Source organism: Microtus oregoni, unplaced genomic scaffold (assembly GCF_018167655.1).
Source record: "Microtus oregoni isolate MIOR12 unplaced genomic scaffold, Mior012 000025F_ref0000491, whole genome shotgun sequence".
NCBI lineage: Eukaryota > Metazoa > Chordata > Mammalia > Rodentia > Cricetidae > Microtus > Microtus oregoni.
In genome coordinates, this window is record NW_024543084.1 from 34,100,129 (window position 1) to 34,224,747 (window position 124,619).

Sequence of the window (124,619 nt, forward strand, 5' to 3'; positions counted from 1 at the left end):
TTGGCTTATTGTTAGGAATGCTACAAGCGGCCTACAGTTACAGATGTCTCTAACTTTCCAGCAGTGGAATCTGGAAATGATGTATCTCAGTCTCATATATATTGAGAAACATCTATGTTATTTTCCAAAATAGCTGCATTAATTAACATTCCCACCTAAAATGCACAAGTTCCTTTTTCTATGAGGTGTCTATAGTATTTCATCGTATTTCTGTCATTTTTAGCATAGTCAACGGAGAGGATGCATTTTAATGTAATTCTTTCTAGTTTTCCTTTCCTTAGTTATTACTGGAGTTGAGTAAATTTTTCTGTATCTTTACACATTTGAAAACTGCCTATTGATGTCATTTGTTTATTTTTTGTGATTGCTTGAGTTTTTTCTCTGTTTAAGGATTTTTTTTTTTTAGTTCCTTGCATATTCTTCATTTTACCCCCTTTTTCTAGGGTTTTTCTCTACTTCTGTTGGTTGTTTACTATGCAGAAATTTAAAGTTTGATAAAGCTTGATCTTGTCAACTTCATGTCATATTGCTTTTAGACTCATACCCAAACTTTATTTGCCTAGAACAATGCAGACCCATACTCTGCTTCTGTGGACAGAGGTAGATTTGAACTCCATGAAAGAAACTTAAGAGACAGGGTAAAGCTTGTCTACCTTGAACTCACTTTCTCCAACGTAGAACTCACTTATGTCTGGGACATTTTTCCATGTGTGAAACCTGCCAAATTTGAGGGATAAGTATCATGGCCCAAGATACCCATTCCTCTCATTGCCTGGTTTTTAATCTTATCTGGGGTCCAGAGAATCATCATAAGCTTTACCTTGTTATAAAGGATTCTAGGAAAATATCTTCCCAGTTCATAGGTATTGTTGATTTTTTTTTTGAGCGCCACCTTTTTGCTGATGTGTTTCTCCTAAATTCACTTTTGTGAAACTGTTCCTGCTTTCTCTTTAGATTCTGCTAAAGACTAAAGAAGCAGTCTACTTCCACTCCCAGGGGACGCACTTCAAAGATGTTACATATAAATAATCCTGCACTTTTAAGAAGACCCCAGATGGCAAAAATGAGCTCACTCTTCTAAAACTCTATAAGTCAGGTTAGATTTGGCATATAGGGGTGGAGGATTATTTTCCCATCTGGACTCCTAAGTACAAGCATTGAGTTACAAACAACATAACAATCAATTTCACTTTGTGTAATGTTCCATCGGGTAGCAATTAGGAAATTCTAGGCAAGATCCTAAATGTCTCTGTTTACAGCACTGCTGTAACATTTAAAGAATGAAAGGAGCTTAGACTGCATCCCACACCACCACCACCAAGGCAGAGATTCAAACATTGCTCATGAAATGCTACATCATTTTCAGTAATTAGAATTTTATTTGCTTCAGGAATAAATGAACAACAACAGTTTTTTGTTAAAAAAAAAATCACTACGATCTACTTATGATGCCACCAAAAAGAGCATCGTTCAGTGAAATGCCCGAGTAACAGAAAAGACTCATCCTTTGTTTTAAGGATTTGGTGTTGTAAATTCGAATTGAGGGTTTCAAATAGATTCTAGAGATGAGAATTCAGGCTATGGCCTCAATTACAAAATGGTCCTATGTAAATAATTCTAGAGAATGAATGGTACCATGAAAGTGAATTACTAGTTGAATATATTTCACACAAATGAAACCAATGAGGTCATTATTTCAATAATCTGTATATACAAATAAAAAGGAGCAAAATATTAGCTACTTGTTTCTTTTAAAGATTTACAAAAATAAATAAAAATAATTTTTTACAAGCAGCTTATTTAATAATATTTACTATTTCAACAGCTAGTTCTCTAAGCAGTATAATCATTTTATATTTATTAGAAGAATATATTACATTTTCAGGATATTGCAATTATTACTTTTCTAGTTTCAATAACTTTTACATCTATTAACAGTGAAAATATTTCAATACCATTTTTGTTTGTATCTTGAAGAGTATAAAAAATTCTTCAAACATATATATGTAAATCCTTCATTTTCTCATTCAATCATCTATAATTTGGAGACATAAGCATTTTTAGACAATCATTTATACAAACCACAACTTAGGCACACCAAGTCGTACAGCCAAGGGTGCTCAGAGTACGGTAAGTAGCTTGCTCATTCCATTTCATTGTGTATGATTGTCTGATCAAAACATAAGAATAAATAATATACAACTTCCAAAGCTTCTATGGTGATATTTTAGGTGATTTACATAGTTTTTCTTTTCACACTTTTTCAAACTTCTCCTGAAAGGACTCAGACAATTGTTCAAATGCTAAAACAACGTTGTCTTCTTCATTTTCACACAGTTCACGTAAGGAGATACTGCAAATAGAAGAATACATATATATAAGTGTCATGAGTATTATAAAAAAGGCTGTCCTGTAAAGTGATTAAGCAATATTAGCAAATTATATAGAATACTGATAAGAAACAAATTCATTAACTAATTTATGTATGTACGAAACAAAAAAGAAATAGAAAAATAAGAGAAGGTGTTCTGTGCAGTGTCTTCATTACAAAGAAAATTGAGAGACTCCCAAATTCTATGTTCATGGATCCCTGCTCCCATAAATAGTACAATAAAAATTTCTTTTCTTTTCACTGTTTATCTTATGGACCTACTTTGTGGAGTTTTTGTTTTTGTTGTTTTCTGATGCATTTTTTTTAAAACTGTGTTCAGAAAAAATTGTAATCCACGATAGAGAAGAAAAGCTTCCTTTCTTTTTCTAGGTAGGTGGGGAAAAAAAACAAAAAACAAAAGCAGGACACGGCCAATAGAATAATATTCCTCATCTAATCCAGATGTCCTCACCTAAATCCCCAGAAACCTGTAACCATGTTAGGCTCCATGTCAATGCAGTATTACATCACTGATGTAGCCACAGTTAATAGTTAATCTTGAATGCAGGGGATTATTATGGGTCCTCCAGATGGAGCCAATGGACTTCTCCAGAGTGCTCATGGTGTGAGGAAAGTGAGAACTGATGTCAGAGGGGTGGGATGTGGACACTTGATTCACACTCTCAGCTCTCTCCACTGAACTTCCCTGACCTCAAAGCCATAAGGAAATAGTGAGCAAGGAACCCCTAAAATAATGCAGACAAGCCCTAAAGGTTAGGAAAGATCCAAGGTTTTCCACCAGAGTGTCCAGAATCCCAGTTTTACCCAGTGGAACACACTTTTGACTTTTGACCTCCAGAATGGTAAGATTTAAGTAGGTTTATATCATTAAGTGACAGCTTGCTACATCAGCATTAAGAAACTGTTACAATGGTGTGAAGAAAGGATGAAGAAACACAGAACTTAATAGTTCATAGAGAGTAGCCTTGGCAGAAATAAATCCCAATCTGACATCTTAATTTGCCTTTCTTTGTTTAATATTTTGCCCTTACTAGAGATCCATCTTCCCTGGGTCTTTACTCATCAACATACTGAAATCTTTATCAGCAACATTAATTTAGTTCTCCTCAGTTCCAGACTAATCACTGTGATGATGTCCTCTGTTATCCACCACATAAATAAATTCTATTTTTTGTACATAATCACAAATGTCACTTTCATAATGTAATGTGTGTGCTGTGTGTGTGTGTGTGTGTGTGTGTGTGTGTGTGTGTGTGTGAAAGAGACAGAGGGAAAGAGAGAGATTTATAATTTAAACCTTGGTCATCTTTAGCCACTATATGAACTTCGGAATCAATGTTTCTAACAAGTATTTATGGAGTTAATATCCCGTATCATTACTCTGTTTCCTTAGTTCAGACCTTCATTCATTTCTGACCACCCTCACTGTTGCACACTCTGAGACAATCTGACACATCTCCACCACATAGAAAGACTGTAGATCTACGCCACCCTCACATTCACTGCTCTGTATCCATGATGCTCAAAATATGCAGACCTAATTCTAAAATGTAACATTGAATTATTTTCCTGAAACAGACTCAGATTTCTCAGGAACCATAAACTAAACTAAGTCTTTCTTCTGTAAGTCCCCTTGTTCACAGTGTCTTATCACAGCAACAGAAAAGTAGCTAATACAAGGACCGTAAAGGTGGAAGTAGACTTAAAAATCCTTGTTCCTGAAATGTTTAAAAGTGTCTCAAAACAGTGATACAACCACATGAGATTGGTTACATGAATGAGTGAATTAATGTTTTATTTTTCAGCCTGGCTTTGCACTCAACTTTAGTATCTCTGGAGGCTTCTGGGTTGCTCTCAGGATTATACTTTGGATAACTATCACCTAGAAATGCTACAAATCAGTGGTTCTGAACCTGTGGGTCATGACCCATTTGGATGTCACATATCAGAGATGCTGTATATCAGATATTTACATTTAACTCAAATAGTAGCAAAATCACAGTTATGAATTAGCAATGAAATAATTGTATGTTTGGGGGTCACCACAACATGAGAAATTGCAATACAGGGTCACAGCATTAGGAAGGTTGAGAACCACTGCTATAGATGAACAAAATTATTCCCTCTGATTTTGTATGCCTCAATTTCACACTGTGTATATAAAAATTACATATAGGCCTAATTCAGCTCTGATCAAGGAAATAAAACAAATGATTGTTTATTAAGGATGTAATAATAATAAGCTTTATGATCATTTTGAATATACCTGTGACAAAATAAAGAACATTTATTAAAGTGTTGAAAGACATTAAGACCTGAGGGACTAGGATGATGGTCATTTAATTAGGTGACATTATTTGGCCAATGCAGCCCAAGGATGGGGTGCTCATATAGAGTTTAAGATTGGTTGTGGTTAAGTAGGCTTTGTTGTAGATCAAAATAGGAAGTGGCTATGCACTGACAATCAAACAAACCCCGTAGAAAAATATAGGTTGTAACAAGATATTCAAGAGGAAGCACATGATATAACCTGGAGACCTGATGTTACATCAGAAACATTTTGTGTTTAACAAGATTTTGCAATTGAGACCACTGGGAATATCAGGATGTGGTATCAGTGATGCTCTGGACTAGTTTCCTGTTAGTGTTAGTGCCTGAGAGTGAGACTCTCTCTGGATAGACATTAATCTCCAAATTACTATGAAATTAATTATATTACAGAACATAACCAAAGGGTTGTGCATAGGAGGATTCTATAAACCCTCTGGGAAGTGGAAATAAATAGTATGTAACAGTCTCCCCATACTTTTCCATACCTGGTTCATGACAAGAATCTCAACATTTCTAAATTACAATTAAATTTCTGAAAAATATGAAAGTAATATTTCAACATGTAACATACCTGATAGATTTAATGGTGGAGGAAAAATATTTCAGCAGATCATAAGCTCTCCCTTGATGTATCCTAAATAACATAAAAGTGAAATTAATGACAAAAAATATTTGCTCTGAATTTTTACACCCATAAATTAGGCCTATATCTTGGACATGATCACAGAAATGGATTTTTTGTTTGGTTGTTTGGTTGGTTTTTGCTGTGGGATAATCGTTTTGTATGCTATGAATATGTATTTCACTTATTGGTTAACAATAATGCTAAATTAGCCAGGTGGTGGTGCATACCTTTAATCCCAGCACTTGGGAAGAAGAGGCAAGGCAGGTCTCCATGATTTTGAGGCCAGTCTGGTCTACAAGAGCTTTTTCTAGGACAGTTAGTACCTGTCTCATAAAACAAAATAAAATGATGATGATGATGATGATGATGATGATGACGATGATGTTTAATTGGCCTATTGCCAAGCAGAATCAGGCTAGGCAGGAAAGTCGAACAGAGATACAGGGAGAAAGAAGGGCGGGATCTGGAAAGATGTGAGCCAGCAACCAGAGGAACCAGACATGCTAGAAAATAGACAATGCCATTTACCCATGTGTCAAAATGTAGATTAATAGAAAACAGGTTCATTTGGCCAGGTACTCATGTCCAAAATATCAGCAACTTGAGAAGTTAGGGCAGGATCGATGCTTGAGAGTTTGGGGTCAGCCTCCTGGGTTAATTTAAATTGTAAAATCTAATTAGTAATAAAACTGAGAAATAGGCCAAGCATTCTGTAATTAGTACAAGTTTTTGTGCATTTATTTGGGACCATGCCACAGCACATGAGACAAAAGAAAAAACTCAGCCTTTGCTTACAGTTTTTGGTGTTGGTTTTGTTATTTTTCAGTGGAGGCTCACAATTGATCAAAGTGCAGAGAATAAGTGATTGTGAGCACTAATACCTATTTGGGACATCTATGTCTCCTCACCAAGGCAGGACATCACAGAAGAGGAGACAAGAAGAACTAAGAGCGGGAAGTGAGAGGAGTGCTCTGAAATGCCAGCTTCAGGACATGGCGTGACTCATGACTCCCAGCAGCTGAGGTCACCTGCACAGGGTCTGTGCAAGAGACGGACCACTAACGTCAGGCATGGATGAGAGAGGAACCACTAACATGCAGGTATGGATGAGAGAAGGACCACTATCATCAGGCATGGATGAGAGAGGGACCACTAACATGCAGGTATGAATGAGAGAGGGACCACTAACATGCAGGTATGGATGAGAGAGGGACCATTAACATGCAGGTATGGATGAGAAAGGAACCACTAACATCAGGTATGGATGAGAGAGGGACCACTAACATCAGGCATGGATGAGAAAAGGACCACTAACATGCAGGTATGGATGAGAGAGGGACCACTAACATGCAGGTATGGATGAGAGAGGGACCACTAACATGGCTGGCATAGATGAGAGAGGGACCACTATCATCAGGTGTGGATGAGAGAGGGACCACTAACATCAGGCATGGATGAGAGAAGGACCACTAACATGCAGGCATGGATGAGAAGTGGGCTCATAGAACAACCAGGGCCCTGTGAGCTAAAGAAGGGAGAATTGTTTTCTTCAGGATTGTAGTCACTGGTGGGCTCCTGTGCCCCACACTCACGCAGGCAGCCCTCATATAACTCAATGGGTCACAAAATGAAAGAAAACAAAATTCAAAGACTCAAAATGGGAGGATGATTTGCTGGAGTGAAAGGGTACAACTGGGAAGAGATACAGGAATGTGGGTGGGAATGTAGTCGTATTGTTTTATATACAATTATGAAAATATCAATGAATAAGTTTTTAAAACAAACAAAAATATTACCTACTAATGCAACAGCTACTTTATTCACAATAATAAATTGGGATTAATAAACAATAGTGTTCCAAGTTTCTGAGGACTATCACAACTTTTTATAACAATAAAAATTGCTCAATTTTTAAATTTTTATTTATTTGTTCACTTTTGGTTTTTCAAGACAGAGTTTCTCTGTGTAACAACTCTGGCTGTCCTGGAACCCACTGTGTAGACCAGGCTGGCCTCAAACTCACAGAGCTCTGCCTACCTCTGCCTTTTGAGATCTGCCTACCTTTGCCTCCCAAGTGCTGGGATTAAAGGTGTGAGCCAACACTGCCCAGCAGATTGCTCATATTTTCATGTCAACTCTATGTTTAATTCCTTAGTGTATTTGCCTCTAGATGTTTGTGTTTAGCACTTGGACGAATACATCTCTGCTCACGGACATTTTCCTGAGTACTTCCGTGGAAGTGAATATTCGAAATGCTTGCCAGATTATTTCTTTAATTTATCAAGAGAGAAGATACCTATTGACCTGGTCAAACCTCATAAAGGATTCATACCTGCAGCAGCCAAGTGCATATGTGTTAAGTGACAGTCTTCTTTCATGACTGTCCAACTTTTGTGACCACAGCAATTGTGTGCAGAGTGACTTAAGTAATGCTTGGTCCTGCTTACACTTTTAGAAATGATTTCCCTGGCAACAAGCGAAAATAACTGTCTCAGAACCAGGTAAGCAAACTAGACACTGTATATTCTCTCAGGCATTAAGCAATACCAGATTGTTATTTGTCATTAAAATTCCAAATGATGACTAAGTAGAACTGTAATATAAAGGTATATTTGAATATTCACAAAGACACATTTAGAGTATATATTTTGGTCAAGTGAGTTGGCCTAAATGCCAAACTTTTGCAGACAAACTAGAAATAAAAGTAGTATAGAGTATGTTATCATCTTTGCCATCAGTCTGGAAGTAAAAATCTAATATGCTTCGTAGGGTTAACCATTTCTTGGAATTATCGGGAGTGAACATACCTATTTTCCTTCTCTAATCTCACAAGAGATCCATGCTTATAAAAGTCAAGTGCATATGCACTAAGTGGCAATTTTCTTCCTGTACTATCAAATCTGTGTGGCCACAGCACTGGGGCTTGGGTGTGATCGATACCAATTGTGTGCAGAACGACCTAGAAATAGAATTTTTGAGTTGTTATTCATATAGAGAGAATGCTTGCGATTTAGAATTTGGAGTCGTTTCATCTTCATTAATACATTTCAAGAACACTCTGTTGATAAAAAAGCAGGTGCCTTCTGCACACACAGAGACAGTGCATCACAGAGCATGACTTAGCTCCACCTGTGAAGAAGACCCTCACACACACAGCATGCTGATGGCAAATCCACCAGTCCTGTTGGAATAGAGCAAGACTGACTAGGAAATAAAAGAGAACTGAAAAACTTTAAAGTCTCCTTAACAATTCAGAGAATAACTTTGCAAATGGGTTTCAGAGAGCAGGAGGCAAGCATTTCACAAAAGAAAATTCAGCTGGAAAAGTATAATGCTCTTCCATATCAACAACCATAATAAAAAGAGTAGAGAGAGGATAGAGCAAAAGCATTAAAAGGGAAGAGAGCAAATAAGTCGTTTTCTCTGTTCATTTCAGAAACTCTGGCTCAGCTACGCCAGCTGCTTCAAAATGGAGGAAATAGAAGCAGAAACTGCCTTCTAAAACTCGGTGGGCAGCGAGTGTCAGTGACAGCGAGTGTCAGTGACAGCGAGTGTCAGTGACAGCGAGTTCATGTATGCACCTAATCTCTTCTAACTAATTCTGATTTTGCAGCAATAAGATACAGACTTTCTAGTTTACTCTTATTGTATCAACACCCCTCTGAATTGCCATGGAAACTCTACATATGAAAAGAAAGCAAAAGTGATTGTTACATTTTAGAAATTGAGTTAATTGCATAATAAATGGAAAGCAGAATTATTTCACTATTGTCTTCTCATTCCTCCTGTTCTTCTTCTTCTACCCCCCTTTTATCATGACACGGGAACACACTCTAGCCCTGCCTGAAGCTCATTATGCAATAGTCAAATTTTTAGTAGTCCTCCTGTCTCAGTACCTCCAGTTACACTGAGCATCCCCACTTACATGATGGGCATGAGCTATCAAATCCATCTTTGGAAAGGAAACTATAATGCTTAAAGATTAATATTGTTCTTTCAAACTATTTAACTACCAATCTCCTACATATCTAAGCAGTCATCCATATGAAATAAAAAGCTCCGATATCCCATGACTGGCTGCAATACATGAGAAATCTGCACTTTTCTGGAGAAAAAGTGGGTGGCTGTTGAGGGAAGAGGGGAGGCTAGGGAGGGAATGGTAGGAGTGGAGGAAGAGGAAACTGTGATCTGTCATCAGGCTGGGAAATTTAATTATTTAATAAAAATGTTTTTCTTACAATAGAAAGTACAATTTTTTATCATCTGTGTGCTAATATTCTACAGCTTCAACAGCAGTCTGTTATCATACACCACTCAGACTGGAGCAAACGCCCCGAGAGACTGATTAATGAACATCACTCTTTATTTACGTTATCTGAAACTCCTGGATGAAGCAAATCCACATCAAAGTTTCCAGAAAGACAAACAAATGGTGAAACTGCCGTCCTTCCTTCCCTGCAGCTCATCAGGTGAGACGCAAGTGGCGAGTCTTCACGTTCCTTTCCTGTGAATTCTGACCAGAACAGATTGAGATAGATCCCTTTTGTTACTGAACTTTTATTTTTTGTTTGTTTGAGACAAGGTCTCAGTATGCTTCTTCAGCTGACCAATGTAAACCAGATTGACCACTCTGACCTCCAGCAATCCCCCTGCCTCTGAGTGCTGAAATTAAAGGCAGGCGCTACCAGGCACTGAAGATTCATTTTTAAATACAACCACAGCATCAAACTTCATTTCCTTGTATGACAATTAAACCAAGCTGAAAAGAGATGTCATTGAACCTATCAGTCACCACATAAAAGTCTTAGTACATGCCAATGCTGGGACTTTCCCTTCAAACCCTGTGTTGCCTGGAGGCTGGCCTCCGAGGCAGAAATATCTTACCTTTAGAAACTTTCTCCCACTGAGTCAGACTTGGCCTTAGAATCTTTCCAGACAGTATTCTCTCCAGGTACTAATCATGCCCAACTTGCTTAGCTTTCCAGGTCCAACAAGATTGGGCATGTTCAGAGTGGTGTGGTAATAGACTAAATATGGAATTCTAATGTCCACTATCAGTAAGCTTGGAAATGATTATGAGAGTACGTATACTATGCATTTCTGTTCTTAGAAAATTCCAAGTCATATCATCAAGTAGGCTCTAGTGTGTCACTGAGGCAGAATGTCTGCCTGCTCTTATCTTATCTGCCCAGCGAGGTGTGTGCCTGCCATTACTATCTGCTCTGGTTCATGCTGTCCTACAGTTATAGAGTCTAAGAATATACACACTCCTCTTCCTTGAATTTCCCCAACTGAAGATGGTAAAGTACAGTGATCCACAGGCATTTCTCCCCAAAGAAATTTTATATCTGCCATCCTTTTCTGTTTATGATTTCTATTTATTGGTTATAAATAAGAACAACAAAATCAAACTATTTCCCCATATATTTATAAAGCTCAAGATATTTGCATTCACTAATCATTTTAAACCAATCATTTGAAGCTCAATAATACTAAAAATATTATTCTCAATTTCAAGTGTCCACGGACAAAGCAAGGACATGACTAGGGCATCACTTTCCCAACTTTCAAAGGTAAGAATTAGCAGAGTCAGGAAATCTGCCCACAGTCTACGATATTCAACATCAAGCCTCTCCTGAAAAGTGGTCATAAGAATTTCTTTTGTTTCTCTTGTCTTAGAGACTGACCCAAAGTCAGCTCTCAATCAAAACAATTTATAAATGATTTAATTGGTTTTAGTCTCATTCTCCACTGCCCTTTAGTCAATCACAAACTTCCTTTTTATTTCATTTTTTGTAAAAGCTTAGAAAGAACCCAATTATCATAAGGCAAGCTGACTTTTCTGAAGTACTAGCTTTCTGAGACAAAAAAATGGTAGAGTTAAAGCACTGCCAATGACCTGCATCCCTAACATCCATATTGCATGTCCTTGGGCAAGACTATTACTAAATTGCTCCACAGGGAACTGAAACACACTTACCAATTTTTGACAAGGGGAGTTGATATTCCAGTTTCATATCAGCCAATCGGGACACAATTCGTAGAAAAGCAGCAAAGTCCTCTGTCACTTGTGTGTTGTACTCAAGCAGGGCCTCATTGAAGTCCTCAGGGAGGTCATCAAGGAACACCTAAATGCCAAAGGTTTTTCAGAGAGCAGAGAACACCTTCCTTAAAAACTGAGAAGTTATAACAATGTAAGATCACATAGTATAACTCTATTATTTTCAATAAAACATATTTCCTACCTTTCTTGATTGAAGTAAGACTAAAATGTTTTTGTTCTTATTTGCACTTGTAAAAAACAAATGCTCTACCCATAAAATTTGCTCTGATGCTCTCTAATGAAAACAGCTCTTGTAAGAGCAGAAGTATGTCCTCCACTGCCACTGGACTCATGAGCAATCTCAAAGGATCTAGGGACACGTATGTAGATCAAAGAAGATAGAGCATATTTTCAGGTTTGGAGTCAACTTCACCTGGTTGAGAGGTTTTGAAACCCTCACTGTATTTATTGTGCTAACACGGATTATTTTTTCAACCTGTACACATGAAAGCGCTGTATCTCTGATTTTCTTTTCTTTTTTTTTTAAAGTTTTGTGATGGTAAACTACAACCTAGAAAGCATTTTCCCCAAAACCATCTTCATTTAACACTTCTGGACCTGAAAAACTGTGAAGAAAAGACTTCTGCCATTGTCATCCATGCTATCAGAGCTACATCAGAAAGTTATATGGATATTCCTGAGAGAGTCAACTCAAGGCAGCAAGGAAACCAGAAAGACTGCTATGAAAGATATCACAGAAATATATATGACTGTTTTGATTAAATGGACAAATGCACTTTTTCAAAAATGACCAAGAAAAATAGTACTATTAAAATTTGAAAGCTGTTTGTAATATTTAGACTCTGGAAGTTAAGGGACAGTTTCCCAGACAACTTTGTAACGCTTTTTCATAGATGACACTATGACATACAGTCATATCTCAGGACACACATTCAACAATGAGGGTGGCTTTGGGGATTAAATGTATAATTACCTACATTGTGTGTGAGTGTGTATATGAACATGAATATGTGTGTGGGTGCTCTCTACCTTATATTTTGAAACATAGTCTCTAACCATACTTAGAGCTCTCCAATTAAGCTAGTCTGGACCAGCCAGCTCCAGGGATCATTTCACTGCCTTTTCAGCTCTGCGATTACAAGATATGTCACGTAGGTACTGGGAATCCACACTCAGATCCTCATGCTTGCATGGCAAGCATTGTATCAAGTCCTCTTCTCAGGCCTTTACGCATTTTCATTAATGCTGCATTTGGATGCAATCAATTAAAATCATGAATATACTTTCATCCTATTAACATATGTATGTATGTATGTATGTATGTATGTATGTAACCTTTGAACAGATCCACAGATTGACTTTTGAATTACAGATAAATATCATACTATTTCCCAAAGTAACAAATTGTATATAAAATGCATTTATTATCACATATTCATAAAATCCTATTGCAGCAGAATAATTTCTGGCATAATCTCTGTACTATGTTAAAAATTTTATTAGAAGATTTTACCTTTGATTGATACTCCTTGATATCAGCATCTTGGAACTTGGCTGGAATATATCTCCTTCCAAAAAGATTTGCCAGTACTAAGACCAGCTTTTCCATTACATCTTCAGAAAAACGTTTTGAGCCTATACAAAGCAAAAGTTCCATGATATATTTGTGAAAAATGCTTACGTCATTTTTTTCATGTTTAAAATGATTATTATGTTCATTTCGTAGCAACTATGGAATAACTTTAGCTGCACCTGAGCCTTTTTTCTTCTTCCTTCTACCTTCCTACTATAAATTACTTATATTCGGATCTAGACTTTGCTTGCTTAGATCTATCTCCCAGTGGATGACCAAATTTATGATGACATCCCTGTCTTTGTCAGTGTTCTATAACTGTAAAGAGACACAAGGTCCACAGCAACTCTTATGAAAGAGAGCACATAATTGGGGCTTGCTTACAGATTCAGAGATTTTATTCATTATTTTCATGGCAGAGAGCTTGGTGGCATGCAGGAAGACATGGTGCTGGAGAAGCAGGTGGGAGTTCTACATCTGCATCATGAGGCAGCAAGAAGAGAACGAGAGCTACTGGGCCTCCCTTGAGTTTTCAAAAACCCGAAAACCCACCCCTAGTGACACGCTTCCTCCAATAGGGCCACATCTACACCAACAAGGCCATATCTCCTAATCCTTTTCAAATATTCCATTCCAAAATGACCATGCATTCAAACATATGAGCCTATAAGGACCATTCCCGGCTACTGTATGTGCCATTTGCCAAATTAGTGAGGAGCTACATCAGATCCATTTGCAGCATCACTACCTGCTCATCACTGGAATGTCTTTTCCCATACATTTACAGATATAGGTGAGTGAAATTTCTGTAGTTCTGAGGAAAACAAAACTTTCTGAGTAGCCACAAAATGATACATTTTTAGTGCATAAAGACTAGAGGTGTTGTGCAAAGCAAAATATTTTCATCAGCTGGTGACAGAAGAGAAAGGAGAAGGCATTGAAGCCACCATGCACCAGAAAATATCATCACATTAAGCACAAATATTATGGGAAGGCAATATTTACTTCAGAGACACTGTGTACATAATTTATTTTGAAATGTAAAACCCAAAAGTTTTTCCATAAAAGCTGTGTGGGATTTATTATAATGACATTGCCTAATATGGGCAAAATTTAATATGTATAATTGACCTCAAACACATAATTACTGTAATATCAGTTATTGATGTATACTGTGCAATTATATGCAAAGAAAATTGTGTTGCAGACAATGTTAACAGATAATGTTGGTTATTGTCTGTGGATAGAATTTTGGGTTTTGTATTTTAACAATGTTTTCCTCTGTTGTTCTTCAAAATTGATCTATATTATCTTTAATTACTAGAAAATGTTTTATAAATATTATTTATTACTCAGTATTTTAAGAATCCTAGTGGCAACATACTTTTCAAATTACAACTTCAGTACAGAATATTTTTAAAACATCATAAAATAGAACCTCTGTTCGTACTTATTCAACTTTATCTTATTTATAAACTTGTAATTTACCTATAGAATCATAATTCTCATTTTATTATTAAACTTTTAGTTAAAATGAACAATAGTAAGATTTTCATGCATACATTATTATGTTTAGCTGATACTCTCTCAAGTGAGAAGTAATACTGAATGTATTCCTGAAGATCTAGCTTTCTAAAACTCTACCAGGTATTTTTCCCACAATTGTAATATTTTACATGCACACACACACAATTTTACATGTATATAATATATATCACATTATCTCATATATTGATATATACCCATATACTAATAATGATACATTATTTATATATTTTATGATTTGATAATATTGTTTTGATGATATACATACAAACACAAACAAACTTACCTTCATGAGTTGGCTGACAAAGATTATGGAAAAGACCTCTTACAAGAAAATTTACAAAAACAAAATTAGATGGTTCATGGTCATGTAAATGTGATATAAGGCCAGCAAACCCTGTAGAGTTACCTTCTTGATCTATATATCCCTAAAGAACAGAAATACTTTGTTAGTATTGTCTTCTAAAGTTTACAATAATGATTGTAGTTAGAACAAAAATCTAGGGCTGGAGAGATGACTCAGCAGTCAGCAGCACTTGCTGCTCTTCCAGACAACCTGAGCTCAGTTTTCCATAATCCACACTGAGTGCCTCATAGTCAGCTACAACTCCAGTTTCAGGCACCCTCATGCCCTCTTTTTGTCTCCACGGGCACCTACACACACATGACATCTGCTCACACATCACAAAGATGTAATAAAGAGTACTACGCTGCGGTAAAAAACAATGACTTCTCGAATTTTGCATGCAAATGGATGGAAATAGAAAACACTATCCTGAGTGAGGTATCCCAGACTCAAAAAGATGAACATGGGATGTACTCACTCATAATTGGTTTCTAGCCATAAATAAGGGTCACGGAGTCTACAATAGGTGAATCTAAAGAAGCTAAGTAAGAAGGGGAACCCAAGGAAAAACATATAGTTATCCTCTTGGCTAAGGGAAGTAGACAAAATTGCCAGGGAGAAAATTGGGATCTTGGGGGTGGGGTGGGATGGGGGTAAGGGGAGATGGGGAGAGAAAAGTTAGAAGGGAAGGAGGTCGGGCCTTGGGAAAGCAGGAGGATTGGGATAAAGGAAGGTTGGACAGGGGAGCACGGAACCACAATTCTTAGTTAAGGGAGCCACTTTAGCGTTGGCAAGAGACCTGACCCTAGAGGGGCTCCCAGGTGCCCAAGCTGAGGTCCCAGGTTAGTTCCTTGGGCAGTTGAGGATAGGGAACCTGAAATGACCCTATCCTAGAGCAATACTGACGAATACCTTGCATATCATCATAGAACCTTCATCTGGTGATGGATGGAGATAGAGACAGAGACCCACACTGGAGCACTGGATTGAGCTCCCAAGGTCCCAATGAGGAGCAGAAGGAGGGAGAACATGAGCAAAGAAGTCGGGACCACGAGGGATGCACCCACCCACTGAGACAGTGGAGCTGATCTATTGAGAGCTCACCAAGACCAGCTGGACTGTGACTGAAAAAGCATGGGATAAAACTGGACTCTCTGAACATGGCGAACAATGAGGGCTGATGAGACGCAAAGGACAATGGCACGGGGGTTTGATCCTACGTAATGTGATGGCTTTGTGGGAGCCTAGCCAGTTTGGATGTTCACCTTCCTAGATATGGACGGAGGTGGGAGGTCCTAGGTCTTACCACAGGGCAGAAAACCCTGACTGCTCTTTGGACTGGAGAGGGAGGGGGAAAGGAGTGGGGGGAGGGGGAGAAAGGTGGGAGGAGGGGGGCGTAGGGTGGGAGGAGGGGGAGGGAAATGGGAGGCTGGGAGGAGGTGGAAACTTGTTTTTTTTTTTTCTCCTTTTCTCAATTAAAAAAAAAACAAAGTCTGGCGCTTTAAAAAAATCTAGATAGTAGTCAATCTATTACATACACATACATACACACTCATATAGAGAGAAAGATAACAGAGAGAGAGGAGTTGACTCCTACCTCTTTCATCAGGAACTGCAAAGAATATAAGAAATAATGCTTTAACATGTCTGTGACTCGGCGATGTTTAAAGGATATTAATGAGTGCCTCAGCACTGACAGTGCCTACAAAGAAAAACATTTTCCTTTAGTAACATTAAGTGAAATAGCTTTGAAAAAGATAACACAGGATCAATTAATAGAGCACAAACATACATACATACATATGTCACATATCCTATGCATATATAATATCATGTCTTATGCATATATAATGTCAATTATAAGATCTATACCTCTAAAGCACAGTGAAAAATTGTGGGTTCCCCTTTACTGCTTTATTCTTTTCCAAATACTGTCTCTTCAAGGAAAAAGGGTCACTCTTAAAAAGTTCTCTTTTGGTGCTCTTGGTCACCCACTGTATAGGATATGAAAAGTATTATAAAACACAGCAACAATATACAAACTGTAATTATATTTCATACAACAAAATTTTCTTCATCATATACCTTTAACCTACAATGTGCGTATGTCCTTTAGCACACTAAAGAGCACTGTGATGGTTTGAATGACAATGGTCTCGTAGGCTAATGTGTTTGGATGCTTGCCCACTGATTTATGGAATTGTTTGGGAAGAATTGTCAAATGTAGACTTTGAGGCTTCAAAAGCCCATGCCATTCCCAGTTAGCTCTCTGTCCCTACATTGTGGAACTGTCTCAAGATGTGAAGCCTCAGTCTTTACTCCAGTGCCATGCCTCCCTTTCTGCTGCCCTGCTCCTCTCATGATGGTCATAGACTACTCCCTCTATAAGTTCCCTTGGTCATAATCTTATCACATTAATAGAAAAGTAAATAAGGTAAGCACAGAAAACCAAATCGAATGAAACAAAATTTTCTCCAAACCAACTGAGCAGAAAAGACATTATCAGTTCCAGAGCTTGAAGCAAATAAGTTGTTTTGGAGGGAGTCTAGATATACTATTCTGTATCTTTGATATCAGTACAAAAAGATTAGAAGGAGGTTGACTGGAAACAAAGGAGTCAAGATCAAACAAAAATAAAACAATTTATTTTGGGCACATGATTTTAAAAATAGCTTCAATCCATACCGTGCCTTGCTCCACTGTACTGAAGCTCACCTCACAGCAAGTCTGCACAAACAGACTTCCACTCTCCTTCTATTAAGGACCTCAGCATGAACAAGGCCACCTTCATTTGAGGACACTGTTGTCGTGCAGGCTAATTTTATCTAAAGAGGGCTCTACAGATGCTCCCAGAAATAAACTGTAATTATATTCTATCCTAGTAGAATAGGTCATGCTGTGGTCTGAATGCGGTCTCTAGATCATGCTGAAATCTAATCTCTGAGCTGGACATCTCATTGAGGGCTGGGACTTAGTGAAGTGATTAGAACCAGAGGAAGTCCTAAGGCTCCCACGTTGGACTCCTTATTGATTTTTCAAGAGGCTCGAACAGGAGAGGCCCAACAGGCTGGGACATGTCCTGTTCACCACATGATGTCTTGTGATTGGGACACTTCAGAGAAAGCCTTTCACTAGTTGCGACCCTGCAGCAGTGAACCTCTGTATCATGAGCCAAAACAAGCCTCTTTCTTCATAACTCCCTCCATCTGTGGCATTCTGTAACAGCCAACCGAAATGAACACAAGTCCTTCTAACTGTGTATTGTCACCAAATGGAAATTAAATCATCTAATTGTGAGTTTCAAATTCATGGTCTCAGACTCACTTTTGTCTGACCCTAAAGCATCAAGACTATGCTCTGATTAGGATTTCATGTCCACTTGCTTACACCCTTATAAAGTGTGTAAACATATCTCAGAAAAAAAGTCTGAAAATGAAAACCAAAATAATAATGGGATCATTTTGGTAAAACTAGGTATGAGTCCTTTTTGTTTTAGTTTGAGCTCATTTGCTTGTTTCTTTTTCATCTTTCTACATTTTCTAAAAATTTTTAATGAACTTGGATTTTGTCTTATGAAAAATAAACTGCTACATTACAATTAAAAAACATTCTTCTTGTTCCCGAATGGTAGAAACATGATGGCTGGCATCTTGTAGTACAAGACAATAGTGTATATCAAACTAGAAGACAGCAATCATGAGAATACCTAGTGCCCACCCAGTCACAAATTCTATCCAATAATGGAAATAAACATAATTTATCATTCTTTTCCCCAGCATCCTCCACCTCTCTCTAGAGAACATCAAGAAGCATCATAAGCCTGATAACAGCACAGCAGAGCTCATGTCAGCCAGGCCAGTGGTAAAGGCAGAAGCTCAAGATGGGAGACACAGCACCTTCGCCTTGCCATCCTCTGGGTCATCTGCCTTGGAGGCCAGCAGCATGAGTCTCAGAATGAGAGAGATACTGAAAGGAAACTGGCCTCTCAGCTCAGGCACTTTGGATTTTATGAGTTTTTCTATCTTGGGCAGTGGAATATCAAAGAAGTAGACATCACCCAACAGGTCTTGCCCTCGTCTTCCAGCCCGACCAGACATCTGGAAACAGAGCAGAATCATGCTGTGAGAATCATCTGAGTGTTTTTCCTAAGAAAATAAAAAGAGCTAAGCCTTTTACACTGCTTTTGAGCAAGGATGCTCTGCCTGAGGGTTAATTAAAATGAATAGCCTTCTATTTAAAATCTAAAAAAAATTCATATCCTAAGAAGAGTTATTTGAAATAATATATCTGCCATTTACAAAATCATTAATCATACTAAGTATGTAATGTTATATAGAGCTATACCTATTTATAGTCATATATCTAATACTATGAATATATTTTATGCTATATAATTGTCACTTTCTTGCAACTAATTACTTGATAAAATATTATTTCTATGATATATAATATTATATAATATATGATATAACATATAATAGTATATGATAACATATTATTAAAATTAATTATATATGCTTTATAAGATTTGAATGTTAGCAGATATAACTACATTTGACTTTGCCAGCAGAAATATTGATCAAACTCTTCTGAGAAAGTATACTCTATGAAGACAAACTCTGTTTTCTGTAGAACATAATAGAACAAGGAGAATCAAAATCAAGGAAAATGCTTTAATATAAAATGTCAAGACTTTGTGCCAAAAGATAAATGTGTTAGGAGCTGAGGAAACACTGGGTGAAATGAATGAAGTTCTGCACAAATTTATATCATTAATACATAATGGATATGTGAAGAACCCAATGTCTCAGTCCCAAGGCCCCGTTATTCCCCCAAAGGGATTGAAAATCCTTCCTCTGGTACATGTTTGGATGTTAATAGTGTGTACCGAAACTATCCATTGTAGTTTTCTCCTCACAGACATTTGCACCAAAAGATTTATTCCCTGCGTATACTGCTCCTCAGATTAGCTAACCTACCTCCTAGTTCAACTGTATGCAATCACCTCACTTTTCTGTTCAACTGTGTATAATAAATACACCGAGCTTCCAAATGATATAGAGTTTTTAGATTCTCCACCAGAAATCCAAGTCTACCTGATCCCAGCTTTTCTGTATGACTGTATATCTGTCCTTTTCTCACTACCTTGCTAGCCCTGATAGGTTAGTCCCTGGAGCTGAGCAGAGCATGGCAAGACTGCATGCACAGATTGTGGGAAAACAATCAAATAACACCACAGGAGAGTAAAGAAGTTGGTTTGTAAACAGAATGTGTAGCATGAGCTAAAGAAAGTTTTAAATAATACTCCAGAATGGAAACCAATGCTCATAATTGAGAAAAATAATATTTCCCAATAAACTTTAATGTGGATCCTTTTTTGCAAATTGCTTTATTTAGCCTGAGTGCATGACATGGGGTAGTAATAGTCACATAGATTCTGCAGATAGGAGATGAGATTGGATGTCTTATCCAAGACCAGACACATGATTAGCAGTGGTCAAATAATCTCATAGACCTATGCTTACTCAATACCAGACAGACACTTACAGTGATCTGCCATGAATTGGAACATGTTACTAAATTAATAGTTAAAGTAACATTTTATTATTATGTGATTATATAGTATTAATACATTAAGTTAAAGTATATGTTAATACCTGTCGGAAATTTAAAGCATCCAGATAGACAGAGTTTTGAGCAAAAACCACGGATTTACACGGCATGTTGACTCCTAAAGAGAGTGTTTCACTAGCTGTCACCACCTAAAAGGAACAAAACAGTGATTCTACACACTGGCATTTTAGCATATTACAAGTATTTCCAAGAGATTAGCAATATAAACACATACACACACTATATATATATATATATATATATATATATATATATATATACACACACACACACACACACACACACACACACACACACACACATATATGTGTGTATATATATATGTCTAAATTGTGTGGTACAAATACCACAGAGGAACTTCAGGCCACATCCAAAATCATTATTTTCTGTCATCTACCTCTTGGTTCTTTCTATTATTTCCTCAATGTCCCTCAATATCACTGTGATTTTGTTTACCCTTCAAATACTCAAGTCTAGGCATCATTCATTGTTGCATCTCCAGAATCAAATAGCACATCTGGCATGGAATAAGTATTACAGTAAGCATCATAAGTAAAATACTAGGAGAGAAATTTCTCTGTGAGAGTGCAATAAATCTTTTATAAGCCTACTTCCTGGTAATTATTTGATCCACTAAAGTCATTGAAAAATGACATTAAAAAGTGCATTTTCTTTTTCTGTCTTGAATTTGCATGATCACTAATCAGAAACAAAAAATGTATTTACATAATTTAACTTCTCACTCATTTTTCCTGAGGTAGTTAGTATATGCTGACTTGTCCTGTCTTCTTGTGGAATTAATTGCCTTTTTGTACACTGTGAAGATGTGTCTTTGCCAAGACACCATATGATTGGTTTATTAAAGATCTAGATGACCAATAGCAAGACAGGAAGAGGTTAGGTGGGACTTCTAGGGATAGAGAGGACTCTGGGAAAAAGAAAGGTGGAGTCACTAGGCAGACATGAAGAGAAATCTGGAGGTGCAAGATAGAACAGAGGTTAACACCATGTGGCAGAGTGTAGATTAACATAAGTAGGATAATTTAAGTTATAAGAGCTAGTAGAAATAATTCTAAGCTATAGGCTAAGATTTCATAATTAATAATAAGTCTCCATGTCATCTTTTTCTCAGCTGTCAGCCTGAAGAAAAATCCGTCTACGCTGTCTCTTTAAATTGGTGGTTGTTTAATGCTCTGGTTTGTGATGATGCTTAAGGATGTGAAGTAATGTTTTATATGTATTTTGTAACTGACGCTTATGCCTCTGTCAGAATGCTATGTATTAAATGTTTTTAATTCGAATCTCTTTAACAAGCACAAACATTGAGATAGAAAGAGAATGAACAGAAAATGAACAGAACAAATATCTTCCTACAATGGATTCTCTGATGGAGCTATTACTATTACTGTAAGATCTGTTCTATATCAGTTAAGTTATTCATCATTTTATTAGTGACTAAGAAATTACTGTCAGTTACTATTTTAGTCACATCTCTTTCTCTTTTTTCTCTCTCTTCCTTCTATCTTCTGTTTCTTTTATCCCATGCCAAACAAAATTTAAAGTTAATAATTTTTTAAAACAGGTCAATTTTTAAATATTTCTCAAGATTTAGATTTGCTTGGTAATGATCTGAGGGTCCTCTGTACATTTGTCTTGATTATTGCAATGAGCCTTCCTATGATGTACTAAGAAAACAAAATAAGGATATGGCCTGAAAGTAATTTATGGCAATCTTCCTCTTGTCCCCCACCAGTGACAGGAGAAATGACATTCAGTACCAAGATATCTACAAGCTCTGCTAAGATAAGCTGAAGCCCTGTGTAAGCAGAAATCCATGCTCTGTTTTTGGACACCACGTTAGAAAAAAAAAAAACAAAAAACAAAAAACAAAAAACATTTGCCCCAAACTCAAATATAAATGCCCTCCAAATCTTGGAGAGAATATTTGTAGCAAAACCATATCAATAAGCACTACATATGATAACAAGAAAATTAAGATATGGCACCAAGGTCAAACATAGAAATGCTTTCTTTCCTTGTGTAAATGCATGGAGACCGTGACTCCAGGCAAAACTTGTTTCCCAGTGACTTGGAACATATGCAAAGATGCCACCGGCAGTAAACAAAACAAAGTATACACCCCAAGAGGCTTAGCTACATGAGAAAAAAATGTAAAGCAGTGGCTACATTTCCTCCTTCCATGAAGGTTCTACTTCATCTATTTACATTTTCAAATTTTACAGTGAAAAATTGACCCACCCTAATGAATCCTTTCCTAAAGAGAATTTCCACTAACTGTTTTTCTTTGTTGGACATGAAACGGTGATGATAGCCAATACCCCTTCTTGCCAAAGTCTTCAGTGTGTTACCATTAATTTCATATTTCACTCGTTTAAACACCATCTGCAATGACTAAAAGAAACAAGAGATTTAGATTATTGCTTATTTAATTTTCAATCAATCAAAAACGTTTAAAGAAAATAATATTTATATTACATAATAATTATATATTTCTATTGCAAAATAATTTGACCAAATGATGTCACTGTTTGGCCTTGCCTCTACACATCATCATCAACAACAACAAAAAAACGTTTTATAGGAAAGACAGTCAACACAAGAAACGTCTTCTCAGTTCTTGGCAGTCTCACTTCAGTTCTGGGAGAGAAAACTGCCAGCATAGCAGACAGTCCCAAGGGAAATACAAGACTGTGGTCTACTCCCACCTCCAAAAGATAAAGTGACTGTGAAATCTTTTGTAAGTTCTACCCAGAAAGTGAAAGTAAAGCACATCTTTATACTGTAAGGTCAACAAATGCTTACTTCCCACTAGCATTGCCTCAAGAATAGCCACAAAATAAGGAGGAAAGCCGGTTGTATCCAGTGTTATAATACATAAAAAAGATTAACACGTGGAGACAAGGGACAGGTGTAAGTCTCCAAAAGTTAGTGGATAGTTCCTACCTATTTTTATTGTATAGCTATCTATAAGGCAGAATGCCAAGGATCAATTAATACAATGATGTGCATACATGGTTATGAAAACTAGACAGATAATGAAGCTGACAAAAGAAGATTCATAACACAATGAAAACACACAAATGTGTGCGTGCGTGTGTGTGTGTGTGTGTGTGTGTGTGTGTGTGAAGACATTGCTTTTATTGAAACCGGTTGTATTGTCAAGTATATTGTCTATAAATAGGAATAGTTTGAAGAAAAAAGTTTAAAGATGATGGGCTAAATCAATATTAGATACCCCAATGACTCTTTGGTGAAATTTTTAGCTGTAATATAGAGAAATGCTGTCAGTATCTAAATATATTATTCTGCAGGGGTCCAAATTATAACTATAATATGCAGAATTTTAAGGAATTCATAGTACAAAAACAGACACTTGGGTATTTTTTTTTCAGCAAGACAAAATCAGTCTACAAATTCTAAACCTTTATTAAGCTGGGACTACAAGGTCCTTGCATGTTTTGTGCACCAAAAGTTCCTTTCTGCCACATCTCTACCACATAGAGACTTCCCTCATGGTAGCAATTGCCTCCAGTATGGCCAACTGCCTACATGGAAGAGGCCTACTTTCCAGGAGCACTGGTCCCTTCTGAGTGCTGACCTCATCATCTATTGCTTTCTGATCAGCATACGTGCAGTCCTGAGGAATCTCCAGATTCTTCTCCAGACGCTTCAGGAGATAATCGTGTTCAGCTTCCTGCATGATGCTTTGATCCAGTCTTCTGGAAGACTTTTCATTATTTTCATCTCTTTACAAGAATAAAATTTCAAGCAATCAGTATTTACATCCATTCTCTACAGGAAGTCCAGAATATCTTAAGTTATGCTTATTAACCAGAATCCACTGCTTCATGCATTTATCAGTCCCCTGCCTCTAATGTGTTTGTTCATCAGCCCATGTGGCCTGGAATCCCTCACAATAAAGCCATTACAAATGTAACTTTTTTCTTCGCCATTGTTTCCCTCTTCCAGGTGACCTTGCTTCATCTTGTTAATATGATGACCATTTTCTCTCCTTCTGCCTTTCACACGCTCAGGTTGGAGGTTTGTCTTTGCCTCTCTCTTCTTTGTCAGTTCAGGATATTCTCCTTCCCCCTTGCAGTTAGACATTGCTAACGTACTTATAGAGGAACACAGATTGTTGTGAAGCGCAATTTTTTAAACTATTAAATAAATCATTGATAATAAATAAAAACTGCTAAGGTAAATGGACAAAATGTTCTTCCAGTTTAACAAACATGATACTGTAAGAGTGAACTCTTGGTGTGCATGTTTCTTTAGAGTTCTCACATTATAGAAATGAATAAAGATAGAAAAAGGTCAGAGTTTTGCCCTTCAATGAATAGGGAATGAAGCAGGGTATTCCTTACTATGAGAATTCTGAATCTATTAAAAAGCAGTTTTCAATTTAACAGCTGGAGTTGCTGATCACTCGCCCACCTTGACCACGTGGCTCCTGAAACCCTGAATTAGATGTATCCTAAGGAAGATCATTTAACAAGTACTCTTACACATCCTACCTATATTTCCCTTAGAGTTCACTTTTTCTATACAATACATTGCTAAGGAAACAGCAAAACCTGCAGCAAACTATAGCTTGTTCTAGAATTTGGAATATCTGAATCAGAGAGGCTCTAAAAGTTTGTTTCAACTCAAAGTTTTAGCTCTTTACTTAAAAACATCTCTAGACCTCCCTAAGAATTAGCTTTCATAGCATATATACAAGCTGCCAAGGGGACAATGAAAAGTCTTACCCAACTGTACAGCCTACTGTACACTACTACTGTAACGGTAGTGTGGCAACAAATATGTAAGTACATCTCCATGGTAACTACCAACAACTAATTGGATTTAAAGCCTCATTCAATAGTGGGATGTTTATACCTGGTACTATAAACCTTACCAACTACATGCTGCTGGTGAAATAATGGACAATAGAGGGGAACTTACTGCTATCGCATCCCTAAACCAGTATAGCCACCAACAGCATTCTAAATAATTATTCCTACATACACAGATAAGTGTAGCCTGGTGTAGGAGGTCCTTCTGTTTGTGTGCTGCTTTCATTGGTTAATGAATAAAGAAACTGCCTTGGCCTTTTGATAGGGCAGAACTTAGGTAGGTGGGAAAAACAGAACTGAATGCTGGGAGAAGGAAGACAAAGAGACAGAGAGACACCATGGAGCTGCCAGAGACAGACATGCCAAATCTTTCCCAGTAAGCCACTGCCACATGGTGATATACAGATTAATAGAAATGGGTTAAACTAAGATGTAAGAGTTAGCCAATAAGAAGTTAGAGCTAAAGGACTTAATTAACAGTTTCTGTGTGGTTATTTCGGGACCAAGCTGGCCGGGTGGCTAGGAAGAACAAGCAGCCCCCACCCTGTAACAGTAGCCCTCACCCTGATCAAAGAAGCTTCTTTTTGCAGTGGAGAGAGCTCGGCACAGGAATTATCAGTTGGTCAAAATGCAGAGATAACCTGAACTTTGGGGTGCCTATCCCCACTCGATGTATCTATAACACAACTCCTACATCTAAGACTCAGAGAACATTGAGGAAATGGGGGTATAAAGGCTGTAAACACCAGAGGATCAGGATATCTACTACCAGATAATGCCTTCTATATATGACAGAAAAGCTGCATCCTCAAAATCTTAACTCTAAGGTAACCAAAATAAGACCTGAACAATGACAGTACTAGTTGATAACAAACATGGATTTGGAAAATCTCATGAGGACCCACACTTAGGGCTATAGATAATTAATTGTCTGGCAAAAGAGGGAGAATGAGTCTTCTCCAGTTATTAGTTTATCCAATTCTAAGTGATTATCACTAAACATGTATTCATATAAGTACATTAAATGGAACCAATAGGATATATATTTGTGTGTTTGTGTGTCTTAAAAAAAGAGACTATGAATTTGAAAAAGAAGGCACAGGAGGAACTAGAGGGAGAAATGATGTAAATACAATTGCATATTATTCTCAATAAAAATATAAATGTTTTTTAAAAATATAGTTTTGAAGTAAAAATCCCTGAAACAACTATTATTTGTCAGGATATTGAGATGCAAAGTGGAAAATGTATGCTTCATGTTATAAAGAGGCTTAGGATTTAGGGAAAATGATAAAGCTTTAGTGTCCCTTATAATAAGAGCTTGGGAACTTAATTTTAGTGTTTTAGATTTTGAAATATAGTCCAATACATAGAAGCATATCTTGGGATATGGTTTAGTTATTGGGATATTGTTTAGACCAAAGTCTAAACAAAAAATTTATTTAGATATTATATATATACATATATACATATATATATATACATATATGTATGTATATTGGGTTTTCGAGGCAGCATTTCTCTGTAACTTTGGAGCTAGATTTTATCTTTATTCCCTCCTACATATAGCCTGAAAGGGAATTATATACATATTTTAAATAAATTTATACATACAACAAAGTTTTATCATGCAACATCATGTTACATGTAACATACAGTGTTACCTGAGCACCCAGATTTTCAGATTTTGAAGGATTTCAGATTTTATATCTTTCAGATAAGGGATGGTCAGTGTGTATATTCTAAAAATACAGAATAATTTATCTCCTAAATTAATAATGCAGAACCTACAAAAAGTATAAGTCTAAATCCAGGAATGAGTACAAAATACAAAGAAAAGATAATAAATTTATGAGAACATATGATGGGAATCATAAGGGTGAAGGTACTGAAGAGACAGATATTAGGGACCACGGAAAGAAAGAGATGAAAGGATAAATGAAGTGAACAGAACCACAAATATCCTAAAAGGAGTGACCGGAAATGCATAGAAAAAGATTTTTTTAAATGTCAAAATTTTTGAATGATCAACAGTAGAAGTTAGACTCCATCAACTGGGCAACAGAAAGAAGAATAGCAAACATGGGATAATTTAATCAATTTCAAAGTTTATTAAGCACAGGTTAGTTAAGTTGGAGTATAGTAAACCTGGAGAGTCTCAAGGCTATAAAGATCTCTGCAATCATAAGGGGAAAATAAGAGTTTCCAACCGACGCAGTCACTAAAGGGGGAGAAGATCAAAAGAAGGACATATTTTAGCTACATGCTGAGAGCAATGACATTCCAAGCATAAAACTGGTGTTGTAACCCAGTCTAAATCGCACTGTAGAACTCACACTGTGATAATGTATCATGAGTAAGAGCGAGTCACATAGACAATGTAAGATGATCTTGTCAAGTTCTGTAATACACATTGACTGGTAAAATCTGGACCTGCTTCAAGCAATCATAAGTTAAACTGATCTATGCAACCAAAGACTATGTGTTACCAATCACCGATTTTCAACCAATTATCCCTCTGAAATTTAAAAACAAAAACAACTGAAGCAGTAATTAGAACTTCATTCTAGAGCATCTTCAACGTGTATTTCCTACTAGGACATTTGGGTGTTACAAACCCTTACATGGTCAATTTATTTAGTGAAATACTTACGTTATCGTTTGTTTCTCCAAAGATTTTTTAACTTTTCGAAGTCTATTAGCAATGACATGAGCTTCTTTATCAGCTTTTGAAGGCCTCTTTTCCTCCTGTTTATCTTCCAGAAATTGGCAAGCAGCCTTAGCACATTCTTCTACAGACTCGAATCTAAATCTGGAAGCAAATGAACAATACCATAAAATTCAGTCTCTATCTTTTCTGGTTGTGTGTTACATTTCTCATGGCTATGAACAAGAGCTGAGAAGAAGTAGTTATGGAAGGGTTTAAACTGGTTTACAGTAGGAAAGGTCACAGCTACTTATACTGGGATAAGAATAAGCACACAAAGGCAAAAGGAAAAATCTTTCAATCTCCAAATCTAATCAAATAGGACTTTATGTCACCTACTACTATTGTTTTGAGTTTCTATCACTAATTATGATTCATTACTATATGTTACCATGCATAAGCATAAGTATTAAACTTTATATACAATGGTTTTATTTATTCAAAGATACTGTGGCTTGAGAGTAATTAGAAATTTGATATTAAGTAAATTATTCTCTTCTTGTCACATAGTTAAAAAGGTTAATCTATCTATTTTATACTGAGTTACCCTTGGTGCCATTTTATAAGAACTGACTAAATTCATCAAATTAGTTTGATCAATTTTAGGCTACTACATTCTATAACATGAAATTTGGCAAGTTATCACTGACTCTATATCATATTTCTCATTACAATCATTTAAATTACAGAAATATTTTACCAACATATATCGTAGCATATAATAAAAAACTTAATTTTTGTGTGGGATAGCAACATTGATGGCTATGTTCAGTGGGTTTGGCAAAAAACCAAGGTTGTACCAAAAATTATTAGTAATACCTGATGCAAACAAACAAAACTTATAGTTTATAGTAATACAAAAATGGGGTATCAAAATTAATAAAATAATTGATAGAACACTAATACTATTTTAAGGACTTAATTAAAACTGGGTATAATTGTGCATGTGTAACTATAATCCTAGCAGGGAGGAGGCTGAGGCAGAAAGGCCAGCATAGGCACATATCAAGATCCTGTCTCAAACAAAGAAATAAACAAGCAGAATTAGAACAAGGAAAAGTGGAAGTAGACAATTTTATGACTTTAAATAAGTCATATGACTTTGATAAATAAATGAACACCAAAAGTAATAATAAATACTATTCAAAAGTGGCAATGTATATAGTTTTGTGTACCTTACAGGAAGCAACCTAACACAGATTATGTCCCCAATGTTAAATAACTTAACGAACTTACAGAAAGAACACTGCAGGCAACTTATCCATTTCCCTGAGCTTCTCAACAAGATGTGGAAAGAAGTCCAGCATCCGTCCTGAGTAATCATGGAAATCAGGACTCAGCTTCTGCAGCACCATTCTGGCCTGTGACAGTGAACAGAAAGCATTTGTATTAAAATATGCATAGCAAAGAGAGGAATGGCCACTCGGACTAAACTCTTTTCATTGTTGTTTAATCTTTTTTGTTGTTGTTGTTGTCCTTCAAATTAATCCTAGGACACTATACCACAAGACTATGGTGAGCCACAGCAAGGGCACACACAAACCACAGACTTAATAACGAATTTCTGATGTACTGTACACCACCCTGCAATTGTTAGCGACAACACAAATATGGCAAGATGAAAAGGATTTCTCAGTCAGTGATGCTGTTTCCACTGTAGCAGGAGAAAGGAGCCCCCTCCATGCAGCAGAAGCAAGCACAGCCAACCTAAGAGGATTTGAATGACCAGATAAGCACAGGGAAATGTAATCTAATTATAGCATGTTTCCAAATAAAAGAAAGAACAAATCAAGGTATAAGATGGGGAGAGGATCACATGAAAAAAATGCATGCTATTAAAATAAAATGGAAATCTCAACTTTTGATGATAAATTAAGACTATAAGCTTAAGCAAAATAAATGTGTAAGCATACAGTTCAAGGTGAGACTCTAGTACTTGAATAATTCTTAAAATTTAAAATAAAAGTCGTAAAGAATAAAATCCCAAGGCTGCAAACCAGTGTCTCTGGACATGACAGGGACATGGAGCACATGAGCTCACAGCAGTGTGGATGCCTGCAAAGGAGCTCACAAGATCAGTCCTGAAGTAATTTCAGCATAACTGAGGAGGGGCTCACAGTCTCATGATGGAGGAAGGTCATTGGCTAATAAAGGAACTGCCTTGGCCCATTTTATTGGTTAGGACATAGGTAGGTGGAGTAAACAGAACAGAACGCTGGGAAAAAGAGGAAGTGAGCTCAGACTCAACAGCTCTCCTCTCTGGAGCAGATGCCTGAGAGAGACGCCATGCCCTGCTCCTGGGATGAAGCTCAGACCCAGGATGGACATAGGCTAGAATCTTCCCGGTAAGCGCACCTTGGGGTGCTACACACAGATGATTAGAAATGGGCTAAATTAATATGTGAGAATTAGCCTAGAAGAGAATGGGCCAAGCAGTGTTTAAATGAATACAGTTTGTGTGTTGTTATTTCGGGCATAAGCTAGCCGAGCAGGCGGCTGGGGTGCCAGGGACGCAGCCCTGCCGCCCCTATTTACAACAGTCTCACCCTAGCTGAGCAGCCATTGCCAAAGATGGCTGCTGTGGGAGGGGACACTCAGTGTTCTTCACGTATGCTGATAGGCTGCCCACGTTCCAGTGGACGGCCCCACACCCACTCACACACTGGAAGCATTGAGTTAAGAAGGAACCCGTGAAGTTGAAAGGGGAAATGGTAGGAGGACTATGGGAAAATTTGGAGGGGAGAATCTTGGAGTGAATTTGAAAACATTATACATAAAATTCTCAAACAATGATTTTTAAAGAGAAAGGAAGAAAAGAGAAAATGTGTTTCAGCTCCACGAGTCCCATCTCTGTGCTGCCAAAATCACCAATAATCCCAAGCACAAGCCCTGTATTCTTTCTTGTTTGCCATCAAATCCAAAAGCAACCTGTAGTCTCTTGCCAAGTTTTAGGGTACACTGGAGAAGAGATTAAAAAAATTCCTTTCTCCTTTTGATCCAGGTTGGAATTACTGCACAGCAAATCAAACTTAAAAGTCTAAAACAAATAATGAAAACAGCAAAAGAGAGAAATGGTATTATTGGTTGAATGACACAACTCAGGAAATAAAATAGAGTGCTTTGCCCAAAATGTGTAAAAATACCTGCTCCTCGTTCCCATTTTTAATCCAGTTTGTGAATTCTTCCTTTAAGTTCTTCTCATATTCTCTAACATCCAACTTTTTAATAACTATTTTGTTCTTAAAATGAGTGAAGTTCTCTGGACACAGGTCCTGGGAAATGAAGACCATAAAATTCCATAAAAATAATGCCAGAAAATCTAAAGGCATTTCTCAATTATATTCTTCCCTGAACGTTTTACAATCTTTTAGGTTAGAGGTGGTTGGACTTCTTTTACCTCCCTGTACCTTCTGTTATACAAGAACTATGTGTGAACTCTTCAAAGGCAAGAAGACAGAGAAAACAGGCCTCCAGGGAAAGCAACCAGCACTCAGGACATAGAGAACAATGTGAGAAGAAAAGAATCTGAGGACTAGAAATACAGAGTGGGAAAGGAGATGCAGCTCCCACAATGTTTGGAAAGAAGAAAGAAGGAACACTTTGAGGAATTGATATTAAACACTGTTTCTAGCCCATCTAATTGAGAAGGTATAAGGAGGCCATATCCTCTGGGAAATAGTCTGCTAATCATCTTAAATGATTAGCAATACAATTTAAATGCAAGTGATAGAAATGGTGACTATGTGTTTCTGAAGAGCAAATGTCGGCTGTACCATAACAGCATGGATTCCATGAAGATTCTTTACCTGGGCCCGGGGCCAACTCTTCCAGACCTGAAGCATAGCGTCATATAGCTGGATGCTTTCCCGAGGTGAAAAGGCAAGGTCAGAAGGGAATCCATGCTTTTCAATCTATGATTAAAATAAAATCGAGCTTATTACTATCTTATTTTACCTATGGGGTGACAACATTTACAAGAAATGCTTGCTTTGAGCATTAAATGCTGGAAAAATAGTGAAGATTGTATTGAGTCTATTGCTTATTAAAAATGGTTTTTAAAATTATGTGTATGTGGGGAGATTCCTCCCCCTCCCCCATGTCAAAAGACAGCATGACAGATCCCCCGAAGCTGTTGTGAACCACCCAGTTGTTGCTGGGAAAGAAACTCAGTCAGGTCTTCTACAGAGTCTTGTTAACTGTAGAGACATCCATATACCCACACCCCCGATGTTAGCCTTCTTTTCTTTTTTAATTATCACTTGAGAACAGTTATTTTTTTCAGCCAAACCAAACTGAAACAAAAATTAATCTAAGACTCCTCATAAGTTTAAAAATACAAATCTTCTGTTGGGTCACAGGCTTCGGGTTGCTTAAGTTTCTTACCCATATACACAAGGTTCAGTTTCCTCATTTCTAAAATAAAACATTAGTTATGTCTGTGTCACTAATTTGCTGTGAAAATAAACTAGGTAATCGATATGAATCTTAGCCACATGACTGGCACGAGATTGGTTCAGTCTCTTGAATCTAAACAAGCAGTATCGGAGGAAAAGACATGGATAAAGGACAGTCAATCTCCAATACCCCCAACAGCGAAGAGGAGGCCTGGTAGAAGCAATATTAGGCCAGGCCTGGGCTGAGCCAACCTCCACAGCAGCTCAAGGGTAGGGTCTTGGACTTGTCCAGGCATGCCCCCAAACTGTAACCCTGATCAGCCCATGACCAGCCCCTGGCTAGCCCCAACCAATTAGAACATACTATTTTGATTGTCAATCTTATCTAAAATGGCCATACTTCCTTAGGCTCTCCCTTCAGTAAGGCTTTAAAAAGAGTCCCTGCCTCCTATTTGCCTTTGTGTAGGGTAATTGACCCCGGCATGCTGAAATAATTTAAAAAACTCTTTCTTTTGCATCCAATCTGGTCTCGGTGGTCTTTGGGTGTATGGGCTCTGGGTAGAACATTTTAATAATACCTAAGCCTAGATATTACTCTATATCCTTGCTACCAAGTTCTAAAATTCTTAAGACTTATACAAGAGGATGACCTTTGTAGAAGCTGCATGAGGTCAGACCATACTATAGCTACTCTATTGCTTTCCAGTTACTCCATTAATAGCTACCGAGAAGGAAAGCATTTGCAGCAAGCAGTGAACCAGTATACTTGAAGCTCTTTAAAGGCAACATCTCTTAATCACGTTATACAAAATAAGTAATTTTTAAAGTATTGTGCTAGTTTTAAAGATACTGGATTATGATGATTACATTTGAAAATCTGTTGATATCAGAAAGTGTGGAGGAACAAGAAAGAAAAGAAGGGAAAAGGAAGAAAGAGAGGGAACAAATGGATTTCTTTATTATTGACTGACTGGCTTAACATCTATATTCTCAGTATAAGTTAAGGCATAGGATATCTTCCCTAGTTCAGTTCAGTTCAGTTTGGAGTTTGAATTGGCCCATTACCACTAACAAGAGAAGCTTTCCTCCCAAACGTTTTACTAGGAAAACTCCATATTCATATTCATTTCATTGCCTTTGGAAGTCACTGCAATGCATACACAGTCAAATACTGTCATGTGGTGTTCACTCATCAGTAGATGTGATAGACAAATCCTTCACGTCCACATGGAGTTAATCAACGGTCTGAGACTACATCTGGTCTCTACCATTTGCTTGGTGCAGTAGTGAGTGAGTTGTCTATGTCTCGCCTGCATTATTGGGAAAATGAAAGTTGTAGTAGAATATCCATCTTACAATTGTGATGGTTAAAAGAGGTAAAATGTGTGAGTATTCAAATCAGCTATTCTTTAAAAACAACCAGTATTCACACCACAATGTGTTAGTAACTGGAGCTACAGGAAATTCATCCCGCAGTTGTTATTTCAGAACACATCTGATTTTGCTGACACACAAACACAAAGTGTTGTGGAGAATTTAACGAATCAATTGATGAAAACACAGCAAGATTCTAAAAAAAAAAAAAAAAAAAAAAAAGTCTTCATATTATAAGAACCTAAAAAGAAAAATCAAGATCTGTGAATTGGCATATGGCATTTGGGAGGAACAGGGTAGTAGCATGAGGGCTTCCAAGCAAAACACATTCAGTAAATACAATATAAGTAAGAAAAGCCCCTGAAAGACCTTAGCTCTCAAGGTCATACTTAGCTCTTTAAAAAAATAAAAGTCCAGTAAAGCTTTAAAAAAAAATAGAATCATAGTTAAGTAACCATATTACTGTACCAAAATTTAGAATATACTGAATTATTCAGGTTTTGGGAGGAAGAGAAAGAAATAGGAATCATTTTATGGGCCAATGTAAGTTTAAAATAAAACTTTTAAGGGATAGGAGAAAGGAAGACAGGTATATGCCTAGCAGGAAATATTTTAAAAACTGACATTTCCTAACCATTCAATAGACTTGTTGATATTGTATCAAGGTCTCTACTTTGCTGAGTCATTATCAGAGGCAGTACTTGATTGTGATGGCAATGGGAAGCATGTGTTTCTGGATTAAGGTCATACACATTGTTCAAGTTCTCACATATGAGGCTTTTACACACAAAGCTGTAGCATACTACTGAGAGCAGAGATTAAATTCTGTCCTCAACATTTCACTAATGGTACTAATTAAGAGAGACAGGCAGACATGGATGCTTAACAGATTGGGGGGGGGGGGGAGGAAATGGACAGAAATAATGTCCCCAAACTAATAGAATCATCAAGTTAAAGTGTTTAGTATTTTCTAAACTTTGAGGAGCCTGATAGCATCCTAACATAGAGAAACTACTGAAACAAAGAACACTGCTGTGTTTTGTTTTTTTTTTGTTTTGTTTTGTTTTGTTTTGTTTTGTTTTTTTAAACAAAGTTGTAGTGTTCCCTCTGCATTCTAGCATCAAGTTGCACTTCGGTTGCATTCTGAACAGCATTGTATTTTCAATTATTAGCCAGACAGTGTTGTTACATGGAACAACTGTGGCAAAGGCTGTTACTTACATGATCTGTAGTTAGTGCAGCACATGGGTGAAAATGATCAAAGCAAACGTCACCCTGTCTCACAGAACATACATGCTTCTCCAGGTCATTGTATCTCTCTCCATAGATCACTGAAAGGGGAAGAGTGAGGTTTCCAAATTATCAGAAATGTGGTGAGTGAAATAATTTTAAAGAAAATAGCCAAGCAAACAAAACAAGGCTATACAGCTACGCAGAGCATACATACCAAGTTTAACTTTGTATGACTGTCTGGCTTGTGCTTGGTCTTCGTGATGACTGCCACGGGAGCCAGAATTTCTTTTGGACAAAGTTTTTTCTCCCATTGCACTGTCTACTTCTTTCCAGTACCTCTTTACTGACCGGAGCCACCTTTAAAATATAGACATATTACTTATGATTGTAATCAGTACTGTGCCCAATGGTTCATGCTTCACTTCGCTACCAGTCCTTGATATTATTTTGAAAACAGTGGGGTCATTAGAAGGTAGGAGCTGCATAATAGAAGTCAGTCACTAGCAGAGGGACTTTAAAGAGTAATTGACAACCAGCATCAGCTATCACAAAAGTTATACTAGCCACTGGTTCTCATCTAGCTCTCTCTGCTTCCTGTCTGCTGTCATGTAAACAAACTGCCACCTCAGGCTCCCACTTCCATGGCTGAAGCCTCACCTCCTTGCCTTTCCCACTGTGATGGGCTGAAATCTTTCTAAAACCCTGAGACTAAATAAAGGCATTCTCTCTTAAGGTATTTTTGTTCACATTAACACAAAAGTAATTCATACATTATTGAGGCAGAAAATAGAAATAGCTTACATGAAATAAAATAATTATATACAGAAAAATTTATGTCTTAAAATTTTCATATAAGGAAATTATTTCTAGAGCCACATAACCTGAAATAAATTTCTAACTTCCTTACTATTAACTCTGAATCCTGCATGAAACATTTAATGTTTCTGTGGCTGCCTTTTACGTTTAAAAATCAATAGTCTTGTAAAAGTACTTTTATCTAATAATAACAATGGAAATAGTAGTATATTGATATTTTCAAAATTACTGTATGCAAAGTACTTTGGATGGAATGTGACACATGGGAGATGCTAAGGGATAAGTAGTTATCAGTAGTCAACCTTTGAGCTTAATAAAGGGATGTATAGCTTTCAATTAATAAAGCTCTGCTCCCTTTCTAAACAAGTCAATCTACAAAATGAGATGATTTTGAAATCTATGGCTAAATGTAGCATTCTCTCATCTTGGTTTATGTTTCCTAGTAGAGGGGGTGAGGGAAAGAAAAGGAATATATAGCTCTCATTTTATTCTGGAGCTATGACATGATACTTCCTATTCAACTGGAGATCTGACCCAATGGGTGCTAGGTATTTCTTTGTAGAGAGTTGCCAAGACTTATCAGAAAGACCTAAAGCAGCTTGAATATTTAGAGAGTGCTATGAGTTAACTGGAAATTGAGATAACTTTAAAAACCAGTAAGGATTATGAAATCTAAACTTTCAAAATAGATAAACATTCTGTCCAAAGTAGAACTAAATACATACTCAGTAAGATCCTCAGGGTTGCTTATGGTAGCTGAAAGGGCCAAAAATGGGCATCGGATCATGACAAGGAGATGCTCCCAGATTTCTGCTCCCTTTTTTCCACCAAGACAATGTACCTATAAAAGAAAAGAATACTTTCAATTGACGGGTTGGTTTTTAGAATGGCAAATTAAAATAACATCTCGACACTTGAATTTTCCTTAATATTTTTAATCAATCCACCTGTGACTCCTTTTTATTTTGCTTTCAAAACACTCTTTCAGGCCTATGTATTTCTTGCCATGTGTACTGACAATCAAAACACCACACCTCAGTTACTATGCAGTACTTTTATGACTATTGCCCTAATTTATTACCTACATTCTTGGCATCATACAAAAAAAATGGTATCCTTCAAAGATAAATCATATCTAGTCATGTCAGTAGTTAATTATATTTTCCATTCCTTGTGTAACAAATGCAAGTATTTCATGGGATACATAATGATTGGCATATTTGGTCCTCTGCTGCTATTTCAGCATCATGTGAAGTCACTCATCCAGTCTTACAATCACCCACACACGGCAGTCATTTCTTTGTTCCTTAGCACACACTTCCCATGCCAGAGCTTTCACATAGCTGTCTCACTGTGTAAAATATTCTTAGAAATAATAGGAAAAGCCAATGTATATAGCCATGGCTTCTGAATCTGTAAAGTGCTGTGGGACAATGGTCTTGTACTCTGTAAAGAGTTGTCACTTGTACTGGTTTAATAAAGGGCTGATTGGCCAGTAACCAGGCAGGAAATATAGGGGGAGGGGCAACCAGAACAGGAGAATTCTGGGAAGAGGAAAGGCTCAGTTTGTATTCGTAAGCCAGACACAGAAGAAGCAAGATGAGGATGCCTCGCTGATAAAAGATATCAAGCCACATGGATAACACAGACAAGAATTATAGGCTAATGTAAGATATAAAAGTTAATAAGATGCCTGAACTAATAGGGCCAACCAGTTTATAATTAATGTAAGCCTCTGTATGTTTCTTTGGGACTGAGCAGTTGCAAGATCAGATGGGACAGAAAGCTCTGTCAACAGTGAAGTTCATCTTAGTGTCACTAGTTTACAAAGGTTCCAGGGATCATCCACCCATTCCAGAGTGGTCCTCCAGCCTGCCTTCTGCCATTGTTGCTTTGTGATCTTTACAGGAAGCACCACCGGTAGCTTATAAGCTTTTGTGTTCTCTCACATATCTTGTCTTTCTTACTTAATATATATCTGCAAATCTGAATAATTCTAGCATTGACACCATGCCTGCCTCTAGAGAAGCATTTCTCAAGTGAGCCTGTGAAAATGAATGCATGACCAAATTAAATTAGATGAATTAAAGATTCTTGAATGCCGTCTTAAATAAACAAGTTAAATTTGACCCCTGGAAATAACCTTTAAAAGACTTACTATCCATTAAGCAATTTTATATCATGTGTAGAGATGCATAAATTCATATTTTCTACTACCTGTATGGCTTTTTCTTGGTCAGATGATGTAGGAGCCAGATTATACAGGCTAATATTCCTAAGTGTATGGCAATCATAATTCTGAGCAACCTGACAAGGCACAATTTGCACATGCCATACAGAAGGTGGTGGCCTAGCCTTTGATAGTGAGACAGCCTGACATCATCCTATGCAAATGGTCAGGATATTCTAATGTTGTTCTGCTCCTTCTAATGTAATATAGGAGGTCATCTGGGAAAGAGGTGTTTTTCAGTCCACGTGAGAGAATAGGCATACAGAGCAGACATAGATAGGAAGACGTGACAAAATGGGCATAGAAAGGTGTGGACATGACCACAATCATTCTCCCTGCTACCTAGGAAACAGAATGCTAATGAACTCCCCCCGCCCCTCGGTTTATGTTTTGATATGAAAGCTGTTTGGAGAATAAACAGCAGGTGATTTTCAGCATGTGAACTCAAGATTTCATGAAGGATCCCTGAAAACACATTCCTGAGATAGTCAAGTGAGTCATATTTTTTATTCCCACACCTCCCCTCAGATATGAGAAATGATTTACATCAGGGCTGGAGCCCGACAAGATGACATACAATTCCTCTAAATATTTAACTTTAATTTTTGCAATGCAATTACCCTGACTTTAACAGAACAGACACTAGCCTTTGAAGCCTTTAGCAGTTGCCCTCATATAAAATTGGAGGAACTGAAGTGTCCAATATTACATCATTTCAGGGTTTGAAGTTCAAGCTACAACTAGGTGTTCTAGATTGCTTTGGAAATATAATATTTTTAAATTTTACACATGAGTGTTTGCCTACCAGTATGTATTGTCTTGTATTATTTAAATAAAACTATCAAAAGCCTCCAGAATAAAAATCATATAGGTTAACTAAAAATAAACATAGTAAGTCAGTATAATACAAATAAAAGCAAGAATTGTTTGGTCATTTCAAGTTTATAACACAAAGGAAAGGGCTGGGGATTTCAGACAATGGTGAACTACTTCAATGGCCTGCATTTAATCTCCAGGACTACAAATTATTCATCACCATTATTTTTACTGAAGTGAAGTAAAAATAAGCTAAATATCAGCTCTTTTCTTTTCAGCTTTAAATCCAGGAATAGAAGAATGCACTTTTCTCTAGGGATCTAAGTCTCTGAATAAGTATACTGAATGATGCTGCTACAGAACTCTAAGTGGTTTCCATCAGAACATCTACATCTACATTGGTTTTCACCCCACTCTAGTGCTCAGGGACACTGATCCACAGGTACTACTTCAGTGGGACTCCAGGTTCTCTGGCTTTCTAACTTAGACTAATTTCTGAGCTGTGGCTATATCTCAGGAGATGAGGACATCTGTTTTCTGTTGGCCCCTCCCAGATTGCCTGAGCCAACTGTGTACCTCAGCTAAGGTTCACTACTTGAAATACAGCCCATTTGACCAGAACCTCCTTTGCAACTGGATGCAAATGCTTCCTTACCTTGTCCTTTTAAGACTAACAATAAGTTTCTCTCTCTCTCTCTCTGGATTTCTTCACAGATTTCTTTTTAAAAAAAAAACATACTTATAAAACTGCATTTTGAATAGGCCGTTTGTTTTCCTTAAGGATCATGACATGCAGAACTGTTTGTATCATCAGTATCATTTGCTGGCACATAAAATCTTTGCTTTGGAAACTGGACAGGATTTTGATTTTTATCAAGGGAAACATGTGTCATGAGTTTAATTATGTCCCTTTACAACATCCCCAATGAAGACCAGTTCCTCAATAATGAAGAACTCTCACCAATACATAGTATCGAGTCACAACAGAAGTGAGTCAAGAGGGTGATTCAGTTGGGGAAATGGTCAGAAGAAAATTGCCTCCTAATCTGAACTCCATCCAAGGGGTGGATGTCCCAAAGCAGCAAAGACATGCAATACTTATGATCCCCAGGAAGATAGCCTGAGAGGTAAAACAAAGCCTACCTCATCAAATATGACGTATCTGATCCTCTTCACCCAGTTTTGGCGATGAGGATTGAGTAGCAGACTTTCAAAAGAGACAGGATCGGTAACAAGCACCTAAAAACAACAGTAGGGTGTGAAGTAACACTTAGAACGTGCATAGGTATAAAACTACATGAAGCAATGCTTTGAGTCCTGGATGTATCTCTAATATTTAAGATCTGATACCACATTTAAGGATTGGATTCATTACACTTCTGATGTATTAGCTTGAACCACATGAAATTTTGTCCTGAGATAAAATAGGAGAATATCATATTTGAAGAGCAGATTCTTGTTTATGAGCCTTCCAACTGTGTCCAACCCTAAATGGGTCACCTATATTGACCTCTTTCCCTAATCCTTCAGGAAACAATCAGTAAAGGAGATGGGAAGGTGAAAGTCAGGGCAAGAGGTAGAGTATTGTGAACTGCTGTCTTCTGAACCAGGCCTAGCAGGTCCACCCATGAACTCTCAGTAACTGGTTATCTCTGTACAAAACCTGCAAAAGATCAAACCAGTCAAAATTCCAGCATGAATGAGGAAGCAGCCCACAAGGCCACACCCCCGCAGAGGAGTTATTGGCACTTGAAAGCTGTTGGGAAAGAGACATGATACTTGGAGGCCTATGGGTTGGAGGGAGAAAAGGAGGTAGAAGGAAAAAAATGGGGGTGGATGGATATGATTGATATACTTCAAACATGTATACAATAATCAAAGAATAAAAAAGTTGTTTTCACTAAATAAATAGCTTAAAAAGAAAAATATATAAAAGTCAAAGTCATTAATTTTAACTATTTTGATTCTTTCAAATTTAACACTACAGAGAAATTATGTTGGAAGATGTTTCCTTGAAAAACAATCCAGGCTGCATATTGCCAAGTCTACTACATAATGCTCTACAAGTATGTCTTAATTTTTGTTTTATCCTAATTTCTGATCTGAAAATTCAATAAGAAAGAAAACTATAACTTCATTAATACTATAATATATTCATTAACTATAATATCACACTACATTTTTAAATAAAATATCTTTAACAAGAGAAAATAATTATGATAATATGTTTCTAGCCACTAAGTTTTGGTATCTTGGAAAGATCTTTGGATCATTTTGAATCCCATTGTAAACAACATGATTAATGAGCTATAAATGTAAAGTCTGAATCAAAATAAAAGTATCTTTAGATAAAATAAATTCTATTTTTCACATTCTTTAGAATATAACAAATTTATATTTTCCCTGAAATAGTTTTGTCCTTCACAAATTCAAGGAAATTATTTTTACAGGTATTGAAAAGATCTTAGATTTACAGTCAAAAAGATGTAACATTGTTATATAATCTGATGTCAAGTTTATTAAAAAGAATATCAAACCTGGCAGTTAAGGGCATCATGACTGTAGTCCTTAGTGAAAACACCACACAGAACTTCACCAGCTGGCAGAATTTTGGTGTAACGATTTTGAACAGTCGCTACCACTTGATTAGCAAGTGCCTGATTGACAGGAAAACAGATGTATTAGCTACATAATAAAGTGTAGATTAGCATAACTTGATGGACTGATGGGGATGTACAAAACTATGTTTTACTATGCAGGAAAATTAACAAACCATTTTCTCTACCCACTCTATAGTAAAAACTCTCCATTTGAGCTCTTGGATTAAAAATCTGAACTTTGATTTACAACAACCTACTGTAAAACAAAAATAGAAAGCATTTGTCTGAAAGTAAAATGGCAAACATAACCTTTATAGCAGAAGAATCAATATGTATAGCACAACAGTTGAAAAATCACCACTCATGATCTGAGTCTATCACAGGAAGAAGCCTAAATAGATTTGTATCATATTTCAAAATCTCCTCCAGATAGATGTCAGAAGTTTGACTACATATACAAATCTGCATAGTCTCACTTAGGATCTAGCAGGCAGCATGGCCAGTGGACTCTATTTTTGGTTGTGAGCCTAGCCTTTAACGGCTGAGCCATCTCTCCAGCTCGGCCAGTGGACTCTATAAACCTCAAGCATCTATTACACACTTTATAGTACCAAAGGTATGTACCATATAGATGAAAATGTAAAATTTAAAATATATCTGTAAACATATTTAAAAGTCCACTCAAGTGGTTAACTTTCTTGATGAATAACTGATGTGGGAGGGCCCACTCCACTGTGGACATTGTCACTCCTGGGCTAGTTGCTCTTGCTGCTATAACAAAGCAGGAGAAGCAAGCCCTGAGGGAAACATCTTACCTCTAAATCAATTCCTGCTTCCAGGTTCCTACCCTGTTTGGGCTTCTACCCTGATTCACTCTGTGATGAACTGTGCTGTGGAAGTGTAAACTAAAATAAACCCTTTCTTCCCAAAGTTTCTTAGATCATGGTATTTTATCACAGCAAAAGAAACAAACACTAATAAAGACAACCCCAAATGAAAATGTGAATAATACTGATTATACAAAAATTTAAATACTATCATTGGTATGAATAACAATAAGTTAAGATAGAAACCTGATCCATAAATGTATATTTTATTACAGTTCATAAAAAAGATATATTATGGGTTACAGAAAAGTTGATGAATTAGTAGAAGGGCCAACTCTTCCCATGTAAAAAGTAGGCAAATGTATTCTCAGGTACATCATAAATAAAGAAATACCACAGACCAAAAGGCATGCATAATAATACTGCCCAAATCACTAGTCAAAAAAAATTCACATCTAAATATAAAAATATAAACATCTAAAAATTCTACTACCTCTGAATTCTGAAGCTCACAGAATGACAACAGAAAGCTTGAGAAAGATCTGAGATTTCATCTCACTCCAAATAGAATAGTTAAATCAAAACAAATGTTAAAAGTTGGAGGAAAATATGTGGAAAGGAGTACCCTTAGCCACTATGTGTAAGAGTTTTAACTGGTATACCCATTATATTAATCATTACTGAGGTTTCACAAAGCATGAGAAATGAAACACTCATGGCCTAGATACATCACTTCTTTGTGAGTATATACCCAAAGGTCTTCAAGTCTTACTAAAGAGATATGTGAACATTCATGTTCATATATCCACTATCCCAATAGCAGTCTTGATGTCCAACAATAAATTAATAGAGAAAGAAAATGTTCAATTATACAATTCTACTCAAATATTGAATGAAACAATGTTGTTCATAGAAAAATGAATGGAGCTTGGAATTATTATATTAATTAAGCAAAATAACATATTCAGAAAGACAAATACCATATGTTTTCTCTTATATTTTATCCATAAAATTTAGTTTTTAGAATATGTATATGTATAATATGGATGAGAGTAGATATAAGTCATGAAAGTAGAAAAGAAATCATGTAAGGAGAAATAAGTCATAAGGGGGAAGAGAAATAAGGTAATAGATTATTACCATTGAAAATGGAATGGGGCTACAGAAGAATTTAGGGGAGCAGTGGGGGAGATTATATTGTAGAAGAAGGGAGTAGTGAAGGAGGTTCAAAAAATAAAAAAATCTATGTATGAAGATTATATTAGGAAGCCCATTACTTTGTATGCTAATTTTAACTAATGAAAATGAATAAATGAATCTGCTACATATCCATGTCTAATATTTCTGAATAAGTTCAAAAAAAATATTCCATGCACTGGATCCCTACCTTTGTGGGTGAAACATATACAACCACGCCTTCGTCACTCTCCTTCAGCACCTTCTCCATGCAGTAGTAGGAAGCATAGGTTTTGCCAGAGGATGTGGGGGCAACAATCACTGCAGACTCGTAGTTATCCACCACATCCAGGAGCTCTCGCTGCAGGGGTCAGACCATGATTTGCATCAATCAAACATGTCATTTGCTACCCAAATAGACCACTCTTTTTCCATTTCAGATTTTTTCTGAACCTCAATAGTGGAAAGGTGTGGACTCACAAAAAAATTAAAAGGAAACTCATTAGACAACTCATTCCTTCAAATGATGCAATTTGTTTGCTTTAACAGCTGAGAGATGAGTTGGATGTGTGAAAATGGGGTAGAAAGACTAAAAATAGAGGGAATCAGTAAGGAGGGCACTGAAGCAAGTATGTGTATTGACAGAAATGTGATCAAAGTATAAAACATACATGGAAAAAAGACCATAATGAAACATTTTTTGTGCAATGAGTATATGATAATATTTTTAAAAATTACTCAAAAATAGTGTCATTAAAAGGTCATATTACTAGAAAGGTTGTTTTTAATAGTTAAGAGTACAGTCTTTGAGAAATACAGTTGTTGGACCCAGCCAACCCACAGTTTTATAGCACTAAGCAAATGGGTGAAGTGCCGAAAGAGCAAAGATTCTTCACTTTGCTGCTTATTCTTGATGGGAAACTATTTGGGAACATCATCTTTGCATCTTATGATTCTCTTCATCAAGATGATGAGTAGTCAAAAGAATGGAAAATCTTTGGCAAGTACAGAAGACAGAAAGTACTCTCAAATGACAACCTGCCCACTCTATGAATCAAATCCACGCAGACACACTTCAGAATGAAAGAGGCATAAAAGAATTAGAAGGTTTATGAACAGTAAGAGTAAATTTGATTGCCCTATAGTCTACACTGAAATAAGTAATTGATCACCTGCTCATAGAAAATCAGCATTTTGTAAAGGAACCCCAATATTAACATAAGAAAAGGCCCATGCTGCAGTTTGCATGTGGTATTAAGTTTCCATGGAATCCTGGAATCCTATCCCCATGTTGAAGATATTTGGAGTAATTGAAAACTTTAAGAACTGAAGTATACCTACAAGTCCATAGGTCACTATGAGTAATACCCTTGGAACGTAAAAGATTTGTTATACAAGGCCTCAGCCAAACTGTCTTTCTCTGATTCTTGCTTTCATTGTTATGCTCTTGCACACAAGCTACCCCACCACAATATATTGCCATTCTGTTGTAAAATTGTCACTGGAAGCTAGGCCAATGGGGCCATCCAATCTCTGGTGTTAAAACTGGAAATGGAAGGCAAATAAGCATCTTTATATTTAAGCTAGGCTGCCTTGGGTTTTTCATTACATTAATTAGAAGTGGTTTACAAAATCTGTCTGAACTGAATGGGACAATGATTCAGACTGAACCTATAAAATTACAGTTGCATAAGTAAATAATGCTCAACTTATCAAATGTGTGTGTGTGTGTGTGCATGCATCATGTGTGCTGTGGAATGATGATCTTGTGTCCTGTAAAGATTTATCAGTTGTATTGTTTTAATAAAATGCTGATTGGCCAGTAGCCAGGCAGGAAGTATAGACAGGGCAACCAGAACAGGAGCATTCTGGGAAGAGAAAAGGCTGAGTCCACAGTTGTCATCCAGACACACAGGAAGCAAAATGAGAATAGCTTGCTGATAAAAGGCACCAAGCCACGTGGCTAACACAAACAAGAATTATGAGCTAATATTAGTTATAAGAATTAATAAGAAATCTGAGCTAACAGGCCAACAAGTTTATGATTAATATCGACTTCTGTGTGTTTCTGTGGGACTAAATGACTTTGGGAACAGGAAGAACAGAAACCCCTGTCAACAAAATGGTGCCAATGTGGCAAATAAATCCATTTAAAACCTAAGAGATTTTGGAAGGAATCTAGACACAAAAAAGAGCAGAGTTAAGCATAGCTTCTTGGTAACAGCATTTTCTCATGTGGGCTCTGTTTGCTATAGGCAAGTGTGTCTCACTTAAGAGAGGCTTCCTGATTCAGCTTTAGCTGAAAATACCTTACATTCTTTTTAAGAGGCTCTACTCCAAAGCACTTAAATGGTGTTAATGAATAGCATGCTTTTTGGTGGTGGCAGGGACCTTGTAACTCCATAGAATTGTGGCAATAAATATAGCTCCCGTGAGTACCTTTGCCATAGAGCTAGACTCTCAGAAACCTAAGGAATGTGGTGGATCCAGTCAGCAAAGCCATGGCTTTAATTTTAGCCATATCTCTTAGCAAAATAAAGACTCATGTGGTCAGAAAAAGAGAGATAGTTTTAGATGAAGGAAACCTCTGAATGGAGCACAGTGTGTTTAAAAATTATGTAGGCTTGGGAGAAAAAAAGAATGAAGACCTTTAAAAACAAACAAACAAACAAAAAAAGGAATAGAGTAGTTGGGTGTGGTAGTGTACACCATTATTCCCAGTACTTGAGAGGCAAAGGCAGGAAGATTTCTGTGAGTTCAAGGACAGCTTGCTCTACAGAGTGAGTTCCAGGACAGCCAAAAATACACAGAGAATCTGTTATCAAAAAACCAAAAATTAAAAATCAAAACAAAGGAAATAGTGATTAAAATAAAGCCACTTAAAGCTGGAATATACACAGAGATTTTGGATACTGTATATTGTTGTGTTGTCTTTGAATTGTTTGCCTTCTAAAGGAGGAGTAGCTGCTGATAAATAAAACATTTGAGTATAAATACTATTGGATTAATCCAACATATATATTTTGAAGATGCCTTAATTTCAAAATTTAAGTCAAAAGATATGTTATTATGGAGAAGAGGTTTTGCTTTGTTTCCAGAGGAAATGAGAGGCTGTGAATTCAGACGAGGCTAAGAAAAATCATGTTTGAACAAGGAAGAGCCCCTGAGAAATCTCTGATAAGAGATGATGGCCCAGATGTCTGAGTTCAACATCCATAACAGTCTTAAGACTGCTAGCTGAGATAGTCAAGCCTCACAGAATATTCCAGTCAAGACTTGACCATAATTCAAAATTTTCTTTAGGTCCCTGTGAGATTATCAGCAACCCCAATCAGCAGGAAGTAGCCTGGAAAACTATGCCAAAATTTTCCCCTCTCCCCAAAAAAAGGATTGTGAATGTTTTTCTTTGTTTAGAGTGTTGGTTACAAGCTGTTATAGATAGTGGTCAGGAAGAAAGCTAAACAAAGGAGATTAGATTAAGAGTTCTTGTTTTGAAAGGGGGGGGGGCAAGTGCTGTGGGATAATAATCTTTTACCCTGTAAAGATTTATCAGTTGTATTGCTTTAATAAAATGCTGATTGGCCAGTAGTCGGGCAAAAACTATAGACAGGGCAACCAGAACAAGAAAATTCTGAGAAGAGGAAAAGCTGAGTCCACAGTCACTATCCAGACACAGAGGAAGCAAGATGAGATTGCCTCACTGTTAAAAGGTACCATGCTAACACAGACAAGAACTATGGGCTAATATAAATTATAAGAATTAATGAGAAGACTGAGCTAATAGTTCAACCTGTTTATGATTAATGTAGACCTTTGTGTGTTTCTTTGGGACTGAATGACTGTGGGACAGGGAGGAACAGAAACCTCTGTCAACAAGAATATTTATTTCAATGTGTGCAGAAGTGATTATTTCCAAATTTTGTAGCCATCAATATTTAACTTATATGTGTTTACAGAAATATAGCTAGAATAGTAGACTGTACAGTCTATAAATACATAAGCAATTTTCTCTCTGTTTAAACTACAGAAATTTCTTCATGAGCATTTATATTGTTTACATATAAAATTCTATTGACAGAGAGAAAAGCTAGAGCCTGGTCCAGAGTGATAATAACTAAACTTTGATTCTGTGCATGTGAATTCATCTAATACCTTGCCAAGGAAATGAACTATTTAGTAAATGAAAAAAATAGTCCAAATGAGACATTTTAAATAACAGTGATTTTAAGTAAAACAGATTTAAGTGAAATAACTCAATATTACGAAGTCCACAACAAATACAAATATTAACAAACACACAGAAAGAGAAAGCTGTAATGATAAGAAATTCCATGGTACATGATTACAAATACATGATTCCAAAATGTAAGAATTATTTTATTCATATTTTTACCTGCCATTCATCAGGAATAAAATCTTGAACCCTGGGGTCTGGATCTTTTCTTTCTTCTCGTATCAAATGGTGACCCATATATTGTAGTTGGAAGCGAACTGGTCCAATTCCAATTGAATGTTTATTCTTCTTTGTCATTTTTATGTCGTCTGCTGTATTCTGTATTGTTTGAAAATATGATTTTAAAAGCTATTTAAGTTTTACCATCATTTAAATAATTGAAATGTTTATGAACTTCTACATGACAGTAATTTTAATCACCTTTTAAAAACCATTAAATACAATACAACTTTTCTGAAATACAAGTAAATCAGTAGATGTCAAGATTTTCAAATGTTTACTCTAAGATTTGTAGCTATATCTTGACATATTTAAGTCAACACTATTATATATTTGAGCTGTTTTATGGAATTATCGGAATAATTAAAAGACTGCAAAAATAATTTGAAATTAGTGTGATTCTCAAGTTGTTTAAAAAATTTCTAGTGCTTGAACAATTCAATTTTAGCAGGTGGATTAAATAAGATGATATTTTCTATTAAAAGTAAACATAAAAGGGATGACTGTATTTGAAGGATGCTTTTTGTATAGCAAATAATTACTGAGTTAAAATAAAGCTATCACAATATGTTACCTGAGTTGGATACAAAGAATTTGCTAGCTCATCAAATCCTAAATACATTAGACATCTGGCTATGAGTTTCTGATCTGCTTCTTGCAGAAGTTCAGAGTGTTTGTCCAACAAGGAATGGATTCTCTTCATCATATCAACAGCTATGCTTAAGTCCTTCGTGGTTTCATCTTGGTACAAAATATAAATTATAAAATTGTTATAAAAGCCATCAAAATAGCAAATGCTTATTAACAATGATCAATTATCTAGCCTATCATTCTTCATTACTGTTTCTGAAACTCACTATCTTTATCACCATTAATGGATGTTTGAGAATAGAAAGGAGTAGACAAAAATCCTACATTTCACAATTAATATATTATTAAAATTGAAGTTTGTAAATTTTATGGTAAATTATATTTTCTTTGTCTCTTATGGCAATGTCTCCTCTGCTAAAAGAAAATATCTCCATGATTTTAAATACAAAATTATAATCTTAGTAACATTCATTTAGCACTGTGGTCCACAGAAAAATATTGGATATAAACCCTGAATCCATTCACTCAGTGCAATCCATCTCTTCCAGCTATCATATTCGGACTCTTCCCTAGCATCATCCACACTGTTTGTTATCTCCTGTGCTAACATCTGCATGCTCACATCTGTTTTGGTTCTGCCTTTCTTTTAGTTGCTGCACACTCTCACCTATTAAAAAAGAACTACCAATCCCATATTGAAAGCTATTAAACAAGAGAATACCAAGTAAATGAAACAAAGGTCTTTCCCCTCAGGAACATTCAGTTCACTCACACAGTATATAATATGTGATTGGCCTACACCGAACATTAGAAACTAGAAATTATGTGAGTCTGATTGCTGAGGAAGAATTTATGGAAAGATATTTCATGAACTGGATGTGGAGGATAAGTAAAGTCTGGTTGTTGGAAAAGAAAGCAGTTTCTACTCTTAATTTCTCTGTTCACCATGTAGTTCCAAAGATTCCTTATTTATGTCTGTGTGGTCCTGGAAGCCTACATAACCTAGGAAAAAGTATGTTTCCTGGCCCACTTAGTGGTTAAATTCTGTGACTAAATTCTGACTAATAATATCTGAGTATAAGATTTTGGTGGCCAGAAAAGTACATGAAAAGAGAGAAAGAGAGCTGAAGAGATGTCACAGTGGTAAGAGCAGTCACCAGTCTTACAGAGTGGCATTCCCAGCAACATCAGAAGCCTCAGAATCACCTGTAACTTCAATTTCAGGAATCTAATGCCTTCCTCTGCATCTGTGGACACCCTACACACACACACACACACACACACACACACACACACCACATGCACACACACACATACACAGAAACACATAAAATAAATAAAAATAATAAATCAGAGAACACTTCAGTGTGCAGAGAGTAACATAGAGCTATGTAAATGATTTATAAAAGCTCACAATTTTTTTTTTTTTTTTGGTTTTTCGGGACAGGGTTTCTCTGGCTTTGGAGCCTGTCCTGGAACTAGCTCTTGTAGACCAGGCTGGCCTCAAACTCCCAGAGATCCGCCTGCCTCTGCCTCCCGAGTGCTGGGATTAAAGGCGTGTGCCACCACTGCCCGGCAAAAAGCTCACAATTCTTGGCATGGGCACAAGGACATTGAACTTCTGACCTTTCCTAGAAGTACATTGTTCCTTAAGAAACTGTCTGTGCTTCTACCACTAACCATGGGTACTGCTCAAATTCTTAATGCCGGACAGAAGAACCTAGAAATCCCAGCTTGGACTCTGCTATCAGTCTCGAGAGCCTACAAACAGTCTCTAAATGAAATAAAGCACTATATTCATTAAGCCACTCTAAATTCTGATCAATATCGATAGTATCCAGCTACAAATCCTGATTCAGTGTCTTGGTTTGAAAGAAAGATAAACACTTGCTAAGGCACATAGTACACCTCTAACCAGTTTACACATCTCTACCTATTTAGTCCTACTTTATCCTTATCATCCCCATTCTCTTTCTTTGTTTATCCTATGTCCTTCCATAGAAATGTAAAGGAGAGTACATGAAATTGCCTCTGCAACTTTGGAAGAAGTCTGTATGGTAGGGATGATAAGTGTTGACGTCTGTTTGGTTGGTGTTGATTGTAAATTTTACAGGATCCAGAATCACCTGAAGGATGAACCTCTGAACATGCTTATAAGTGATTATATTTATTAGGCTAATGGATGCAAGACAACCTGTTAACTGGAAGTAGAACCAAGTGCTCTGCAGGAATTTTGGGATAAATGAAAGAGATACTGAGCTAAGCATGCTTTCATTCATCCATCACTCTCTGCCTTCCTATCGTGAATATGATGTGTCCAGCTGCTTCAAACTCCTGCTACTTCGATATGCCCTCCCCAACAATGAATTACACCCTTGAGCTATTAGACAAAATAAACCCTTTATTCATTAAATTGCTTTTATCAAAGTATTTTATCACAATAACTAAGGGTAAATGAAGTTAACAGGCAAAAATAAACACCAACATATCCTGAAAGAAAATGTTTATACTGCAGAACTCAAGAGTGAATGATGTATTCTTTTTCTGTGTCTCACTGTTCTTGGTTCTGCTAACAATGCTCTCTTCCTGGTCAGCAGTTAGTTTAAAGCTAACTCCAATGTGCTTATGAATGTTATTTGTCTTTGCTGTTGGTCACCTCTCTGAGATGTCATTGCTCATTGATAAAAACAGAGGAAAGAACCCATTATCAGTCTTACTATACAAATTTCAGGTTAGCAGGTGACAAGCCACCATTATCACATCTCTTTGGACTCTCTAGCTTATCAAGGTAAACCACCCGAATTACACCCTACACACCTTCAGCTCGGCAATGATCCTTCCATGCTGTCAAGCAAGCCGTTAACCCAACTTTTTCAGCCTGAACTTTTACTGAGTTACTTTTACATGATTTCAAAAACTCTTCCAGCTTCTTCAGCCCAGAACTTAAATTCCTTTTCATCTCCTTCTCAATAGAAGATGACAGGGTATTCCATTTTTGCTCTTCTCTTTGTTCTTCCTTGGCAATTAACCTTTTCTTATTCTCTCTAGCAATTTTGTCAGCCTTGCTCTCCTGCCCAAATGGAAAGAAACACAATTTGTGATGAGACAGGACTATTCCAAATTGACATTTCTTGAGCGAAATGCTATTTTAAGTATGCACTGATAATTTTGACCATCATTCCATACTTGAATAGTCATAAAATTATTTTTTAAATTAAGACTCTAATGGTTGAAAATATAATAATTCAACTCAATGACTAAAAAGACTTGTAGATAATTTCCTAAATTTTAATGCAGTATTAAATATAAAAGGGCAAATCTAATTAAAATCAAAGAGATGTTACAAAGATTCTTTATTTTCCCCATGCAGTGATGCCTGTTATTCTCTTTGGGGCTGCATTTCTCTTACCTTTCCTACCAAGTCACCTTTTGTCTATGTGTCATGATGTTTGAATCATGAATTCTTCTCTGAATCTCATGCCTAATGATAATGTCTCATTCCTCTGGCAAGTACCTATCCAACTACTCATCAAAGTTTACTCTGTCTGAACCTACAATGACCATTTTTCCTCCCTGGACTGAGATAATTGAGAGAAATTTGTATTGAAGTTCCCTGGATTCCCTAAGCCAAAAAAAGACATTTAGTCCATAATGTTTAATGAGTAAGTAAGAAAAGGGGGCTGAAAGCAAGGAGTGGACAGCAATCATTATATAAACAAATGGTTTGTCTTACCTAAAGACATGTTTTAAAATGATTTAAATCTAATATGGACCTACTCTTATTGTGGTTTTACATGATCAAATTAAAGGGTCAAGGACATGGTTCAGCAGGTAAAGGTACTTGCCTTAGAAGCCTGATGCTTGAGTTCAGTCCCCAGAACCCATGCAAAGGTTCAAGGAGAAGACACCACAAAGTTTTCTTCTACATACTATTAGCCCCCCATTGACCTCCACATAAATACTATGACATCGCCATTAACCTCCATGTACACATCAGGGCATACTCCTTCTATTTACCTTCCCATACACGCCATGGCACTATGCCAGATTCCCCTCTGTATGCTGTGAATATGTTTTATTAACATTGTTTAATAAAGAAGTTGCTTTGGCCTATGGCAGAGCAGAACGGAGCTAGGTAACAAAACTAAACTGAATGCAGAGAGAAAGAAGTCAGAGTCAGGCAGATGCCATGTAGTTGCTGAAGGAGAAAGATGCCAGAACCTTACCTGTAAACCATGAAGCTTATGGCTTGTTACTTGGCGGCAATGTTGGGTGCCATTATGTAAATGGAGACTGCAAATTTATTTCTTAGCCATCCAGACAAAATAATCACACAGAAACTATATTAATTACCACACTCTTTGACCAATGGCTCAGGCATATTCCTAGCTAGCTCTTATATCTTAAGTTAACCCATTCTCTTAATCTGTGTATGGTCACAAGGATATGATTTACTGGTAAGCTTCTGGTACATTTCTCCTTCATCAGCTGCATGGCATCCCCATGTCTATGCCTTCTTTCCTCCTCTACCTCATCTTAGATTTCCTGCCTTGCTATATTATGTTCTGCCACAGGCCAAATAGCTTCTTTATTAACCAATGATAATTAGATATATTCACAGCATACGGAGGAGAATCCCACATCATTGGCACCCAATACATATACTTAAACAAACACACAGAAATAGTAAATAATTTTTAAAAAGACAAATTTCAGAATTTATGTTAGCAAAAGAATTCTAACAAAAAACTTCCCATTTTTAAGGTTAGTGGATTAGTATCTAAAAATTAACTTATTAATCTCAAACTGCTTAATTCCAATCCATAACATTTTAGATTTCTGATCATTTTAACTTTAAAGTAGATATTTCCTGTCAGGCCATTGCCATAGTTTTTCTAAACAGGACAATGGGACTTTGGCTAATTTCACTGCTTCCTTTATCTCAAATGTTATTACACTGCTGACCATAGAGTATATTTATAAAAAACTAATTGTGTTAAATTTCTTTGATGAGTGATTTAAGTTTTGAGATTGGGAATGTTGAAGCTTATACTTCTTTTTAGTTTACTTGTGGTGTATGGTGAGAAATTTTGCCAGTTTGTTATTTTGTAACAGAGAGGAAAACAGTCAGAAAAATGAAGAGGAGTAGCAGGAGGGGGGGGGGAGAGAAGGAAGGGAAGGAGGAAAGAGTATATTCTTTCTGCATCTTATTCTCCTATTTCTCCTACTCTTCTTTATATTCCTAAATGAATAAAATAGGCTTCATCAATTTGGGTATGAAATTGAAAAAGTCCTGACCTCCTAAGAAAGAGGCAGTGATGGCAAGTGGGAGCTATGAGGCTTTCTTTTAATGAGTCAGGCAAAATATGAGCCAGTCACCATTCCTCAGGCGACCTGTGAAGCAGGTCAAGGAGAAAGAATTCACACTAGCATGAACTCATGAACTAAGCATCAGGCACTCTGTGATGACTTGTGTTATTTTAATCATTTTGAGAGAGCTATTTGTTAATCACCCAACTGGTAGCTGTCCTTGAGAGTTGTGAAACTTAAAGTTCCCAGATTGTTCACTAGTTGGGATATATATATATATATATATATATATATATATATATATATATATCTTAGTTTTTATATCATGCTAAACTTTCCCCAAACATAAGTATCCAGAAATGAGTGCTTACAAATATTTTTGTGTTTTGTGGGATCTTCATAGACTTCACTTCTGATGACCTTGCCATGCTAACTCCCTTTAACAGGGCCAACCTGTCATTATTCCTATCTGTTGTGTTTGTAAAGTTGTTTCTCTCTACAAAGTATTAAACAATTGAATCAGAGATATTCCATAAAATAAGTGCCTTCTTCAGATCCTTAGCTCTGGAGCCTACTAAATGCTAAGATATCACCAAATGTTTGACATATAATCTTCATCTTCATCAAATTAGTAATTGTTATTAAAATATAATCTATACTTGCAGGGTAATATTATCAGAAGTACTAATATATAATTCTCACATCTAGAAGTTAATTGAGCTTCTCTCTCTGTATTTTATCCTCAATTTTGGCCTTTGGATGGAAACTGGTAGAAAATAACCATACCAGTAGAATAAATAGTAAAATTAAGAGGAAGTAATCTATGCACAATGAGGAAATAAACAGCTTTAACTTTGTGCCTTAAAAAATGATGAATGCATTCATTATTTAAATACTTTGAGAAAAAAATGCAGAAAATCTGTATAAGTCAAGCAAAGAAACCCTGTGTTTTATGTTTATTTTTTCTGAATTCGTGAAAAACATTTTAATTGTTACTATCTGATAAACTATGTTTTAGTATTATTGAAAAATTTTAAGCTAAACCTTTATCCTATTAATGCTTAATTTGCTCTTTTAAATAAGTATCTCTTGTTTACATAGAAAGGATCATTTGTAATAATTTATTTGGCATGTTAGACTCTCTTAGCAGGTATCATAATAAATATGATTATTCTTTGCTTGTTACTTTTCTGTGCTGTAATATAATGTTGTGACCAAGACAATTCATAAAAGAAAGTATTTATCTGATCTTATGATTCCAGAGGGATAAGAAACCATGATGGCTGAGCAGAGGCATGGCACCTTGAGCAAGAAGCTGAAAGTTTGCATCTTAAGCTGTAAGCAGGAATGGCAAGGCTTTAAACTCTCAAAACTGGCCTTCAGTGACACACTTCCTCCTACAAGGCCAACCTTCTGAGCCTCCCTAAACAATGCCACCAACTGGCAAGCCACACATTCAAAGACCTGAGACTATGGGAGACATCTCATTTAAACTACTGCATCCAAATAAAACAGAAAGGCATCTCATGGAAAGAAGCTATCAATGGGATGAACAAATACTAATTTGATAAATAATAGCAGGAAGAGCTTGTTATGATAATGGAATCTACAGAAACTTACATGTGCTTTTATGCTTTTGGACTTACTGCTATCCTTCTTCACCTTAGGACCTTGAGTTGTGATGGTCTTGGAAGAGACCGTTTCTAATGATTTCCCATAAAATCGTTGAAAAACATGATATTTCTGCAAACTTCTAAGATAATGGGGGTCTCTTGAAAATTCTGAAAAATAAAATACTTAAATGTAATATTATTCTGATATATTAGCAACATGTCTTCACACCATTCCATATACGGGCACAATTTTTTTTTTAGTATAGAACACCAATTTTATCTGACTAGTTTGGTCAAATAAAGTATCTTAAATTGAGCTGTCTCATTCATAGAATAACTTTAAGCATACCTACAAATGTGGCAATTTTTCAAATATGTATTGTGCTTGTGGAATTAAGCATATCGTTGAATGAATGCAAGTCAAGGGTTATATCACTGGTTAACAACTCCCACCAGCTCAAACAATTTTAAATTTTTACAGCCTACTTTCAAAGGCAAATACCAAGAATGTTATTTATATTTATTTATTCAGTGTGTTCTCTGATAATGGATATAATGCACTCTTATTATTTGCACTCATTAACTTCAGTTAGGACTGTGGGTTTGTCCACTGGCTTCTACAGCTATCGATGGAGCCTTGTGAGCACATCTTTGGGTATACAACTGAAGGTAATAGTGACCCTTCTCAATAATCCATCAGTATTAGCAGTAAGGAGTAGGGATCCATTAGTAACCTTCCAGGTGTCTGGGGGAAGGTGTTGTTTTGTTTTGGAGACAAACTCTAACCATTAACTGTTAATGTGCCCTGTGAATGAATTTCAGTAGAAAAATCAAGAAGAAAACCATCTAAAATATCTGGTTCAATGAATTACTGGATAGGAAAAAAACAAGACCCTCATTTTGAACCCCAGCCATAGAACTGTGAGCTTAATTGGTATTAGACTTAATATTAGACTTCAAAGAACATCCAGATTTCTTAAGCTAAAAGCTGCCTTTCCTTAACAATGTGCCAAGCTCATGAGACAAAGATTACATATGCACTCCTCTGCCTAAGGTGCTTACAACCTCCATATAAATAACTACCAGGAAACGGAAGGAGAATTCTTTATTAACATCCTACTGTTGCCTATCCGATGTTCTATTGACTGATCTTCACCTGTAGTGGTATTTGGCTCTTATTTTAATGAATAAAGCTTGCCTGAAAATCAGAGTGCAGAGCTAAGCCACTAGAAACCAGACACTGTTGTCACACACCTTTAATCTCAGGACTGAGGGGACAGATCTGTTAGTTCAAGTACACCCTGAACTACATGAATTTGATCCAGTCAAAAAGAGAAAAAGGCCTCACACAAAGGTCATCCCAGCATTTGGGATCACATGCCTTTAATCCCAGCATTAGGGAGCTGGAGGCAGGAGTGATATGGCTGGGTGGAGAGAGGAATATAAGGCAGGAGGAGACAGGAGCTCAGTGTAGTCTGAAGCAGTCTGAGTAGCAGTGCAGTCGGAGGCAGTTAGTCTGAAGCAGTCTGTGCATGCAGACTGAGGACAGGGATTGCTCCTTTGGTCTCAGCATTGGTAGAGGTAAGAACACTCTAGTTGCTGGTGGTTTTGCTTTTCTGATCTTCAGCATCAAACCCTACATCTGACTTTGGGTTTTTATTATTAATACCAATTAGAATTTATACTGCATTCACCTGAAACCATTGATTTGTTTTCATAATGTGCTTTTCATTTTGAAATAAAGGACAGAGTGGAGTAGATTTAAATTTATTGAACAGAATCAGCAAGCTCACCAGTAATTTTGGCATTTTTCCTGTCATAATCATCACTGAGGGGTCTCTGGGAATCCCAGTGCACAAGCTCATTAAATTCCTTATGCTTAATCCAGGATGTAACAATGGGATCATTGCTGGGAGACAAAGGAAATATAAGTATATTTCAAATTTCAGGTCTCCAAACAAACAAATTTTATGACTTTGAAAACCACAGTTCTTACTCCTCCTCCTGGAATACAACATGTGTGGTAGAATTCAAAAAGCATTTTATAAGAAACTTCAGAAGCCAGGAACACTCCAGGTGTCCAACATTCTCAAGCATTTATTGTTCTATTAATTTAAAAATAGTGGTAGAGTGATTTGTTCCCCACTTAAAATTATACAAATGTCAGTAAAGATGGACAATGGGCAATATGCTGCAAATATATATTGCATGTAATTTACTGCCTTAAAACTGTCCTATTTCTGGGGATTATTCAGAAAAGCTTTCTCAAAGAATATTTAATAAAGAATTATTATTCACTATGAACATGTATTAAAATATATGGAAGTCTTACTTCTTTAGGAAAGGCAAGTCTTTCAAAATGTCTCCAGTAAATTCATCAACCAAACTACATGACATTGGAATAAAACCCAAGTTTTTCATCTTCTCCTGAGAACTTTCTGTAAACAAAAAAAAATATGATAAAGTTAAACATGAACTTTTCAGAAGGTAAGACAATACTTTTTCCCATATTTCACATTTAAAAGTATTTTATACTCACTTCATTTACATTTTTTTGGGGGGGGTTTTCAAGACAGGGTTTCTTCATAGCTTTTGGTTCCTGTCCTGGAACTAGCTCTTGTAGACCAGGCTTTCCTCGAACCCACAGAGATCTGCCTGCCTCTGCCTTCCAAGTGCTGGGATTAAAGGCGTGTGCCACCACTGCCCGCTACATGTTAATTCCAATCTTGTTCATAAAGTTATTTCCCACATTAAGTCATTTGAAATGCAGTAGCAAATAAATAAATAATAACTAAGCAAATAGTTATATAGATTAAATAAGTAGGTGGTTAGGTGGCTAAAGAGATGAATTGATAGGTACATGGCTAGAAAGATACATTATTATGATGACAAATTACTGATAGATGATAGAAAGATAAATAATAAATGATACATAATTCCTTTGGTGATTGTGTTCAAATATTTAATCTTTTCATTTTGATAGAAATTCTACAGATAACAATATGAGAGATCACATACATAATGTCAAAAATGAAATAAAAATGGAATAACCAAAGGTGATGGGATTGGTATTATTATACTCCCTTTGAGATTCTTTTTGGTTTATGTACAAGTTTATGCAATAAATAAATTAAAATTGATGGATAGATGATAAGTAGTGAGATAAATTATAGATGATATATAGGTAAATAAATAGACAGACAGACATTAGATAGATAGATAGATAGATAGATAGATAGATAGATAGATAGATAGATATGCATAGTGTTAGTTGGACCTGGTGTTGCATATCTTTGATGTCATCACTTGGAAGGTGGAGGCAGAAGGATCAGGAACTCAAGTTCGTCTCCAGTTCAAGTACCTATTGAGTTCAAGACTAGTCTACACTACATAGAACCTTATCTCAAAAAACCCACAACATGAAAATATACGTATACACAAAGTAAACTAATGATACATTTGGGAAAATTGACATACCCACTATATTAAAGGTTATCTGTGTTTCCTTGGAGGTTTTGTGAGGTGTTTTATGTTAAAATTACCTAAAATCTTTATCTCTTCCCTGATCACTAGTATATATAATAAAATTATAATATGAATATATAATATGAGTAGTGTTAGCATAGAGTACATTACCCTAATCAAGTACATCAAATATAGACTTATCATCTTCCATAAGTGTAAATTTTTACCATTTGACCTGCATTTCCCTATCTCTGACATTGTTCCCTCGGTTACTACCTATTTACTTTGTTCCACTTCTATGTATTTCTTTAGGCAGTGCATGGAAATGACATCACATGGCAATTTTTTCTGTGACTAGCTTATGTCATTTCTCACAATTGTATCTTTAACCTGTTCTGTTTTCTTGTGCAAGAAACTGAGCCCGTGCATGGCCTCACGCATGCTAGGACACACTGCCTGTGAGGGATGTCTCCAACTTTAAGTTTGACTCCTTTTCTATTTATTTGTGGTGCCCAAACTCCCCCATTATTAGTATCCAATCAACTTTTAAATCCACTCAGTATATTAATTTCTACAAGTTTGGTTATGACAATGAGTATTGTTTTAGAGTTTTTATTATTTTTCTCATTTCTAATTTTACATTTAATCTCTCTTAAATGTTGCCAAATTATTTTCAGAAAGTATATAATAATTGTGATATTAAAAAACAGAAGCTATCAGTTCTAAAGAAGTCCACAGCTAATTGTGTTCTTAGTTATTCCTTAGCTCTTTCATAAATTCTATCAGTCTCCATCATTGACACATAATCCTATAAAAAAATTTTGTGATTTGTTCCTCATAATAATTTGCCAAACCACTTCAGTTACTTTCATTTACTCGATTACAGTGGCCGTGGGGCCTCACAGTTTAAATTCTAATTTTCAAGAGTTGCTACAGGCTGCAAAATTATACAGTAATTCCTCAGTCACCTTTTCACAAACTTTTTATCAGAGCCAAAGGCCTTGGTAAATGTTAAACCAAGATTCAAAGAAATGTTGGCATTATTGCTCTGTGATTAAAGTGGCTGTCTTTTGCTGTAGATTTTCACTTTAACTGACTCCCCTTCTGCTACATATTTGGAAATTAATTCTCACAGTTCTGAACTGTTTTTTATGCCTTTAGGATAGATGAGAAAACCATTTCCAACTGTCAGGCCTTCATTCCTCTCTTTTGGATAGACACAGATATCTGCCTTCCTGCAGTTATATTTTTCAGCAGGAATTTGGTCAGTGTTTAGGGTCAAGGAAAGAGCACTCCATTTAAGATATTCATAGATATCCAAGGACATAGAATACTACTTGCCCAAGCGGCTGCTCTGGTTTTACCTCACTTATAAATAAAGAATAAAATGACCCCAAACCAACCTTAGATTAAGAGATTCCTAACTTCTTATGATCACCTTCACCTCAGTTTACTGATGATTTTAGTTCAGGAACAACCACAATAAGAATAGCTAATAACAGCATACTCTAGAACTGACAATTTAGAGGTCTTGATCACTTTTTCCTTTATACTGTTTAAAGCAATAAGTCTAACTCCAGGCCTAGGTCCATAGAAATTACAGTGTCTGGTGAATGTGCTAATCAGATCCAAACCCATTAGCTTCCCACTGACTGTTTACATTGGTTGCCAGGTTACTTGTTATCCTCTATGCATGCTGTGAGATAAGAAGCAGTGCACTGGTTTATAAGAGAATCATGACCTGTTCATATTTTTTCTGAAAAAAAAAAACCATTTAAGTCTTATATATGACCTAAAAATGTAGCAAAGAGCACTAAATTTTCCCTCTAGAATCCCCTGATAATTTAATTCCTTTCTTAACTAACGTTTTCCATTAAGGAGTTCACAAATGTGCACTAGCCACTCTGACCTTTGAGCTGACAGCCACGGATTAGTGTGTACGTGTAAAAGTACTTATCTAAATTTTTATGGGGAAAAAGATTCCAGTCCTTGGACCTGGAGGGCTGAGGAATTGCTGGTTTTAATGGTATATATTACTGGGAACATTCATAACAGAGAGCAAGAAGAATAAAGAAACATGGAAAGACGGGCCCTGTTGCAAGTAGATTTCTTAACCTCCAGACTTTAGCACCCTTGGTTTATTATGGTATCTTTGATTGGACCCTGAGAGGGGTTTCTTAAGAGCTGAACTCTTAGGAACCCTATTAAAGAGTGATTTATTACACTGCAGATGCAGTGTGGGTCCTTTGTTAGTTATGTTTGCTGAAAGGCAGGTCTAGGGGGAGCTAACCTTTGAGGTTTGCTCCTATGGACCTGGATTTATGAAGACTCAGTCTATCACCTCCTGGCTCTGGTCTCTTCTCTTGTACCTGTCACCAAAGACACTCCGTACATCTATCTGTAGCATAGTGAATTAAATGCAGTGATTTCTGCAAAGACTTTCTAAGGTGACTGCTGGCTCCTTTTCATTCTTTGGCATTCCATGCCTACTTTTAGTTTTATTAATATACAACACAGATGCTGTGCATGGTTCCAAGGTAGTCTCTACACTGGCTTAGATGGAGCTAAGTATTCCCACTCACCTTGCAGGCTTCCCCCATCCAATTGTTTAGAGAGGACTCATCATAATGTAATAAAATATTGAAAGTTTTAGTTGGCACGGGTCACACTGGTAGAAAGAGAATTCACTTGCATTTGGTTTTGACTTTTTAAGGTGGCAACATTAATTACAAACAACATATAAATTTTCAGTATTAGTCAAAGCACAGCACTCCATGGACATGACAACTATTTGAACATACAATGCTAGAAAATGATTTCTACTTGAAGTTATCAAAAATTCTTTTTTCCTGTCAAATTTAGTTAGGAATAAGTTATCTTTGGTTGTTGATGGGGTAATTTTGAGAAAATGACATTCAAGTTAGGAATAAATTACCTTTGATTGGTGATGGGATCTTTTTAAGAAAATGACATCTTGTTGTTCTCAAAGGAAATGGTTTTCCCAAGTCAAAGTTTCTGACCAACTTCGACACAGTATCCCAGAGATGTACATACTCCTTCATGATGACATCTCCTACATTCAAATCCAGGCCTGGATCACAATTAAAATTGCATTGTATTAAGAAACACCAATTCATGTATAGAAGCACACAACTTCATTCACTAAATTTACCTAGGAAAACAGTGGAATTTTCAGTGGGATTCCCATTGAATCTAAACAAAAAAGATTACAGCTGTGGACAATTCTGTGACACACCTTAAAACTAATCTTGCTTTTCTGTTTGACAACTTAATGTTAAAAACTAATGTCTTAACTAATGATAACAAGTATGGTAGATTTAATTGTTTTGAAGGTAGTAAAAATATTATATCACAAATAACTTTGAAACCAATAACACTAAATAAAAGTAAAATAAAAGTTAGAAAAGAATCATTGTTTTATAGGTAGTTAATTTATTCCAATTTCTACAGTATGACAGGATCAAATTTTACTATCAAAGACATTTACTATTCACTAAAGTGCTATTCTCTCAAAATGTGTTTTCTTTTTCTCTGACTACAAAAACACAAGAAAAATTGTTCTAACAAAAGAAAATAAATTACACAAAGAAAGTATAGAGATTATCTCTTTGAAAAACTTATAATCCCTAAATAACTAATAAAAGCAAAATATTTCTATTCATGAGGACAATTTTATAAATAAACCTTATATACCATGCATGAAAACAAAATGTTATGAAATGTCAAACAGATTAAACCACACTTTTAACCAAAATACTTATGGAGCTATATTAAGTAGAAAATATATTGGGTTGTTTATATTCCTTCTGGTTTCCACAAATAAAAATATAAACAAAGACTGGGAAAGTGAAAAATCATTACTATTTATACAATAGACATTTAAGAAATGGTTTTGAAGCTTGAAATTCCTCATAAGCTTTATCTCTAAAGGAAGGTGAGATGTATTATATAGTAAACTGATACCTTCTGCATTTTCATTTTCATAGTAAAAAGCAATATTCTTCAACAAAGGCTCATCACTAATATCAGAAAGGTGAAGTAAATCCAAACTCCAAAATTCAATCATGTGCACATTACTTAGGATGAAATACTCGCACCACTGTTTCTGGAAATAAAAAAAAAAAGAAGTTATTGACAGCTTTCATGTCCACATCAATACATAGAATTACCCCATACGTATCACTAATCCAAATGAAAGGCAAATGACAAGACTGTTTTAATTCTCATAAGCAACTAAACTCACTGAGGCTGAATAAGGACTATCCTTTGTTCCTTAAAAATTGAAGCATTACATAAAATAAAAACTGACTCAAAAATGAATTTAAACTGCACGTAAGCCCAGCACTTGGGAGGCTAAGGGCAGGAGGATGCCTGAAAGATTAAGGCCAGTCTGTGTTACACAGTCAGTTTCAGACCAATCTGGGTTACACAGTGAGACTTTGTCTCAAAAATAAAAACAAAACCAAAACCAAAAAACAACCTTTTATCATGAGTTAAAAAAAAATATCTATTTAATTACTATGGATTGTTTCCTCCAATTGTGATTCAAAATCTCAAAAACTACATATTTCTTCAGCTTTTGAATGTTCTTCTGTTATTTACTTAGGTTTCTTTATTTACGTTGGGTTGTCAATGTTGGGCTGCTAAGGGTTCTAGAAAGAAAATCGTTTCCCACCCACCAATACTGATAGGTCTCCACCAACTAAAGGCTGCACGGTGATGTTCCATTCTAACACCGACAGAATGTCTGCACAAACAACACTTACGTCTGGCCACAGTAGACATGAGTCTTCCTCAATAGCACGGTTTACAGAGTTAATATGAGAAGCTCCCGAGTGAGCTTTCTTCATTCACTCTGCCTTAGTATTAAAACTTAATGCGTCCCAACATAAACAAGAGAATGAAGCTGCTGTTTTTGATCAGCTAATATTATCAGGTGTTTCCTGCTTGGCCATCTTACAACACTGTCAAATACTTAGTTTTTTTAATACTGTCTTTTAACCTAAAGCACTTCCTTGTGTGATGGAGGAGAGTCGTCTCTCTATGTGTTACTTTCATTGGTTAATAAAGAAACTACCTTGGTCCTTTGATAGGACAGAAAATTAGGTAGGCAGAGTAAACAGAACAGAATTCTGGGAGGAAGAAGACAATGAGTTAGTCGCCCTGATTCTCTGACCTGAGAGGGATGTGGGCTAGAATCTTTCCCAGTAAGCCACCACCTCTTGGTGCTACACACATTAATAGAAATGGGTTAAACAAGATGTGATAGTTAGCCAGTAAGGGGCTGGAGATAATGGGCCAGGCAGTGTTTAAATGAATACAATTTTTGTGTTGTTATTTTGGGTGTAAAGCTAGCCATTTGGGAGCCGGGAGCGACAAAAAGCAGGCCTGCTCGCCTCTTCACTACATTTGTGCTTTAAAAAATTCAAAAAATTCTTCAGTATTAACAGTTGTGCAAAAAAGGTTTCTGTTAAAATCCATATTACACCTATTTGCATTCACACCAGCTCCCATTTTTGTTCCAGACTTCAGCTTCATAAAGGTGAAAAAAATGATTTAATACATCTAAGAAATAAATTTATAACAAAAGCCAACCATTACTGGTGCCACAATGTTTATTTTAATTGCAACTATCAGTAGGTTTAATGTATTAACCTGAAATGACCCATATTAAAGTTTTTAGATGAAAATGGGATCCGGAAGTCTTCCTGACTTTGATTAATATCACAGAGACATCTACCCATGAAGGACTAACAAAACACCTAGAGGAATGTCCTGCTACGGGGTTTAGAATACAGAATTTTCTCTCAAGAATCAATAGAACCTACATAGAACCACGTTCATCATGTCTAGTATTTACTACACCACAGAACTCTAAAAATTCCATTACTGCAGCTATGAATGTTCACCCGTGCAGACATCCAATATGTACTGATGCTCCTTTGTATGGATATGGGCATGGTGTGGGTATGTGCAGGTGTGCAGAGGCCACAGAATGACTTAAGGAGTCTTTCCCCTGGTAAATTCCACTTTATGTATGTGACAGGATCTCTCACTGGCCTGGAACTTGACCAAGTAGGATGGACGGTCAACAAGAAGTTTTCCATCTACCTATCTTTGGGATCACTGCACCAGATTTGATTTCATACATGGTTCTATATTGGACATCAAAGTCTGCTTTTTGGGCTTCCAAGATTTACCAGCTGAACCACTACGCTTGTGCCCTATTCCTAATCTACTGTTCCAACCCCCAGGTCAATTATGGTGATATAGTAAATGTAATACAAGCACTATCAAGTAAAATTAATATGACTTAATCGCCACTTTAGCCACAGTCAAATCAATACACTTCATGAATTTCCTTCACTTCTCTCATCTGGACTTTGAGACGGGGCATTAATGCAAATGCTATTCCTCATTGAGTAAGAAAGGCACACTCTTCATGCAGCTGTGCTGCCTCCAGGTAGACGTAAGTCACTCCTCAGAATGCTACAGTAGAAGTATACTCAGAGTATACTGCATACATACTAAGATGCAACTAGTCATTAAATATGATAGCATCCAATATTATAAAGAAAGTAAGAAAATACAAAAAGAAAAAATGTATATGGATATTTTTCATGTTATAAAGAACAGAAAAATCTGTTTGTTTAAAATGAAGAGACTAAACTGAAGTGTTAACAGATTCTAGCACTGATTTTCACAGAAGACTCTGGAGAGAATTTGGCTTTTTGTTTGCCTAAGGTCTCCAAAATTTCTGGAATGGGAAAAATAATAAAGCTTTGCATCCGTTTCCTCACTCTTTCTCAACACAGAAGGTGGTGGTCACCAGAAACTTCCTCGTTAATGACACAAATCCTGACTCCAACAAGAATTTTAAGAAGGAAAATGTCAAAAAGCTCTTCTTTGGGTTGGATGCATCGCATGATGGTTGTTATTAATAACAATCATATTACGTTATATGATTGTTGAAACTAGTCAAGTAACTGATTTAAACAAGCTGATCTTTGAAGACTCCAAATTTAACACCACGCTGTATAAGTGTGTTTTAAAAGTATACATGGTTTTTAATGTATCCTGTAGTTAAATAACAAAAGTATAAGTGAAAGGAGAGTATATTTACCAGTTTAAAGACAGTCTTGAGGTCCTTAATCCAATCAGAAGTGACAAATCTTGAGCAGGCTCTCTGGGAAAGAGGTAGGTGGAGTTGGAAAACCACACTGAGGCAATGGAGCTTACAGAAGTCTTCCACGTCCTTCAGGGTTAAACAACTACCTTGTTCCTGTAGAAAGTAAAGAAGGTGAGTAGAGAACATCAGGCTGGGAGACTACACACTCAATCTGTGAAAGCCTGAACTTTGCATCTATGCTCTCTAGGTGGGAATTCCACATTTACAATTTCTCCATTTCTGAGACAGTACTTACCCAGAAACAAGGCTGTGTTTAAACACGTTTGAGATAGAGAGGAAAGGAAGCTTCTTGCTTTGCAGAAGTGGTGTAAGGCATGGCTCAGTATTTTCAGGGACTCCAGGTTTAAACTAATAAACCAAGTGATGAACTGATCCATCTGGAAGGGTAAGTGTGTGTCCCCCACCCCGGCTGGCCAGACACCCCAGGAAGAGAGCACAGGCACACTCTAATCCCCTAAACTTTCTGGCCATTCACTGGGGCTTCTCCACGGCTACTGGCTTTCTGTACTTATCCCACCTCAACTTGCCCCCCAGGCACCCCTTTCCATATGTGGGGGCCTAGGATCTCCCAACTCAGCCTGCTTCAGGGACACAGTGGTAAGTCCAAGACTGCAGGGGTTTCTTTGTTCCACTAAGTCGGCATCTACCAAGCCTGCCCTTTTCTCTGTGAAGTTCTTGGTCAGCAAGTGGCCCTGATCCAGTACCAGGAGATCCATCTGGAGGGATAAGTGTGTGCCTACCCAGTAGGTCAGATGCCTCAGAAAGGGAGTACAAGCACACTTCAATCCCTAAACTTTCTGGCCATTCAGTGGGGCTTCTCCCTGGTTACTGCCTTTCTCTATTTATCTCATCACAGCTTGCCCCATAAGCACTTCTTTTCATCTGCGGGGTCCTTAGATCCACCACCACAGCCTACTTCAGGACGGAGAGGATCTGAGAGCCAACTCCAGTGCTGAGGGGACCTAAGAGATGTCAGAACAATAAAAAAAACCCAAGTACAAAATTAGCTACAGCAAAGATAGGACCAAGACACCAAGACTCTTCTAACAGTATTTGAAGAAAGAGATATGCAGGTGCCAATGCAAGAATTCCTCCAACAATCTGAAAAACAACATGATAATACCAGAATCCAGCGAACATACAACAGGGAGACTTAAACACCCTAAACCAAAAGAAGTAGAAGAAATAGATTTGAAACATAACATCATAAAAGTGTTAGAGACCATTAAACCATAAAACTCCTTTAAAGAAATGGATGAGAAGACTAACAAAAAGTTAGAATAAAATAATAAATCCATCAAAGATACCCAAGAAAACCAAGAAAAAGGAATCAAATAGGTAACTGAAACAGTTCAAGACTTGAAAACTGAAAATGGAGACAATGAAGAAAACACAAACTGAGAGATGGTAGGATATGGAAAATCTGGGTAAACAAACAGAAACTACAGAGACAAGTATAACCATCAGAATATAAGAGATAGAAGAAAGAAAATACTATAGAGGAAATAAACACACTGTTCAAAGAAAACAGCAAATCCAACAAATTCTTAACACAAAACATCCAGGAAATCTGGGACACCATGAAAAGACCAAACCTAAGAATAATAGGGGTAGATGAAGGAGAAGAATTACAGCTCAAAGGCCCAAAAAGTATATTCAACAAAATTATAGAAGAACACTTTCCCAACCTAAGGACGGATATTCCTACAAGAAGCATACAGATCACCAAATAGACTGGATCAAAAAAAAAAATCCTTCACAATATAATAATCAAAACACAAAACATACAGAATAAAGAAAGAATATTAAGAGTTACAAAGGAAAAAGGTCAAGTGACATATAAAGGTAAACTTATCAGAATTACACCTGACTTCTCTATGGAAGCCATGAAAGCCAGAAGGTCTTGGATAGATGTGCTGCAGAAACTAAGAGACCATGGATGCAAGCCCAGACTACTATGCCCAGCCAAGCTTTCTTTCACCATTGATGGAGAAAACAAGATATTCCAGGATAAAAACAAATTTAAACAGTATATAGCCACAAACCCAGCCTTACAGAAAGTGCTAGAAGGAAAATCACAGCCCAAGGAAACCAACAAATCCCACAATAACTCAGATATCTAATATCCCTCCACCAGCACAACTCAAAAATTGAAACACACAAACACTACCACCAATAAATAAATAAATAACTGGAGTTAACAACCACTGGTCACTAATATCACTTAATATCAATGGAATCAGTTCACCTATAAAAAGATAAAAGTTATGAAAATGGACATGAAAACAGAATCCCACATTCTGCTGTTTACAGGAAACATACCTCAAGCACAAAGACAGACATTACCTCAGAGTAAAAGGTTTTTCAATCTAATGGACCTTAGAAACAAGTGGGTGTGGCAATACTAATATCTACAAAATTGACTTGAAACTAAAATCAATTAGCAGAGACGGAGATGGACACTTTATACTCATAACAGGAACAATTCATCAGGATGAAGTCTCTATCATAAATACCTATGCCCATAATATAAAAGCACCCACATATATAAAAGAAACATTACTAGAACTCAAAGCACACATCAAACCCCGCACACTAATAGTAGGAGATTTCAACACTCCTCTATCACCAATGGACAAGTCAGTCAGACAGAAAACTAACAGATACATAAGAGAACTATTGGAGGTAAGGAATTAAATGGACTTAATAGACATATATAGAACATTCCACCAAAATAAGAAAGAATATACCTTCTTCTCAGCATCTCATGGAACCTTCTCAAAAATTGACCACATACTCAGTAACAAAGCAAACTTCCACAGATACAAAAAAAAATTAGTAACCACCTGTGCCTTATCTGATCATTATGGAATAAAGTTAGAATTTAACAATAATTCTACCCCCAGAAAGCCTACAAACTCATGGAAACTGAACAGTCAACTACTGAATCATCCTTGAGTCAAAGAAGAAATGAAGAAAGAAATTAAAGTCTTCCATGGATTCAATGAAAATAAAGACACAACACACCCAAACATATGGGACACTATGAAAGCAGTGCTAAGAGGCAAGTTCATAGCACTAAGTGCCCACATTAAGAAAACTGAGACTTAAGAGCACACCTGAAAGCACAAGAATAAAAAAGAAGCAGACTCACCCAGGAGGAGTAGAAGACTAGAAATAATCAAACTGAAGGCTGAAATCAACAAAATAGAAACAAAACACAGAAAACAATCCAAAGAATCAATGAAACAAAGAACTGGTTCTTTGAGAAAATCAACAAGATTGAAAAACCCCTATCTATACTAATCAAGAAACAAGATCAGAAATGAAAAGGGAGACATAACAACAGACACTGAGGAAATTCAGAGAATTGTTAGGTCTTGGTACAAAAGCCTATATGCTGCAAAATTAGAAAATGTAAAAAGAATGATTGTTCATAGACAAATACCAAATGCCAAAATTGAATTAAGATCAGGTGATCAATTTAAATAGACCAATAAGTCATGAGGAAATAGAAGTTGTCATAAAAAAAAAAAAAAACCTTCCAACCAATAAAAGCCCAGGACCAGATGGATTTAATGCAGAATTTTACCAGAACTTCCAGGAAGGACTGATACCTATACTCCTTAATGTGTTTCACATAATAGAAACAGAAGAGTCATTGCCAAACTCTCTTTATGAAGCTACAGTTACCCTGATTCCAAAATCACACAAAGACTCAACCAAGAAAGAGAATTACAGACCAAACTCACTCATGAACATTGATATAAAAATTTTTAATAAAATACAGGCAAACAAAATCCAAGAACACATCAAAAAATTATCCATTATGATCAAGTAGGCTTCATACCAGAGATGCAGGGCTGATTCAACATACAAAAATCTATCAATGCAATTAATCATATAAATAAACTGAAAGAAAAAAACATATGATCATTACATTAGTTGCTGAAAAAGCATTTGACAAAATTCAACACACCTTTATGATAAAAGTCTTGGAGAGGTAAGGGATGCAAGGATCATATCTAAATATAATAAAAGCAATATATAGCAAGCCAACAGCTAATCTCAAATTAAATGGAGAGAAACTCAAAGCCATTCCACTAAACTCTGGAACACGACAAGGCTGTCCACTCTCACCATATCTCTTCAACATAGTGCTTGAAGTTGTAGCAATAGCAATAAGACAACATAAGGAGATCAAGGGGATTCTAATTGGAAGGGAAGAAATCAAACTTTCGTTATTTGCAGATGATATGATAGTGTACATCAGTGACCCCAAAACTTTACCAAAGAACTCCTACAGCTGATAAATACCTTCAGTGATGTGGCAGGACACAAGATGAACTCAAAAAAAAAAAATCAGCAGCCCTCCTATATACAAAGGATAGAGAAGCAGAGAGGGAATCAGAGAAACTTCACCTTTCACAATAGCCACAAATAGCATAAAGTATCTTGGGGTAAAACTAACCAAGAAAGTGAAAGATCTATTTGACAAAAACTTTAAGGCATTAAAGAAAGAAATTGAAGATGACACCAGAAGATGGGAGGATCTCCCATGTTCTTGGATGGGTAGGATCAACATAGTAAAAATACAATTATGCCAAAGGCAATCTATAAATTCAACGCAATCCCCATCAAAGTCCTAACAAAATTCTTCACAGATCTTGAGAGAACAATAATCATCATTATATGGAAAAATAAAAGACCCAGGATAGCCAAAACAATCCTAGAAAATAAAGGAACTTCCAGAGGCATTACCATCCCTCACTTCAAACTCTCTATTACAGAGCTACAGTAATGAAAACAGTTTGGTGTTGGCAAAAAAAAAAAAAAATACAGACGTCGATCAATGGAATTGAATCTAAGACCCAGACATGAACCCACAAACGTATGAACACCTGATTATCAACAAAGGAGCTAAAATTATAGAATGGAAAAAAGAAAGCATCTTCAACTAATGGTGTTGGTATAACTAAATGTTAACCTGTAGAAGAATGAAAATAGATCCATATCTATCACCATGCACAAAACTCAAGTTCAAATGGATTAAGGACCTCAATATTACTCTGAACATGTTGAACCTGATAGAAGACAAAGTGGGAAGTAGTCTACAACATATGGGCACAGGAGAACACTTCCTATATATAACCTCAGCAGCACAGACAATAAGGGCAACATTGAATAAATGGGACCTCCTGAAACTGAGTAGCTTCTGTAAAGCAAAGGACACTGTCATTAAGACAAAAAGGCAACCCACTGACTGGGAGAAGATCTTCACCAACCCTGCAACAGACAAAGGTCTGATCTCCAAAATATATAAAGAACTCAAGAAACTAGACATTAAAATGCTATTTAACACAATTAAAAAATGGGGTACTGAAATGAACAGAGAATTCTCAACAGAAGAAGTTCAAATGGCCAAGAGACACTTACGGTCATGCTCAACCTCCTTAGAGATCAGAGAAGGCAAATCAAAAAAATTGAGATACCATCTTACACCTGTCAGAATGGCTAAAATCAAAAACACCAATGATAGCCTTTGCTGGAGAGGATGTGGAGTAAGGGGAACACTCAGTCATTGCTGGTGGGAATGCAAACTTGTGCAACCACTTTGGAAATCAGTGTGGCAGTTTCTCAGAAAATTCAGGATCAACCTACCCCAGGATCCAGCAATACCACTCTTGAGAATATACCCAAGAGATGCCCTATTATACTATAAAAGCATTTGTTCAGCAATGTTCATAGCAGCATTATTTGTAATAGTCAGAACCTGGAAACAACCTAGATGCCCCTCAATGGAAGACTGGATGAAAAAAGTGTGGAATATATACGCATTAGAGTACTACTCAGTGGTTAAAAAAAAAAATGACATCTTGAATTTTGCATGCAAATGGATGGAAATAGAAAACACTATCCTGAGTGAGATAACCCAGACCCAAAAAGATGAATATGGTATGTACTCACTCATTAGTGGACTCTAGCCATAAATAAAGGACTTTGAGCCTATAGTTCATAAGCCTAGAGAAGCCAAATAACAAGGTGAATCCAAAGAAAAACATATATAGATCCTCCTGGAAATTGGAAGCAAATAAGATTGCTGGGCATAAGTTTGGAGCATCTGGGTGGGGGTACAGGTGGGAATGTGGGAGAGGAGATGGGAAGAGAGAAGGGAGAAGGGAAAGACTGGGGAGAGCTTGTGGGAGTGCCAAGGTGGAGATGGAGGAAGGACGGATATAGGAGTAGGGGAGAAGATATCTACATTAAGGGAGCCATTTTAAGTTTGGTAAGAGACTTGGCTCTAGAGGGGATCCCAGGTGTCCACGGGGATGTCCCCAGCTAGGACCTTGGGCAGCAGAGGAGAGGGTGCCTGAACTGGCCTTGCCCCATTATCACACTGATGATTATCTCAAATATCACTATAGAATCTTCATCTGGCGATGGATGGAGAAAGAGACAGACACCCTCCTCAGAGCAATGGACTGAGCTCCGAAGGACCAGTTGAAGAGCAGAAGGAAGGAGAAGATGAGCAAGGAAGTCAGGACCGTGAGGGGTTGGACCATCCACTAAGACAGTGTTCCTAATCTAAAGGGAGCTCACCAAATCCATCTGGACTGGGACTGAAGAGCTTGTGATCAAACCGGAATCTCTGAATGTGGCTGCCAATGGGGGCTGACTGAGAAGCTATTGACAAAGGCACTGGGACTTGTCTCTACTGCATGTTCTGGCTTTTTGGGTTCCTAGTCTATTTGGATGCACACCTTCCTAGGCCTGGATGGAGGGGGGAGTGCCTTGGACTTCCCACAGAACAGGGTACCCTGCCCTCTGAAAGAGGGAGGTGGAGGGAGAAGGGCAAATGGGGGAGCTGGAGGGAAATGGTAGGAGGGGGGGAAGTGTAAATGTTTTGAATGGAAAAATGAAAAAAATGAAACAAGAAACAAAGAAACCCAAGAACAGTAGTCTCTCCCCAGCCAGTAGGGTATTACTGTGTGAGCCTATCTTTCAAAAATCACTGAGAAATTTGCTCAAGAAAACCCAAATCCAAACTACAATACTATTTAGCACCTTGGGTTGGAGGACTGTTACTCGCAAAAACTGAAAGTCTGTGCTCTAATAGTGGAATAGAAATAACAATGCTTTTCTGAGCATTTAGTGAACTGTGCACAGAAAAGCCCAAAGCACAGTAGCATAGCAGGTGGTTTCTTCCTTTGCCTGTCTGCAGGTGATGAAGTCCACATATGTCCTATGTGAAGCACCTGTAGGTAACACACTAAGTCATGGAACAACATATTCCTTTATGACATGAATTGCAGGGATTCTCCTTTTTCTGCTGATCATATAAACAAGAGAGAACCCATTTTCTCCATGGGGAAATGGTTGGTGAAAACAATAAAATAAGAAAGCACAAATGTGGGAGGCAGAGGCAGGTGGATCTCTGTGAGTTCGAGAACAGCCTGGTCTACAAGAGCTAGTTCCAGGACAGGCTCCAAAACCACAGAGAAAAAAAAAAAAAAGAAAGCACAAATGCATCCCAGTGCAGCAAACCGTACCTGTTTGTCTTCGCATGTCTGCTTGGAGGCTTTCTTCTCTCTGTTCTCTAAGAAGCTGTGGTACATTTCCAAGAAGAGGGAGCATGAAGTGACACAAAGGGCTCGCCGGATGTCAGAGCCTTCTGGCCAGAGTTGCTTGAGTAGAGACATCGTCTCACAAGCCTGTCACCACAGAGAATTATAACATGTCATGACAATTAGAGAACTGTATTTATATAAAAGCGCTTACATAGTAAGAAGTGAGTTCATATGAACATATGGAAACTGTAGCTATTTCCACTAAAAACATTATGAACACAAATTTTGAGTGGTAAAATTATTTCAAAAAATTTTTCGAAAATTCTTAACAAATACATGCATAAAAAGTGGTAAATCCACAAGGAAATTCATGACTTAAAATGCTAATTCTCTAATGAAATGCAAATATGAGAAAATGAAAAATGTTTACATTCTTCAGTAATATTAAAACTGCATTTTTTCATTGATGATATCAATGTGCTTTTTCACTTTTACTACTTTAGTAACAGTCAGCACCAGAAATCATGGGGTGTCAGTCCTAATACTCTGCTAATGAAGTTACAAATGGGCAAAGGCATATCACAATACATTTGTCATTCAGTATATTGATACTTTTCATTCAAGTTCTAAAGATCTAACCTAAAAAAACAATCCAATATTTGCCCAAAGATGTGTGCACCAAGGCGTTCATCATAGAATTATTTGGAAAAGAAATCTTCAAACAATTTAAATGCTCAGCATTCAAGAAATACCATATATTCATAAAATAATAATTGTAACTCTTCAAATCCCTATCTTGTATTTTCTTAAAATGCATGCATATATAATTTTGTGGTTAATATACATTAGAAGCAACATATATCATATCAATCAACTTTCTGAAAGTATTGTGTGCTTTTATAGTTATTTTGCACGAAATCTCCTCTTCTGCATCAGTTAAAAAAGAAAATAGTAGTACTAGGAACAACAGTGATGAAATGTTTAAAGGGGAAATAATGTATTCCATCTGGAGCATTTATCAAGTTTCCCACCACACTTGTGATGCCTAAAGATGGGTAGGGACCAAAGAGATATTCTATTATGACTATTATGAGAAAGACAAAGGATTGATTTTATTAAAGAGTGAATTAGTGTCATCATAAAAAATACTGAATCTGCCATAGATATGTAAATGCTATTTTTAAAAGTAATCTTTAAACTGAAACTTTAATTTTCTCATTTTTTAAAAATTATTCATTTTACTTTAATGTATGAGTGTATTGCCTGAACATATGATTGTTCCTCATATATGCTTGGTGCTCACAGATGTCAAAGAAGGGGGTGGGATCTACTATAATTGGAGTTATGGATGGTGGTTAAGATCATCACTTAAAATTATAATAAAATCACTTAAAATGATAGTCTAAGAAATACATTGAAAATTGCTGTCTCTATATCAAAATCTTTGTCATGTAATGAAAGCAGTATTCAGAGAAAAACATATAACACTAAACAATGTTTAATACCAAAAGTGAGAAAATAGATCAATTAAATGCTCTTCTAAAAAAGTAGATAAAAAGAAACAAGAAAATAAAAAAGTAAAAGATGAAATCATAGCCTAAGAGAATAAAATTTTATATATCTAGTCAATATTTCCAACTCAAGCTGCAATTAGACAACCATTATTAAACAAATAAGAGAAATCACAGATATACAAAACAAGAGACACTGAGACAGAAACCCACTTCCAAGGTGTTTGAAGTTCTACTTTAGAACTTTTAATGAAACAAACTAGAAAAACTGAATTGCTACTTTCCCAGAACGAATTGGAGATTTGTATCTTGTAGTATTAGTTGGCCTAAGTACACCAATAGTCATGACATAGGTAAAGCAAGTAAGAAACCATCCCGACGGACATGTGCCAAGTTTCAGGCAGAAAATTTTACAAAATTATCAAAGATTGGATAATTCCTCTGGTTTAGACCGTATGTCAGAATACTAAAAAGAAAGTCTGAACATTCTCTTGTAGCACATAAAATGCTACAAATAAATATGAGAGAGTAGAAAGACTGAAATTACATTAAAGTATCGCTGATGCCAACCAAGGCAAAATATCAACAGAAAATAGAGCAAACAGAACCCAAGACCATATTAACAAAACCATACAGCATGATGGAGTATATGGATACCAGGAATGCAATATTAGAATACGTGCAAATGCAATATGACATTAATAATACTAGGGTCAAAACAACAGTACTGTGGTATATTTACACTACTGTATTCATGGTCTACACAATAGGAAAAGCTCAGGGTCATCCTCTTTACATCAGAGTCTAGACACATCTTTATCTGAGTCCTACTTAACAGGAAGAAATAGAAACATTTCTTCTCAAACTAGAAATAAGGGAAAGATGTCTAGTATCTCTCCCACTCTCCACTGCAACAAGAGCCCTGTTACTATATCCATTAGACTAGAGAAATAATAGAAGTTTGCTGGTCTCAAACAAGGTAAAACCTTAGAAGTGATACTAAGGGTTGTACTCATATCTACACACACATACACACACACTTTTATAAAAATAAAGTTCAATTAAAAAGTGTTTTTTTAAGTTCTATTACCTTTTCCACCATATTATTGAATGTCAAATCTCCAAATAGAGTTGTTAAATCCAGGTCTCTATATTTTTCCAACTGTTGAATCAGGGTTTTGTAATCAATCATAATGTCCTTCTCAAACTGAAAAAAAATATGATAAATTTTCACAAATACATCATTGTTTTCATCTATAGAACTCAGAAATTGAACAAATAGTCACATTACAATGCAGTCCTGTTTACAATCTACCCTGCTGTGATCCAGGATGGTCAGCAAGACTTGGAAACCCTTCCAGTCTAGCAATATATCACCTGATTTTAGCATTTTCATAAAGATACAAATGATATAAATTCAGTGTGTTTCACTATGACACATTTCAACCAAGCCCCTAAGAAGAGATTAGAATCCTCTCCCCCTGGGCATCTATGGTACTGGAAACAGTCATTGCCAACAGTTTCAATGCCATTTCCAGTAGTCTACAAATGGAGTCATAAGTGATATTCCATTGTATTTTAAATTCTAAGTACTCCCCAAATCAGTTAATGTAAAAACATTTCTTTAAGGTGAATTTTAGTTAATTGGGGCAAAAATTATTTTATAAATAAAATTCTGCATTAAAATTTGTTCTAGGAAGAATATTTGTAAGGGTTCTCAGGTTCAGAAACTGCTATCAACAGAATGCTATAAACTTGGACTAGCTGTGGTAGCTCATGCATTTAATCCCGGCACCCAAGGATGCAGAGGAATTGTAGCTTTGTGAGTTCCAGACCAGCCTGAGCTACACAGTTGGACACAGTCCACATAAAGAAAAAGGAATCACAACATAAACTCAATATTTAGTATTTGCCCTGGATGTAAAAATAAAGCCCAAGCCTGTTTCTGCTCACAGCTGGCATTCAGGGTTAGGAACACTTTAGTGATAGGAATCCTAACAAAGCAAAATAAATACATTTGCATATATGCAAATGTGTGATAATGAGCATGATGCAATCCTCAAAGAGGCACATATGCTAATTGGTTCTAAACCTACTTTGATGAGCTTTGGAATGATATTCATATGCAGAACTCACCTAATGAAAAATAAGCAAACTATATTTATAAAGTTAGTAAACATGCTTTAGTCTGGAAATTTCAACAAATTAGTTATCAAATATACCAACATAGGTAAAATAAAGCCATCATGGAATTTGAATTCTGATTGTTTGGAAAGCCAGTGAGTTACTGGCTGAAGTTTTATGAAGACATAAATCCATCACTTTCTTTTCTTTCTTTATCCTGTTCCAGTGTGTTCTAATTAAAGGCAACCATATAATGTATCATTTCACTAGTGGATCTCCTCATTAGAGACATACTTTAGACTCCGATTTCATGTCTTTCTGGCCTTCAATAACTTGGATTTCACACACTACACAGTGTTTGAGAACATAAGTGACAGGGTAGCACTTCTTACAAATTTTTTCTACTCATTGCTGGTATTTTTGAACAGGCTACATATTCAGTTACCCATTTCATCATCTTTAAATATAGATGATTCTTTTGGCGGGGGGGTGAGATAGGGCTTCTTTGTAGCTTTGGAGCATATACTTAAACTAGCTCTTGTAGATCAGGTTGGTCTCAAACTCACAGAGATCCACCTGCCTCTGACTCCCGAGTGCTGGGTTTTAAGGCATGCGTCACCACCAATAGGCTATAGACGATTCTTAAGCGTACCCCATGGGACTTTTGTGAATTTTAAATATAAATAATTTGTAAGTGTTAAGAACTATTATGCCAGTAAATCTATAATAGTTTCTATATTATGGGTAGAGTCAATATTGAATCAAGATAACTACTTTTAAAGAATTATTTCACTTATAGTTTTGTGTGTATGTATATGTATCTGTCTGTCTCTCTGTATGTATGCATGCATATATGTAGGTATGTAGGTATGTGCATGTAAGCACAGTATACATAGAGGCCAGAAGTGTCAAATCCCTTTGGAGCTGTAGGTATAAGCAGTTACAAACTACACGACATAGGTACAAAACTAGCAAGCATTAACCACTGAGCCTCAATTTCTGAATTAATTTAGAAATGTTTATAAAATTCTAAAATATTGTCTTTAATCAAACATTACCTGTTTTAAAAACAGCTGCTCTTCATATGAGCTTTGCATAAAATATGCATAAAGACGGATGATGTCAGATGTTTGCCCTGAGAAGAGTGCAATGTTGACCTTTGCTGCCCAAGACTGAATGACTAAAAAGTTGAAAAGGTGTGTCTGCTGGTCGTTCAGGCCTTCATCAGCAAGAATCAAGAAATATGGGCAACTCTGACTTAAGGTAATACTCCACTCTTCTGACAAGCATCCAGAAAATTCAGTCCACACATCAATGGCAGTATTCTTCTGAAGGTGCGTAATTAAAGCAGTTCTCAGTGTAAGAAGTCCGGGGACTCTGAAGTATGCATATTCAGCATCCTATGAGGAGGAGACAAAGGACATTTTTTGACAAGTGTTTTGATAGTTCAGGCAGTTATTATATATCATTTAGGTCATTGAAGGAACATGGTACAGAAGGTTTGGGTTTGTATTTTTTTAATGTCCTTTAGTCAGTAAATTGACCCTGGAATTTTTCTATATCACAAATGTATGCTATAAGTCACATTTTAAACCTAAGAGTAAGCAAGCCCATAGAACCCAGAGTTCATTACTCTTTGTCTTCCAGGCTTTTAATCATTCTCCTGTCCAAGCTTATGTCAAGAAGACAAAGGACAAAAATAACTATGAAAATAATAATTTGTAATTATAAATTTTCTGGAATTGGGAGCTGAAGAGGAACATGTTATTCTAAAGAATAATTCTAGATACAGTGACATTTCTTAAACAACAAGGGTTTTTCTTAGTAGATTAAAATCTGTGAAAGAATTGTAAACATAGAGCAAAACCCTGCTTCCTTGAACGAAATGGTGCTGGTCAGCAACGCTCAGAAATATACAGTATCGTGAGCTGCAAACTGATTGAACATCCACACGAGAATCCCTGAGTATACCATTAGCTGCCCTGAATATAGGAATAGGAAGATATGGTAGCAGTAGATATACCTGTAATTGAAATTAACTAAATTTTATTAATTATACCAAATATGATATTCACTCAGCATTTTCTATAACAAAGCACACAACAGTAAAATAAGGTTAATGAGTTCACATGGGCTCAGATACACCTAACAATGTATTCAAATAAGTTGCCTGCTGAGTTTTGAAGTCAAAGTAGTTCTCAGAGTTGGAGAAGTAGAACTGAGGTCAGTGGGGCCACTGTTCAGAAATTCACTAACTTTTTGTGTCTCTGTCCACTAAGTTTCCCATCAGTGCACATTACAAAACAATCTAATTGTTCTCATTCTAGGACACTGCAATGCTAGGCATTTGCTTTGTTTTCCTCTTCCCTTTAAAATGCTTTTCTTTTTATTTATTTTGTTTTGTTTATTTTTTTCCTGGAGGTCGAGCCCACAGCCTTGAACACATTAGGCAAGTCTTCTATCACTAAATAGTACTTCTAGTTTTTTTTTTTCTTTAAGGGTCTTCCCAGGTTGGCTAAACTACTCCTAAAATCACTAAGTGAGGCTCAGGTTGGCTTCCAACTTGGAACCTCATTGTCTTAGGCTCCATCTAATTTTCTGAACTTTTAAAAATGTAATTTGCCCTGCAGTCACTCGTGAAAAGGTTTATACAATCTTATAAAAACACTTTTAATTATAGCAAGGGGTAGTAGTGCACACCTGAAATCCTTTTACTTGGGAAGCAGAAGCAAGGGCATCATGAGTTCAAGGCCAGCTACAGGGACAAGATTCCTCATATCTAACATCATTTAAATGAACTCTGTTTTCAGTCTTCAGAGGATTAAAAAGCTCATGTGGTCTGTGTTACCTTGAAGAAAACTATGGCAAAATGTCCTCCTTTGCTAATGACATCCAGCAGGTAGCGCTCAACCAGGTAGAAGAAGTGGAGACTCTGCCCCGGCTTAAGTGACTTCTCACATACACACGTGACAAGCAAGGAGTCTCCGTCAATCAGAAAAAACTCAGATTCAACAAAATCATTGAATAAACTGGAATAGCTAAAAAAGAAAAGTGTTGGAACAAAGCTCATATGGATGACATAATACCCCCAAACAGTAGAGTTGTTATTATCTCATTGGCATTAACAACCTAAAGGGCTGAATACATTTTTGCATATAATTACATATACTTCTATCATGTACGTATGTATATTCTCTTTCTCTCTCTCTCTCGGTCACACACACACACACACACACACACACAGATGCAGGTACACATCAACATTACCATATAAAGTCAAATAACTCTAGAGGGAAGGGGAATATTGCACATTATTTCAAAATTCTTGATTACCACAAAAATACTTACTGAGCCTTTGGCATATTTTCCAGGATTAATTGTGACATTTTCTCTAAAATTCCTGTGTAATGTTCTTCTAAAAAGGGAAATAAGAGGAATTGTTTTCAGTCAATCTTTTTAAGGGAGCTCAGGTTTGTTATATATATTTTGAGACATAATAAACAATAATGTAGCTATTTTTACTGTTTAATCTGTGAAGCATATATTTTACAATGATATAAATAGTATTTTGAATTGAAAATTACCCATTCTTGCTGCTGTCTCTCCAACCTGAATGGAGAAATATTAATAATGGAAATATCCTTTACTCTGTCTCCTCTAAATGGTCTTTATTAATGAGATGGCAAATCTGCAAAGAAAGAGAAAAACTAATCAACTTTCCTGTCAGCAGAAATGTCCTGAAAGACTGTCTTTACAACTAAATATTGAGTAGCAGGGGCACAAGAATGAGTACAAGCAACATGTGGTCTGTTCTCAGGGAATAAAAGTCAAGAAGTCAACCATTAATCATATCATTGCATATACAGTAGAAAATCATTAATGTGACCAAGTCAAAGAAATGAGACATTTGCTAAAGAAGCAATGCCCAAGAAAAGTTCTAAAGGATTAAATAGAATGGAGGAAGGTGAGCGTCCAGACAGAGACGAGCAGCACATCATCTCATGTAAGATACAATGGCCTGTGTGGTATGAATGATGGAGGCAGAACCAGGTTCCTTCAGGAACCAGGAGGCTGGAGTGGAGAGTGGGAGATGGTATTTGATGCTGAGAGAGGGTGTGAGAAGCATGCGGGTCCCTCAAGCATGTGGCATAGTTAGCCACTAAGGATTTTAAGGAGATGTGACGGCTTTGCATCTTGGAAAGATTACTCCAGCACTACATCAGTGGGAGTCAAGTTCTTTATTATTATTATTATTATTATTATTATTATTATTATTATTTATTAAAGATTTCTGCCTCCTCCCATTTCCCTCCCCCTCCCCCGATCAAGCCTCAGCTCGGAGAGCAATCAGGGTTCCCTGGCCTGTGCAAGAACAATGGGAGTCAAGTTCTTGACAGCAGAGAGAGAGAAGGCTGGGCAAAGCAATGGTGGCAACTTGATAAAATGACAGTCTAATGCTAGTTTAAGGTGAGAAGTCTGGAAAGGTGTGAGTTTATTTGTTGGATATATGACATCATTTGACACCAAACACAATATGGGTAGAGAAGAGCAGAGGAGTGGGCTGTCAAGGGAGACTATTAGGATTCTAATTCAGAGATGACAGATGTTTGCACTGTAAAAGTGCTTGTTATGAAAACACGAGAAACTGAGTTCAAATCTCCAGCACCCATGTGAAAACCCAGACCTGGCTGCATATTTCTACAATTAGCATTAGGGAATGGAGACAGGCAGCCACCAGGAGCCCACTGACTAGTGAGTCTAGGCAAAATAGCGGGCTCCTAGTTTAATGGTAGATCCTGTCTCTAGAAAATAAAAAAGATTAACAGCAGCAAACACTCCATAGCCTCCTTGGTCCTCCAAATGAATGTACAATAGCATATAGATACACTCATGAAAATCCATGCATCACACACGCAATCACACACACACACACACACACACACACACACACACACACAAATTGCAATTCATGTCACACAGTGGATTATTAGGCCATTCTCTGATGCCAGAATCTTGGAATAAGAACACAAGTCAAGCAAACTCTTGTGTGATTCACCTAAATTTGACTGGTTTTGCAACTTACCATAGGCCATGTAACGTAGATTCTTAAATATGCCAGGCTAGGAGTCAAGTGCAAGGTCTCAACCATATTAAAATATATATGTCATTTGCTTATTAATTATAAAGAACAGTCACTGGAACAAAAACCTTGCTTGGACACAGAGAGACAACAGCATCATGAATGTGATGTGAATGGAACTAAACACTAATTCTGAGGATTACTAATAATAAATTGCAGGAAAGAGGAGACAGCAAAAATGACCTAGAAAGAAATATTTCAGAGGCGTAGTCAAATGCTCAGATATCTGTTGTAGAGTATGTCTACTTCTGTTAATAAGTGGATTGTATTGTGTAGCTAGATAGACAGACAAGAGCTACATAAATACAGAGTTATATAGAAAGAAAGAAGGAGATGGACCATTAGGTCAGAAGACAGACATTTCTATCCCATAATAGCAAAATAGGAACATATGGTAGTGAGCCAAACACTGACACCAAATATTAAAATGCTGAGAACTTGTGTCTGGGAAAATGATTAAATCTGAAGAAAGAAGGGATGGCTGTGGCCCAGGATCCATAAGAATCACTTGGTCAGGAGTGCAAGCGTGGTCTCTTAACTCACTCAGTTACTGGATGATTGCAGAGCCTTACGGAGCATCACTCATCACCACATGCCTTAGCTGCCCACAGTTGTACTCAAGTGTATCCAAAGCAGGTCCTCACTTCCTGGTAGGGATCCAGAGGAAACTAATTCAACCATGATGGCATGGCCTATTGAGTGTGTCAACAGTAGTAGAAAAACTTCCGATTCCCTGATGGCTTTAAGTACTAGAAGCCAGGGGATAAAAGTTTGAAAGAAAGTGAAAACTCTCTCTCTCTCTCTCTCTCTCTCTCTCTCATAAGAATTGATACTAATTCTTGTGAAAATTTGTTACTCTTCTACTGCCAAGGTCAAAGTGGTTAAAAATTTGGATTCTGACAATCCCTGTACCCCTGTTCTCGTCTATGGGCAATTTTCTCTGAAGACATTGCTGATTGACCATCTGAAAGTTTCATTCCCACTGTCCATGATACTGCAATGACATCAGTCCTGGTTTGTCTGACCTAATACCACTTTGGCGGTGGGGGGAAGATTCTGACAAATGTTGAGAAGTCAGTACCAACAAAATCCCTTTTCTGTTTTTCAAATTTTAACAACTAAAAAGCATGGATGGCTTTGGCTATCCACCAGGACTGAGATCCCAAGTTTAATTCTCTCTGTCCTAAGGTTCTTCACACAGGGGGCGGACTTCTATGGAAAGTCAATAGACAGCTATTTCAAAGATTGAAAAGAAGAATACAAAATAAACCAATAGGGTGAAGCATTTTGTAAAATTTGATTTGGAAGAGAAATACATGCTAGAACATACTTGCTTGTTTGTTGTTTGTTTAAGTGCAGATTTATTTATTTATTTATTTATTTATTTATATGTGGGGATGACCAAAACTGAATGACAAAAGACTTAGACCAGCCATCAGGGTTCTGCAGGAAGCTTAGTAACTGAAAAAGCAATGTAGTTGTCTTTTCTGAGAAACAAATTTTAAGAATATCTATCCACAGAGTCAGACCTAAAAAGGGTCTAGAAGGAAAAATTCAACCTAAAAAGACTAACTATATTCAAGAAAATATAAAGAATAAATAATGTAAGATCAAAAGAAGGAGAAAATTAAAATGCCTGGCGGTGGTGGCATAAACCTTCAATTCCAGCACGTGGGAGGCAGAGGAAGGCAGATCTATGTGAGTTCGAAGCCAGCCTGGTCTGAGAGAGCTAGTTCCAGGTCAGGCTCCAAAGCCACAGAGAAATCCTGTCTCGAAAAAACAAAACAAAAACAAAACAAAACAAAACAAAAAACTAAGAACAAAAAAGAAAATTAAAATAAAACCCACACGACAACAACAAAGTAACTGGAATAAACATACATAAATCACTGATAATTCTCAAAATCAGTCGTCTCAATTACTAACAAAAAGACAGAAATTGGCATCAAAATCAGGGCTGAAATCAAAGCAAAAAAAATAAATATGTATCTTCAACAAATGATGCTGGTCAAGTTGTACGGCTGCATGATGAAGAATCCAAATAGTTCCATACATATTACCACGCACAAAACCCAGTTCAAATGGATCAAAGATCTCAACATAAGGCCAGACAACCTGAATCTGATAGAGAGAACATAAGGAATAGCCTTAAACTCATTGACACAGGAAGACAAAATGCTGATAACACAGAAATTAAGAACAACAATTAATGAATGGAACCTCATAAAACAGAAAGGTTTCTTTTGGGCAAAGTACACCACCATTAAAACAAAGAGGAGGCCTACAGAATGGAAAAATGTTTTTTACACCTTCACTAGAGAGCTAATATCCAATTTCATAAAGACACAAAACATACTGACCATCAAAAAAAAAGAACAAAAATTAAATATGAGCATAGATCTAAACAAAATTTACAAAAAGCAGAAACTCAAATGACTAAGAAGCATTTAAAGAGTGTAAGAGTCAGAGGGGACAGAGGACACCAAGGAGCCAAGGCCTTCTAGACACAACAGGACTCGTGCAAACACGAACTCAGAGACTGTGGCAGAGTGCAAAAGAGCCTGCATGAGTCAGCACCAGATGGGGTCCTAGAGCTGAAAGAAGAGAACACAGGTCCCCATCCCTAACCTAAAAGCAACTCCTAATAGGTAGTCACTTACGAATGAAATATTAATTGTTTTCAAGGGAGTCAAAGGGGAGGCAATCCATTCTCAAGGCAAAGCCTCACGTCCAGCAGTAGACAGCCAACAGAAACTCAAGGCATCTTTGGGGCTCTTGGTCTCATGGTGTTGAGTCAGAGCATTTTATTTCCTATAGTACAGGTCCTTAACATATATATATATAGTTTCTGGATTTGTGTTTTATGGGATTCCTGTGTACATACACATGTGTATTTCTGCAGTTTGTTCTATGGGTGTTTCATCCAGAGCTGGTGATAGGAAAGGCAGCTGCTTATCACCCTAAAAGCAAACTGATTTATATGTCATCTCCAGCCATCAGGCCTCATAAATACAGACCTCAGTCCAAGGCAGAAAGTCATCTCAGAGCTCACTCCAGCCCCACTACTACAGACCCTCTTGGAACACTCAATCTAGTTAGTGTCTACAAGAATCAACCCTGTATTCCGTCAGGAATTACCTGGGCTAGAGCGTTTACTCATACCATGCAAGCCTTTAACAGAAATTTGTACATGGCAAGCTGCCAGTAACATGCATGTATATACTCTCTTCTACAACATGGGATACAAAAGAACCTCCAATAAAAGAAACATGAAAGTGGCCATCCCCAGAGTTAATCATCTGGGGATTAAAATATGGAAAATTCTTAGATAGAAGTGAAAAACAGACATAAAAATAGAGGAAAATCCTAAGAAAACAAATGTCAGATTAGGAAATTAAAGTGGGTAGAAATAAATTGATCAATTATGTAGTTTCAAAGAAATATTCATTGTTAGGACAGAGCTTTAAAACAATCAGTTGGAAAGCTTCTCCAAGTATTGAGGAAAAAAGACAAACAACCTACAAAATAACAAGAAAAATTAAAACAAAAAACAAAAACAAAAATGTAGTTGACAGAAATAACCAAATTGCTAATAGAACACCTAGGTTTAAGTCTCTTTTTTTTCTTTTAAAAAATTATTTAATTATGTATACAATGTTCTGCATACATACAGGTCAGAAGAGGGCACCAGATCTTTTTTTTAATTTTTTTTTAATTTTTTATTAAAAATGTCTGCCTCCTCCCCGCCTCTGCCTCTGCCTCCTGTTTACCTTACCCTCCCCTGCTCCTCTCCCCCTCCCTCTCCAACCCAAAGAGCAGTCAGGGTTCCCTGGAGGGCACCAGATGGTTGTGAGCCACTATGTGGTTACCTGGGAATTGAACTTAGGTCCTCTGGAAGAACAGGCAGTGTTTTTAACATCTAAGCCATCTCTCCAGCCCCAGGTTTGTCTTATTGACAAACATACTATACTGCTTTAAGTTGCGCAATTTATTTACTTTCTCTATGTATCAACCTATAGAGATATATGAACAGGTAGCCAGGCAGCAGTAGTACATGCCTTTAAAACCCAGCATAAGGTAGGCAGAGGTAGGCAGATCTCTGCAAGTTTGAGGCCAGCCTGGTTTATAAGAGCTAGTTCTAGGAAGGCTCCAAAGCTACAGAGAAACTCTATCTTGAAAAAACAAATGTGTATATATTTGTATAAACAGGAATAAAAATATTTGTTTTACGTGTGCCTGGTAGGCCACTCAAGACAATAAGAGTAAGCAATATTGGTGGATATTTTAATGAGTAAAAATACATTTTCTAATTTTTAAAGAAAATGTCATAAAGCCATAATTCTGCATCAATGTTGCCTTTAAGTTCATTGAGAATGCGAAATGATATGATTTGTAATTAAAAACTAAGAAATTTCATCAACTTCATATCTTGAATTATAATTTATAAAGGAAGTATGGAAATGGACAGGAGAATAATCAGAAAAAAAACATACAAGATAAAAGATTCAGTGGAGCTATGCACGTAGTTTAAATGTAGCAAGTCTATTTCCAGTGGTAGCCACAAAGATACAAACTCCATTTTCAAGTCAAACAAGAATATTGCATCTATAATGAATAATATTTCCATAACTGGGCCAATAAAAGTTGTATAGTGGGTGAAGGTGCATGCCTGAAACACAACCTGATGACCTGTGCTCAATCCTCGAAACCTGCAGGATACAGGAAGTGAACAAAGTCCTGCAAGCTGTCCCCTGATCTCCACAGGAACACTGTGCCTTTAAGAAATATGTACGTATGGGGCTAGAAAGAAGACAGATGACACGATAATCAAGACTGTGCACTGCTGGTGTAGAGGTCCCGAGTTTTGTTCCTCAGCACAGATGCTGACAAGTGCCTGTACTCCAGCTCCAGGGAATTCAATGCCTCTGACATTTGTACTAACATGCACATTTCCATATACCACACACACATACACACACACACACACACACACACACACCATGCACACACACACACACACACACACAGAGAGAGAGAGACACACCATGCACACGATTTAAAAAAAAAATCTAAAAACTATATACTGGCTTTTCACTTTTAACTCACTCTGGAAACAAAGCACAAGAATCGTCACAAAATCCTTCAAAACATCCTAGATCTTGATTTACTGTAGAGAGAGCAACCAACTTGAGAGGATTGTTAAAGGATGCTAAAAGCAAAGGGAGGAAGGATGCTAAGTGCCTTCTCCTCCACAAAGTAGAGACAGTCTCTAAAGATAATGTATCAAAATCAATTTCTAACACTAAGTTGTTCAGCTGTCTTCCTGAAAAGGATTATATCATCAAGTCTCTAAGCACTCTAAGAGACAGTCTCTTCCCTAGATGCGACCCAGCTAATAAATTCCAGGGGGGGGGGGGGAGAATCAGTAGTGTGCCTCCATTTTACAACTCCCAGGGCAGGAACAGATCCTGATAACAGTAGAACACATATAGAGGCCAATGTCTGCTCCCAGACGGATGTGAATAACTTATCCACCCTTTCTCCCTCAGAAAATCAGAATTTGATCAAAACTCTAGCCATAATGACTAATTTACAGGTCATGAAGAGAACAGAGACATATTAATGACACAACAAGAATTGGAGGTGTCTACAGGACACTACACATGTAACTCCGGTCCTATAAATTATAGTGGGAGAGAAGAAATTCAAAAGGCATATCATCTAAACTCAGCATTGTCACGATTATATTTGTATTATGCTTGGAGAAATCTTGAATAGAATAATAAGAGGAAGAAAATGGGGGAGAATGAGAAGAGAGAAAGGGAGGGGAGAGGAAGAGATGCAGAAAAGTAAAGGAAATCATGAGTATTGGAACAGAATGTTGGAACTGCTGACAGAAGAGGTGTGGAGAGCCTGTTGATGGTGGCGCAGGCCTTTTAATCCCAGTCCTCAGCCTCAGGAGGCAGAGGCAAAAGAATCTCTGTGAGTTTAAGGCTCTCCTGGTCTACAGAACAAGTTCCAGAATAGTCATCAAAGTTACAAAAAGAAACCATGTTTCAAAAGACCAAAAAACAAAACAAAACAAACAAACAACTTGCTACTTATTCATTCCTTGCCAAGATCCCCATTTTGACAAAGAGAGCTCAAGACCCTGGGCCTCATTTCTTCTTCCCTCCTAGCTCACCACTGTCTGCCCAGCTCTGGCTTCTGGGTAGGCGGGTCCTGGTCCTGTCCCCTTCAGCCTTGCAGCAGCCCCTCCTTCCGGACACAGCTAACCTTGGCAAGAGCTGCCAGCCCCTGGCCTTCCCAGAATCATGTCTCCATCCCACCCCACGACACACCACACCACCCCGCCACCATGAAACCCAAACCCGCAGACCTGGAACCCGGACCTACTGTAAGCTGAGAGCAGCAGGACTGCTCTGCAGGAAACCGGAAATCACAATGGAGAGAGAGGATGGGCTCCAGGGAGACCTGGGCTCTACTACCTCAAGAGGAAGCTTCCAAGCCACCCAGGCTGCCTTTTATGCCTGAAAAATAGTTTCAGTTTCCATTCTCCGCCCAGAAGCCTAAAGTTTCGATTTCCACTCATCACCAATCCAATTAAAAAAGCCAACTTGGGAAATGTAGCTTTTAGTATCCTTCTATAAAGTCAGGACTGTCAGACAGGGAAAACTGAGGCTTTGGGATTCTTGAGATAAGTGTGGAGGGAACCCTGACAGAGAAATATGAGGATGTCTAGGCAAGGCAACAGTGGAGAGGCCAAAAAAGCAGAACACCAGGTGTGGTGGGTGCCCTCTGCCCCCACCGGTAAGCTAAAGACATTAAACAGGGAGCAGGAAGGAACTTGAGAACACTTGGGTTTATTACTGAAGCCTGTGATTAATTATGTGGGATCTTCTTCAACCAATAAACACAACTAAACAAACTGAAACTGGAATCTAGTTTTTTTTTTTTATTTCTGCCTTGATTTTTTTCTTCCCTACTTCTGTCCCTTAGCCCTTCTTTCCCTCCCTCCCTGTAAGCTAATGTAGTAGGAAAAACATACCTTACTTGCTAGTAACAAAACTAACACACTCTTACAACAAAGGAGGCTACTATGAGCTCAGTGATGTGAGAATATCCTTGTATTTGTTATATTATTACCACAACTTTCCAAGATGGCTACTTCTGGGTTGCTTTATAGATGAGATAAATGAGAAATAAAGTGATACAGAGGCGAAAAATGGTGCCAAGATTTCAAATTTGACATAATTAAAAATTTGTTTATAAGATTTGCCTGAACTGACGAATGCTTTTCATTCTAGAACTGAAATTTCTTCAAGGTAATAGAGCAATTATTTTATTTTTATTTATTTTTCAATTAAACTTGTATGCTATTGTTATCCTTTCGGGTTTTCTTCGAGGGCATTTGAGGTAAGCAAGTGCTGTTTATCCCATTGTTGTTTTGACTTTCAGTGACTTCAGATTGGTCAAGTGAATAAAGTTTTATTCATCCCCTTCAGTTTTCTAGTCCTAGTCTGCTTTTTGTGACTTTAATAACATGTTATACCCTGGGAAATTTAAAAGAAATTAACTGTATTTATAATAGTTTTAAAAACTTTGAAATCCAATTTCACTGTGCCAGTGTCCGGCAAAACATAATTCTGGGCAGTGGTTCTCAACTCAACCTAAAGCTGCAACCCCTTAATACAGTTCCTCATGGTGTGGTGATCCCCAACAATAAAATTATTTTCCTTTCTACTTTATAACTGCAGTTTTGCTACTGTTGTGATTCATAATTTAACCATATGATATGCAAAATATCTGGTACGAGCCCTGGGAGAGGGTTGTTTAACCCACAGGTTGAGAACTGCTGATGGTCAGGTGATTCACAATCCTTTAATTGCTACTAATCAATCTATGAAGGTGGAGCCTTTATAATCAACAGGCAATCCCATTGAAAACCTGTACTCCAACTTCATTACATTGATGAATGTTTTTACAGCGCATAATTCTGGGTGACACATTGAAATCATAACATACCCCTAAGTATATAAACACCCCAAATCTGATGACTCTATCTGGTGTTAGGGTTTCTGGGGTTTCTGTTAAGTTTTCTCTGCCTCCATTATCTGCTCCCAGCCACACCCTGTACTTTCTCCTGAGGTTTGAGAACCACACGTTGCATTTCCTCTTTACTTTATGCCTGTACTTTAGCCTCTTTGAATTCTTGAGTGTTTGTCTAGTCAGGGTGAACTTCCTTAGCTAACATTTCAACCTTTCTCTACTTAACAGAGTCAACCATTTGTGCCTTATGTCTTCTCTCTATAATTACCTACAGTTTGATACTCTGAATAAGTCAATTTTCAATACCTGACCATTAAGAGAAATGACCAGATTTGTATGCCATCAAATTAATTATTCATAAATATCATAGGCAAGTGTCTAAGAAAGGTTCCATATATGTGATCTATAAAAACTTTGTGCAGGGTTATCTAGTCCATAAGCAATCAATGTCCCTCAAGAAGGTGTAGCACTTGGCTGACAAAGGTCCTATTTTGTATCAGAAATCCATGACCAAGTTCTATTATATTTCAGTGAGTCCTCAGAGCATTTCCGTGACAGATTCTCTGAAGGCACTAACTGCAGTGCTCACTGGTTCCAGTTTAGTCATTTTTCATTACATTTGATTGGACAGGGCTTCATTTAAGGTGAACTGTTTTACAACTGGTGTCAGTAAAATATAATAAGATTTGCAAAGATGGAGCATAATTTCTCCAAGCCTCAAACAACTAGATAGTGCTTGACTTCTGTACTGTGGGTGCCAAGACAGACAACAGTTAGATCTTGAGGACAGCAGACGTGAAACTGCTCTTCTTGTCAGAAAATGACCCTCAGAGATTTAGCCAGTGTGACAGGACCTTGCACCTATGTGTAGTGCTGGCTAGTTTTATGTCAACTTGACACAATCTGAGAGGAGGGAACTTCAACTGAGAAAATGCCTTCATAAGACCTGGCTACAGGGCATGTTCTTAATCAGGGATGTATGGGGGAGGGCCCAGTTTATTGTGGATGGTGCTGCCCCTGGGCTGGTGATCCTGGGTCTTATAAGAAAGCAGGCTGAGCAAGCCAGGAGGAACAGGCCAGTAAGTCAAACTCTTTCATCACCTCTGCATCAGTTCCTGTCTCCAGGATCCTACTCTGACTGCCTGTGATAATAACTTGCTTTAAGACAAAGTGAAATAAACCCTTTTTCTCTCGAAGTTGTCTTGCTCAGACTGTTCCATCACAGCAGCTGAAACCCCAGCTAAGACATGTGTGAAACTACAGACCCTTTTAGGTGTGTTTGTGTCCTCTCAGGGTGTTTTCAACTAAGGCTGTTAAAGGAGGAAGTCATTGGGCCCAATATCGTTATGCGCACATACAGAGAAGGGTGGATACGATGATTTTGCCTGAGCATCCATGTACGATAACAGATTGCTGGGTATCTGCTAAAGGTGCTTTGTGTTCCTTCAGAGGTAGCAGACCACACCCTGGATGGTTCCGGAAGCCTGACTAGAGATGGCGAGTGAATGAAAGGACAGACACACAGAAACAGGTGCAGAATCCCGAACACAGAATGTTTATTAGGTGTATTACAGGGTTATTCCTCTGTCTTAGTGGGTTGGTAGGAGGACTCTGAAGGTGAGCAATCTCGGCTGTAAACCAGAAGGAGGAAACTGCAGTTGTGAATTTTGCACTCACTCGTCAATTGTTTGTCAACACCACTACTTGCACACACTGTCGACATTGACTTTCAGACCAGAGGAAGGTACCGTCATCCCTCTGAGCCTGAGCAAATCAGTGCTTTGCCATTCTCTTGGGTCTGAGACAGGGGTCTTTGATATGATTGTACCAATGTGAGCATAACACATTCACTCAAGACTTTGCTCTATACCCATTTAATCAAGGCTCCCTTAGCTCCCTATACAGATAAGAAAAACTGAAACAGAGATACAAGTAATAATGTGTTAGTCAAATCTATAATAGCAAGTTTCTCATAGTTTTGAATGCCTTGTAGTCCAGTTTCATGAAGTCAGCATCTGGCAAGACATCTGATCATACAAAACAATATTTTAGAATATTGAATATTAGACATAAGGATTTGTGGTCCATGCTAAGTTAAAGTGGTAACAATGCACTGTGAAGAACAACTGTTCTCTTCACATTTCAGAGCACGTCAAATTAAACCATTGATTAAAGATACTGTGAGGCCAACCACCTCTGATCACTAGGTCTGTAATCCTTGAAGAGCCTAATAACATCCTATCATACTGTTTTGCATTTGCATGTTTCTTGACTCTGAACTGATTGCCTTTTCAGGTGTTTATCTTGTATGTATGTACCATTATTGAAATAAAAAGATTAATATTATTTAATCTACATCTGTAATAAGCTTGGAGAAAACCAAGGTAGTCCTGTGTGTGGTTTACATGAAGATATTCCAACATCTTTTCTTTCATAGAGACCCCATGCTGTACAAAATTTGTATAGAATTTAATAGTGTAGTCATAACTTTGATATTCAACTTAAAAATCAGAAACAAAAGTCCCAGTATACTCATATGTGTTCCTAAGGAGAGGTTGTTGTGTGGACACTTTATTTGCCTTCCTTTCTTCCTGCAGAAACAAATAAAATGCTTCCTTGTTTAAGAAGCAATGCATTTAAACTATGCCACCAAAGCATGTGTAAAATAGAACAGTGACAGTGGGTCTAGAATGTTTCTACCATAGGCCCTTCTGATACCTGTTAACCAGTCACTAGTTTAAACATTTGGGAGCTGAAGATGCTTAGGTTCTCTGGACATATCTTCCAAAAATAGCTTTCATTGAATCATTATGCCTAAAGGAGCAGCATGGCGGGCAGACTCCCGACTAGAAGGCTCAGCCACTGTCTTCTAATGGATGGCATTGTCAGTGATTAAATCCTCTTTTGCACCAACAGCTGAATTTCTCCTTTGTTCTACTCTCCCTTTTTGCTTTCCTAGGGAATGGCAGTCCATACATCCCAGACCACTTCCTTGAAGTAGTTGCTTAAATGACCACGTAGTCGTCTGCAGTTGTCCTATAGTGACCACGATGTTCAAGAGTTTAGCATTCCCTCATCAAGTCCATCCATGAGGTGGGCAAAAAGCAAACTGAAAAAGAAAGAAAAGTGTTAGTTTCAATTTAAGTCAAATAAATATCAAAGCATCTTCTACATATCCATTTGTCTTTGTAGATTTATTCTTCTCTACTTAAAAAAAATGAAGAAAATCAAAGTATCTCTTTCAATAATTCATTTCTTTTATAGTCACTCAATTTTAAATGTTAAAATTTCAGCTATATAAATGATGCTGATGTTATTAAGTAATGTGTTTATTCTGTAAGTGAGGAACCTGCCTAACTTCATTTTGAAGGAGGGAGCAATTATGTTATTTTTTTTTTGTTGTTGGTTTTTTTGAGACAGGGTTTCTCTGTGGTTTTGGAGCCTGTCCTGGAACTAGCTCTTGTAGACCAGGCTGGTCTCGAACTCACAGAGATCCGCCTGCCTCTGCCTCCCGAGTGCTGGGATTAAAGGCGTGCGCCACCACTGCCCGGCTCATTATGTTATTTTTTTTTTAAAAAAAATGTGTTTCTATTTACTGTGAGAATTGAGTTATTTTCTGTTTTTTGTCTCCTGACCTTTCAATCCCATGACATCTATTAGTTTTTGAGAATACATTTACCGTCTCTGACCCTCCCTGGCCCTTCCCTAACCAACTGGTGGGTGACCATATGATTTTTTAAGATTTTTTTTTTATTTTCTTATTGCCTCATGTTGTCTCCCTGTGCTAGACCACTTGGGATTTTACTTCTTAGAGGGACAAGAGATGGATTCAGAACTGGTCTCTTTAACCTGATTAGGAGACAGTAGCAGGACAGCACTGGGGTCACCCAAAAAAAAATCAAACTTGCTGAAAATTCACTAAAATTGTACTAGTAGAGTTGTTTTGATTAGCATTTCTCTGATGACTAAGGATATTGAACATTTTCTTAAGTGTCTTTCAGCCATTTTAGATTCCTCTGTTGAGAGTTCTTTGTTTAGGTCTGTACTCTATTTTTTATGGGATTGTTTGTTCTTTTGATAACCAATTTATTGCGTTCTTTGTATATTTTAGAGATCAGACCTCTGTGTGATGTGAGGTTAGTGAAGATCTTTTCCCATTCTGTAGGCTGTTGTTTTGTCTTTTGACCGTGTCCTCTGCTTTACAGAAGCTTTTGTTTCAGGAGGTTCCATTTATTAATTGTTTCTCTCAGTGTCTATGCTGCTGCGGTTATATTTAGGAAGTGGTCTACTATGCCAATGCGTTAAAGTGTACTTCCTTCCCACTTTCACTTCCACAAAGTTCATAAAGGCTGGCTTTATGTTGAGGTCTTTGATCCGTTTGGACTTGAGTTTTCTGCATGGTGATAGATATGGGTCTATTTTCACCCTGCATTGCTGGTGAGAATGCCAGCTGCTACAGCCCTTTTGGATGTCAGTGTGGTAATTTCTCAGAAAATTAGGGAACAACCTTCCTCAAGACCCAGTAAAACCACATTTGGGTATATATCCAAAGGATGCACAATTGTGCCACAAGGGCCTGTGTCCAATATGATCATGGCAGCATTGTTTGTCATAAGTAGGATTTATGAAGCATTTTTCTCCATAAAATTATTTGAAAGTTCTATAAGCTCCAGAAAAGTCCATGAGCTAGCGGTTTGATGCAATAAAATGGCAACCTGGAGACATTAATGAACTACCATCATTCCCTAAAATAGGCTCAACTTTCATATGACAGAAGAGAATCCTCAATTGCCTTGTCTTGTCACAGGTTAAAATCTATGATAGGATCATTGACATACACCCCATTGTCAGGAACAGATAAATGCTAACAGTGTGACTATGTTCTTGTCTCCAAGAAGAAAGGATATTTTCAAATTTTGCTTTTGATTATTTTTATTATTTTCCTGCCTTTAATGAATTTGCTTTTAAGAACAAATCATATTATCAAAAAACCCAAAATTGTGAATTAGCAGTGAGTTCCACAGACCTGTCTCCTGAATGTTATCTAAAATGATATGCCCAGTATAGAAATGGCCATTGCTCTTATTCATAGAGATTATTCCAGTGTCCATGTTTTACCACGTAATCTGTGGCTTAGCCACCCACACTTGAGGAAATGTACATGAAGTGTCATTGTGAAATGCTCCATAATAGGTTCAGAAGACAAACACTTCGATGTGTGCTGAATAAACAGTTGTTGTGAGTTTTCCATTCCACGAAAGTCTTTTCACAGAGCTGAGAGGTCACAGCATTTTTATGAATTATCCAGTAAGCAGATATCCTATTAAAATGATTGGGTGGGCTTTATGAAACCTCTAAAGATAAGTGATGGAGTTGGTTTTTAGTATGAATGCTTCTGAGAAAGAAACACATTTATATTCTGTCCAATTCCCAATAAATTTAATAGGCATTCATCATATGTCAGCAAATCATCAACAGAGTTAGAATAGATCTCAAATCATCAAATACTCAAAGTATTCAGACCCACCCAATCAGAGGGTCTGGGGAGAACAGAGAGAGTGGATGTTAGGAACACCAGGACAGACTTTACATCCTTCCATCAATTAATATTGAATGAGCACCAATTGTGTCTCTAATTGGGAACTTGAGGTAGAATACAAAAGCAACAAAATAAAATTAACAACAAAAGTCCAAGCTCCCTGGAAATTCCCTTCTAGAAGCTACTCAAGTAAGATAAAGATGAAGATATGGTCTCATGATCAAAACAATTACTTAAAGGAAAGCTAATAAGATTTTATTTTGAAGAAACAATATAGTTCCTCATTTGTTACTTATGTATGTAATGAATCTATGTACTTTTTCAAACATGACTATTTGATGGTTTACAGTTTTAACCGATATCCACAGAGACAACTGTTGGGAAGGCTCCAGGCTGTTTAAAGCCATGGCAAGCTTAGTCATATAATATCTAACACTGGAGAAGAACACTTTACATTTGTTACAGCTTCTCCTTAAAGGACCTCTCATCTGGTTACAAATTTATAAAAAATCTGATGCCACTCAAAGAGCTCCTGGTCTAGACCAGTTTTAAGGACTACATGAATAGGTGGCAACTGGGAACATAAATATATTGTATGTGTTACCTTTTTAATATTTAACACACACCGTTTTTTGTGTTTGTTTTTTCAAGACAAGGTTTATCTCTACATTTGGAGCCTGTCCTGAAACTAACTCTTGTAGGCCAGGTTGGCCTCAAACTCACAGAAATCTGCTGCCAATCCCAAGTATTAGCATTAAGGCATGTGTAACCCCCACATGGTTTAGCATTACATTTTTTAAAAAAGTTAGTAATAATGGTCATATGTTTAGTCAAGACCATTTGTCATTTTAAAATACAGAGTTGACAGTGTATATTTTTTAGTAATGTATGGCTCATGCTAACATTATTCTAAAATTTGAAATTGTAATGCAATGTGTTCTATTTGTTCTTTTTCTAAACTTCTGATGAATTACATATTATTCAAATATCTTTCTAGCTCTCTACCTTTAGTTCATTGTGACCAAAAGAAAGCAAGCTATTTTGCATATAGATTATAAGGGCAATCCATGTAAGTACAACACATGTTTTAAAATTCATCTAAAATTAATATATATTATATTTATTTCAAAGAAATTGTGTTCATTTAAAAAGAAGTGAGTTAAACACCAAAGCAAAATTTAGCAAATACAGATGAGTCACATAAGACATATGTGAGATGAGTCATACTGTATAAGCACATAAAACATAGGGACTTCAGGGTATATATCCTTCATGCAGTTTAGAGTCTGAACATTTATATAAACTGATAACCCATATGCATTCGGACATATTCAAAGACCCTACATCATATATATGTAAGCACAGTATATATGGCAGAAAATGCCAAAATATTGTAAACTCTCAGCCAAAAAAGACAGGTTATAATTTTTTAAGTTTGGAAACAAAATATTGATACTTTTTAGTGTACAAGTACTATATGTCAAAAATACTATAAATATTATCAAACAACAATAAAGTCAAGAGCTATTTTTTGTAAATTACTGATAGTGTTATCCATGCCTTGGTGTGATGTTCAATAGCACACACTGTAGTTCACACTCTGATGTGGGATTCAGTTGCACACCCTGCACCAGTCCAGTTTAAGGATACAAACAATTAAGCTCATCAGATAAGGGACCTGGTCTTCATCATGTTCTGACCTTGTCTTAAAGAAGAAAAAGGATGGACTAATGAGATGGTCCATACCTCCATCTAAGATGGCTCTTGCCTCTAAGCCTGACAAAATATGTTCAATCTCTGCCACCCACATGGTTCAAGGAACAACTCCAACAAATTGACCTCTGACCTCCAAAGGTACATTGTGGTATACTAATACACATGCACAAACCAACACACCTACACACAATACTCATAAAAACACATACACACACAAACCAACACACATGCACATATATATACACATAGAAACTAAAACATTTACATATACATAAACACATATGCACGCACATATACACAATATACATACATACATAAGATTCACACAAGCACACACATGTAAACATGTGTGCACATACAAGCCAACAAACCTACACAGACACACATGAACACACAAATAATGTAATAAAAGTCTAAGGAAAATATCTTACACATATATATCATACCCTTGAAATAAGGAAACTTTCACTAAATGAGAGATTATAGTGATTTGAGCAAAATATACAATTTTAATGATCAGAATGCATTATTCTTAAAGCAATTTATTTCTCGTAGTACATATTATTTGTACAAAATAGCAGGTTCAGTATGACGTTTTTATGCATGTAAGCAAAGTACTTCCAAAGACATTTTACAAGCCAACTTCTTGATATTTCCCAACATGTTGGGGAATTATGCTAATAGTTAAGAACTTTTTATTATGTGTCTTGGACATAGCAGTTAACTTATGCATAAAAATCTACATAGCCGAGCAGGGCGGTGGTGGTGCACGCCTTTAATCACAGCACTCGGGAGGCAGAGGCAGGCGCATCTCTGTGAGTTCGAGGCCGGCCTGGTCTAGAAGAACTAGTTCCAGCACAGGAACCAAAAGCTATGGAGAAACCCTGTCTTGAAAATCAAAAATCAAAAAAAAAATCTACATAGCCTCAAACTCAAGAGAAAACCCATTGTTCATTGCTTCTTTGCTTTGTGCAAAAGTTGTAAGATAATTCAACAATTCCTCTCCAATGAGCCATGACAGCGATGCCAGACTAAAATTCCCTTGTGAATTACCCTGGATAAATAATGAGTAATTCTGATTCTAGCTATGCCCCAATTAGGTGAAATTCATTCTAATGACTTATAAATTATATCATAAACCTAAATGTTCTAGGCAGAAGAAAACATTCATATGTTGACAAATAGTTTGCAGTTAAAGTTGATTACATATATGTAATCCAAAATTCTTATATGAGGATCTGGAATAGCAAACAATTGTCAGCAATCTGTTTATTCCCCTGAAACTTTGTTTGTCATAAAGAAACTTCAAATGACCTACATTTTAAGAATGAAAACTTGCTCAGATGATTTGTTTTAATCACTTCAAATCATAAATTCTTTTTTTGTTGTTATTTTTTTCACAGACACTCAAAACATTCTAAGATAAAAGCTAGATTATGCTGGCTGACCACCAGATATCTCCACTATTCCATTTAACAGCATTTGAACCATCCCATCAGGCAGGCCTCAGACATTTCCCAGCTGTGGTTTTAGAGGCATGTAGACCTGCAAGCAAATTGCTACTAAAAAGAAAGTCTTAGATGTTGGACAGACCTTTAAAGTGCTGATTTCTCTCCCCACCTTTCTTCACCTGTTAGGACTTCAGCTTCCATAATAAAACTGTGATCTGGATTCTAATTGTCAGAATTAAAAAGTGAAATAGACCTAATGACCACACAGAAATAGTACAAAGAGAGATTTGGGAAATCTCTGTTTCATGATATTAAAATAAGCCTTTTCTTCACGTTTGACTTAAATACATATTTTGTTCTTTTTGGACTATAAATAAAAGCTTTAAACATCGTGATGTTGGGATCTAGCAAACTACATATCTAAAAGAATGGTTGACTTTAAGAGTTCAGACACATTGAATTTATAGATTTCCTTTGGTAGAATTGCCATTTTTACTATGTTGATCCTACCCATCCAAAAGCATGGGAGATCCTCCCATTTACTGGTGTCCTCTTCAATTTCTTTCTTCAAACCTTAAACTTCTTTTCAAATAGATCGTTCACTTCCTTGGTTAGTATCTTGGTTAATGCAAGATACGTTATGCTATTTGTGGCTATCATGAAAGGTGAAGTTTCTCTGATTTCCCTCTCTGCTTCTCTATTCTTTGTGTATTTTTAGTTGATCTTGTATCCTGCAACATCACTGAAGGTATTTATCAGCCATAGGAGTTCTTTGGTAGAGATTTTGGGGTCACTTATGTACACTATCATATCATCTGCAAATAACTAAAGTTTGACTTCTTCCTTTCCAATTTGAATCCCCTTGACCTCCTTATCTTGTCTTATTGCTATTGCTAGAACTTCAAGCACTATGTTGAAGAGATATGGTGAGAGTAGACAGCCTTGTCTTGTTCCTGATTTTAGTGGAATGGCTTTGAGTTCCTCTTCATTTGATTTGATATTAGCTGTTGGTTTTCTGTATATTGCCTTTATTATATTTAGGTATGATCCTTGTATCTCTAACCTCTCCAAGACCTTTATCATAAAGAGGTGTTGAATTTTGTTAAATGCTTTTTCAGCAACTAATGAAATGGTTATAAGTGTTTTTCTTTCAGTTTATTTATTTGACAGATTAAATTGATAGATTTTATTTTGTATGTTGAACCAGTCCTGCACCTCTGGGATGAAGCCTATGCAATCCCCATTAAAATCCCAACAAAATTCTTCACAGACATTGAGGGAACAATAATCAACTTTATATGGAAAAACAAAGACCCAGGATAGCTCAAACAATCCTATACAATAAAGGAACATCCCTGACTTCAAACTATATTACAGAGCTACAGTAATGAAAACAGCTTGGTATTGGCATAAAATAAAAGACATCAACCAATGGAATCAAATCGAAGACTCAGATATTAAGCCACAAACTTTTAAACACCTGATGTTTGACAAAGGAGCTAAAAGTATACAATTGAAAATTGAAAGCATCTTCAACAACTGGCATAACTGGAAGTCAACCTGTAAAATAATGAAAATAGATCCATATCTATCACCATACACAAAACTCAAGTCCAAATGAATTAAAGACCTCAATATCAGTCTGAACACACTGAGCCTGATAGAAGAGAAAGTGGGAAGTAGACTGCAACCCATGGGCACAGGAGACCAATTCCTATGTATAACCCCAATAGAACAGACAATGAGAGCAACAATGAATAAATGGGACCTCAAGAAACTGAGAAGCTTCTGTAAAGCAAAAGACACTGTCATTAAGACAAAAAGGCATCCTACTGAATGACAGAAGATCTTCACCAATCCAACATCAGAGAAAGGTCTGATCTCCAAAATATATAAAGAACTCAAGAAACTACACATTAAAATTCTAATTAACCCAATTAAAATATTGGGAACTGAACAGAACAGAGAATTCTCAACTGAAGAAGTTCAAATGGCCAAAAGACACTTAAGGTCATATTCAACTTCCTTAGCAAACAGGGAGATATAAATCAAAACAACTTTGAGATGCCATCTTGTTATACCTATCAGAATGGCTAAAAACAAAAACACCAATGATAGCCTATGCTGGAGAGAGTGTGGAGTAAGGGTAACACTTATCCATTGCTGGTAGGAATGCAAATTTGTGCAACCACTTTGGCAAGCAGTGTGGCAGTTTCTCAAGAAATTGGGAATCAACATACCTCAGGATCCAGCAATACCACTCTTGAGAATATACCCAAGAGATGCCCAATCATACTACAAAAGCATTTGTTCAACTATGTTCTTAGCAGCATTATTTGTAATATCTGAACCTGGAAGCAACCTAGATGCCCCTCAATGGAAGAATAGATAAAGAAAGTATGGAATATATATATTCGAGTACTACTCAGTGGTAAAATACAATGACATCTTCAATTTTGCATGCAAATGGATGGAAATAGAAAACACTATCCTGAGTGAGATACCCCAGACCCAAAAAGGTGAATATGGTATGTCCACACTCATTAGTGGACTCTAGCCATAAACAAAGGACGTTGAGCCTATAGTTCACAAGCCTAGAGAAGCCAAATAACAAGGTGACCCCAAAGAAAAATATATAGAGATCCTCCTGGAAATTGGAAGCAAACAAGATTGCTGGGCAAAAGTTGGGAGCATGGGGGTGGTGGTAGGGGTGTTGGTGTGGATGGGGGAAGGGGAGAGGGAGAGAGAGAAGGGAGAAGGGAAATACTGGGGAGAGCTTGGGGGATTGGAATGGTGGAGACGGAGGAAGGGTGCATATAGGAGCAGGGAAGAAGGTATCTACATTAAGGGTGCCATTTTAGGGTTGGCAAGAGACTTGCCTCTAGAGGGAATTCCAGGTGCCACAGGGATGTCCTGAGCTAGGTCCTTGGGCAGCAGAGGAGAGGGTGTCTGAACTGGCCTTGCCCCACTATCATACTGATGATTATCTCTAATATCACCATAAAATCTTGGTCCAGCAGTGGATGGAGATAGAGACAGAATCCCTCACCAGCGCATCGTACTGAACTCCCAAGGTCCAGTTGAAGAGTAGAAGGAGCGAGAAGTTGAGCAACGAAGTCAGGACCTTGAGGGTTAGGTCCACCCACTGAGACAATGTGCTTGATCTTATGGGAGCTCACCAAATCCAGCTGGACCAGTATTGAACAAGTGTGTGATCAAATGAGACTCTCTAAATGCGGCTGCCAATGGGGGCGGGTCGGACTGAGAAGCCATGGATAATGGCACTGGGACTTGTTTCTACTGTATGAACTGGCTTTTTGGGTCCCTAGTCTATTTGGATGCACACCTTCCTAGGCCTGGATGGAAGGGGAAGGGTCTTGGATTTCCCACAGGGCAGGGTACCCTGCCCTCTCTAAAGGGGGGAGGGGGAGGCAGAAGGGGGAGTGGGGGAGCAGGAGAGGAATGGGAGAAGGGGGAGGAAGTGTAAATTTTTGAATGGAAAAATAAATAAATAAATAAATAAATAAAAGAGTTCAAACACAATGTTCAGTGCCTTCACAAATAAGTCTTAACCTGTGAAGTCATTACACCTTGAAAATAAAACCTTTCTTTCTTTGCTTTTAATAGTCACTCCCTATGACTGTTCTTCAAGGGTTCATTTCTCACATGAAAAACACAGGACCACCGGGATGTGTCCCTTCCCCTGTATTTTATAGCTGCAACCTTCACACTAGAACTACTGAGGTTGAGACAAGAAGATCAAGACTTCAATGTCAACCCTCAGGTTAAAAACAAGTAGAGACTAGGACAGGTTCCTGAAAACTTGTCTCCAAACACAAGCAAGCAAACAAAAAAAAATTGAGGATCAGAAAAACCATCCTTTGTCACAAGAATGCTTTAACTCTTGGAAGGACTCCTAGCTGACTGCCACGCTCCTCATAGAATCATGTAAGGTCAGACAGTCAGTAAATGCCATCAGCTGCTCTCCTGAAAAACATTACTAGTGGATGTGTTAAGCTCTACATGACCAACCCCTTCACCAAGCAGAGCGCAGGAAAATAATAGTTCAAAACTAAAAACATCAATGTCTTATTCTGATCTTTAAATCTTTTGTTAAATGTTTTGTAAAACTTGGCAAAAATAGAAATATATGGGTTATCTAGGTAATCTGAGTGCTCAGTATGAGAAAAAATGCTTAATTTCTCCTCAAAAAAAAAAAAAAACAAAGTTTCCAGGAAGGAGAGAATGGAGCATCAGAATGCATACTGTACCTGCGATTATGTCTTAATTTTTACTTTGTATATTCACATTGACTTTTCATGTAATATGAAAGTCACAAGAAAGAAGATTTTTAGCTTCTTGAATTATTCAAGATATTACTCAACATCTCAAATATTATAGCCACAAAAGTCAGAAGGTTTTCAAAGACTTTGTAGGAGCCCGAGTGGTTCTAAGAAATTGAAAAATCAGTTAAAATCAATCTTATTCTTTTTTAATCTTTGATAAAATGATTCAGAGTCATGAGTGATGATGCACATGTACCATTGAGAAATAGTTAGAAGTCAGTTTCTAAGTGAATAAGCTAATGCACATACATACTTGTCATTATTCCCAGCTGTCTCGAAGACAGGGTAGAATAATACAATGCTACTATGTACTTGTGAGTCTTAGTTACACAGAATATGTAAAATTGCACAGCACTGTGTAAAAGATCATTAATATCTTAAGTGATTTTTATAAAGCTGGATTCAACCTTCTGTACTAGAATATTTAGAAATGGATGAAGAACATAAAGAGAGAACAAAATTGCTCTACTCTAGGGTAGATACCCAGTAATAAAATTTTTTGTAGGCGCTGTAATAACTGGAAAGCATGTGCTTCCCAGATCCCTACATTGAAACCCTAATCATACAGAGACAGTGCTAGGAGCTTGGCCTTCAAGAGTTATATCATGAAGGTGGAACCCATGAGTAGTTATTTTTCTTACTGGAAAAAGAAAGATCCAGGATGTTACTTTATCCCTTTTGCCATGTCAGGCTGGAGTCTATGAAGAAGTATGCTATCAGTGACAAAAAAAAATGTGTTGTCACCTAGATTTTCTATTTGACATAGATTTACAATATTTTAATCCAACTTCTTTTATGGAAGCACTGGGGGACTAATATAGCCACTGTTGATCTTTCTCAAAAGTGTATAAAGTATAACATTTTGCTGTCAAACAAATGATTTTATTAAATCAGGATGTCCCCTTGTGTAAATCATACTATAAAGCAGAAAAACTATCTGACATGATCACCCATTGCTTTTCAAGTTCTCATTGATATGTGATATGTTTCATTGATATGTATAATGTTTCATTGATATGTAACATTGTACATATGTGTTTATACATCTCTCTGCTCATCCATAATTGATATGAATTTTAAAATGCATTTCTTTATATAGGATTCCTGAATTAAAGAGTATATATTTTTATATCTTTTGAAACACATTGGCTGATGACTGAGTTTTCTCTCCTGCTTAGTTCCCACAGTCATTAAGTCCCATAGAAATTACACAGAGATCTACATTAATTATAAACTGATTGGCCTAGTATCTCAGGTTTTTTATTAACTCTTATAACTTATGTTTGTCCATAATTCCTGTTTGTGTTAGACATGTGGATTGGTACATTTTTCGTGAGTCAGTCACATCTTGTGTCCTCTGCATTTTTGTCACAACTGTAGACTGAAACTTCCCTCTTCCCAGAATTTTTGTTGCCCCACTTCTACTTCCTACCTGGTAGTCCCATCTATACTTCTTGCCTGGCTACTGGCCAAACAGAGTTTATTTAAAATACAAATGACAAAGTACAGATAACTTTCCACAGTTCTTCCCCCTTTAAAAAAAAAAAGGAACTTTGAATCTAATATTTTTGTTGAGCTTTTTTTTTGTGTGTGAGACCATCATTTATAACAACTTGTAATCAACATTTTAAACAAAAGAAAATATCCATAGTCCATTTTTGGAGAATGTGGGTGTAGGTTTTTAGGCTACTTTTTGCTGATTAGAGACACTGATAATCTTATGGGAATCTTAAGAAGATTTAGAATTATGATCAAATCCTGACTGGATTATCCTGTGAGACTTGATCATCTTAGCCAGCAGTCTTGATACTGTTTTGGATGTAGGACTCAGACACCAGGGTGATCTGCTCTTATCAGAGATTTTTTAGGGGGTCTTTCTTGATTGAATCTGATTTTTTTAAACCCAAAATGAATCTGTAGCCTCTCATTTCTTTATGAAAACAAAAGCAAAACCTCTTTTTTAAAGTAACATACATTTTGACTTCAATTTTGAAGTCAAGGTATTTTTAAAATATCTCTCTTGGATTAATTTAGCAGTATTTATAAACAAATATCTTTTAGCAGCAGTAGCTCCTTCCTCAGTATTTAAACAATTTAAAGAGAACACAATAACATACAGTATTTAAACTCTGTGTATTTTTATCTTTACATGGCTCTATTTTAAACTCTATTTATTATTATTATTATTTTTAATTCTTAGCTTTTTGAGACAGGGTTTCTTGTATATCTTTGCCCTGGAATTCATTCTGTAGACTAGGCTGTCCTTGAACTCACAGAGATCTGCCTGCCTCTGCCTCCCAGTTTTGGGATTAACAATGTCTGCCACCTCACTCAACTACTCTCTTTTATTTTAAGAATTTTTTGAAAGCTACATATATATTTAAATACATTGTAAATTGTTTAGAGGCTTTTTTTGTTTGAAACTATCTTTACTGTAGTTCTCTTTTTTTGACCACATAAGTCTTTAATTTGTTAAGCGATCTGGCTAGGATTAAAGCCTTGGCTTTGACAGCTGGATCATTCCTTAGCTTTTTGAGATTTTAGCTTCATTACAGAGGTACTGGCCAGAGCCAAGTTTATTGTCACAACTCTATGGTGTTTTAAGGTCCCTTTCTTTCTTTCTTTCTTTCTTTCTCTCTCTCTCTCTCTCTCTCTCTCTCTCTCTCTCTCTTTCTTCTTCCTTCCTTCTTTCTTTCTTTATTTATTTTTCAAGACAGGGTTTCTCTGTAGCCATGGAACTAGCTTTTGTAGACAAGGTTGGCCTCAAACTCACAGAGATCCACCTACCTCAGACTTCCGAGTGCTGAGATAAAAGGCAACTGCCGCCATTGCTCAGTAAAAAAAAAACCTATACTTTCAGAAAAAGAGAAGTCACTGATATTTTGGGTGTATGCTTTATTTCTTTAATGAACACATAAAGATATACAAGGAATACACTGTAATATTTCACTGCAATGTATCATGATCAGATTGGGCAACTGTTACATCCAATATAAAATATTTATCATTTCTTTGCAGTAGGGAGATTTAACATTTTATTTGTTATTTTGAAATGTGTAATTAATTGGCATCCCTCAATCATCTCACTGTTTTATAGAGCATGAGAAGGTATTTCTCCAAACAACTGTTCCCTTCTACTTGTCCCATCTGTTCTCTTTTTCTTTTTTTTTTTGAGTTTTTAAAAGTTTATTTGATGTCAGAGATGTTTCATGAGTTAGCACATCGATCTGTCATCTAAGTTGCCCTGGCAGAAACAATTTTTCTCAACCACTTAAATTCGATAAAGAGGATGTTTCGTCTTCTTTATGAATTATTTCTGGTCAATACTAAGACTAGGTGAACAAGAATAACAAAATATGAAAATACATCTTGAACAAATGGTAATAACTGTTACCACATTCTGAATTTTTGCCCTGTCTCAAACATAAAATATCCTGTGTTGTCTTTAAAGAAAGTATTATTACTCTCATTTTATAAAAAAGCTAAAATGAGAGATATTGGTGTTACACACAAAAAGTCATGATGCCTCATCACTCCATAATTCAAATGTTTGCCTGTCTTGCCTATTTTTATTCCCATCTTACAATGACTCACCAAGGCAGACTTCTGTTATGGAGAAGCTAGGTTGGAGCATTGATAACTAGGCTCCACAAACCACATCGTTGACCATATTTCTAAAAGTCACGCAGTTGGAAGAGAATAGTGTAAGAGTTCCAACCCACTCCAGAGTCTTGTATACTACATAGATGCTTTGCTAGCGTGAAGATTTCTAAAATCTTCCTTGTGCTTCATTGGCTTTTATGTTCTTTTTTTTTTTGACAGTCAACAAATACATTTATTTTATTTATTCATAATTTTTATAATAAAGTATAATTTAAAAACCAGCAGAAGGTAAAATTGGAAGTGTGAAGCTGTGGTGAGCTGTTGGTCTGCTTTCCAGGGGTCCCTCGCTGTTCCCACACAATGCACCCCATTTCAGCACATTAAAGCTGCAGAAACATTCCTTCGTTTAAGAGAATTCCACAAAGGGTTTTGATAATCTTTACAGGCTCAAGGATTTAATTTATTTATTTATTTATTTATTTATTTATTTATTTTTAAATTTATTTATTTATTAAGGATTTCTGCCTCGTCCCCGCAACTGCTTCCCATTTCCCTCCCCCTCCCCCGATCAAGTCCCCCTCCCTCCTCTGCTCCAAGAGCAATCAGGGTTCCCTGACCTGTGGGAAGCCCAAGGACTGCCCATCTCTATCCTGGTCTCATAAGGTGAGCATCCAAACTGCCTAGGCTCCCAGAAAGCCAGTACGTGCAGTAGGATCAAAAACCCACTGCGATTGTTCTTGAATTCTCAGTATTCCTCATTGTCCGCTATGTTCAGCTAGTCCGGATTTATCCCATGCTTTTTCAGACCTAGGCCAGCTGGCCTTGGTGAGTTCCCAATAGAACATCCCCATTGTCTTAGTGTGTGGGTGCACCCCTCGTGGTCCTGAGTTCCTTGCTCGTGCTCCGTCTCCTTCTGCTCCTGATTTGGACCTTGAGATTCTGTGTCCCATCTTTTTTCTACTCAAGACTCAAGACACTTCCCAGCCTCTAATATGTACCATTTTACTGTTACTTTATTTCCATAACCCTTCCTACTTCTGTGTGCATTATCTTTCTGTGTGTGTCTTATTTATTTTAACACACTGTTCTCCAGTTTAGTCATATTTCTGCTGTTGACATAATTTCATATTTTAGTCAATAGATAGCACTTTATTAAACACACACACACACACACACATACACACACACACACTTCTGTAACCACTCATTTACCCAACACTTAATTGTGCTCTACATTTGGCTTATTTTTAGGAATTCTACAAGGAGCCTACAGGTATGGATGTCTCTAACTTTCCAGCAGTGGAATCTGGACATGATGTAAGTCTCAATATATTTATTGAGAAACATCCACGTTGTTTTTCAAAATAGCTGCATTAATTAACATTCCCACCTAAAATGTACAATTTCCTTTTTCTCTGAGATGTCTATAGTATTTCATCTTATTTCTGTCATTTTTGGCATAGCCAACTGGGATGATATATTTCAATGTAATTCTAATTTTCATTTCCTTAATTATTACTGAAGTTAAGTAATTTTCCTGTATCTGTACACATTTGAAAAATGCCTATTGATGTCATTTGTTCATTTTCTGTGATTGTTTGAGGGGTTTTTCTGGTTGAGGACTTTTCTTAGTTCCTTGTATATTTTCATTTACCCCCCCCCCTTGTCAAATAAATAGTTTACAGGTGTCCTGTTGCTTCTGTTGGTTGTTTACTATGCAGAAGATTAAACTCTGATAAAGTTTGATCTTGTCAACTTCATATCTTGTTTCTTTTAGAGTCACACCCAAACTTTATTTGCCTATAACAATGCAGACCCATACTCTGTTTCTGTGGACAGTGGTAGGTTTGAACTCCATGAAAGAGACCCAGGAGACAAAGTAAATAAAGCATGTCTACCTTGAACTCACTTTCTCCAACGTAGAGCTCACTTATTCTTGGACATTTTTCCCTGAGTGAAACCTACCAACTTTGAGGGACAAGTTTCATGCTCCATTGCTCTCATTACCTGTTTTTTCTCTTCTCTGGAGTCCAAAGAATCATCATAAGCTCTACCTTGTTCTAAAGATTCTAGGAAAATATCTTCCCAGTGCATAGGTTTTGAAGGTCTTCTGAGCTCCACCGTTTTGTTGATGTGTTTCTCCTAAACTCATGATTAAAAAAATTGTTTCTTTGTCAGCCACATGACAATGGGTGCTGACTGAGAAGCCAATGATAATGGCACTGGGATTTGATTCTATTGCATGTACTGGCTTTTTGGGAGCCTAGTCTGTTTGTATGCACACCTTTCTAGACCTGGATGGAGGTTGGAGGGCCTTGGACTTCCCACAGGGCAGGTACCCTGACTTCTCTTAGGACTAGAGGGGGAACAGGGAGGGAGAGGGAAAGGGGAGGAGGGAAGGAGGTAGAAAATTTTAATGAAAATAAAAAATAATAAATATAAAAACATTTATATTGTTTATTCCCTAAAAAAAATATTCCTGTTTACTCCTTAGATTTAGCTAAAGACTAAAGAAGCAGTACACTCCCACTCCCAGGGGATGCCTTTCAAAGATGTTACATATAATTCTGCACTTTTAAGAAGACTCCAAATAGCAAAAATGACCTCGCTCCTCTAAAACTTTAGAAGCCAGGTTAGATTTTGCATATAGGGGTGGGGGAATCTTTTTTTCCAACTGGACTCCTAAGTGCAAGCATTGAGTTACAACAAACATGACAATAAATTTCACATTGTGTAACGATCCACTGGGTAGAAATTAGGACGTGCTAGACAGGATTCTAAATGTCTCTGTTACAGCACTGCTGTAACATTTAAAGAATGAAAGCAGTTTAGACTGCATCCCACACCACCACCACCACCAAGGTGGAGATTCCTAACATTGCTCATGTAATGCTACATCATTTTCAGTAATTAGAACTTTTTTTAGCATCAGAAATAAATGAACCATTACAGTTTTTTTATTTTAAACCACAACAATCTACTTATGGCAACACCAAAATAGCATTGTTCAGTGAGATGCCCAAGTAAGAGAAAAGACTCATTCTTTGTTTTGAGGATTCAGTGTTCTAAGTTCGAATTGAGGGTTTCAAAAAGATGCTAGAGTTGAGAATTGAGGCTACAGCCTCAGTTACAGAATGACCCTATATAAATAATTCTACAGGATGAGTGGTACCATGCTAGTGAATTAATAGATTAATATAAATTAATGTATTTCACACAAATGAAACCAATGAGGTCATTATTTCAACAATTTTGTATATACCAATTAAAATGAAGCAAAACATTAGCAATATATTTCCTTTTAAAGCTTCACAAAAATGGATGAAAACAATTTTTTACAAGTAGCTTATTTAGTAAGATGTACTATTTCAACAGCTAGCTCTCTAAGCAGCATAATCTTTTTATGTTAATTAAGAAGTATATATTACATTTTCTGGATACTGCAATGATTTATTTTTTAGTTTCAATAAACTTTTTACATCTATTAATAGTGAAAATATTTAAATACAATATTTGTTTGGGTCTCACAGAGTATAAAAATCTTCAAACATATATATGAAAATCCTGCATTTTCTCATTCAATCCTCAATAATTTGGAGACATAAGCATTTTTAGTCAATCATTTAAAGAAACCAAGACGTAGGCATACCAAGTGATACGGCCAAGGATGCTCAGAGCCAAGTAGAGCAAGTTGCTTGCTCATTCCATTTCATTGTGCGTGATTTTCTGATCAAGACATAAGAATAAAAAATATACAACTTCCATTCACCTTATTTAGCTTCTCTAGGAACATGAATTATAGGCTCAATGTCCTTTATTTATGGCTAGAAACCAAATATGAGTGAGTACATCCCATGTTCCTCTTTTTGGGTCTGGCTTACCTCACTCAGGATAGTGTTTTCTATTTCCATCCATTTGTATGCAAAATTCAAGAAGTCCTTGTTTTTTACTGCTGAGTAATACTCTAATATGTATATATTCCATACTTTCTTCATCCATTCTTCCGTTGAAGGGCATCTAGGTTGTTTCCAGGTTCTGGCTATTACAAACAATGCTGCCATGAACATAGTTGAGCATATACTTTTGTTTTATGATAGGGCCTCTCTTGGGTATATTCCCAAGAGTGGTATTGCTGGATCCAGGGGTAGGTTGATCCCGAATTTCCTGAGAAACCGAAACACTGCTTTCCAGAGTGGTTGCACAAGTTTGCATTCCCACCAGCAATGGGTGAGTGTACCCCTTTCTCCACAGCCTCTCCAGCAAAGGCTATCATTGGTGTTTTTTATTTTAGCCATTCTGACAGGTGTAAGATGGTATCTTAAAGTTGTTTTGATTTGCATTTCCCTGATCGCTAAGGAAGTTGAGCATGACCTTAAGTGTCTTTTGGCCATTTGAAGTTCTTCTGTTGAGAATTCTCTGTTCAGCTAAATGCCCCATTTTATAATTGGGTTGATTGGCCTTTTACTGTCTAGTTTCTTTAGTTCTTTATATATTTTCGGGATCAGACCTTTGTCAGTTGTGGGGTTGGTGAAAATCTTCTCCCAGTAAGTGGGTTGCCGTTTTGTCTTAGTGACAGTGTCCTTTGCTTTACAGAAGCTTCTCAGCCTCAGGAGGTCCCATTTATTCCGTGATGCCCTTAGTGTCTGTGCTGCTGGGGTTATACGTAGGAAGTGGTATCCTGTGCCCATGTGCTGTAGAGTACTTCTCACTTTCTCTTCTATCAGGTTCAGTGTGTTCAGGAAGAGGCTTTGGGGGACCTGCGCGGCGGCAGACCCAAGCAGCAGGGACAGGCGTGCAATAAGGAGAGCAGATCGCCCTACTACAATTAAATCAAAGAGGAAGGCCTTTGGTGGCCAGGTCACTGGCACACGGGGAGCCTGGTCCTGTCCTGAAGACCCTTCGGAGGGGTGAGAGGGTTCTTGGCCTGCGGCAGGAACCAGGAAACAGAGCGAGGGCATTTTGTAAGCGGAGCCCTTGGCCAGCAGGGAAACCTGATCCAGTTTTTAAAAGACCCATTAGATAGGATCAATAGGAGGAGATGGGCAGGCGCCAAGGCAAGAATTCACCCAATAATCTGAAAAACAACATGAAAACACCAGAACCCAATGATCTTACAACAGAAGTATTTGAACAACCTAACACAGAAGGTACCATGTGGCTAACACAGACAAGAATTATGGACTAATATAAGTTTTAAGAATTAATAAGAAGCCTGAGCTACTAGGTCAATCAGTTTATAATTAATATAGACCTCTGTGCATTTCCTTGGGTCTGAACGGCTGCAAGACTGGGCGGGACAGAAACCTCTGTCAACAGACAGGGTCCTTCTCCATCTTCTGTGTCAGATTGTGAGGCAGGGGACCCTTGATAGCCTGTACTTAATAAACGAAACCTTTCTTTTGCATTTGGAAGTGGCTCTGTGGTGGTCTTCTTGGGAGTCCTAGGACTCAGGCACAACACAACCACTTTTAAAAAGAGCCATGAAATGATTCTCACATTTTGTGTCGCTAAAGGCTCAGCATTTCATCAGTGTCTGGTGGTGTACATGTGTGATCCCAGCATTTAGGAAGCAGAGACATGAGGGTTGCCACAGGGCAGCCTGGTCTACGTACAGCGAATATAGTGAGTTCTAGACCAACCAGGGATAGACAGGGAGATTGTACCTCAACATAAATAAAAATTCTAAAACATAACGGAAAAGAACACAGATACTGACTTGTGTAACAGTGTTACACATGTCTTCCGTTGTTTCTGCTGCACTGTGTAGTTCAGGATATCTGTCCTGTCACTGCCTCCCATCTCACAGGATGAGTACTGAGATGACAGGCATGTCACAACACCTGGCCTGGGGTCTAGGCCGCAAACTCATTGTTACAGTGCAGTGACCACTTTTACCCACTCAGCCATCTTGGTGGCCATAGTATTGCCTTTAATAGCTGTTTGTTTCAAGAAGCCTCTTCCCTTGTGAAGGGTTTTATTCTCTTACAGGGCTGGATTATTTTCATAGCAATTTGTTGTAAAGCAAGGCCAAGTCTCATGTTCTGTCTCCATGCACCCATACAGGGGGCCTTTAAAGATTTTTGCCTGTAAGACTCCGTTTCAGGGTTCAATTAAAGATGCCATAGATAGCTAAAGGGGGGCTAGACTTCTGAAGGGGTAAGAAATCTACTCACAATAGGATCATCTGCCCATGTTTCTTTATCCTTTTCTCTTCAACCCATCATCTCTCACTGTTGCATCCATTACTTGTTCTCCTTGTTCTACATCGTTCTTCCTTGTCCTTAGAGTGTACAAATGTTCCCAGTCATATATATCCTTAAAGCCAGCAATTCCCCAGCCCCAGCAGGTTCCAGGGCCAGAATTCTTTTTTCCCTTATAGAAAGTCAGAGAAGGGATTTCACACACACACACACACACACACACACACACACACACACACACCCATGGGAGTGACTAGTACATGTCCAGTGAACTCCTTAATGCAAAGTTAAGAAAGGGAATTAAATCATCAGGGAATTCTAGAGGGGATAGCTAGTGTGCTATGCTACATTTTTAGGTGGTTAGTAAAAAGCTAAGGAGTTTATTTAGTAAAATTATGAATAGGGCCCGAACTGTTTAAATCAGCACCCCACTCCTTTTCTCCCAGTATGTATAGAGGCTGTGAGGTAACTAGGCAACCTAGGGGAAGCTGATGGCTCTTGATCAGACAGATAGCACATATACCAGATATTGTGGTTTCTATGGGCCTAGGTCTGGAATTAGACTTACTGCTCTAAGTGAAAAAGAGACCCGGGCCTCTAAATTATCAGTTCTGAGCTATGCTGTTATCAGCCGTTCTGATCATGAGCATTGTAGGGTAAAACCAGAGCAGCAGCTTGGGCAGGTAGTAATTCTATGTCCTTGGAGATCTGTGAATACCGTAGATGGGATGCTCTTTGCCTGGACCCTAAACTCTGACCAAATACTTGCTGATAAGATAATTGCAGGAAGGCAGATCTCTGTGCTTACCTAGGAGAGAGGAACAAGGCCTGGCCAGTGGGAAACTGTTTTCACTAAACAGTTCTGAACTGTGGGGATTAATCCCCAAATATGTAACAGAAAGGGTGTTAGCTACAGTGAAAAATCTACAGCAAAGGACAGCCACTTTATAAAGCAATAACGCCCAAAGGCCTTTGGTTTAGTCTTTACCAGATCCCTTGGTTCTAATAAGTCTCTCATGAAAAGATGGATGAGCAATTACTCTATAATGTTGTGGCTTGCAGCCCACCCACTTACATTTCTGTTCTTCCTCCATGTTCTAATGCAGCTTCTGTAGGGTAAAAGGGACACCTGAAGCAGGAAACCGACAATCGCTGAGCACCCAGAGCCAGAGAAAGAAACACACCCTGTATTAAGACCTGAACCAGGAAAGAAACATTTTTATCCCTGATCTCAGAACTATAGACATGTATGTGCCCTGGCTCTGAAACTAGTGTCCAAGAAACACACTTTGTCCCTAGAATCAGATCCAGTGAAAGAAATACGCCCTGTTCCTAAGATAAGAGTCAAAAAGCTAAAAAGGACTAGTGAAAGAAACACAGTTTGGCCATGAAGTGAGAGCCATCTCTGCCCCTGGCCAGCTAAACTAACCAGCCCCTGAGCGGGACAAATAGCCAATCCCCTGTCTCCCTGGGAAAACTCTGCCCCTAAGAAGACCTATATAAGCCTTTTCACCCTTCAGTTGAGAGCTGCCATTAATCCCGCCCTGGCATAGGCAGCCTCTCTGGGACTCCTCCTTCGCAAATAAATTTCTTTCTCAAAAAAGTCTTGGGTAGCCTGGCGGTGGTGGCGCATGCCTTTAATCCCAGCACTCGGGAGGCAGAGGCAGGTGGATCTCTGTGAGTTCGAGACCAGCCTGGTCTACAAGAGCTAGTTCCAGGACAGGCTCCAAAACCACACAGAAACCATGTCTTGAAAAACCAAAAAAAAAAAAAAAAAAAAAAAAAAAGTCTTGGGTGATGACTTTCATTCGAAGGTTTAGTGGACTGAGCTGAAAAACCTTGCTGAGATGCTCCCTAGGGGGTCTCAGCAAGGAGGAGCAGAAAAGAACAGCATTGCTAGGATGCTCCTTAGGGGGGCATTAACAAGGCCAGTGGAGGAAAAGTAACAACATTTTGCTGGAGCCAGAGGAGATTGCTATATTTCTGCACCCGGCTTCCCTTTAGCAGAGTATTAGCAGAAGAAACAACTTCTGCCAGAGAAGCACAAAGCTCTGCTAGGACGCTCTGGTAAGGGAACAGAGCAGAACTCAGCTGTAATGGCTCTCCAGGAGAGGAGCAAGATCCCTATATACTGCGGGGAGACCATCTCCCACCGCACCCCAGCTTCAGGTAGCCTGGCTTCCTGAAAGGACACCTTTGCTCCAGGGCTGAGCTGTCCCATTGCTACTCCAGCCTCCAGAGCTGTCCTATTGCTGCTCTAGGTAGCCTGACTTCCAATAGTCAACTGAGTGTGGGGAGCCCAACTCCGATGAACACATATACATTACATAAGTCCATGACTCAAAATGTGTCGGAAGGGGAGGGAAAGACTGGAAGGACCAGAATACCAGGAACTTGGCCATGAAGCAGTCTTTCCTAGAAACGGCTATATAAATGACTGGAACAATGGCATTATCAATGGACACACTAGAATGGTTTGAAATTTTAGCAGGGTCTTAATCCTGGACAACAAACTCCAGACAACTGACTGCTGGGAAAATTATCTTCTTCCAGGGATGAGTCCCTTTATTGGTTGTTCAGCGTAGAGTGATCAGCCTTGAAGCCAAATACACACAACAAGCAATGGACCCAGCAGGCTCTATTTACATATTTTTGTGCTTATGCATGTACATGTACATGTACATATACACATATGTAACAAATATAATTAAAGAGGCAATCAACAAGACATAGGAGGAGTTTTAGGGAGGAAAGGGTGGAGGAAGTGATACAATTCTATTTCAATTAAAAACATTTTTAAAAGAGTACCGTGAAAAGCAGTCTCTAAATAGTGTATACCAAAGTGGATGTCAGTATATCTATATCAAGTGTTTTTGTGAATGGTGTTATTCTTTTTAAAGATATGGTGGGAGGGGAGGCCAGTGATGGTGGTCTCACAAGGGGCAGCGGCTGGTGACTCAGCGAGTCCCCAGAGGCCTTGGCCATTGGCAGGTGACCCAAGGGGGTAGCAGTCCCCCGAGGGGCAGCAACAGACCATGAGGGTCAGCTGGTCACATCACTTGAGGCCTCAGTGCTTCCCAGGCGAGTGGGAGACCATTGTGGGTGAGAGACAGACAGGTATGCCATGCAGAGAGAGTTTGGGTATTGAGTTTATTTAGTGGATTATGGATGGGAAGGGAAAAGGGGGGAGAGTGAGGGGGAAGGGGGAGGAGAGAGAGGCAGCATCCACTTCTTCAGAAGAGGGATGGGAAGGGAGAGAGCACAGGCTGGAGGAGGCAGAAGATCCCCTTGTCTAGGTGTAAGGGGGGAGTGCATGGGCTTGTCTCTTAAAGGTACAGGGTACCCAGTCTAGCAGATCATAACAGGTGGCATGTGTATTTGAATCTGTGGGCACACATAGAAGGGGTGTACATGTTCGTGTGTGTGTGTGTGTGTGTGTGTGTGTGTGTGTGTGTGATGGCACGAAGTTGACATTATCTTCCTCAGTTGCTCTCTGCTCTACCAAGGCAGGGTCTCTCACTGATTATTGACATTACTAGTTCTGACTAGGTAAGCTAGCTGGCATGCCCCATGAATCTGCTGTCTGTGTCTCCTGAATGACTGCGGTACAGGCAACCAACAAGCCTATCTAGTCTTTTTACATGGGTTCTAGAGATCTGAACTCCAATCCTCATGTTCACAGCACATACTTTATTTGCTTAGCCACCTCCTTAGCCTGATGGTCATGGGATTCTTATATTGACAGAAATCAAATTATTTATCCAAGTTGTATATAATGTGTGTATCATATACCATACAATGTGTGTTCTATCACCTCAATTTAAAAGATTAGGACTGGAACACTTCTACATTGCTGGAGGGAGTGCAAGCTGGTAAAACCCCTTTGCATGTCAGTGTGGTGATTTCTTAGAAAATTAGGAAACGACCTTCCTCAAGACCCAGTAATAACACTTTTGGGTATATATCCAAAGATGCTCAATTGTGCCACATGGACATGTGCTCAATTATCTTCATAGCAGTTTTGTTTGTTATATCCAGAACCTGGAAACAACCTAAATGCCCCTCGATTGAAGAATGGATAAGGAAAATGTGGTACATTTACACAATGGAGTACTACACAGCAGAAAAAAAATAATGACTGCTTGAATTTTGCAGGAAAATAGATGGAGCTAGAAAACATTATTTTGAATGAGGTAATTCAGACACAGAAAAACAATTATCACATGTACTCACTCATAGGTGGTTTTTAAACATAAAGCAAAGAAAGCCAGCCTACAAACCACAATCCCAGAGAACTTAGACAACAATGTGGACACTGAGAGATACATAGATCTAATCTACATGGGAAGTAGAAAAAGACAAGATATCTTTAGTAAATTGGGAGCATGGGACTTACATAAATCTAATCTATATGGGAAGTAGAAAGTAGAAAACCACAAGATCTCCTGAGTAAATTGGGAGCATGGGATTGAAGGGGGAAGGGGAGAAACAGGAAGGGGAGCAGAGAAAAATGTAGAGTTCAATAAAAATCAATAAAAAAGATTAGGACTACCGTGCAAGAATACATGAGTATTCTTTAAGAGCAGAAATGTAAGTGAAGTTCAGAAACCATTTACATTAGTTTGTGCACAGAAGTGAGCACCAAGGATGGAGATTGAAAGCTTTATTTTTGTACACTTAAGACTACTAGATTGTTTCAAGGAGCAAAAGTACTTTTGATTAAAAGGAACATCCAGTGGAATCCTTAAGAATAGGAAATAGCAGTGCTGTAAAAATAAAACATACAGGGGGATATAAACCAGAAAGGGAGACCACCAGGTAATGCGCTATATTTTCTCAAAAATACACCAATGTACACCAATGTACTATGTCAGTAAGAATAGATCCTGCTTACCTTTTGTAATAGCTTTTGAGTTTTTCACTGTTTAAACACATTGTAATCTACTCAATTTTTTGTAGACAATTCTATGGTTTCTAGGTTATCTCTTTTTTGGGGGAAGGAGAAGCTCCATGGTTCTAGAAGTGAAATTGTAGAAGAAAAGCATATACATATTGGCCCCATGCTTTTAGAAAGACTAACAATTTATATTCTCAGCTTGCCAGGAGTCTAAAGCAGTGACTCTCAACCTTCATAATGTTGTGACCCTTTAATACAGTTCATGTTGTGACCACAACCATAAAATTACTTTCATTGCTACTTCCTAACAGTAATTTTGCCACTGTTGTGGATCATTATGTAAATATCTGTGTTTTCTGACAGTCTTAGGCAACCCCTGTGAAAGGGTTGTTTGACTCCCCCAGGGGTCATGACCCACATGCTGAGAACCATTGTTCTAAAGAATTATCTTCAGACACATCTGACAAGTCTTTCTTCAGGCAAGCATTAAAAATCAGTTTGCTCAGATTAGCAGTTGGCAGTGTTTCCGTCACTTTGTTAGATAATGTCATGGTGGTCGAACTAGAGTTGTATTATAGACAAAATTCCTGCTGGCTGGAGCTGGCTGGGGCTAAAGATGAGAAGAAAAACAACAACAACAACAACAACAACAACAACAACAACAATAAAGTAAGTCTTTTGTAGTGAAAGACCCCCACTCACTAAGCAGCAGTAACGCCATTTTGCAAGGCTTAAACTTTGCAGCAACGCAAGTAATTAGAGCAGGGAAGTTCGACTTGAAAATGAGGGCGGAAAAGCCAGGCAAGATATCCACGGTCAGCCGGTCAGCCATCTGGCCTCAAGCGATAAGGAACCCGCAGCTGGCCTGCTCTAATGAGAACATCCCGGTTGCTTAGGGAAACAGGATGCCTATAGTCAGTATACGTGCCCAATCTAGAATATCAGTAATTCACAGAGGAGACAACTCCCCCTATGAAAGATCCCAGCTTATCTGCTGTATCGTCACTTCAAAGAGCTTTTGACGTACGACTGTAAGTGCAGAGTAAGGTCAGTGTCCCTGGCTGCAAAACAGGATCTATATATCCATAGATTAGGACAGGACATCAATTAACAGGATGTCTGTTCCCATACATCTGTGCTGGGAAAGGAAAAACCCCCTGTGCCCCTTGCCCCATTCCAACTGACCCCTAACGATGCATTTGCTTGGCTGCAAAACAGGATCTATATATCCATAGATTAGGACAGGACATCAATTAACAGGATGTCTGTTCCCATACATCTGTGCTGGGAAAGGAAAAACCCCCTGTGCCCCTTGCCCCATTCCAACTGACCCCTAACGATGCATTTGCTTCTGTAATCTGCTTCTGCTGCCCTCTTTCCTATAAAAAGACCTTCCCCCAGTCTGCAGGCGCGCTTGTCTCCCGAAAGACTAAGCCGCCCCAGGTACCTGTGTACTCAATAAAAGCCTCTTGCTGTTTGCATCCGGAGAGTGGTCTCGCTGTTCCTTGGGAGGGTCTCCCCGGTCTGAAAGACTGCCTACCACGGGGGTCTTTCATTTGGAGGTCCCACCGAGATCTGGAGACTCCTGTCCAGGGATCACCGACCCACCACCGGGAGGTAAGCTGGCCAGCGATTGTTTCCCCTGAATATCAGTGTTTCAGTGTATCCGTGTTTCGGTGTTCTGTGTTTGCGCTTGCGACTGACTCTGTACTAGTTGGCCGACTAGGTCTGTATCGGGCGGACGTGGGGAGCCGACGGGCTCATACCCCCGACCGCAGCCCTGGGAGACGTCTCAGGGACATCTGGGGCTGGATGTGGTGCCTGGCCCATCGGTAACTCTGTGAATCCTTACCGAATAGGATTGTTTGGGGCGCCCCCACAGTCCGAAGGGTATGTGATTCTTCTGGGAGACGAGGAATCCGGATCCTCAGAGTCTCCGTCTGAAGTTTTGCTTTCGGTCCTACGCCGAAGCCGCGCTGCGCGATTTTGTGTTGGTCTAAGTTGTATTTTGTGCGTTTGTCTGATTGTTACTGTCACCGCGGTTGAGAGAATGGGCCAATCTGTAACCACCCCTTTAAGCCTCACTTTGCAGCACTGGCGAGATGTCCAAGACATTGCAAATAACCAGTCACTGGACATTCGGAAGAAACGTTGGGTAACTTTCTGCTCCTCAGAGTGGCCCACATTCAATGTGGGCTGGCCTCGGGATGGAACTTTTGACATTAATGTTATCTTACAGGTGAAGGCCAAGGTGATGGATCCTGGCCCTCACGGGCATCCAGACCAGGTCGCATATATTGTGGTTTGGGAAGCGATGGTTTATGACCCACCGCTTTGGGTCAAGCCCTTCATCGCCCCAAATCCCCCTACCCTCACTTTCTCTGCACCCACTCTACCCCCTCCACTCCTTCCCACCCCTACGGGACCCCCGCCCCGCTCCTCCCTCTACCCAGCCCTCACCAAGTCCTCAGGATCCCCTATCCCCAAAGTTTTGCCTCCAGAGGGCGACTTGCTAATGGACCTCCTCACGGAGGATCCTCCGCCGTACCAGGAGCCAGCCCCGCAGTCTCCGAATGAGGCGGACCCCACTGAGAGAGAGACGCCTGCCTCTCCTGATCCTTCGCCGATGGCCGCGCGCCTGAGGGGACGGAGGGACCAGCCGCATGCAGCAGATACAACCTCCTCACAGGCATTCCCTCTCCGCACGGGAATGAATGGCCAATTGCAGTACTGGCCATTTTCCTCCTCGGACCTTTATAACTGGAAAAATAATAACCCTCCTTTCTCTGAGGACCCCTCTAGGCTGACCGCATTGATTGAATCTATCTTGATCACCCATCAGCCTACATGGGACGACTGCCAGCAGCTGTTGCAGACCCTGCTGACTTCGGAGGAACGGCAGAGGGTCCTCCTGGAAGCCCGGAAGGAAGTCCGGGGACCTGATGGCCGCTCCACCCAATTGCCTAATGAAATAGATTCTGCCTTTCCCCTTGAACGTCCCTCTTGGGATTTCACCACGGTGGAAGGTAGGAATCACCTAGTTCTCTATCGCCAGTTGCTCATAGCGGGTCTCCACAGGGCGGCTCGACGCCCAACGAATTTGGCTCAGGTAAAGCAGGTTGTACAGGGGTCAGAGGAAACTCCCTCTGCGTTCCTTGAGAGGCTTAAAGAGGCTTACCGCAGGTATACTCCTTATGACCCCGACGACCCCGGACAGGAGACCAATATCTCCATGTCTTTCATTTGGCAGTCAGCCCCAGATATCAGGCGCAAACTGGAGCGCCTAGAAAACCTCAGGGAAAGTTCACTCAGGGATCTGTTAAAGGAGGCAGAAAAGATTTTCAATAAAAGGGAGACGCAGGAGGAGAGAGAGGACCGCCTCAGGAGAGAAGCAGAGGAGAGAGAGGACCGCTTCAGAAAAGAAGCTGAGGAAAAGGAAAAGGAGAGGGATCGCAAGAGACATAAAGAAATGACTAAGCTTTTGGCCACCGTAGTGTCAGGGCAAAGGCAGGATAGACAGGGAGGAGACAGGGAAAGGCAACCCCTTGACAAGGACCAATGTGCCTACTGCAAGGAAAAGGGACATTGGGCAAGAGATTGCCCCAAGAAACAGAGAGGGCCCAGGAGATTCGGGCCACCCCGGACCTCCCTCCTGACCCTGGACGACTAGGGGGGTCAGGGCCAGGAGCCCCCCCCTGAGCCCAGGATAACCTTAGATGTTGGGGGGCAACCCGTCACCTTCCTGGTCGACACAGGAGCTCAACACTCGGTGCTAACCAGGGACCCCGGACCCCTGAGTGACAAGTCTGCCTGGGTCCAAGGGGCCACTGGTGGAAAACGATACCGATGGACCACGGATCGCAAGGTTCACCTAGCAACCGGTAAGGTGACTCATTCTTTCCTCCACGTGCCCGACTGTCCATATCCGCTCCTAGGAAGGGACTTGCTCACAAAATTAAAAGCTCAAATTTTCTTCAAGGAAACCGGAGCACAGGTAGTTGGCCCTCAGGGACAACCCTTACATGTGCTGACTCTCAGCCTAGAAGATGAATATAGGCTGCATGAAAAAGATAGTACCACTGTGGCCCCCACTGAGGCTTATTGGCTGGACCGCTTTCCCCAGGCATGGGCAGAAACCGGGGGAATGGGGCTGGCCAGACAGCAGCCCCCTCTAATGGTAAGCCTCAAGACAACTGCTACTCCTGTCTCGATTAAACAGTACCCCATGTCTCACGAGGCAAGGGAAGGAATAAGGCCTCACATCAAAAGGCTTCTTGATCAGGGAATATTAGTCCCCTGCCGGTCCCCTTGGAATACCCCCTTGCTGCCCGTGAAAAAGCCAGGAACTGGGGACTATAGACCTGTACAGGATCTAAGAGAGGTCAATAAACGGGTGGAAGACATACACCCGACAGTTCCTAACCCCTACAATCTGTTAAGTGGACTGTCACCCTCATATACTTGGTATACCGTCCTGGACCTCAAGGATGCATTCTTCTGTCTGAGACTGCACCCCAAAAGTCAGCCTATATTTGCTTTTGAATGGAAGGATCCTAAATTGGGGATTTCGGGACAGCTGACCTGGACCAGGTTGCCTCAGGGTTTCAAAAATAGCCCCACCCTGTTCGATGAGGCCCTACACCGAGACTTAGCGGATTTCAGAGTGAGGCATCCTGGCCTGATGCTGTTGCAATACGTTGATGACCTCTTGCTAGCTGCTACCTCGGCTCAGGACTGTAAAAAAGGAACTGAGGCATTACTACAAGCTTTGGGGAACCTAGGGTACCGAGCTTCCGCCAAGAAGGCCCAAATATGCCAACGGCAGGTCACCTACTTAGGGTACCAAATCAAAGAAGGACAGAGGTGGCTAACGGAGGCCAGGAAAGACACAGTTATGAAAATCCCTACACCCCGGACACCCCGCCAGCTGAGAGAGTTTCTAGGGACAGCGGGATTCTGCCGGCTCTGGATCCCCGGATTCGCGGAACTGGCAGCCCCTCTGTACCCACTGACTAAGCAGGGGGTGATGTACTCATGGGGATCGGATCAGGATGAGGCTTTCCAGAAAATCAAACGGGCTCTGCTCACAGCCCCAGCTTTAGGCCTCCCTGACCTGACTAAGCCTTTTGATTTGTTTGTTGACGAGAAGCAAGGATATGCAAAAGGGGTCTTGACCCAGAGGTTGGGGCCCTGGCGGCGGCCAATAGCCTACCTATCCAAGAAGTTGGACCCCGTGGCCGCAGGATGGCCCCCATGCCTCAGAATGGTAGCAGCAGTGGCAGTCCTCACCAAGGACGCTGGCAAACTGACTATGGGCCAACCTTTGACCATCCTGGCCCCACACGCAATTGAGACTCTAATCAGACAACCCCCAGATCGCTGGCTCTCCAATGCCCGCATGACCCATTATCAGGCCATGCTCCTGGACTCGGACCGAATCCATTTCGGACCAGTGGTGGCGCTCAATCCTGCAACCCTGCTACCACTCCCAGAGGAGGGGGAGACGGAACAACACGACTGTCTCGAGATCCTGGCGGAAATGCACGGGACCAGACCGGACCTGACGGATCAACCCCTCCGGGATGCGGATGTCACCTGGTACACTGATGGCAGCAGCTTTCTGCGGGAAGGTGAGCGAAAGGCGGGTGCAGCGGTAACCACGGAGACCGAAGTGATCTGGGCACAGTCTCTGCCTGCAGGGACTTCTGCGCAGCGAGCAGAGCTTGTCGCCTTGACACAAGCTTTGAGGATGGCAGAAGGTAAGAAGCTCAATGTCTACACTGACAGCCGATATGCTTTTGCCACTGCACATGTTCATGGGGAAATATACCGAAGAAGAGGGCTACTGACTTCAGAAGGAAAGGAAATTAAAAATAAAACAGAGATCTTAGCCTTGTTAAAAGCTTTATTTCTGCCTCGAAAACTGAGCATTATACATTGCCCAGGACACCAGAAAGGAGACAGCCCTGAGGCTCGAGGAAACCGGCTGGCTGATGAAGCCGCTAAACAGGTGGCCCTGCAGGCTCCGCTAGCCATACTGCCCATGCACCAGGATAGGAGAGACCCCCTCGAATATGATGAGGAGGATCTGAAGCTCCTGGCAGACATGGGAGCGGAGCAGGACCAGAGAACGGGCGAATGGACATGGAAGGGAAAAACAGTGATGCCGATGGCATACACTTATAAGATGCTTGATTACTTACATAAACTGACCCATCTAAGCCCCCGAAAGATGAAAACATTGTTAGATCGGCAGGAGACTTTTTGCTATTTACTGGGGCGAGACAGCAT

General features: G+C 37.9%; 2 protein-coding genes across 2 annotated transcripts in view; one reads left to right on the plus strand and one right to left on the minus strand.

Moving 5' to 3' along the window:
• Positions 1 to 1,393: 1,393 nt before the first annotated feature.
• LOC121462566 (probable ATP-dependent RNA helicase DDX60) lies at positions 1,394 to 82,480 on the minus strand. Its single transcript, XM_041674202.1, has 37 exons — positions 82,471 to 82,480; positions 80,736 to 80,802; positions 80,236 to 80,425; positions 78,446 to 78,787; positions 76,354 to 76,470; positions 73,735 to 73,896; positions 66,119 to 66,277; positions 62,959 to 63,100; positions 61,910 to 62,065; positions 57,842 to 57,947; positions 57,303 to 57,418; positions 55,517 to 55,677; positions 51,404 to 51,656; positions 48,570 to 48,736; positions 47,936 to 48,094; positions 43,754 to 43,903; positions 41,477 to 41,596; positions 40,083 to 40,178; positions 36,619 to 36,734; positions 35,292 to 35,434; positions 35,066 to 35,175; positions 31,883 to 31,987; positions 31,220 to 31,348; positions 29,313 to 29,437; positions 28,023 to 28,181; positions 24,130 to 24,277; positions 22,770 to 22,922; positions 20,534 to 20,638; positions 18,773 to 18,973; positions 16,474 to 16,578; positions 14,817 to 14,958; positions 12,926 to 13,047; positions 11,329 to 11,476; positions 9,719 to 9,861; positions 8,156 to 8,307; positions 5,295 to 5,357; positions 1,394 to 2,353 (listed from the first exon to the last, which is right to left on the minus strand). The coding sequence occupies exons 1-37, from the start codon at positions 82,478 to 82,480 to the stop codon at positions 2,254 to 2,256; spliced, it is 5,142 nt and encodes a 1,713-aa protein (XP_041530136.1). The 3' UTR covers positions 1,394 to 2,253.
• Positions 82,481 to 120,735: 38,255 nt separating this feature from the next.
• The window catches only part of LOC121463162, a 4,982-nt gene continuing 1,098 nt past the window's right edge, over positions 120,736 to 124,619 (plus strand). The window contains 1 exon segment of the mRNA XM_041675290.1: positions 120,736 to 124,087. Within this exon segment, the coding sequence (XP_041531224.1) occupies positions 120,844 to 124,087 (3,244 nt within the window). The 5' untranslated portion in view covers positions 120,736 to 120,843.

Excerpts from the sequence above, each read along its gene's own strand:
- LOC121462566 (XM_041674202.1), bottom strand. Across the intron at positions 35,176-35,291 it reads GTCATACAAAGTTAAACTTG|TGATCTATGGAGAGAGATAC; the intron begins GTATGTATGCTC and ends TTCCCCTTTCAG. Across the intron at positions 31,349-31,882 it reads AGAGTTGGCCCCGGGCCCAG|GACCTGTGTCCAGAGAACTT; the intron begins GTAAAGAATCTT and ends TTCATTTCCCAG.